This window comes from Diospyros lotus, chromosome 1 (assembly GCF_014633365.1).
Source record: "Diospyros lotus cultivar Yz01 chromosome 1, ASM1463336v1, whole genome shotgun sequence".
NCBI classification, from domain to species: domain Eukaryota; kingdom Viridiplantae; phylum Streptophyta; class Magnoliopsida; order Ericales; family Ebenaceae; genus Diospyros; species Diospyros lotus.
Genome location: NC_068338.1, coordinates 22,948,170 through 23,092,348, shown reverse-complemented (window position 1 = coordinate 23,092,348; position 144,179 = coordinate 22,948,170). Strand labels below are relative to the sequence as shown.

The 144,179-nt window shown below is 36.9% G+C and overlaps 3 protein-coding genes across 11 annotated transcripts in view; all 3 read left to right on the top strand.

Annotated features, from left to right (window-relative positions):
* LOC127804880 (pseudouridine-5'-phosphate glycosidase) overlaps window positions 1-36,215 on the top strand; it is a 95,747-nt gene extending 59,532 nt beyond the window's left edge. Inside the window, exons 5-13 of the mRNA XM_052341961.1 lie at window positions 29,740-29,799; window positions 29,953-30,013; window positions 33,996-34,102; window positions 34,189-34,266; window positions 34,856-34,901; window positions 35,219-35,339; window positions 35,442-35,527; window positions 35,728-35,811; window positions 35,936-36,215. Coding sequence (XP_052197921.1) covers window positions 29,740-29,799; window positions 29,953-30,013; window positions 33,996-34,102; window positions 34,189-34,266; window positions 34,856-34,901; window positions 35,219-35,339; window positions 35,442-35,527; window positions 35,728-35,811; window positions 35,936-35,949 — 657 coding nt within the window. The 3' untranslated portion in view covers window positions 35,950-36,215. The remainder of the gene's footprint in view (window positions 1-29,739; window positions 29,800-29,952; window positions 30,014-33,995; window positions 34,103-34,188; window positions 34,267-34,855; window positions 34,902-35,218; window positions 35,340-35,441; window positions 35,528-35,727; window positions 35,812-35,935) is intronic.
* Window positions 36,216-41,421: 5,206 nt separating this feature from the next.
* On the top strand, window positions 41,422-44,081 carry LOC127793027 (scarecrow-like protein 3). Of its 2 annotated transcripts, none has more exons than XM_052323774.1 (2): window positions 41,422-42,102; window positions 42,459-44,081. In XM_052323774.1, exon 2 carries the CDS (start codon window positions 42,495-42,497, stop codon window positions 43,908-43,910), a length of 1,416 nt encoding a protein of 471 aa, XP_052179734.1. In that variant the 5' UTR covers window positions 41,422-42,102; window positions 42,459-42,494; the 3' UTR covers window positions 43,911-44,081. The 2 variants fall into 2 exon arrangements, with proteins under 2 accessions (XP_052179734.1, XP_052179743.1); XM_052323783.1 differs by lacking the exon at window positions 41,422-42,102 and adding an exon at window positions 42,110-42,352.
* A 16,956-nt stretch (window positions 44,082-61,037) lies between these two features.
* LOC127804460 (DDT domain-containing protein PTM) lies at window positions 61,038-137,132 on the top strand. Of its 8 annotated transcripts, none has more exons than XM_052341325.1 (13): window positions 61,044-63,337; window positions 63,432-64,046; window positions 72,787-73,957; window positions 75,929-76,217; window positions 77,339-77,478; window positions 77,861-78,318; window positions 112,761-113,601; window positions 114,768-115,056; window positions 115,297-115,421; window positions 115,788-116,245; window positions 131,556-131,584; window positions 135,806-136,363; window positions 136,547-137,132. In XM_052341325.1, the coding sequence occupies exons 1-13, from the start codon at window positions 61,494-61,496 to the stop codon at window positions 136,840-136,842; spliced, it is 7,113 nt and encodes a 2,370-aa protein (XP_052197285.1). In that variant the 5' UTR covers window positions 61,044-61,493; the 3' UTR covers window positions 136,843-137,132. The 8 variants fall into 8 exon arrangements, with proteins under 8 accessions (XP_052197311.1, XP_052197316.1, XP_052197285.1 ...); XM_052341332.1 differs by having other exon boundaries at window positions 61,045-63,337; window positions 77,354-77,478; XM_052341335.1 differs by lacking the exon at window positions 136,547-137,132 and adding an exon at window positions 130,441-130,549 and having other exon boundaries at window positions 61,045-63,337; window positions 135,806-135,948.
* Window positions 137,133-144,179: the final 7,047 nt, after the last annotated feature.

Sequence of the window (144,179 nt, the reverse complement as noted above, 5' to 3'; positions counted from 1 at the left end):
GCTTCATTGAATAGAGTTTGTGTTTATAATCCATGGCAATTTCTTTATTGTTTAAGTTACTGTATTGGTTTCAACTTCAATTAAAACTGTGCGTTCTCAATTACAGTATCTATTCTTTCATTACTCTGTATTGATTTCATTTACGATCAGTGTTTAATTTTTGCTTCCTGCATTTACATTTTATGTTCAATTCTCTTTGTTGTTCTATTAATCTGTTGAAGATGTGTGGCTAATTCTAACTTGGGTAAGGCAAGAACAGTGTCTAATGTCATTGAATCCCAAGATAGCCGAACTTCAATTTGAGTAATAGCAATCTGATTTCATTTGAGCAATGTGTGTATAGTGTATCTTTGGGTTTGGACTGAAACATAAGCCTAACATAGAGTCTCCATGTCATGTATGGAGATTGCTAGAACTAGAAATGTTTTTATACCCAAACTCAAACGATCAATCTGGATTTCAATTTCTGTTTGTTAATTATAGTTCAATTTATGGTAGTTGCTTAACCTAAAATCTCTCATATCATGTATGGGAATTGCTTAACCAAGAATTATCATTATCTTAAATTGTAGTTATCGACATAGTCTCGATTTATTTTAGATTGATATTGCTATCTCTCTGTCTATTTGGGGTTTAGTCAGTTTTTGGCACTAAAATTGCCTTAACCCAAGATTTTCTTCTATACACAACACCCTTTTTAAATCTTGAACTCAAATCTTTCCAACACTTTACTCGTTTTGCTCGAATCAATCTATTCTGGTATATTTCATTTCTTCCATGAATAATCTCTCAGCGAATCGACCTGGACTCATCTAGTAAGTAAATTTTGCTACACGTGCACTTGTACACTAGCGAGTATAAACGCCTCACCCAATCTGTGTTAAATAAATGTTTGATTGAATTAAAATAAATTGCAAGATGAGTGGTGAGCAGTCACCCAACCATTGCATGTATCATAGGAAGTCAGAAGGTTGATCGGGCACTCTTGTATTTAGGGCGAGCGTCAACTTATTGCCTTATAGTGTTTATCAGCAATTAGGGTTAAGCGAGCTCAAACCTACTAGAGGGATCCTATAGCTAGCCGATAGATCAATGAAAGTTCCTCGGGGAATAGTGGAGGACGTTTTGATTCAAGTTGACAAATTCTATTTCCCCGTGGATTTTACAGTCTTGGACACTCAACCACATCAAGGACCTCAGCCTCCTATCCCAGTCATCCTTGGTTGACCATTCCTTGCCACATCGAACGCCATCATTAATTGTAGGAATGGAATCTTGAAACTGTCATTTGGAAACATGACAGTAGAAATGAACATTTTTCGAGTTTCCAAGTAGTCCGACATGGAGAGTGGGGTAGAAGAAGTCTACTTGATTCAGACACTGAGTGAAGACTATTTTGAAAAGGAATTTTCACATGAATCAGTAAACATAAGTCAGGAGTTGAAAGAAGAAGGCGAGTTGGAAAGTAGTCCCGAAGGTGATTTCGAGCCAGCAATGCCCGTGACTTGCTGGACCCTGAATCCAGAACCTTTGGGACTTTTGGAAAGTAAAACTGTACCATCGTCAAGTTGCCCAATCACATCTGAAAGAAAACCATTGCCAAGTAATCTCAAATACGCATTCTTAGGTGATGGGGAAGCTCTTTCGGTGGTCATTTCATCAAGTTTGGCTCCACAGTAAGAGAAAAAATTGATAAATCTCTTGAAAATTCATAAGAAAGCTTTGGGATGGACCATAGCAAACCTCCATTGGATTAGTCCCTTGATTTGCACGCATAGAATTTTCTTAGAAGAGGATGCCAAACCAGTCCAACAAATGCAAAGAAGGCTAAACCCGAACATGAAAGAGGTAGTGAGAGGAGAAGTGCTGAAACTGTTAGATGCTGGCATCATCTACCCGATCTCCGATTCCAAATGGGTTAGCCCAACTCAAGTTGTACCAAAAAGATCTGGAGTCACAGTCGTAAAGAATGAAAACAATGAGCTAATTTCAACGCGCATCCAAATAGGATGGCGTATGTGCATTGACTATAGAAAGCTCAATTCAATGAGAAGGAATGATCATTTTCCACTACCATTCTTAGAACATGTCCTCAAAAGAATAGCAGGTCAGGCTTACTACTATTTCCTAGACGGATACTCTAGTTACAACCATTTTGAAATTTGTAACGCCCCACTTTTCTTTTTCCAAGGTACACATACAAAGATGCACGAAGACGCTAGCAACCACATGGTAATCAAATGGTGTTTATGGAAGCCTTTGCCAACGGAAGCAAAGGATCGAACCTGAAAGCTTTATAAAAACTATAAACTAGATATTTAAGGCTTCCACTATATGCTTTTAACACAAAAACCACCTGAAAAGCCATAATATAACTTGGAAATCTAGGGTATCATTTTGCATATCTCATTACATGCATGCTATCTCTTCTTGTTGCACTCACTTAGATATAACTATCTAACTTGGGTGTCTCATACTCCTGGAACATTCAACGTTTCAGGTGGGTTAATCGTGACAGGTGCCTCGGAATCATGTCAGAGGAAAGGAAAGGAAGTGGTTCTTAGATAACTAGCTTCTTTACGTTTTAATTGCAAAGCGTTGTACTGTGATTTTAGTGTGAGTTTTATTTGTTGTAAAAGGGAGACTAAATGATCCCTAGATTTCCAAGTTGTATTATGGCTTTTCAGGTGGTTTTTATGTTAAAAGCATATAGTGGAAGCCTTAAATATCTAGCTTATAGTTTTTATAAAGCTTTCAGGTTCGATTTGGGTGCACATGGGAGAAATGATGAAGCTTTATCTTCAATGACACATGGCAATCAACCATTGGGTTACTTGGAAGTTAAGTTAAGGTCACATGATGACTCATAATGACCCTTTGAGGTGGCATTGCATGATTGGTTAAGGAAAAGTTTACTTAGCTTCCAAGTTTGCAAAAGTCTCCAAACATTATCTCTAAGGACATGTGGCAAGCATTCATTGGCCACTTGGAGATAGGATTTGAAGTATAATGATGAGAAATGTGGAAAATGCAATTAACCATGTGGGATGTAGTTATTAATTAAATGTGTAATGATGGGAAACATAGAAAATGAATTAAACCATGTGGGATGTAATGATGAGAATATTGGAAAATCAAATTAAACATGTGAAGGTTCAAAATATCAGGGACACGTGGCACACTTTGGTTGGATGCACATGGATGGAATGATGACGCGACACGTGGCGCGATTTGGTTCGCCGAAGTTTCCTATAAAGAAGGGCTTTGGGGTTATTCATTTTGGGCACCAAGTAAGGAGGAAAAGGAAGGGAGTTTGAGAGAGGAAAAGCTGTTGAAAAGAAGAGAGAAAGTCGAGGGAGAATAAGCCTTGACAAAATTTTTGGGTCTTTCTCGAAGTTCGTGCCAAGCAGTAAGAAAAATTGCGAGAAAACCCATTCCGTTCATTGTAAACCGTGCTTCCTAAGGTAACCGATCAAGGTGAGTGATTCCTGCATGTTTTGTGGCATTTTGAGCATTTGTTGCTTTACTTGTGTGTTGGTTTGCACATCATGCCTTTGTGGCTTACATGTCATATTTTTCCTTGTTTATGCATATTCCTTCTGCTTTGTCATATATCATGTTTGTATTGGTGACTGTGGCTAGTTGTTGGGACATCATGGAAGACCTCGTGCTCTAGTGATGAGCCAGGAGTGACTATGATGACCGCGAAGGTGATTGCAACACCTTGGCATTGCTACCACAGGGGTGGATTTCATAATGGCATTACTGCATTTGCACACATGTACTTACTTTTTCTGAGTCACTCACTTAGATGCATATCTAATTTAGGTTGATGCCCCTAGAACGTTTCACGTTCCAGGTATGTTGGAAGTGTCAGGTGTTTCAGGTACCAGTTCGAGCGTGAGCAAGGAGATGATGCTTGGCTAGTTTTGGGGTTTTTTTTGAGTTATTACGTACCCATGTAATTGTACCACAATGATGTATTGTAATAGCAACTAGGGTTTTCAAGGTTATAAGAGGTGTGCGTATGTGGGTGTCCTACAACCGTACCTACGACTTATGTGTTGAGTCATTTTTAGAGTATTGGAAGTCATGAGCATTTCTTGCACTTGTAAAGGAAATACAGTGGAAACCCCATTTATTTAGCTTTGGTTAAGCTTTCAGGTTCGATCCAACGCTTCCGTTGGTAAGTGTTTCCATAACGCCCGTGGTGATGTTAGCTTATATTTTACATCGTTGTGTATTTGGAAAAGTGGGGCGTTACAGTTGGTATCTACCAGAGTGTATCTACTACCACATCATCCAATATTCCAATAGGGCAAGATTCAAGATAATCAAACCAGAGCCAACTGCTTATGACTATTGGGATGTACAACTGTCTGCATACTAAACCGAAGGTTAGGTCGGTAACTAGAGTAAAATTTTCCTTCCCCAAAGGTCAAGTATGGGAACCACAATCCCATTGCTTGCTATTACGGGAAAACACATTTCCTAAGCAAGCTCACAACACACCACATACCTATATCGAGGAAACATACCACTCACAGTTATGACCTACCCCGACCCACGTATGCAACCATAGTTTCATCACCTTCCTCACGCACAAACTTTTGAATCTCTAAGCCCACACAACATATCGTGTAGTAGTCACTCTCTTGGTACCTAAGTCTTTTCCTTCAGATCAATGACTTAGACCCATGATCCCAAGCCTTCCTTCATTTTCTCTCACAAAGGAAAATACTTAACTTTTAAATGTTCTTTAAATCATACCTACTCTATATTCAGCGTACCTTGCTTTTTGTGATCCAAAAAAATTCTTATCATTGCTTTCCACCAATAGCTCGCTTCGTCAAAAGCATAAAGTGGAACAAACGATCTTTTCCTTTCCACTTGGTTGCCGCTTTCAATCTTGCATTGCCTCTATCCTTGAAGGACTCATGGCTAACTTGTTTCTCATACCTTAGAAAAAAAAAAAAAAATTTACCTGCAGCGCCTTATAAGACAATCCTCAAGTATTGCTCGATTTCCCTGCAGGCTAAGTAAATCAAAATATACTCAACCAATACAGTCATAAACCAATCCTACTTTTGTTTTCAACATCCAAGGTATCGAATCTATAAAGGCTATTGGTTATCCCAATTGTTATCATCAAATACCCATAATAATCTGTAACAAAATCTAAGGCAACGTTACTATATCCTCCTCTTTAATTCTCAAATGAGTATATCATTCCCATATTCCAAATTTCTATAAACAATTCAGACAATAGAATAGTCTCCCAAGCATGTAGCTTCCAAATTCCTCTGGACTTTGGATCCACCAATTTCAGGCACCAAGTCCCGTCCTGTAAAACAATTAGGCATCTCCCAAACGATTATTGCCTAGAATCCTCGAGATTCCAAATTTATCAACTCCTACAAACTAACTACTAGTACGAGACACTAATGAACTATATATGGGAATATTTTCAAATACAATTAGTTTCCCAAGACCTCAAATCCATCAATTTCCTACAAACAGTTGTTGATAAGAAATTCTAACAATCCTCAAATCAAAGTACTTACTCATTGGACTTTACCATAGTCATTGAAACAACATCAAATCCCATGTAACCCGTCCTGTCACCAAAGCCCCAAATATTTAGTAACATCAATTAAAACATCTCATCTTACTATTTTACCTTATAGGGTTCTCAAAACAACTATATAATCTATCATGTTACCAAGGAAACCTAAAGTTAGTACCAACAGGTGTATCTCTTGAATCCCAAAATTTATGTAGAAAATAAAATAATCTTCCAAAGAAACCCCCAAAATCCTCAAATTGACATAGTGTCTTCATGACCTTGATTCCATTCATTCCTCGAGTTTCAAGAATTCTCATAAATAATTTGTCTTACAAAATAACCTCTCGAAATCCTCGAGACCTAGGTCCACCAGGTTTCTGCAAAATATTTGTTAATAAAAATTTCTTATCTCCCAAAGTGATCAAACGATCTCCTTAGCACCCAATAGACCTCAAATAAACTCCATATAAAGGGTTCTATCTTCCTTCAATAATTTAATTAGTCATTCCCAAGATTTTCCAAATAACCAAATGCTTACTCGCGTCTTATCCAATTTATGTACTCACTGGATTCTGCTGTCCTTAACCGGGATAACCTCAAACAATGAGTAGCCTATCCTGTCATCAAAACTCAAAGATCAGTAACAGGAGAACATCATACAATGCTATTTACATTTACCCGCATTTATACACGTATATAGACTCCTCATTTCACTATTTTCTCCATTTAGGTACATCTACATACAATCCTTTATCTCGAAAACCAAAAATTATTATTCCTTGGTTTCGAATTCTATTCCTGCCATAGATCAAAACATCCTTAAAATTAGTTAACTCAAATCTGAATCAAAACCACAAAATCTCCACAACCCAAAATATCCTCTGGATTAATCATTCATACTTAAAACCATATATTCTAGCTTTGATACCAACTGTAACGCCCCACTTTTCCAAATACACAACAACATGGAATATAAGCAGACATCACTTATGGGCGTCATGGAAACCCTTACCAACGGAAGCATTGGATCGAACCTGAAAGCTTAATCAAAGCTAAATAAAAGGGGTTTCCACTAGATTTTCCTTTATATGTACAGGAAATGCATACAACCTTCAATACTCCATAAAACACAACACAACACATCATAGCAGGTACAATTGTAGAATACCCACACACACCCTTTACAACGTTGAGCATCCTAGCTGCTATTCACAATAGATTACCGTTGTACAATTACACGGGTACGTAATAAAACCAAAATCCCAAAGCTAGCGAAGCTCCACCTCCTTGCCCACACTTTGAAATACCTGGAACGTGGAGGGCATCAACTCAAGTTAGATATACATCTAAGTGAGTGACCCATAAAAGGAAAGTACATGCGTGCAAATGCAATAATGCCATTATAAAATCCACCCCTATGGTAGCAATGCCAGGGTGTTGCAATCACCCCCGCGGTCATCATAGTCACCCCTTGGCTCACCGCAAGAGCACGAGTTCTTCCATGATGGCCCAACAACTAGCCACAGTCACCAACATGAACATGATATATGACAAAACAGAAGGAATATGCATAATCAAGAGAAAATATGACATGTAAACTATAAAGGCATGATATGCAAGTCAACACACAAGTGAAGCAACAAATGCTCAAAATGCCACAAAACATGCAGGAATCACTCACATTGATCAGTTACCTTAGGAAGCACGGTTTACAACGAATGGAATGGGTTTTCTCGCAGTTTTTCTTACTGCTTGGCACGAATTTTGAGAAAGACCCAAAAATTCTGTCAAGGCTTATTCTCCCTTGACTTTCTCCCTTCTTTTCGACAGCTTTTCCTCTCTCAAACTCCCTTCCTTTTCCTCCTTACTTGGTGCCCAAAATGAATAACCCCAAAGCCCTTATTTATAGGAAACTTCGGCGAACCAAATCGCGTCACGTGTCGCGTCATCATTCCATCCATGAGCATCCAATTAAAATATGCCATGTGTCCCTAAAGACTTGTGCATTTTTATGCCCTTACGACAAGTCTCCCTTGAGATATGAGCCATCACATGTTTAATTTGATTTTCAAGATTCTCCATCATTACATCCCATATGGTTAATTCATTTTCTATATTTCCCATCATTACACATTTAATTAACAACTAAATCCCACATGGTTAATTGCATTTTCCACATTTCTCATCATTACACTTCAAATCCTATCTCCAAGTGGCCAATGAATGCTTGCCACATGTCCTTAGGGATAAGGTTTGGAGACTTTTTGCAAATTTGGAAGCTAAGTAAACTTTTCCTTAGCCAATCATGCAATGCCACCCAAAGGGTCATTATGAGCCATCATGTGACCTTATCTTATCTTCCAAATGGCCAATGGTTGATTGTCATGTGTCATTGAAGATAAGGTTTCATCATTTCTCTCATATGCATCCAACCCAAATGCGCCACTGTCTCTTATTGAATTTAATAGAGTTTGGAATCCAAAGCTTCATTTGATTTGAATATGAAATCCATGATACCTTGAAGAGATATTTCTAAGGTTTCAAGAACTATACCTTGGCCCAAACTTTTTGGATAATTTGCACTTAGACCCTTGCAACTTGGTCCCTGGGCCATTTTTAATTGCATTTTTTGGTCCCTGAAAAATGGATAAATTACATTTAGCACCCTAAGATTTTAGGTAAATTACACTTTTACCCGAACTTCAGTATTTACAATTTTGTCACTGGTTCAGAAACTGAACCTTTGCCTTAAGGCTTCTATAATCCCTTGAAATGACCTATTTCCAAAAGTATTAGAACCTAATAACCTATTAGAACCCTTTATATGGGAGTTTATTTTAAAGGGGGGAGAATGTAATACCTGAAGTTTTCCTAGGCATTGTTGTTCAAGAAATAAAACATTCCCTTGGAAATCGAAGGATACTTGTGAAGTTCCGAGGTAATCGTCGATGAACGAATGAAGGGTTTTCCGAAAAATCATAGAAACTATAGCAATGGGGCATCATCTAAGGTATTTTGGAGAAGTTTAAGGAGTTCTAGGGCCTAAGGGATATAAGTACAAAGAAGTTTTTGAGCTAAAGAGGTATTTGTAAGAAGTTAAAAATATCTTGTGACTAGTTAGTTAAAGGAACCAAATAAGCTAACTTAATTAGGAGACATAATCATGAGGAATCTTGAAAAAACTAATTAACAGGTGGTGGCACATGTTTCAAAGGACACATGTCGCAAGGGGGAGAAGTGGCTCAAATCTCTAGGGACACGTGGCCCAATCCTACGAAAAGCAATTATTACAACCTTATCCAAGTGACACATGGCACTCTTGGATTGGCCATAAATGCCTATAAATACCAAGGCCTTGGAAGGGAAATTCTCACCATTAATCAAGAGGAAAAGATGAGATGAGTTGAGAGGAGAAACTTTGCCCAAAAATAGAGTGGTAAAACACTTCATCGGAAAATTTGGACCGCCACCGTAAAAGGACTTAAACAGCATCAAGACAGCAAGGTAATTCTAATTTCTTTCCGTAGTTCGATAGATAATTGAATAAGGGTCCCGTGGGTTCAAACGGAAGTCAAATCGGAGTTCGAACGAGGGAGAACGGGCTGAAAAACCTCAAGCCATCAAAGCTGGAGGGACGATGCGTGCAGCTCATGCGCCACCTGACTGCCGCGAGTGGAACGCGTGGGGCTCTTTCCCCTAGCGCGTGAGGGCGCATGAAGGGCCCTCTTGGGCCCAAATTTTGTATACTTAATCCTTAAATTTTTTCCTAGGACCTCATATAAAAATATTTCAGGTTTGAGTTTCGAAGTTATGTTATTTTTGCAAAAAAGCTTTCCTGAACCCTGTGAACAGTACCTTAGAGCTTCCGAACCAGTAAGGTGAGTGCTTCTTGCATCTTTATTATACATATCGAACATTTTGTCTTCACACGGGTAAGGTAACTGTAACGCCTCACTTTTCTTTTTCCAAGGTACACATACAAAGATGCATGATGACGCTAGCAACCACATGGTAATCAAGGGCGTTTATGGAAGCCTTTGCCAACGGAAGCAAATGATTGAACCTGAAAGCTTTATAAAACCATAAGCTAGATATTTAAGTCTTCCATTATATGCTTTTAACACATCAACCACCTGAAAAGCCATAATACAACTTGGAAATCTAGGGATCATTTAGGCTCCCTTTTACAACAAGTAAAACTCACACTAAAGTCACAGTACAACGCTTTGCAATTAAAATGTAAAGATGCTAGCTATCCAAGAACCACTTCCTTTCCTTTCCTCTGACTTGATTCTGGGGCACCTGTCACGACTAATCCACCTGGAACGTTGAATGTTCTAGGGGTATGAGACACCCAAGTTAGATAGTTATATCTAAGTGAGTGCAACAAGAAGAGATAGCATGCATATAATGAGATATGCAAAATGATATGAAACCGCCTGTGTGGTAGTGACGCTGAGGTGTTGCAATCACCCCGCTGATCAATCATGTTCTCACATCTCCATGACTTTTCACTAGTCTAACATGAGATCCTGACTTCAGCTAGCCACACACACCAAGTGATGCATGACAAAGAAAGAGAAAATGCTTGGTTTAAAGAAAAGTCATGTTTATGCAAGTAATCACCCTTACCCATGTGAAGACAAAATGCTCGGTATGTATCATAAAGATGCAAGAAGCACTCACCTTGCTGGTTCGGAAGCACTAAAGTACTGTTCACAGGGTTCGGGAAAGTTTTTCTGCAAAAATAACATAACTTCGAAATTCAAACCTAAAATATTTTTATATGGGATCCTAGGGAAAAATTTAAGGACCAAGTATACAAAATTTGGGGCGAAGGGGGCCCCACACGCGCCCTCACGCGCTAGGGGAAGGAGCCCCACTCGCGGCAGTCAAGTGGCGCGTGAGCTGCACGCGCCGCCCCTCCAACTTTGACGTCTTGAGGTTTTTCGGCCCGTTCTCCCTCGCCTGGACTCCGATTTGACTTCCGTTTGAACCCACGTGACCCTTATTCAATTATCTATCGAACTACGGAAAGAAATTAGAATTACCTTGTTGTCTTGATGCTGTTTAACTCCTTTTACTGTGGCAATCCAACTTTTCCAACGAAGTGTTTTACCACTCTATTTTTGGGCAAAGTTTCTCCTCTCAACTCACCTCCTCTTTTCCTCTTGATTAATGGTGAGAATTTCCCTTCCAGGGCCTTGGTATTTATAGGCATTTATGGCCAATCCAAGAGTGCCATGTGTCACTTAGATAAGGTTGTAATCATTGCTTTTCATAGGATTGCGCCACGTGTCCCTAGAGATTTGAGCCACTTCTCCCCCTTGCAACATGTGTCCTTTGAAACATGTGCCACCACATGTTAATTAGTTTTTTCAAGATTCCTCATGATTATATCTCCTAACTAAGTTAGCTTATTTGGTTCCTTTAACTAACTAGTCACAAGATATGTTTAACTTCTTACAAATACCTCTTTAGCCCAAAAACTTGTTTGTACTTATATCCCTTAGGCCCTATAACTCCTTAAACTTCTCCAAAATACCTTAGATGATGCCCCCTTGTGATAGTTTTCATGATTTTTCAAAAAACCCTTCATTCGTTCCTCGGCGATTACCTCGGAACTTCACATGTATCCTTCAATTTCCAAGGGAATGTTTTATTTCTTGAACAACAATGCCTAGGAAAACTTCGGGTATTACATCCTCCCCCCCTTAAAAAAAAGATTTCGTCCCCGAAATACACTCCTAGGTTTCCATATGGTTGAAGAGGTGTGAGAACTTTTGCTGCATTTCTTCTTCTATCTCCCAAGTGGCTTCCTCAATGTTATGGTGTTTCCACAACACTTTCACCAGTGGTATCACCTTGTTTCTCAATACTTTCTCCTTCCGATCCAAGATCTCAATGGGTTCTTCAGGGTAGGTCAAATTCTCTTGTCCTCGTGGTGGTCCTACATCTCCTCCTCTTGAACGTTGTTTCCATGCCTAGGGTTCCTGGTTCGGCGAGTGTTTACCATCTGAAACCATTTACAATAAATTTCAAGGACAATTTATAAACATATTCTCCCAAAGATGTACACCCAGTTAATAGAATAAAGCATGCAACCACTCGTGCTAACCTTCTATATGACAATCACCCACCTATCCATACCCATATGAGGGGTCTTATAAAGCCATGCAAATCCCCAAGTCCCAAATTCCATATTGTAACAACCTCTTAGGGTTCTTGTTACATACTCAGGGCCCTTAGATTTACAATACATTCCCAAAATTCTTACAACATCAACAATTTACCAAGTCTGTTTGTCCAAAATCCTCAAGGCTCCTAATCCTTCACCTACATTCACTTGTTCACTTCACAAACCATTACTCAAGGCATCCTTATCAACTTAATTCAGTTGGTCCTAGTTCATCAAATTCCTAAAGCAGCAATCAACAAATCTCCAAATGATAATGACCATCACATAACCATCACTTCTTCTTCTCTTTTTTTTTTTGGAAAGTAACAATCATCAACTTCTAGGTACAATAACCACCAATTTCCAGGAAATGATAACCATCAAGCTCCAAGAAGCAATAATTAGAACTTTATATGTCAAACCAAAATTACCTCCCAAAATCCAATATGCTTCTTAGTTATGTCAATAAAGTGGTTTAACCTACCAAACGGCCAACTTACTCTTTCCTGCCTTAATCCACTTACTCATCGAGTTTAGGTGTCATTCCTTCGGGTTCCTTCTTCCTTATGTTTTACATAACTTGTCACCACAAACCATCAAGATTAGTACGACTATAACATCTTGTATATTACATCACCGCCTTTTATTTATACATACATAGCGGTTCATTCCCTTACCACGACCTGCCTACCCTGCTATTCTAAGTATACATACATATGAGCCATATCCGCCACTATCGCTATTCTATGTATACAAATGTATAAGCCATATCCGCCACTATTCTACTTCCCTTATATACATATCCAAAATTTACGTGAACCAAAAATTGTCTTCCTACACCTCCAATGGTCATCACTCCTCGTCCTCGGACCCAGATGGGGGTGTCAGGGCACGTTCCTCGGGCTCTTGCACGGGTACCTCCACAAGTGCGGGCATGACTTGATCAGCCGTAGGCATGACCTGATCAGCCACGAGAGCCTCGACCTCATGTAAGCGGTCCATGAAATCTATGAAATCGGGGTGAACCTCGTGGATGATGAGATGATTTCCTGCATCCTTCCACTCGAGGGTGAATTGGGAAACGAAGTAGGCTATTTGGAGTCCTGCCAGATGTGGCACCACTACGTCTGGTGAAAGCTCCATGATGGTAGGTGACACAGCATCAAGAAAGTCTCTTAAGGCATCTCCAGGGATCATATACACTTCCCCTAACTGCATGGTCCACCACCCCATGATAATGCGCTGGTTTTGATGTTCAACTACGTTAGGGTCCATTTCCTGTATTTAACCAAAAACATCCTCAAAGTCAATCATGTAAGAAAACTAAATCGAGTTATGTAAATCCAGCTTTGATACCAACTGTAACGCCCCACTTTTCTTTTTCCAATGTACACATACAAAGATGCATGAAGACGCTAGCAATCACATGGTAATCAAAGGGCGTTTATGGAAGCCTTTGCCAACGGAAGCAAATGATCGAACCTGAAAGCTTTATAAAAACTATAAGCTAGATATTTAAGGCTTCCACTATATGCTTTTAACACAAAAACCACCTGAAAAGCCATAATACAACTTGAAAATCTAGGGATCATTTAGGCTCCCTTTTACAACAAGTAAAACTCACACTAAAGTCACAGTACAACGCTTTGCAATTAAAACGTAAAGAAGCTAGCTATCTAAGAACCACTTCCTTTCCTTTCCTCTGACTTGATTCCAGGGCACCTGTCACGACTAACCCACCTGGAACGTTGAATGTTCCAGGAATATGAGACACCCAAGTTAGATAGTTATATCTAAGTGAGTGCAACAAGAAGAGATAGCATGCATGTAATGAGATATGCAAAATGATATGAAACCGCCTATGTGGTAGTGACGTCGAGGTGTTGCAATCACCCCCGCTGATCAATCATGTTCTCACATCTCCATGACTTTTCACCAGTTTAACATGAGATCCTGACTTCAGCTAGCCACACACACCAAGTGATGCATGACAAAGAAAGAGAAAATGCTTGGTTTAAAGGAAAGTCATGCTTATGCAAGTAATCACCCTTACCCGTGTGAAGACAAAATGTTTGGTATGTATCATTCGGGAAAGCTTTTCTGCAAAAATAACATAACTTCGAAACTCAAACCTAAAATATTTTTATATGAGGTCTTAGGGAAAAATTTAAGGACCAAGTATACAAAATTTGGGCCCAAGAGGGCCCTTCATGCGCTCTCACGCGCTGGGGGAAAGAGCCCCACGCACTCCACTCGCGACAGTCAGGTGGCGCATGAGCTGCACGTGCCGCCCCTCCAGCTTTGACGTCTTGAGGTTTTTGGCCCGTTCTCCCTCGTCCGGACTTCGATTTGACTTCCGTTTGATGCAACATGTGTCCTTTGAAACATGTGCCACCACATGTTAATTAGTTTTTCAAGATTCCTCATGATTATGTCTCCTAACCAGTGTTGTTACAGGCGTGCACCTAGGCGCGGCCATCTCGCCTTGCCATGTCCAGGCGAGGCGAGATCCAGCCAGGTGCGCCTAGGCCTTTCAGGCGTGCCTCCCTCAGGCGCACATGCCCAGCTGAAAAATCATGTTTTATTTTCTAAACATTTCTGTTAAAACTTAAAGAGAGAAAATAATAAAATATAATATTGAAAAGTCAACAAAACTCAAAAATATAATGTTCCAGCTCATCTGATTTCTAAAAGGCCAAGAGACTACACCTCTAAGGCTCCAAAACTCTCTTACGCAGCATTATTTTCTCTCCGCAACACAACAACTGCAACTCCTCAAATTCTTCTCCAGTTTTGATTGAGCTGCTTCTGCTTCTCCAGGCCAAGGTAACATATCAACAATCCCTTCTTCTTCTTCTTCTTCTTACGTTGCTGGCAGTTGCTAGCCTGCTTCTTCTTTGGCAATCCTTGTTGCTTCTTCTTCTTCTTATTACGCGGCTGCTTCTTAATCTTACGTTGCTTTGCTGCTATCCTTCTTCTTCTTCTTCTTCTTCTTACACAGCTGCTTCTTACGTTGCTGCTATCATTCCTCCTGCTCCTTCTTCTCCTGCTATCCTTCTTCTTCTTCTTCTTCTTTCTTACACTGCTACTACTTCTTCTTCATCTTCTTCTTACGCTGCTGCTATTGCTAGCCTGCTTCTTCTTCTTCTTTTTTACGCTGCTGCTGCTGCTACTTCTTCTTCTTCTTCTCCTTCTCTTCCTCTGCTTCTTCTTCTTCTTTTTTACGCTACTACTGCTACTTCTTCTTCTTCTTCTTCTTCTTCAGTTATTTTTTTGTTTAATTTTTATTTGTTGATGCCTACTGCTGCTTCTTAATTCGTTTTTCTTTTAACATTTTTTGGCATAATTTAGCCTTAGTCTTTACAAATTTTCAAGTATACTCATATAAAACTGCTGCAACTGCAGCATTTAGAAATAGAATAGAAGTTTTAATCCTTAATCGGATCCTATGCTTGATTAGAAATAGAATAGAAGTTTGATCTCTACTACTTCCCTGGATTTCTTCTTTCCCCTCCCTGAAATTTTTTCTCTTCTCCTCCAATATTTTGCAATACTTCTTGTTGTCCTGCATGGCTGCATCAGTTCTCCATTCCAGAAAATCCCACCGCTAATTAAAATTCTTTTTCAATCCCTTCCTTCCTTGGTTGAAATTCAACCACTTATTGATCCATGCTTCTTTTCAGAATTTTTTTACAATGTTTTTTCAAATTTATGACTCCTTGCTTATGATGATTATGACATATATCCTAATCCTAATGGCATCTGATTCAAATGCTCCTAGTGGCTCCTCTGGCAGTGGTAGAAAAGATCCAGCATGGAAATATAACACATTGCCAGATCCAAATGACATAAACTGTTTAAAATGTAATTTTTGTGGAAAAATAACGAAAGGAGGGGTTTACCGAGCTAAACAACACCTTGTTGGAGGGTACAGGAATGCCAAAGTTTGTCCAAAATGTCCTTCACATGTTAAAGAAGAAATTAGAGAGTATATGTCGAAAAAGCTAGAAGAGAAGAACAATAGTGATGTTATACCAGATTTTGACGACATTTATACCCTTGGAGATGATGATGATGATGAAGTGGTTTTTGAAAGAGGTGTTAAAAGGCCTATGTGTAACGCCCCGTTCCCACTCGCGGGTGTTACCGACGATAATCTCCTGGATTCCTCGCCCCAAAGCCCGAATTTGAAGGGTAGACTATGTTTCGTGACGAAACGCCCTAGGTGGGAACTAGGCTTCGTCTGGCCCTTCGCTTACCCAGGATCCATAAACACCCTAGGACCTCGCGAGTTTCTTATGAACGAAGAAATAACCCGCTACACCGCCTAAGGGCCTCAAGATGCTTCTTACCACCGGGCTAGACTAAGGGGAAACTCACACACAGAAAATCCTCCAATTTTCCACATTTCATCACTCGGGGACTCCTTCGGGGAATTTTATAAATTTTTTTCTATAGCCCAAAATCTTCCAAAATTGGGCTAAATTATTCCCCTTTTTTTTTTCCCTAATTTCAGAATTTCCCCCCCCCCCCCTTTTTTTTTCCTCTCGCGCGGGCCCCACAGCCGGCTGGGCCCTCCCTTGGCCCGACCGCGCTCTGGTTGGGGCTGCCGCAGCCCGCGCCTGCGCGGGCTGGCCCCAGTCGCAGCCACGCGGGTCGGCCGCGCGCCCCGCGCGCACCTTTGCGCGGCTGCCCGCGCGCGCCCCAGCGCGCGCCCCCGCGCCTGGCAGCCCCCCCTGCTGCCTTCTGCAACTGCCTCCACACTTCCTTTTTTTTTTTTCTTTTTTTTTTCTTTGGCATTTAAACCCCAAATTTTCCAGAAATTTAAAATAAATAAATAACTCACTTTCTTTCAAATTTGCCTTTATTTCTCCAACAAAAATCCCTTTTTATTAAAAATATAGCTTTACAATATGTTTGCTACATCATACATCAAATAAATAAAAAAATAATTTACAACATGCTTAGGCTTTCAAACCCAAGCTAAATTACATGAGTTCCTTAGGGTCTTCATTTCATCAAGCATGCTTAACCTTCCAAGATCCCTTCCTTCTTGCACATGAGATACATACATGGTGAGGATAAAAACCTCATGAGCTATTAAGCTCAATAAGGGTGCAATGACAATAGTATGAACATGAAAATAAATGTGATGCCAATGCATGTATGCAACATGGTTAGGGCTTCCACATCCTCACAACCACCTTGGTTTGAGGCTTTAATCTACCCTACCCCACTCAACCTCATGGCCATAGGTCCTTGAACACACAACATGCCAATGCACACGTAGAATTCATGCATCATACTTACAACTTGCAAGCCACCATCCCATGGGGCTATCCCTTACCTTAACTCCATTCCTTGAAGCTTGAACCCATTCTAGCTTTATTCCCACTCTTCTCCTTGAAAGAACCTTGAACAAAATAAATCCCATGGATTTAGAAGAAATACTTTAGGAAAAAGGAAGGAAACCTAGCCTTTAATGGCTAGAAAAATAATACCTCCCTTACCTTTCTTCTTTTCCTTTCTTCTCTTGGGAGAAAAATTCTTCTCTTGGGAGAAAATTCTTCTCTTTTGCAAAAATGGAAGACTTCTCCATTTCTTTCTCTCTTCTTTCATTCTCTCTTCAAATGGCCAAAGAAGACAAGTCTTCCTTACACTTGCTTATTTGTATTATTTCTCCCATTATTCAAGAACAAATTCTAGCCTTTGGATCTTATGGATTTAAGAGAATAAATCCTAGCCCTTCACCAAAAGCACAATCCATGTGCTTTGTAAGAACAAATCTTGGCCATACACTTTACCTTTCAAGAATACATCCTAGCCATTGAAAGAAACACAACCCATAGCTTTAGTCTTCTTAAATCTCAACCATTGGATTTCTTTCACTTTTCCAAGACCAAATCTCCACCATTCAAGAAAGCACAATCCAAGACTTATGGAGAGCTTAGATCCCAATCTTTGGATTTCTTTGGAGATTAAATCTCCACCTTCCACCTCATCTCCTCTCTTGGATTAATAAACCCACTTGGAAATCCATGCCCACTTGAAGGATTTAATTTCATTCATTGGATTTAATTCCACTTTCAAGACAAATCCTCCACCCTTGGATTATCTTGAATTCCCATTTCTTTCTCATTTATTTAAATGGGACTATTTTCAAGCTATCATCTTGAAAGACATATATATATATATATTACATATAAATTAAATCCCACATTTTTCAAACATTAATGGGTGACTAATTTCCCATTTTCTTTTGGAATTTTCTTTAATTCAAGTGATCATTACACCCACATGGCTAAAATGGTTCATCTTATTTTCTTTTCCATTTAAATAAAAGCCACCATTTTTGCTTGAACAAGAATATGCCAAGTGTCACTCTAAGACACAACTTGGCTTCCAAACTTTAATCTTATCCATCCATGTGGCACCACCAAATAAATACACCAATTTAGGAAAAATTAATTATTTCCACTCCCATAATTAATTTCCCCTTTTTATCATATTTAATTCCTTTATGGGATTTCTCTCCAAAATTACTAAAATACCCTTTTGTGAATTTTCAATCCCATTTATCTCCACATAATGCAAAATGGGAACTAATTCACTTCCACACTTAATTCCTTCTTGGAATTATCTCCAATTTACCAAATTACCCTTTATTGGACTTCATTATCCAAATTACCAAAATACCCCCCTCATAGGGCACTCTCAATCTCAAGGATCCAACACCTTCTCAAGGGCATTTTTGGAATTTCCTCACTTTCTTTCTCATTCTTTTAACACCGGTAACACGGGTGTTACACCTTCTCATGGGCATTTTTTGGAATTTTCTCACTTTCTTTCTCATTCTTTTAACACCGGGTGTTACACTATGTCTTCAAGTTCAAGTCAAGGTTTAACAATGCAACAAAAAAAGCAAACGATGAAAGGGCCTTTGGATTTGCTTTTGCCTCCTAAACTTAAAGTGAGCACTGGGAAGCAAACAACAATGGAGACCCATGTCAATAAAGAACTGAGGGAGAATGCTTGCGTTTGGTTTTCTAGATGGATGTATGAAGCTGGCTTGTCTTTCAATGCAGTCGAGTATCCAAGTTTTAAGCCAATGATTGAGGCTATTGGTCGAGCTGGTCCAGGCATGAAACCTCCTAGTTATCATGAGGTGAGAGTTCCTTATCTTAAGAAGGAGTTGGTACGCACAAATGAAATTATGAAGAGTTATAAGGACGATTGGCCTAAATATGGATGTTCCCTTATGTGTGATGGTTGGAAGGATAAGAGAGAGAGATCTTTGCTTAACTTTTTAGTAAATTGTCCAAAGGGAAGCATGTTTATTAGATCCATTGATACTTCCTCATATGCCAAGGATGCTGTTAAAATATTTAAATTACTTGACCAGTTTGTAGAGGAAGTAGGTGAAGCAAATGTGGTTCAAGTTGTGACTGATAATGCCTCGGCTAATGTTTTAGCTGGTAAGTTTGCTATTTTTTAACTTTTACCTTTTGAATGATGTTGATGTTGTTAGTTTAATGACAGATTTTTAACTTGTCTTATAGGAGAGTTCTTAATGGCTAAGCGAAAGCACTTATATTGGACACCATGTGCTGCCCATTGCTTAGACCTAATGTTAGAAGATATTTTTAAACTTCCTATATTGAAGAAGACTTTTCAAAAAGCATGTGCAGTAAATGGATTCTTGTATAGCTCTACACAAGTGTTGAATATGATGAGAATATTCACAAAAAAGAGAGAGATGTTAAGACCTGGGAAAACAAGATTTGCCACGGCTTTCCTCACCCTTTCAAGACTTCATAAACAAAAAGCCAACTTGAGGAAGATGTTCACTTCAGAAGAGTGGACTAACTCTAAATTTGCAAGAGAAGCACGTGGTAAGCTTGCATCTCAAACAGTGTTACAAGATTCATTTTGGAAAAATGTTCTTTATGCTCTCAAGGTGTCAGGGCCACTTGTCAAGGTGCTTAGAGTGGTAGACAATGAGGATAAGCCTGCTATGCCTTATATTTATGAGGCTATGGATAGGGCAAAAGAAGCCATTGCAAAATCTTTTGATGATGAAAGGAAATACAAGCAAATATTTGAAATTATTGATGGGAGGTGGAATATTCAATTGCATCGCCCTCTACATGCAACCAGATATTACTTGAATCCAGAATTTTTTTATTCAAATGCAAGCATTGGAGAAGATCGAGAGATTATTGATGGGTTGTATCTAACCATAGAGAGGTTGGTTCCCACTGCAGAGGTGCAAGACAAAATTTCTAAAGAGCTAAGCTTGTATAAAAATGCTGAAGGGATATTTGGAAAAGAAATATGCATAAGAGGAAGGAATCAATTTGCACCAGGTAATATGGTTTTTTAATTAATAATCTAAGTAAGTCTAATCATTAGTCTACAACTAGCAATTTTCAATTACTGATTATGTCATTATGGTATATTTTTTCCTAGTTGAATGGTGGTCTCAATTTGGTACTGCAACCCCTAATTTGCAAAAGTTTGCCATCAAGATATGTAGCCTCACTTGTAGCTCTTCAAGTTGTGAAAGGAATTGGAGTGTCTTTGAGCATGTAAGGGTGTTTTTTCTTATTCTTAATATTCACCACTAAAGGTGTATAATTTCTTATTTTTTTAACTTACTGATTCTAATTTAATTATGACAGCTTCATAACAAAAAGAGAAATCGATTGGAGCAACAACGTCTCAATGATTTGGTATTTGTCAAGTATAATAGAGCTTTGAGACTATCGTTTCAGTTTGTGTAAATCAATTGATCCAATTTCTTTAGATGAAGTTGATGAAAGTAATGAGTGGTTGCTTGGGGCAATTGATAAATTTGGAGAGTCAGATGATGAGCTGGTACATGAAGATCATGATTTGACATGGGCTGATGTTGCTATGGCATCTGGTGTTGAAGAAGCTAATCACTCAACTAGATCAAAAGCGACTTCAACTTCAAATTTGACAAGGGGGAGGGGGACAAGGGCATCAACTTCAAATGCTCCAATGGATCTTGACGAGGAAGAAGAAGATGGAGAGAGAGATGATGTAGAAGAAGATATTGGAGATGATAGTTCTGATGATGAAAATATGGATACATTTGATCTTGATGATGAGGATGATTTCTAGTTATTATGTATATCTAGTTAATCCTAATTAAAATTTAGCCATTTAGGACCTATTAATGGTTTAAGGTTGATCATTTAACTTTTCCTTTTAAGTTGATTGTTGACTTAAAGTCTTAAAACTAACATTTTTTGGTGGGTTTTGCTTAAGTTTAATGACATTTTTAATACTATTTTGTTGGCTTTTAATTATATATGTCAAATACTAATTTTGTTTTTTATTTGTGGTGTTTAAATGTTGATTCCTTTTTCTGATTTGTTGAAATATGGTGGGATTTAATTTGCTGAAATTTACAGGTATGTCATGAAGTATGTTTATGTTGTGATTTATTTAATATATGTTGAATTCTTGAATTTTTTGATAACATAAATGTTGATATGTGATTAGGATCTATTTTATGACTTATTATTCAATTAAGAAGTATATTTTTCTTTCTTCTTAGTTAGCATGCGCCTTGCACCTGCCAGGCACGCGTCTCGCCTTGCGCCTTGCGCCTCAGGCTCCAAGACCCTTTGCGCCTTAGTGCGCCTTGGGCCTTTAACAACAGTGCTCCTAACTAAGTTAGCTTATTTGGTTCCTTTAACTAACTAGTCACAAGATATTTTTAACTTCTTACAAATACCTCTTAAGGCCAAAAACTTCTTTGTACTTATATCCCTTGGGCCCTAGAACTCCTTAAACTTCTCCAAAATACCTTAGATGATGCCCCCTTGCGATAGTTTCCATAATTTTTCGGAAAACCCTTCATTCGTTCCTCGGCGATTACCTCGGAACTTCACATCTATCCTTCGATTTTCAAGGGAATGTTTTATTTCTTGAACAACAATGTGTCACACACGGCGATACCCCTCCTAATTTCCTTTCATTGCATTCTGTTACTACCTTCTTTAGATTCTGTTATTTGTTTTAATTTCCAGCTGTATCAGTTTGTTAGAAAGAATATTCCAAAAGCAGCCCAGGTGTAAAGGGTGTGAATAGGACAAAATAGGTTGTTATAACTGTTTAGGGAAGGAATCCTCGGGTATGCAGAGGCTTATATATCCTTCCTAGACCTTTTGGTCCATTAACGAGATTATCAATCAGCTTCAGATTTCTTTCCTTCTCTCTATACTCATCTATCTCCCTTGCTATCTCTTCCTTTCTTTCTCCCTACCCGACTTACCATTTCTATCGCTGATTAACTCCAAATCAGTTAGCCGATCCGAGCCCAAGCCGTGACAATTTGGTATCAGAGCCTCGGTCTTGGCTGGATTAGCGGAGCATTCATCCATGGCGGACGGTACCCGCATGAAGAGCTTCGAGGCGCAGCTACAACAGCTCAGCTCGACGGTGACAGACTTCCAGAGTCACGTAGATCAGTTAGAGCGAGGATCGGAGCGAAATCATGAGGCGATTTTAACACTGGACCGCCAAATGGAAAGTTCGGTAGGTGAACTGGAGAGAAGGCTCGACGGGGCTCTGTCTCAAATGCGGGAGGATAATGCGCAAATGAGAGCAGAGCTAGGAGCCCAACTCCAACAGTTTATGGTTATGTTCACTTGCCAAAATGCTGTGAGATTGGCCCCTGAGTTTCCTCCTAGAAATAGAACAGAGCCATTAATACCAGATGTCAGGAGGGACAGAGTAGTGGGCAATGAGGGGGCAGGAGTGGAACCGGAGGGGGATATAAGGAATGTGATGGAGGGTGAACACGAAGGACATAATCGTCCACAACAACCGGGGTTCCCGACACACAGGTTGGAGATTCCAGTGTTTGATGGAATAATCCCCGGTGGTGGGTGAGAAAATGTGAGCGCATGTTCGACTGATACAACGTACCTGAGGAAAGGAGGGTGGCCTTGGCCTCGGCCTACTTTGATGACCTGGTAGACGCTTGGTATCAGGGGTGGATTAGGGTCAGGAACAACCCAACCTGGGTGGAGTTCACGGGGAGGTTATGCTAGAGGTTTGGAGAAAAAAGTATGTCAGACGTCATTGAAGAATTCAATAAATTAAAGCAGGTAGGAGACGTGAATGCCTACCTGAGAAGGTTCGAAGAACTGAGGTCATTGATGATCAACAACGACCCCCACCTCTCAGAAGCCTATTTTGTCTCTAGCTTCTTGAGTGGGCTCAGCGATGATTTGAGGCCTATGGTTAAAATGATCTGGCCTAGAACAGTGGAGCAAGCGGCAGAAAGCGCTAGACTACAAGAAATGGTGGTCGAAGCCTTAATGAGGAAGCAGAGACAACAGCACCGGGTGGTCACGGGAAACTCAGCCCATCCAGGCGATAAGGTACATAACCGAGATTGGGGTAGAGTCGGCCAAGGTGTTAGGAATACAGGAGGGCCCAGCTCAGGGGGAAAATATAACGACCCGAGGAGGCAGCCTGAGTTGTGCTTCAGATGCGGGGATAAATACTATCCTAGGCATCAATGTAGGCGGCAGCTGTTGTTATTAGAAAGGGACCTGAAAGAGAAAGCAGAAGCGGAAGAAGATGAAAGAGAAGAGGACGATGAGCTCAGGGAAGAAGACACATGTGAGATTTCACTCCATGCGTTGAAGGGGGTGACCAATAACAAGATCATTAAGGTGGAAGGGAAGGTGAAGAATGACAGCTTGTTAATCTTAATTGACAGTGGAAGCACGCATAGCTTCCTGGATGAAGGGTCGGTAAAGAGATTGAAATGTTCCCCCAAGGAAACTCAACCCCTCAGTGTGACGGTGGCTAATGGGAATAGAGTGATCAGTGAATCGGTATGTCGAGGGTTTAATTGGGAGATGCAAGGGGAGAAGTTTGAAGCGGACCTGAGGCTGCTGCAGTTAGGGGGCTGCGATGTGGTACTAGGGGTTGACTGGATGAAAGAAGTGAGCCCCATAAGCTTTGATTTCAATAGGATGGAGGTATCCTTTGATAAAGAAGGGAGAAGAATGACTCTCACGGGAGGAAGAGAGTTTGGGACTTGCCGAATGATAATCAGGAAGAGGCTTCACCAGGTGTTCAGGAGTAAGTGGAACCAACTGGCTCAACTGTTCTCCCTTACAGTAGTGGAAGAAGGGGACAAGCAAAAGCTGTATGGGGAATGTGATCTTGACCAGGTACACTTTCAGGCCCCTATTGATGAATTGCTATTAGAATTTAAGGATTTATTTACTGAACCAGATACTCTACCTCCATCCCGAGCCTTGGACCATTCAATCCACCTAAAGCCCAATACCGAACCCATAAACATCAGATCCTACCATTATTCTCCCATCCAGAAAACAGAAATTAAGAAAATGGTGAAGGAAATGCTAAAACAATCCTTCATAAGACCCGGCCAAAGCCCTTTCGCGTCACCAGTCCTCCTTGTTAAAAAGAATGATGGATCTTGGTGTTTTTGTGTGGATTACCGACAATTAAATACCCTAACTATCAAAGAAAAGTATCCTATAGCCTTGATAGAAGACCTAATGGATGAGCTACACAATGCCAAAATTTTTTCAAAGCTGGACCTTCATTCGGGATACCACCAAATAAGAATGAAACCTAATGATGTCCGTAAAACAGCCTTTAGAACCCACCATGGACATTTTGAATTCTTGGTGATGTCATTTGGACTCACCAATGCCCCAGCCACTTTTCAAGCCCTAATGAACCAAATCTTCGAACCCTATTTAAGGAAATTCATATTAGTATTCTTCGATGATATCCTTGTCTATAGCCCAAACATTAACCAGCATTTACAACACCTCAAAACCACCCTAGAAGTCCTTAGATCTAATCAGCTCTTCATCAAAAGGTCGAAATGTTCCTTTGGGCAAGATCAGGTTGAGTATTTGGGCCATTTGATATCAAAAGAAGGAGTTAGGACTGATCCCAAAAAGGTGGAAGCCATGATAGCTTGGCCACGTCCAACAACAGTAAGGGCTTTACGAGGATTTCTTGGCCTTACCGGTTACTACCGCCAGTTTGTGAGAGGATATGGAGTGGTGAGTAAACCACTTACCAACCTACTTAAGAAGGGTTCATTCAGCTGGGGAAAAGAGGCTGAGGAAGCCTTCGAGAAGCTGAAGATTGAGATGAGTAGGGTGCCTGCTTTGGGCCTGCCCGATTTTTCTACACCTTTCATGCTGGAGACAGACGCCTGCGGGGGGGGCATAGGGGCTGTGTTGTCACAAGGAGGAAGGCCCTTGGCATTTCTAAGCCAAGCATTAAGCCCCAGGCATTTGGGATTAAGCATCTATGAAAAGGAATTCTTGTCGGTGCTTATGGCAGTAGAAAAGTGGCGGCATTACTTAGAGAATGGGAAGTTTATAATCAGAACAGATCATGAGAGCTTGAAACATTTGTTGTAGCAAAAATTGCAAACTCAACTGCAACGAAAGGGAATGGCAAAATTGATGGGATTGGACTACATAATTCAGTATAGAAAGGGCAAGGAGAACGTTGCTGCTGATGCCCTTTCAAGGTGCCAAGAAGAAGGAAGTCTGAATGCCATCACTACCGTAATTCCAGCATGGTATCAAGAAGTTGTCGACAGCTATGAAGCGGACGAACAGGTGAGGGGAATACTGGAGAAGCTAGCAATGGGAGTTACTGATGCTGGAGGTTATGCCTTACAGGAAGGGTTGATCAGACTTCATGGCAGGATTGTTGTTGGTGATAAGGGAAGTCTCAAGAAAAAGATCATGCAATCCTTGCATGAATCACCTTTGGGAGGGCATTCTGGAGTTCAAAATACTTACCTTAGCGTAAAGCAGCTATTCCAATGGCCCAAGTTAAAGACTGATGTCCAGAAATTCGTTCTGGCCTGCGACACTTGTAGGCGATGCAAACATGAAAATGTACCCTACCCCGACCTCCTTCAACCCCTGCCTATTCCGGGCCAAGCTTGGACTAGTGTCTCTATGGATTTTATATAAGGGTTGCCTAAATCCGAAGGGAAGGATAGTGTGCTGGTGGTCGTTGATAGGCTGACAAAATTCGCCCATTTCATAGGTTTGTCCCACCCTTTTACAGCGCAGGAGGTAGCAAGGTCCTTTGTGGACAAAGTAGTGGCGCTACATGGAGTTCCAAGTACTATCATCTCGGATAGGGATAAGATCTTCACAAGTGAGTTCTGGCAAGGCCTGATGAAGTCTATGGGGGCCAAACTTAATATGTCGACAGCTTATCACGCGCAATCGGACAGCCAGACGGACAGGGTCAATCAAAGCCTGGAAACATACCTGCGGTGTATGTGCATTCGACAACCCAAGAGCTAGCATCGGTGGTTAGCATTGGCCCAATGGTGGTATAACTCTAATTACCACACAGCCTTGAAAATGTCTCCTTTCAAGGCCAACTTTGGGTACAAACCTCCCATCTTACCCGCCTTACAAGGATAGGTGACTGCAACCGCTGTGGAAGAATATATGCAGCAAAGAATGATGGTTTTGCAACAGCTTAAGCAGGAGCTAGCCTCAGCCCAAAATAGGATGAAGCAATATGCGGACAAGAAAAGAAGTGAGACGGAGTTTGACGTGGGCGAAAGAGTGTATCTCCGGTTGAAGTATCCTCATCTGAAGACCCTTACCCAAGGATCGGTGTCCAAATTGAGCCCCAAATACTTTGGTCCCTATCCCATCCTCGCTCGGGTCGAGAAGGTGGCATACCGACTACAACTTCCCCAGGGAACCCACATTCACCCAGTTTTCCATGTTTCATTATTGAAGAAATCAGCTGGGACTGAGCCAGTGGATACTGCACTGCCCACCAATCCAAAGGAAAAGGAGATTTCAAAGAAGCCTGAGGCCATTCTCGACAAAAGAGTGATCTACCGCCAGGGAGTACCCCTCATCCAGGTGTTGGTAAAGTGGCAACACGAAGAACAAGGAAGCAACACGTGGGAGTACCTACCAACTCTTCTCCAACAGTTCCCCACGACTGCCAGCCTACTTAACATTTCTTGAGGACAAGAAATGATTTAAGGAGGAGGGAATTGTCACACACGGCGATACCCCTCCTAATTTCCTTTCATTGCATTCTGTTACTACTTTCTTTAGATTCTGTTATTTGTTTTAATTTCCAGTTGTATAAGTTTGTTAGAAAGAATATTCCAAAAGCAGCCCAGGTGTAAAGGGTGTGAATAGGACAAAATAAGTTGTTATAACTGTTTAGGGAAGGAATCCTCGAGTATGCAGAGGCCTATATATCCTTCCTAGACCTTTTGGTCCATTAACGAGATTATCAATCAACTTCAGATTTCTTTCCTTCTCTCTATACTCGTCTGTCTCCCTTGCTATCTCTTCCTTTCTTTCTCCCTGCCCGACTTACCATTTCTATCGCTGATTAACTCCAAATCAGTTAGCCAATCCGAGCCCAAGCCATGACACAATGCCTAGGAAAACTTCGGGTATTACAAAATTGCTCTTGAGGATAAAGAGAAAACGACCTTCACATGTCCGTTTGGAACATTTTCCTACAAGCGCATGTCTTTCGAATTATGTAATGCACCTGCCACTTTTCAAATGTGCATGATGAGCATTTTCAGCGAAATGGTCGAAAACATAGTAGAGATATTCATGGATGATTTTTCAGTCTATGGGAACAATTTTGAATCCTGCTTAGAGAACCTAGAGAAAGTTCTGACCCGATGTGAGGAAACTCATTTAGTGCTCAATTAGGAAAAATGTCATTTCATGGTCACTCGTGGCATCGTTTTAGGGAACATCGTTTCATCAAAGGGAATTGAGGTAGATAAAGCCAAAGTAGAAGCCATTCAAAAACCACTCGTCCCTAGAAATGTCAAGGACATTAGGTCTTTTCTTGGTCACACCGGGTTTTACCGGCGATTCATTGCTTCATTTAGCACCATTGCAAGACCTTTGTGCCACTTATTGTCCCAGGATGTCCCATTTGAATGGACACCTGCTTGCCAAGATGCTTTTGAGAAACTAAAGAACTCGCTTGTCTCAACACCCATCATACAGCCACCTAATTGGTCTCTACCTTTTGAATTGATGTGTGATGCAAGTGACTTTGCAGTAGGTGCTATGTTAGGGCAGAGAAAGGATAAGAAGCCCCATGTTATATACTACGCTAGCTGAACACTCAACGAAGCTCAGAAAAATTATACTACCACCGAGAAAGAGTTGTTGGCTGTAGTCTTTACTCTAGACAAGTTCAGGTCATACTTGGTAGGGTCTTTGGTGATTGTTTATACAGATCATGCTGCATTAAAGTATTTCCTAACCAAGCAAGACGCCAAGTCGCATCTTATCTGATGGATCCTACTCCTTCAAGAATTCCACATTGAAATCAAGGATAAAAAAAGAGTAGAGAATGTTGCGGCGGATCATCTGTTTAGGATCCCGAGTCAAGAGCTTTCCCAGTTTAATGAACCAATCCAAGATAGTTTCCCAGAGGAGCATCTATTTGAGGTGAATGTTGTTTCTACATCAATTGTCGTCCCTTGGTATGCTGACATTGGAAATTATCTGGCAACTGGTCTGATTCCAGACCATTGGACTAAGCTAGACAGGCAAAATTTCTTAAGAAAAGTCAGAACTATCTTCTGGGATGAGCCCTACCTGTTCAAATACTATGCTGATCAGATCTTTTGTTGATGCATCCTAGAGCATGAGCAAAGCAACATCATCAATTTATGTCACACCCTACCATGTGGAGGTCATTTTTTCACTAGAAAAACCATTGCAAATTTATAGCTTTGATATCTTACTCGTCTGTGGTTTGAAATGTATTGAAAGTATCAATGTGTTCTCTTCCATTTCGCCTATAGGCATTGTAAAACGATTTGATCCAATTTCCACTATTTGTTTGAAATCTTGGCTCAAAGTGGCTTACCCAAGTTGTTTGTTGTGTCTTGGGAAACTTTTTCTACAATCTTTTGAGCTCGACTATTTTCAATTCTAGGGTCGATTGTGAAATTCAATTGTATCGTTGCTCTCTCAGTTATGCTTATTTCAACATCTATCTTTTGGTTCATTTAATTCTAAGCTCATTCAAACTTTATTCAGATTCAAAGTAGGTCATCCAGTCAAATCGTTGTGCATTTCAATCAACTTCAAGTTTGAGTAATTTTTAATTTGCTCGTTGATTTCTGACGAACTTGGGTCCCATGAGTTCGTGTAACCCTATTTACGATGCCCATTTTGAGCTCAACCTAATTTGATCTAGTTTGGTCTAATTTTGCATTGAAACTCAGCTCCTTAACTAGGTGAAATTGGCCTATTTTACAATTTTCATCAAATTACACTTAGGTCCATTCCTTTATGAATTAATGTTTTTGGTTCTCTCGGATCCCTTTCGAGGCCCGATAATTTTTCAAATGATCACTAAACCTTCTTTGGGGACTAATTTCAATTAATTCAAAACAAAATTTTAAATATCTAAAATTTCTAAAAAAGTTTAATATTACAAAAGTTGGCAGTTGAGGCCATCGGTCTATTGTCTTGTCGACTGTCGATTTCGACTGTGCAACTCCGGAGAGGTTGTAGAATCAGCGAATAGGCTAAAAATCAACTGTGGGATCTACTGAAGAAGGCCAGATTACTAGACATTTGATTATGGAGTCTACTGAAGGATCTAAACATTAAGTAGGTTTCTTTTAGGTCAAAGATGGTCCAAGTAGGGTTCTGTAAGGTGACAATAAATTTAATGGGAAGAGAATATTATGTCAAATCTTAGGTGAGTCTTTGTAACTATCCCTTTTCTGTATCAACAAAAAAGTTGTGTTAATGAGAAACATGTGGTTGCATATAGAATAGTTAAATAGGTCTAGACTGAACATACTACTATCAAAATCTGCCGCATGATATTCCTTGGTATAGCTGTAAATCTTTGATGGTTGTAAGCCCTTGTTTCTCACTTCATTTATGCTTTTCAGGTTGCTACCAGAGGGGTTGGCGCAACCACCGTTTCCGCCTCCATGATTCTTGCTTCTATGGTGACCACTTTAATCTATGCATTTTTTTTCCAGTCTTCAAATTTCTTCTACAAATGTTAGTTCAGTCTTCAAATTTCTTCTACAAATGTAAAATGGACATGTAATCCTATCATTCAGACAGCCTTGCTAAGCTTGTGTACAATATTTCTGCAGGTCGGCATCCATGTATTTGTCACTGGGGGTATTGGTGGAGTGCATAGACATGGAGAGAACAGTAAGAACACCGTGATCTCTATTGTAATCATTGTTGTTAAAACCAGACTGGACCAGCCGATCCAACCAACCTGCTGGTACTCCAGTCTAGTCACCACCTAAAAGTTGGAATGCTTAAGAACTGGCATAATTTGGTTGATTTGGGGGTTAAACCATGATCTGGCTGAACCTCCATGGTTGAACCAGTTTGCTAATGCCTTAGTATGGCCGGTGAAGAATTTGGGGGTTAGACTTAGGGCAAGCTGCTTGCACAACAACGGTGAGAAAGAGAGGCAGAGACAATAGAGTAAGAAATGGATGGGGAAGGAGAAACTATCCTCTAATCAGGCCAAGGTTTGGAAAAACCTTTTCAGATATGGAATACAAACCTTTAAAGAGCTTGAAACATACACTAAAACAGTCTCTCTTGATAGAAATGGAGAGCTAGGGCACACACCAAGAGGGGGGGGGGGGGGGGGGGGGGTTGAATTGGTTATTTAAAAATTTGGACTTTCAGGACCTTAAACAATGTAAAATATCTTCCAATGAAAGATTGATATGAGAAATTAGTGAGGAATGAATAGGTGTTAACGAAGGGAAAATAAATAACGCAAACACACAAGAACACAAAGATTTATAGTAGTTTGACTTATCCAAGCTAATCCACTATCTTAGTTCCTCACTAAGGATTTTAAAATCAATCCACCAAGACCCCTACTTAAACCAAGTAGTTTTTGTAGTCCAAAGACTAGGAAAATACAACCTCCTATCAAATAGATAGGCTCTCAAGCTCTACAAACTTGGAAAAATGAATACAACAATAAAATGAGAGTTATAAGAGTTAAACCTCTTAGTTACAAGTTCTCTCAATAAAAATACAAGGCTTGAAAAAAAATAAATACAAGAAAAGCACAGCCTTTACATTTTGATACAAGAGAACAAAAAGAATTAATGCTCAATAACTTTTTGAACACGTAGTAGTTGAGTATTGAATTGATCTAAGAGTCTTGAATGATCCTTCAACCACCTATTTATAGTTGATGGTGCATGCTTCCAAAAATCAGACCGTTGCTTGGTGCTCGACGTGCATTAAATGCTCAAAAAACTAGTCGTTACGAGATTCTGTGACACAAACTATCGAGAGAAAATAAGGGTTAGTCGACAGTTTTAACTGAAGAATGAAGACTTAGTCAACAAATGTAAATAAGTTGTCGACAGATTCTTTTACAAGCATACTGTCTGTCGAAACTGTCGACAATTTCATGGCATTATCAAAACATGCTTTCTGACTATCGACAGAATGCTAGAGGACTGTAGATAGTTTTAAGCATTTTTTTCAATGTTGTCGACAAATAGGCTAGAATGCATTCAAAAATTATTTCTTTTGATTTGAAATGATTATTTCTTGGAAATTCATTTTGATACACATGAACTAATATTTCTTGAAAAGCCAATAGATTCAAAGAATCACATATACATTGATAAATTTGATTTTGATACTTTTAAGAATATCTTGCTTGGAATGTTTTCATCATCAAAACCATAATTAATCACAAGAGTAAAAATACCAATCTATCATCTCTCTCCCTGAACTTTTTCGTATCCAAACATACAAACCTTTTCATATCTGGAAAAATGCCAGCAACACCAGTAAATATGGGGGCATTGAGGAAGATTAGGAGGTGGTGGTAGAAAGAGTCTGGCACAATTCCCCCCCGCCCCCCCCCCCCCCCCCCCCCTCTCTCTCATTCTTTTTCAAAGCCAGCCGTTCGCCTATCGCTCTCTCTCTCATTCATGTAGGTTCCAGCATCATCTCTTTCTCACATTCTTTATCTCATTCTCTATAAAAGGTTCCAGAGATATGAAGAATATACATCTAATTTGGGGTCTTACCATCTTCCATTTAATAAAAAAAAGGAGTCTACATCTAACTAAATGTTTAAAAAATTAAATATTTATATAATTTTTATTTTCTATGATAGTGTTTAAACTTTAAATCAGTGACTATTTTTATTATTTTACAAAAATAGAGAATCAGATATATGAAGATATTTTTTAAAATAATTGAAGCCTAGAACTAACAAATAAATTTATAAATGACAAGTGTTTTAATTATTATATATTTATTTAATAGATTCGGTTCGACCTTGGTCCAACTGTTGACCCTTGACTCTCTCCCCTGTCTGGTTAAATATGAAGTCCAGTTTTTTAAACATTGATTCTAATCCTAGTTATGTTGGTTTAAATGGTGGACTTCCCTTGTATTAGACAAAACAGCATGCTCATAGTTATTTATGAAAATGAAAATGGTGTTCAAACAGTTGAACGCCATTTCTTTAGAGCCACTGTAATGGCTGTAATTGCTGACATTGAAGTTTCTGTTTAACCTGCAGTGTATCTAATATAGCATTGGTTTTACATGATATTGAGTAAGCTAGTGTAGCACTAAGAAACACAGGTAAAGCAAGGTGAGATGATCACACCAACATGATGATTTTCATAAATGCGACACTACACAAGGGAGGGACAGAATTGAAGTATCTATTTTATATGTCCTATTTATATGTATTTGATTCAAAGGTAATAAGAAAATGGAATATAGTTTTGTATTTATACGTATATGTATGTATTCGTCTGGCAAGTTCAGTTGTCTTGTTTAGTATTTTGATTCCTTGGATATAATGGCAGAATATTTTTGATTAGTTGTGCCTATTGAAACTCAGAGTAGACCCCGATGCAGTAATAATGTTTTAGAACTGAGGAAGGCAGCCTTTGTCTTTAGTCTCGCAATGTGGTAATAACGTCTTGATTAGCCAGCTCTTAAGGGCAGTTGCCCACTTGGACAGTCGACTGCTGGGTTATCTTTCAAAGTATGCAAAATTGGAAGGTTGACTATCCACTTGGACAATCGACTATGCAAAACAGTGGACCATCTCTGATCTCGATTGTTGTCTTCCATGGTCGATTGTGAAAACTAATTAGCATCTTACCTCAATTGTCTCTCAGACAATCGATTATATTATAGCAGTCAATGAAGGCTTCACCGTTTGATATTTGCTCAGCCTCAACTAACCTGTCCATCTACTATCTTGTGCTGATTTTCATTTACTGCCATTTAAGTAAATTCCCTCATTTTCTTTAACTAGTATTTTATCTCCAATTCCTTTTTTGAATTTATATTTTCTCTTGATACTTAAGATATAGATGTAAATAAGTAACCCTCTCTTTCCCCCACCCCCACAAAAAAAAAAAAAAAAAAAGATTCAATGAACAGATCAACAAAAAAAAAATAATCAAAATCCTTAAGAATAAAAAGTTTAAATTTGGTTCCTAATACAAATTTAAAACCTTTTTGCAGTTTAGATTGTTTATCTTCAAGATGAGAGGTCACATGCTTGAAAAGAGTTCATTAAGAAAATTTTCAATAGAAATCCATACTAAATAATGAAAAACAGGGATATTTATTTAGCAAAAATGGGAATTTTTTTTCTAAAATGAAATCATTTTTTGTATCTCCCATTACATGGTCCAATCTACGAGACAGGGAAATCTTCAGAGGACCTTGACTATCAAATACAATAAAATTTCCAATACCTCCCTTTTTCATTGGTTCATTCTTAGTTCATTTATTCTCAATATGTTTTGGCATATCAAAATCAAACTAGTGTCAACATGTCAGATGGGTAATAACTCTAGCTTGTGGCCTTATTATGCTCACGAAGGTAGATGCTTTTCATATTCTTATGACAAGTGGCAAAACAATAAATCTTGAGAACTGTGTGGCTTTCAACTTATGACTGGGGATGAGAGGAATTCATCACTGGTTGTTGCATAATAAGTCACTTGGCAGGAGCATTGATTTGGCTGATTAATAGGTGTATAGGTTAGACATATTTTCAAGCCATGGGTAATATTAAGGATCTGAGTTCCAGTTGATTATAGTTTTCTGACCAATTTTCATTGTTAATTTATATATTTATTTAATGTATTTGTGCTTCTGGCAGCAATGGATGTGTCGTCTGATCTTACAGAACTTGGAAGGACTCCTATAGCAGTAATATCTGCTGGTGTAAAATCAATATTAGATATTCCCAGAACTCTCGAGTATTTGGTAAATGCTATTTTGTTTTAAATATCATGAGAATCAACATGTATTAACTCAATATATGATCAGTTTTATTTTTCTAAATGTGGTAGGAAACTCAAGGAGTTTGTGTTGCTGCTTACAAGACTAATGAATTTCCTGCATTTTTTTCCAAAACAAGTGGCTGTAAAGTACGCACATTTTTTATCTCACCTATCTGGATATGTTGATTGTTTGCAATGTTATTCCTTATCAAATTTGTCCTGACTCCTGAAAGATGATGAATCAAATTAGCACAGTAATATGGTGTCCCACCTGTTACACCGAAGTTCACCTTTGGCTACCATCATAAAGCTATTAAAAAATGAAAAAATTGTGAGTTATATTGAGTTCACGAAGAGCCATGTTTAATGCCCTATCAGATAGCATAAGCATTAATGAATGGTTCGTCCTTGAAACTGTGGCATGGGATCTCTGAATTGTGCTGTTGGATGCTATTAAATATGACTCTAAAGGCCAACACATGGTTTATGAGGATCCTAGATTACTGTGGGAAAAGAGTATTTTGTTGGGTCTCCTAAATCCTCCCCATTCTATGGATTTTTTGTTTTTATAAGAACAAATCAAAATCAGAAAAGGAGAAAGAAGGAGGCTTCCTGTGCAGGTGATGGTGGGGGGATTTTGCTGTGCATGAAATCATGTTGTAAATTTTAAACACCTCCATTCTGTTTAGTCTGCAGCTAGCTGGAACATTTTCTGATTTGTGTTGTAAAATTGCAGGCACCTTGCCGGGTGGAGACACCAGAGGATTGTGCTCAGTTAATAGGCAAGTGACTGCCAACAGAATTCATGTTTCCTCTATATGATGATAAAGGCTATGTTTGGAACTTGGATACTTTGATTTAAAAGAAAGAGAAATTGATGGCAAAAGAAAATAAAGAAACTGAAGATATATTTATTGATATGGATATATTTATTTGGTTGGCCAATGTTGAAAATAAAATGGATAGGCATTAAAAAATAAATAATTTTACTTTTCTTCTATTTATAAATCCTAGACGGCTTAGCTGAAAAGAAAAATCCTAGATCTAAATATTCCGATAATTTAATTGATATTAATTCTTTAATGGTTTTTGACTGCAGATGCAAACTTGAAGCTCAAGCTAGGAACAGGTCTTTTGGTAGCAGTCCCGATTCCAAAAGAGCATTCTGCCTCAGGAAGTTTAATAGAGTCTGCAATACAAAGAGCTATCAGGGAAGCAAGGTACAAGTAGTTAATTTATTATTGTAATTGTGAAGTCTGTTATTGCTCTTAATTGATTTACACTGACTAATAAGCCTTATCTTGTCGCGGATGAAACTACAGGGACAAGGGCATAAGAGGTAATGCTGAAACTCCATTCTTGCTAGCCAGAGTAAATGAACTAACTGGAGGAGCATCTTTGTCTTCAAGTATCCTTTTCCCTGATGCTTAGGAGCGCGGTTGCAATTTGTAGTTGTGTATATTCTAGTGAATTAACTAGGCCATGATGGCAAGTGACTGAAATCACCTTCCTAGATGTAGATAGTTTCAGTATCTTGCATTACTATACTTCATCATCAGTAACGGATGTTGCATGTTTATTGGATAAATTTCCTTGATGAATCCTCAGACATTGCTCTTGTAAAAAACAATGCACTTGTTGGGGCTAAGATTGCTGTTTCTCTTTCCCAGATCCGACAAAGTTATGACCAAAGTGAGTTTTCTTACTGTCTATTTGTTGCTAACAGTATGCAAGAGCATGTCCTCTACTAATTGTCTAAAAGGGGTGTGTCTGGATCCACAAGCACTAATCATATCTAACATTTTCAATCTTGCAGGGCCATACCACTAGAAGAACAACATTATAGCTTTTGTCTGTGTATGCGCATCAACATAGTTCGATTAGTATTATTTCACTTTTCCACTTTCTCCTATTAACTAGCTCTAAAATTTATCCCAATTTATGTTTACGGTGTTTGACTGTTAAAAATATTTCTGAGTAATAGTTATTAAGGCCTCATTTTTGTGAAGGCATTATAATTAATTGATAAATCATCATATAGTTTGAGGCTTGTATAAAATGCCAACCCAGTGCAGTAGTGCCAACTATTACTTAAAGGGGGTTTTGGCACGTGCATCACTCCATATAACTTCTCCCATCCTAAAAGGGGCAAAAGAGAGAAGGGTGGGCTTGATAATAATAAATTGTCTTAACCAATTCTGCTCAAGATTGTGAGAATTTGATGCTCCTTTGGCATCATCTTTTGTGGTTTGGATGATTCCAAACAAAAAATTAGTTTTGATTCTTGCAGGCAACACCAATTTAAAATCATAAGTCATGGAGTTAACATGGTGGTCAACCATCAGTGGGTAATTCCTTGTATAAGAATCTTGTTTCATTTTATTTGCTTTCTGGTTTTGTGGGGTTGTGTTTGAAAATGACTGCAAAATGAGGACGTTTTGTTTTTATTTTGAGAAAGATGATGTAGGAATTTCTTATGTGCATTATGTGCTGTTTTGAGTTACATGAAAGCTGTTCGGTGAAATAGGTGGCTTTTGAAATTTCTCCTTTCCAGTCTCTTGGCCTGAGTGGGTAACCTTTAAACAACTGTCATCTATCAAATATTTATTCATATGTATTATTTTCACATGTTGTTGACGTGCATGTGGATCTATGTAAATGTGTGATGGTTTCTTAACTTATTTTACCTGAATTAGCTATATCATATATTTATTTTGAGTTTTGTTATGCTTGCTTTTGTTTGATAGTGGGATGAAAATTCTTTCCACTAGATATCTGGCTCTACAGTTCTAGAACTCACCTTGTTGTCATGCATAAAGACATGGAAAAATTGGTATGACATTGCAATTTCTATTAGGGTGGTGAGCTTGAAATTATGTAGTCATTTTCCCCTGTGGGGCCAAAGGCTTTGTGAGTTTTGTTGTTGTTGTAAAGGGCACTCCTAATACACAAGGTTTCTCTCTTTACAAGAGTCAGTAAGAGTCGTTCTTGTATGCATCTTACCCTTGTTATGGAAAGAGACTGCTTGTACAAGTCGAACTCCATTCCATTTATAACAGAGAGCAACCTTTTCGTTGTTACAACAAGCCTCTTATGGATGTTGTTGTTTTATATTAGGAGAGAAATGACTTGTAGATTTAGGTAATGATTTCAATAGAACCTTCGGCTCTTTTCATTTATTTGTTTCTGTTTTCAGTTTAATGAGAGTTTGCAGCTGCCTTCTATTTGGATGGTTAATTAACTTCCAAGATGAACTTTGAGTCCACACACTATTGAATTTGCATTAGAAATATGTGATGTGGTTAGCACAAACTTCACTTCTCAATGTGAAAAAGAAGATACAATTCTATCAAAATGGAACCAGGTTAGCTTCATTGTAAATCATTTGGCTTTTCTTCCCCCACATGGCTACAGCCAAAGGGTATTTTTATTTTGGTTTACATTGTGAATACAAATGAGAAATTGCGTTGGTTTGACTTTTTTGTTTCCTTTATTCTCCTGTCTTTGCAAAAGGGAGAGTTTCATGTAGTAGGAGAATGTTTTTATCTATTTAATGATGATGATTATTGTCCTAAGATTCTTTTTGATGATTCAAACTTAGAGAAAAGATTATTTTCAACCATCCATCATAAATTGTCATACTTTTAAACAAGTAACTGGTTAGTTAGACAATTGCTTTTCCATTTGTTTAGGTTATGTCTAGTCCATGGACATGGACATCAGATTTGTTTCCATTACTTTGGCAACACAATCTAAGTAGTTGAAAATTACAGCAATGTCATAACATTGACTGAAGAAAATGGCAAGGATGAGACCAAGTCATGGCTTAAAATTCAACCACACCATCATCATCATCCTTACCTTTTCAGAGCTCATAATCCCCACAACTTTATTGAAAACTCAACAGAAATAAACGAGGAGGATTGTCTCTCTACGCACTGCCCCCTTGACTTTACTTTGGTTTGTGATTAGGAGGTTATTTTCAATTAGAATTACTAGACTGATTTCTTTTGGAAGTGGGTCCTCCATCTTTTTGTTTATACTTTGAGAAAGCTTTGAGACCTAAATTTTGTGAAGTTGTCGGATGTTTTGGAGGCTTGCTCTCCTCCTCAACATCCTTTGTTTTTATCAATGCTTCCATTATGCCATTCATGGTCCATAATATTAAGATTATGTGAACTTACCTAATTACCCTTACTTTTAAGGTCAGAGGTCGGGCAGGGACTATGGTGGGTGGGGGATTGGGGACTATTACATTATAAATATTGTATGGGAGACACGTCATTGGCCTCCATATATGTACAAGTGTACTTAGATATTATCTCAAAAAATAAAAGATCATACTATTGATACATTATTTATGTACATTTTAAGTTACACAATGCACACAAATGATAAAAATATTCTTCGTACCTTGTCGTCTTGCCATACCGCGCCTCGCCACCTTTAGTGAGGAATATTATAGTTATGCTCATCACCGCTTCACGACGTCTCATTGTCTTACCTCATTACTTTGGGTAAGAGGTATTTTAAATATTTTAGTATCATTGTGTAATTCAAGGTATACATAATGATATACTAATAGTATTTTTTAAAAATAAATGTCTTTAATGCACAATGTTCTCTTGCTTTTTCCTATTGAGTGGACAATTGTGTTTTGTTAATTTTGATAAAAAGAGAAATTGAGCTCAAAAAGAAAAGTCATTTAAAACTTTAAGATTGGTTGAATGAAAAGAGATCATAATTAATTTTTTGAATTATTTTATTTTGTCTGAATTAGTTGACGTACGGGATAACTAAATATATCAAATGGCAAAAATATTTTCATCTTGAAATTGCCGTCTCGCCTCGAAAATACCACGTGTGTGTTTGAATAAAATTCGGGTGGATTTCATCATAGATGAAATCCGTCTGAAGTGAACGTGGCGCCTGACAATTTTTCGGTAAATTCGTGCGTCAATTTCTTTCGAGCATTGTAACATGACTCTTTAACTTTTTTTTAGTTTGTTTTATGTGTTTATCTGAGATATTTAGTCTGTAAGTTATTATAAGAATTTAATAAATTATTTTAATATAACAATGGAACCGTAATAATTAGCTTAGGGTTAGGGTTTTCATTGTAACTGCATACGATAATCAAATCTACCAAAAAAGGTTAATTGGGCCCCCCAAGATAGTTAAAGGTTGGGTGAATAGCATATGAAGATGGTTGTTGGATGGTCCAGTTTTTTCATGATTCTCTATAATAATAAGATGAACATTATCTCTTATGGAAATTATTGCATGGAATTGTCATACATGTAATTTTTAATTGGCTAATTATTTATTGTAATTATTTTAATTTTATTAAATTAAATTAATTATATAAATTTTAACCCGACACTTATTTTTATTTATGACTTTATATTATGATACAACTAAGCCAAGATTGGTTGTCTATTTGCCGTGCAATAGAAATCTATAATAAAAATATTTTTATGAAAAAAATCACATTCGTGATATTTTTTTATTCTTTTGTCAAAACTAAAAAAGAATTTTTATAAATAGTACAAGTTAATTATTCTACCCTCAATCAACAAACTAAAAAGTAAATTTTTTTTTATTTTAAATCTACATTTAAAATTACAAATATTTAATTATTTTTCCATCTCTCCACAAACCAATAAACATAAAAAAAAATTGCTATTAGAACTCTTTAAGCTACAGATAAGACTATACAATATAGCTAAAATGGCTCGCATGGGCAGCCTAGTTGGTCAAGAAAGGGGGCACAAAGTGTTTTATGTGGTGAATCTTGGACCAAGACCAATGATCGAGTCTCGCAAACGGCAGTGTGGGGGTACCTTTCTCCAAAGTGAGGGGGGCCTCCTTGTGCGCGGTGAGCCTAGGTCTAGCCACTGCGTCTAGTTGGGTCACCATGATTAACCTCCCCCACGTCTTGTCGGGCCGGGTGTGGGGTCGCCTGGGGTGCGCGATTTTACCTTTTGGACCAATATAGCTAAAATGACAAAAATGCATTCACTCATTTTGCAAAGTCTTTCCTTGTTCTTCATTTTTCTTCCTTCATCCAAGAACATTATGGCCACATGTTCTCTCTTCTTTTCCTTCTTTTCATGACCGTCTTCAGCAACTGTGCCCGTATCACCATCCCCTTGCCACCTCGCCAACTCATCAATGGCGGTCAATGCACAAAAGGCAAGGCGACGAGGGGATGGCAACGTCAAGCAATTGCTAGAGCCAGTCATGGGTTGTTGGATGGAAAAGTAAATTTACAAAAATGTGAGGGGTATTTTTGTTAATTTGACATGTGTGTAGCCTTTCTTGTAATCCAAGGAGCACATGTAACAAACACAAAACCCATGTCCTTTCTAGTAATTTCACTGATAGAAAGTATTTTCTTAGATAATTAGACAAATACATATAAAAGTATTAATAATAATAATAATAATATAATAATAATAATAATAATGAAATGCAAATTAAAATTTTGTTAAATTAAGTCAAAATTTTGAAAAAGGGGACAGCGAGGATGAAATGTACAGTACGGATAGTTGGATGAAAGTTCTGGATGAGGGATTGAAGGGGGTGGCCGCCTTGCAGATGGTGAGAAAGAGATAAAACTTGGACTGGGAAGACAATACATATCATCTTTCTCTTTTTTAATTCTTTTTCCCCTTTTCCTTCTTCGTCTACTTTTGGGTGTATTTGGAATTGGAATTGGAAGTGGCGAGGCAGCAGCAGCCAGCTTTGTCTCATAGTGTCAAAATGAGAAGATAATACCAATTTGGGGGTCTTTGGCTTTGCCAAGCAAACAAAATGGGGGCTTGGAGCCATTCCAAAAGCCCTTCTTGCCATTCCCACACTTGCCCCCCACTACCAAACAAAAAGCTGAGCCACCCCCCTCTGCCTTTGTTAGGGCCTGTTTGGACCCATCCTTGCTTTGGGGAATATTGGCCTCCCCGGATTCCTATCCACCTTGGGTCATGACAAACAGACCTAACCAAGCAGAGAGGAAACCTTTCTCCACACAGAGAGAGAGAGAGAGAGAGAGAGAGAGAGAGCAGACAATTTTCTAGATGAGACTTGTTTCTGACAAAATTTTAAATACTATTAGCACAGTATATCATTTTTCGAGATACTATTTCGACTTACAAATCAACAAGATTCTAGAGTTTTAATTTTGGCATGGCCAAGAAGCACTACTAGTCCAAGTAACTGGTTTTTTCAATATGTTCTTTTTGGAAAATATCTTTCTTCCATTCATTGAATGCCTATAATATTCTGACCTTCACAAACAAAGCAAACCCTTCCTATTTTGATTTGGGCAGAGAGCTTGAGCCATTTTCTCACTGGCTTTTTAGAAGCAAAACTCAAAAGCTTGTTCTATTTCAATAAAAAAAAAAACTCATTTAAAGCAAACTGATGAATAAGTAAGTAATCAAAGAAATGAAACGGGCTCAATTTTCCATGAGGAGAGAGAGAAGGCGTTGTTTTTTTCCTAGAGAGAGAGAGTGCAGAGGAGGGGGAGGAGGAGAAGGGGGCGGTGGTTTGGCTCTTCTTCTCACAAATTCCATATTCCTCTGAAGGAGAGAAGGACAACAAAACAGTAACGACAAAAACGAACCCCCCCTCGCATTGTCCACGAACAAACAACTACTACAAGTCATTCATTCAATTCCCCTTTTTCCTTTGTTTTGTATTTTTTATTATCATTTTGGATGAGAATTAAGGAGGAGAAGCTGCTGCTGCTCAACCGCTTGCTGCCTTTGCCTTCCCTCCCTTGCCCCTTGCGCCAATTCTAAAGCCAACCCTTTTTCTCCGGATTCAGGGATCACGCCGCCTCACCCCTCCTCAACTTTACTAATTATCTTGGGGCTTTTTGTGGGTTTTCCTTCAATTGAAAAGCCCAGCAAGGGACTCGTGATTGCCGCGCCGCCTGGCGAGTTCCTCGAGGCCGAGGTTGCGATTGCGGGGCTTGCTCTGGTACTCTTCCTTCTTTGTTCTTCGTGTTTCATCGGTTGTTTTATGATTCTGATCGGAATCGTGCGTGTTTCTGTTGCTCAATTGAGTTTCTTTGGTGAGGATAGCATGGTTGTTGAATTAAACCCCCCATTTCTCTGTTTTTGCAACAATCTGACTCGGAATCCCCTTCCCTCTCTGTGAATTGAATTGGCCTAATTTTGTTGTTTGTTGAGGTTGGAATGATTTGTGGTCCACTATGATGCGCAAATTGGTAGGTTTTGGTGCATCTTACAATAAATACCCTAGTTGTTGACGTTTGGATTCTTGTGAACTTTTTCCTGAATCTGTTTGTTCTTTGCGACTTGCCTTCTCTGTAGTTTGCTGCCCGATTGCCGCAGATTGGATAAGCGCCAATGTTCAGAGAAGACGGATCATCATCTGTAACTTCATCGCCGCTTCAGGCTTTCCCCATGGCATCACTTTCGCCCGGCTTGGGATCGCCATATCCCTGGCTCAGAGAACTCAAATCCGAGGACCGGGGCCTCTATCTGATCCATCTGTTGCTTGCTTGTGCAAATCAGGTGGCCAATGGAAACCTCGAGAATGCGAATGTAACCCTCGATCAAATCTCCCAGCTTGCCTCCCCTGATGGAGATACTATGCAGCGCATTGCCGCCTACTTTACTGAGGCGCTTGCCGAGAGGATTCTGAAGAGTTGGCCTGGTCTTTACAAGGCCTTCCATTCCACCAGGATTTCTCTGGTGTCGGATGAAATTCTTGTCAGGAAGCTGTTCTTTGAGTGTTTTCCCTTCTTGAAAGTGGCCTTTGTGATCACAAACCAGGCGATTATCGAGGCTATGGAAGGGGAGAAGATGGTTCATATAATTGATCTAAATGCAACTGAGCCCGCACAGTGGCGTGCACTTCTTCAAGACTTGTGCGCTCGCCCTGAAGGCCCGCCCCATTTGAGGATTACAGGGGTTCATCAACAGAGAGAGATCTTGGAGCAAATGGCTCATATATTGACTGAGGAAGCTGAGAAGTTGGATATTCCGTTTCAATTCAACCAAGTAGTTAGCAAATTAGAGGATCTCAACATTGAAAAACTGCGTGTTAAAACTGGTGAAGCTCTAGCAATTAGCTCGGTCCTCCAACTGCATTCTCTTTTGGCAACTGACGATGAACTCAGGAAGAAGTCCCCGCTCGCATCAAAGAATGCAAATGCAGTTAATTTGCAAGGAGCCAGAGCCATGCAAACCAGTCAAGGCACTCTAGGGGAGTTGCTTGAGAAAGATGTGGTTAATGGGTACAGTCCAAGCCTGGACTCAGCTTCGTCCACCCCAACTTTAAACACTTCGGCCAAGATGGATAGCTTCCTTAGTGCCTTATGGGGTATGTGGCCGAAGGTCATGGTCGTAACAGAGCAAGACTCAAACCATAATGGATCTACTTTTATGGAGAGGCTGTTGGAATCCTTGTACTTCTATGCAACATTGTTTGATTGTTTGGAATCTACATTTTCAAGAACATCCCTGGAGAGACTGAAGGTGGAGAAGATGCTATTCGGGGAGGAAATTAAAAACATCGTAGCATGTGAGGGAGCCGAGAGGAAGAAGAGGCATGAAAAGCTCGACAGGTGGATTCAGCGGCTTGATTTGGCTGGCTTTGCAAACGTTCCTCTCAGCTACTATGGCATGCTGCAAGCGAGGAGGCTGCTGCAGAGCTATAGTTGCGACGGGTACAGGATCAAGGAAGAGAATGGCTCTGTGGTGGTTTGTTGGCAAGACAGACCTCTTTTCTCAGTATCAGCTTGGAGGTGTAGGAGGTAGATTTTGTATCATTTACTGCTTTTATATTTTCTCTTCTTTTCTTTTTCACCCTTGACTTAGTATGAAGAATTTTGTTCGTTTGGAAGTCCATCCTTTTGGCTTAAACTTATGGGACTCTTGTGTGCCTGCCTATACTTGCTGCATTGTAAGTTCTTTGCTTCTTTTCATGTCTTTGATAACTCTAAGCCATCTGCTCTTCAGACTGACTGTTATAGTTGAAATGTAAATATTTTGATATTGCCCTCATTGCCATCCATAACTACTTCTCTCTTTGTTTCCCATCCAGGAATGAATATATACATATACATATATATATATATTTGTTCTGTTTCAGGATCAAATGTAACTGTTAATTATTGTCCTGAATCAGGCCTTGCTCAATGGCCTTAACTTTTTAAGGTCTTCCTCCATGAATGGACCTGTAGAAGAAGAAGAAGAATATAGTTTCACACAAACACACAAGGCCATAAAAAAGGGTAAATTTCATTTTCACCCCATGTGGCTCGGACTGACTATTGACCATTGATATGGATCTCCCCATCGGTTTATTTTTAGTATTTTGGTCTCTTATGGTTTGGGATTTTTTTTTTTTTTTCTCAGAGAAACCCTTTATTTGGTCAAATAATATGGTTATCTTGCAAAAAAATAAATTATAGATATCTGAAATATTAAAAGTAAAATAAATAAGGTGCTTGTAAAATTGTTTCACACATGAAATGTGACACAAAAACTACCCAAGTAATTGTTATTTACCAGAATTTGCCAGTCTTTTGAATCGTATTGTTGGTAAATGAATAAATTACAAAAAAAATATTTATATTTTATTTTAAATACTTTGCACAAGCAAAGATAATTTTTTTTTTTAGAAAGTATAAATCTTTCCATTACGCATACAACTGTGGATTTGATCCTAAGGCGGCTAGCTAAAGATAGGAACTAGTATTCTTCACGTTTATTCTACAACAAGGTGAAACGTTGAGATATATCTCTAAAACGTTTATTGTTATAATTAGTCCAAATTACAGTGACGCCTGTCACGTGAAATGACGCCTACAACGAGCATGAAATACGTGTGCAAGTGCCCCTTGATATATTATCATCGTGTTAACGTAATCTGACAAACCAATCTTATATATAAAATTTTGACTGCGAGCGAATATAAATGGTATTATCTATTTTAAAATTTATCTAAATTTATTCATTATTATATATTCATGATATATATACATACACATATAATTAACTTGTGATACTATATTGTGAGATAACATTATATCATAATTATGTTAAACATATTTCTATCATCAATAAATAAAGAGTGTTGCAACGTATCGTATCGTTTGAGGAATCGAGAGACATGCTTGTGACTTTTCTATCACATGGAAGTAACTACAAGATGTATATTTTATAGACTTCAATTCTAAATAGGGATGATATATTTTTTTGTAGATTTAAAAATTAGGAGGTTAGATTTCTTTAGATTTTGTATGAATATGATATAAGTTTAGGTTTGTATTAGTTTGTTTGGTGATTGTTTTTAGTTTTATATATATTTGTTTGGGGTATGTCTTATCGTAAGCCATAAATATTTTACCTTTTCTTTTTTTATTTTTTTGACTAATATACATCTACTTACAGAAAACACCCATTTGAGTAGATTAATGTAATGTAAAGAGACACAATGAATAGAGTTAAAAGTTAGAGAAGTGAATGTATAAAGAATTGTAAGAAAATGAATGTTTTGACTAAAAAGACTAATTATAGATTTAAGGAGAGACAATTAAGTCGAACAAGACCATCTCGTAAAGATTAGTTCTGACGTGATAATTTTGGTCTCTTTTTTATATATACAAAATTACTAAATAAAATACACCCAAATTATTTCTAAGTGAGAAAGGCAACTTTCTCATACTAGAAATTTATTTTAGTGATGCTAGGTTCTTTCTATCTCATTTAAAGGATTTCTAATAGTAAAATTATAGTCTAGGTATTCAAATACAGCAAGGTGCAATTTAAAAACTCTTAAATATATACTTCATGTAATTGCTAGATTATATTGATAACTTTTTCCTATATTATTCTAAAACTTTCTAATATTTTGAATTTCAATTATCTATATTATTATATAAGAAAATACCATATTTTGATGTTATGAAATCATGTCAATAAAGTGTTTTTCTAAAATATCCTTTATGTTTCTTGCTTAAAAAATAAAAATAATTATGCTAATAGGATTTGAATTTATGACTTCTAAATATCCTTTATATTTGATTCAATTTGTGTGTGTCACATCAATTTTTGTGAATTATTTATTAAATTTATTTATAAATATAATATTTTTCATAGAAAAATCAAATTGATGATCAAATGCTTGATTAATATATTTTCTCACGATAATAGAATCGACAACTGCAAGAGGAATTTTCTTCTTCTTTTTTTTTTTTTATGATGTTCATGAATAAGAAATTTATTATAGATGATTGAGAACATTCGTCAAATTTATAGAAATAGTGATAATGGTATATTTGAATTTCTAAAATTCGACTAGAATTATAAAAGATTATTTTATGGACAATGATATGTTTAAATCATATGTTTTAATTAAAATAGATAATAAATTTGTATGTAAAATTATTTATTCCATGCAATGCATTGCATCATTAGCTAATTTTGGTAAAAAAAAAAAATCTCAACTTTTCAACAAATCACAATATCACTTGAACCAACAAACACTCGTTTGATAATCAATGATCACTTTTTGATGACGATTATGAGGCCTCTGATAACCCATGAAACAATGTATTCGACTATTTTACAAATTTTACAAGATGTGTAAACACCTCACAATTGCTTAAGGTGTTATATAGAGGGCACTAGAGCCCTTTTCTTGAGAGTGTACAACAAATTTAAATTATAATGAATTATTAAAATTCTAAAATATGCTCTTTCTTTATGACATAACAAAAACTTTAATATCACACTTTTCTTGATAAGTACTCGTCTTTCTTAGAATTGAATATGTTTTACATCAGCTAACAAGACATTATAACCAATATTATATGCAATCAAATAATTCAATCTTGTTAGGTAGATAACATCAAGTGAAATTTTTGAAACCTAAAACCTTATTATACTATTGAGCATCAAAATTAAACATGTACATATTCAAAATATTCTTGCCCAACATACATTGGGCAAAACGAATACGCACATGAGGCCTTTATGTCAGTTATTTAGAATGTATCCTTTCTTTCGCCATGGATGAACTAGTACTCATTAAAAAATATATAAAAATAATTTTATGAGTCCCTTGCTCAATAAAAAGTAAAAATGTATAAGTATAATGTTGAATAAATATGACAAGATGCAAATAAATGACTCACTTATTAATTCGTATCCACGACCGGCTCATGGAGTTAGAGGGCCTGAGCCATCATTAATTTAGGGCCCCAACCCCTTGATAAAAAATTAAGAATTTATTAAGCTCAAGGGGTTGGAAGGGGTTAGAGTACTGAGCAATTGCCTCACCAACCTATTCCTTAAGCCGGCCCTGCCCGTATCTATGCATACATATTTCTCATGGATACGCACCATCATCACTAATCAAATTACATTTTTATGGACCACTAGCGAATCACAACCTAAATAGAGCATTTCCATGACCAAATGACTTTCTACTTACAAGAGTTGGTTCTAGTTTCTCAGGTGGGGTGAGTCATTCTCAAAACATGTTCATGGACCTGCTAGATGCAACGAGTGAAGATATATGCAACACAATGCACTATGCCCTTCTTAGGCCTAACCCTCCAGTTTGGATCTGTTAACTTAAAAAAAAAAATTCAATCTATTAGTCTTATTTCAATAACATGACTCATAATCATAACTACGCGACCACTGGAGTAAAATACTTAAAAGGACCACTTTGCCCTTAATTGAGAAAATTACCACTTTGCCTCAAGTTTCTCAAAAATTATACTTAATTAGCACCCCTTCGTTAACTGAAAATTTAGTTCATTAAACCCCAATCTTTTCTCTCTTACTTGCGAACCAGCCATAAGCATGTACAAATCCACAAACCAGAAATCTCAACTATGTAAAATACAGCCATTTAACTAAAATAAACCAGCGAAAACCCACCCTTCTCTTTGATTAAACTGGCCCAACACCCCCTTGACTTTGGCTTCAAGTTTTTGTCTTCCTCATCCGTATGTCCATACATGCAAACACGCATTATCAATTTGATAACTTTGCACAGCTGATTCACAGTCTTCAACAGAGAAAGAAACCTACGCCCAAAACTGAAAACAAACTGACCGAGTTCCTTCTTTAATTTCAGTCAAGTTGGCCGAATCCAAGGTCTTAAACCTTAAGTTTTGGCTTCCTCTCCTCAAATTAAGATTACACGCTCAAAGATAGCTCATGAATCTAAGACCTAATTCCAGTAAATTAAAGTATAAATTTGCTTAAGAGATGAAGAAACCAGCTTACTCGAAGATCCTGCTGCAAGCAGCTGGTCGGACACTCCTTCATCTCCTTCAAATTTTCTGGAATTCTCCTTGACGAATCTTTAGCATGAAAAACCACAAAAAGTCTCGTAGATGCTAGAGGAATCAAGATAAGAAGTCGGATTGCCAGAAAAATAGAAGGAAAACAACTCATCGAAGCTCGCATTTAGTTCGCCACTGCGCGCGATCACCTCCGGCGACTTCTTCTCCCCTTCTCGTGTTTTCTCTCGGTGAAATGACGAGAGAAAATGCGCGTGCACGATGCATGCATATATACACCATCTTTCACCTTTTACACTTTTACCCCATTGATTTAAAAAATCTCCTTAAAACCCCACTTAGTTCTCTTATGCATATGTATATGTATACTTTTGGAGAATTTCACTTTAATCCCTAAAATTCCTTTCTATATCAATCTAGCCTCATTTTATTCTACTTAATTCCCTGTTTCCTTAAATTTTCAAAATATTAAAAAAATATCACATTAGCCCCTCTCATTTTCTTGAATATCAATTAAGGTATCACTTCCCCTCTTCCTTTGACCAAACTACCCTCGGTGATCTAATTGACTTTACTTCTTATAACTCTTGCACTTAGTAATATTATCTCTAAACACCATTTAATATCAAATATTGCAACATGTATATGTATAAAGCTCATCCATATTCTAACTATATTGAACTACTAAGATTATATCATATTTGAAAATTAATGACTTTGTACAATATCTCTTTCTTTTTCTTTACTTTCAATACTGAATAAGTGAAAATTTGCTTAATGACCTTAAACATTATATGCCTTCTCCTTATTTTCAAGCTCGCTCTCTTAATTTTGATTATTCATCTATCAGTAACATTCATGTTGCTTATACTCTTCTAAATCACAATATAAATTGTGCTTTGTTTGTTTTATATTTTATAAACATTTGTGTTGTTGTCGAAATACAACAATAATTTTATTTGAATGGAAATGTTGTCGTCTACCCACCTAAGTCTCTAAGGAAATAAACAACCAGAGGGTTCGAAAAAGTCCTCACACAAATACTTCGATACTTAAGTTAGACACTATAAATACTAAAAACCTAATAATGGTATTTACACCAATACCAGAAATATATATTTTTTGAAAAGAGTTTGTGCATATTTATAAAGGAATATGGAGTAATCCTAAATAGTTCAACATTATGATTCTTATATATGACGTCTATCTGGACATTTTCTAATCCTATTATGATTAGAATTCTTATAGATAACATTTATCTCCATATTCTGAAATACTTTTAAATTTATAATTCTTTATAGATAATTATTTATCCATTTCATAGATTTTTTGGAGGTATTTTCGTGCGTCAGAGTTATTTAGTTTGTGTATTGTGTGGGATCTCATGTATTCTAGAAAACGCTTTGGCGACGGTGTCGCCACAAAGGCGCGAGAAAGCATTCTACGGAGCCTAGCTTTGAGGTCATGAAGGTGCGCGTGTAGGTTAGCTAGGCTACCCAGGTAGTTAGGCCATAAATGCTACATCCGTAACCTCATGATAGGGCTGCGAGGCCTTCTGTAAGATTGTGCACTGTGAGCTGACCCCTGCACTCGTGTCGCAAGGCCTGCATATGTGGTCGTACATGTGCTTTTCACGAAAGAGCCATCCACAACCTTATTTGCTAGCTTGTGGGTTGCATTGGCCATTTTTTGCAAATCTCCTACAATCCTCTGATGTTGGGTCACCTTGATTAAGTTGGGTTGATTCGTTTATTTATTTATTTTTTAATATTTTTTTCATAACACACCAACTTGCAAACACACATTTATGAATTATATGGAGAATGTTGAGTAATAAGTCCAACAATAATTGATTATAAGCCTACATAACCCGTTATTGTAATACCCCATGTTCGTATAAAGTTGCCATGTAATTTCGATGAGTTTAGAATACTGAAAATTGGCTTAATAACAGTTATAAGTACCGAATCGACTGTAGGAAATGTCTCGGAGTGAAATTGTCTAAGGAAAATAATATAATTTCGATAAGCATTATAATACCCCATATTTTCGTGAATATGCCATGTATTTTAAGTGAGCTTAAAATATCAAAAAACATGTTTGAAATGGCAACAAAGCTTAGATACCTAAGGATAAAGATATATTTTTCACAAGCGTCTCGAGGCGAGATTTATGATGCTGAAACAAATTAAATCAGAGACGATTTTTTCGGTTAAACTAAGTTGTAGCCTAAAATAGCCGAATGATGATAAGAGGCTTCGAGAAATCGTACATATCGAGTAATTTTGAGTTATTAATTTTGAGATTTTAAGTATCTCGATAAATTTGATATTTGAGGGTGTAATTGTAATTAGAGAATTATTCAAACGAAATAAGGATAAAATTAAGAGCTTATGTGGTAAAATATTAAAGTTGAGGACTTGAAATAAGGGCCAAAATGTTATTTGGGAGAAGTTTGGGGTTTTAGCTTGGATTTCAAAAGTTAAATTCATTCTAGTTTTCGATTTGAAAAACCATTCAATTATAGGTTTGAGCATTTGGAGTTCATGGTTAAGATTGTGACAAGTGGCATAATGTGATTGGTTGAAGAAATCTATAAATAGGCACCATGGGTTGTTCTCAAATCATTCCAAGCAAACTTGAGAGTTGAGACACTTTAAGAGGAGGAGCTTGCTCTGGAGAGAGGGTAGGAAGTTCGGCAAGAAGGTGGGAAGGAATCGAAGGAGAAGCCGAGGAGAAAGAGCCTCGTCGGAGTTACTAACATTGGCCGGAGTTTGCCAAAATCAGTCAGAAAAAAAGCGAGGTAAGTCCTTTTTTTTTTCAATAATCCTGTAGAGGGGGAAGAGAGGGTAGCGTAGGTTCAAACGGGGGTCGAATCGGAGTTAAAACGAGGGAAATATGGCTGCAATACGAAAACGACGCAATGCTGTTCGAAATCTGGTAGCAGCGCATGAGATAAACGCGCCGGAAATGGCTGCACGTGAAGGCGCGTGATCCACCTTCTAGGGGCATGTGAGGGTGCGTGAAAGACCCATTTTCTTTCAAATTTTCCAGTTATGCCCCTAATTTAATACCCTTCAACCCTATGTAAAAATATTTGAGGTTAGGTTTACCAAAACTCGTATTTTCTGCAGAAACCTAGGCCGTTTGTTGTGAAATTATACCGTCCAAGAGATAAACCAACAATGTAAGACTCCTATACTCCAAATCCTAATTTTTATTCTCTTATGAGAGACTTCTATTGCATAAGACGTGTTTCGTAAAGTTCTTATACGTAAACTCTTGTTATTCTCTTAAGTGAAATCATGTTGCATATATGAAATATATTTTTCTGAAAAATATATGCTATTGGCTTTTTAACTATTGCATTTATAAAATTCGTGTGGTCATACTGTTATACCTATTTGTTATTGGCCAAGGGTAAAAGTCTGATATCCCTCGAGAGGCGTTATGCGTGCATCATCGAGAAAGCTCTCGTGGGGGAAAACCGTGAGCCTAAGGAACAACGGATGTGATGCTTGCATGAGTGCTATAAGATCGAGCCGAAGTGGCATGGTTAGAGACCTCCCGAGAGATGCTATGCGTGCGCCATTGAGAAATCTCTCGTTAGAGGAGGCTAACGTGTTCACGAGGCACTTTAGAGTAGTTCTCGTTGTCTTCTCATACATTTTATACCTGATCATGCATTGATATAACTGTTTTTGGAGTTTCTAACTAGAAGATTCATCTTCTAATTGGACTATGTCCCTGGAATATTCAAACGTTCTAGGTTCGACGAGCGGTTCTAAAGGAAATGAGGTAGCTGAAGAATTAGCTTAAATTACTGTCTGCAGCATGATTAGCATATTTTTATTTATGTGCGAACCTATGTAATTTTGGATATGTTTAAGATGTTCAGTTATCACTTGATGATATCCATGTAATATATTTTGTAGACGTCTTAAACAATTTTATGATAAATAAAGTATTATGGTTGTGAACCATATCAGGTTCGATCTAGCTTCCGCATTCAAGATTTTAACGCATGTCTTAGCTATTCTATTATTGGGTTTGTTAAGCTGAGAAGGTGAAAATTAGGGTTTTTTGGGATATTGTGTGATGTATGACAGCTATTGTGATATGAAAAATTTTTATATTCCCGAAATCCTAAGTTATAACACGCTCAAGAAATTTGAGGTGTTACAAGCATTCCGAGATAAGATTTATGGTATCGAAAGAAATCGGATCTGGAACGATTTTTGGTACAGCTAAAATGTAGCTGCCATTTAAGCTGCAAAACCGAATCGTCATAGGAGACTCCCGAAAAATCAACAGAACCCTAGGGGTGAAAATTGCCTATAAATAGGCAGGAGCTGAGCCGATTGAGAAGCAACGAGGGAAGGAGAAAGAAATTGAATGAGAGACACAGAGAGATCTTGACCGAGAGAAGGGGAGGGAATATAAGAGAAAGTAAGAGAAAGAGCTTGGCCGAGAGAGAGAAGCCAATCGGTGGCAGCCATGGCAGCACGACCACGAGCTCTAGCGGTTGGGTGACACGTCGGCAACGCTGATGAGCTTCCAGCAAGGTGTAGCGACGACCCTCGTGCTCGATAGAAGCTCGAGAAGCGGCCGGAGGAAGCGGTTGCGGCTATGGCAGCCATGGCCGCAACTAGTTGCAGCAAAGCTGCAACCAGCCGAGGCCAACGGCGGCCGTGTGCTGCTGCTAGCAGCAGCGCGATGGGAGGGGCAATAGCCGAGGAGGCCAACGGCAGGCGGTGAGGGCAACGGCAGGCCGAAAGTCGCGCGGGCGGCGGCGGTCGCAATGCTGGTTCGTTGCAGGCGTGGGAAGAGGGAGAAGAAGAAGAAGAAGAAGAAAATGGGAAAATAAAAGAAAAACAAAGGAAAAATAGAGGGGAAAAAATCCCAAAAAATCTTAGAAAATGAGAAATTATATTTCGGTAATATCCCGAAGATTTTGGTAAAAAAAACGGCCCGCACGAGTTTCAAAGATAGGGCTGCATACCGAGGAAGCTGGAAGACTAAGTCAAGGTAAGTAAAATTCTCTGAAAAATTCAAGAATATTATTTTATGAATTTTTGTAGTGAAATATTTGAGAAAATATTTTAGAAATATTTAATTTAGATTTATTGAGGAAAAATAGGAAGAAATAGAGAGAAAATTATAGAAAATGCCAGAAATTATGAAAAAATAGGTTTTAATATTTATTTAAATAATTATTGTGATTAGGATGCTTTGAGGAATAAGTTGAAGTGACTTGTCAAATTTTGAGATTGGCACGCAAATCGAGACGATACACGAGGTAAGGCACGGATATCAAGGTAGCCCAATAAGCTTAAGAATGTGAGTGGTACTTCTTAACTAGATTTAGTTTTATGAAAAATACTTGGTTTGTAAGTGATTTATGTTCTTCGAAAATATTTTCGTCATATTGACATACTCTAATATGTACCCATCACGTAGACTACATACATGACATGATTATGAAATGCATAAATATACGTTGATATCATTGATCACTCGCATTGAGGCTGTAGGGAGTACGAATTGGCACTGCTGCTTTACCAAGGGTGCATCCATACACCTCGGCTTCGAAAGAGGTGGCCGCAAAAATAGTAAGTAGCATGAGGGGTGCAGTTAACACTTACGATGAAAGACATTGCATACACACATGATATAGCATTATGTACCCTTACTTAGATGGTTTATCATCTAATTTGAGTTTTTGCCCCTGTAATATTCAAACGTTCCAGATGGAGATTGTAGCAGATTCTAGGATAAATGAGACATGAAATGGCACTTAGCATAGTGCATGAAGAATGAAATGTATGTTATGTAGCCCATATATTTAAGTTCTGCTACTTTAAATTCTGAACGTTTAAAGAAATGTTGATTTATATTCTTATGGTTAATGAAGATGTAAGAATTGATTTATGATCAATGTTAAGATATCAGGTTTCGATCCTTGCTTCGCAATTTGATGTGTATAATGATTCTCTTTCAAGATAAAATGTATGAAAATTTTGGGACGAATTCGAGGAACGATGTGGTTTAGCTTTAGTGTTTGAAAGAAAAAAATTATTGTCCTGAATTATCCCAAATTATAACGCGTCCAGGAAAGTAGGGCGTTACAGTTATTATCGTGATTATGTTATTAGGGACTCAAAATAAGAAAACACTTATCTTGAACTGGTACTTGAATTGAATTTTTTAAACTTTTACATAACATATTACTTTTAAATTATCAATGACATATTTTAACAATCACATATAACAAGAATAGATGGTAGTCTATATTTAAAATTAAGTGAGAATATGATGTTACTATTAAAAATAAAATACAAAATTAGTTAAAAATTAACAACCTTAATAAAATTTAATTTTTGATCAGTAATAACTCGTAATTTTATTATGTTTATAAGATCTCCCAAGTGTTTTGTCTAATAATTTTAAAAATTACTATAGGGTATGACTAAGTAATTAAGAGCGATATAAAATGATTGATTATTTCTTTATAGTTTTATAGAAGATAAAGGTGAAACAACTAATGTAACAATCTTTTGAACATGACCGCGAAGTTCATTTGTTACTAAAAAATATCCAATTTAAGTTATAACTATTGCTAAAAAGACAGGTCTCTCAACTATGTCCCACTAATTTGTAAAATGATAAATCTTGTGTTGCAATCATAATTTATTTTTTATAAATAAATTTTGTATTTAAGAAATTTTGTTCATTTAATTAAAAAACTATAAAAGTCCTTGTACCAAATGAACTCTTACCTTAACAATAAATGATTGATTAATAATACAAAGTGACTAAGTTTTAAGATTAAATTGACACCACGTAACAAACTTAAACCTTATTCTCGTTATTATTATTGTTTTTATATTTGAGAATATGTTTTGCAAGTTGGTATTTTGAAAATTTCGAGATGGTATTATGAGAATAAATATATATTAAAAAAAATTATGGAATGGTGATACGCCTTAAGAAGGTTGGTCGTTACACTCCACAACCTTATTTGCAGGCATGTGGGTTGTATTGGTTATCTTTCACAAATCTCTTACAACCCTCTGTTGTTGTTGGGTCGTCTTAGTTAAATTGGGTTGATTTATTTATTTATTTGATATTTTTTTCATGACATATCAACTTGCAAAATATATTTATGAATTTTGTGGAGAATATTGGGGATAATAAGTCCAACAAGAATTGATTATAAGTCGACGTGACCCATCATTTTATCAACTATGCTACTAGAAGTTTTGGAAAAGTCAGAATAAAAGACCACTAATGTTATAGTGGTACTTAAATTTAATTTTTAAAATTTTGTATAGTAACATATTACTTTTAAATTGTCAATTACATATTTTAACAATCACATCTAATAAGAATAGATCGGACTTTATATTTAAAATTAAGTGTGAATACGATGTTGCTATTAAAAAAATTACAAAATTAGTTAAAAATTTACCAACTTTAATAAATTTTAATTTTTGTTTGGTAGTAACTCATAATTTTATTGCTTCTCGTATGTTTATAATATCTCATGAGTGTCGTGTCTAATCATTTTAAAAATTATTATAAGATATAACTAAATAACTGAAAGGGATATAAAATGATTGTTTATTTTTTATTTTTTATAATTTCATAAAAGGTAAAGGTGGAACGACGAATGTAACAATCCACAAGGGTCATTTGTTATTAAAAAAATGTCTAATTTAAGTTATAATTATTGCTCAATAGATAAATCTCTCAACCCAGTCCCATTAATTTATACAGTGATAAACCTTATGTCGCATATTGTGATTATAATTTATTTCTTATAAATAAATTTTGATCATTTAATCAAAAATTAGAAAAGTCCACGTACCAAATGGACTCTCAATTTGGTTATATACGATTGATTAATAATACGAAGTCATTAACTTTTGAGATTAAATTAACACCACGTAACAAACTTAAACCTTGTTCATACGATTGATTAATAATAGAAGGAAAACAACTCATCGAATCTCACATTTAGTTTGCCACTGCGCGCGATCACCTCCGGCAACTTTTTCTCCCCTTCTCGTGTTTTCTCTCGGTGAAATGACGAGAGAAAACGATGCATACGTATATACACCATCTTTCACCTTTTACACTTTTACCCCATTAATTTAAAAAATCTCCTTAAAACCCCACTTAGTTCTCTTATGCATATGTATATGTATACTTTTGGAGAATTTCACTTTAATCCCTAAAATTCCTTTCTATATCAATCTAGCCTCATTTTATTCTACTTAATTCCCTGTTTCCTTAAATTTTCAAAATATTAAAAAAATATCACATTAGCCCCTCTCATTTTCTTGAATATCAATTAAGGTATTACTTCCCCTCTTCCTTTGACCAAACTACCCTTGGTGATCTAACTTGGCTTTACTTCTTATAACTCTTGGACTTAGTAATATTATCTCTAAACACCATTTAATATCAAGTATTGCAACACCTATATGCATAAAACTCATCCATATTCTAACTATATTGAACTACTAAGATTATATCATATTTGAAAATTAATGACTTTGTACGATATCTCTTTCTTTTTCTTTACTTTCAATACTGAATAAGTGAAATTTGCTTAATGACCTTAAACACTATATGTCTTTTCATTATTTTCAAGCTCGTTCTCTTAATTTTGATTATTCATTTATCGGTAACATTCATGTTGCTTATACTCTTCTCAATCACAATATAAATTGTGCTTTGTTTGTTTTATATTTTATAAACATTTTTGTTGTTGTCGAAATACAACAATAATTTTATATGAAGGAAATGTTGTCGTCTACCCACCTAAGTCTCTAAAGAAATAAACAACCAGAGGGTTCGGGAGGATCCTCACACAAATACTTCGATACTTAAGTTATATACTATCAATGTTGAAAACCTAATAGCGGTATTTACACCAATACCAGAAATATATATTTTTTGAAATGAGTTTGTGCATATTTATAAAGGAATATGGAGTAATCCTAAATAGTTCAACATTATGATTCTTATATATGACATCCATCTTAACATTTTCTAATCCTATTATGATTAGAATTCTTATAGATAACATTTATTCTCATATTCTGAAATACTTTTAAATTTATAATTCTTTATAGATAATTATTTATCCATTTCATATATTTTTTGGAGGTATTTTCAAGCGTCTAAGTTATTTAGTTTGTGTATTGTGTGGGACCTCTCGTATTCTAGAAAACACTTTGGCGACGGTATCGCCACAAAGGCGCGAGAAAGCTTTCTATGGAACCTAGCTTCAGGGTTGTGAAGGTGCGCATGTAGGTTAGCTAGGCTACTCGGGTAGTTGGGCCATAAGCGCTATATTAGTAACCTCACGATAGGGTTGCGAGGCCTCCCGTAGGATTGTGCACCGTGAGCTAACCCCCGCACTCGTGTCACAAAGCCTGCATATGTGGTCGAACATGTGCTTTTCGCGTAGGGCCATACACAACCTTATTTGCTGGCTTGTGGGTTGCATTGGCCATTTTTTGCAAATCTCCTACAATCTTCTGTTGTTGGGTCGCCTTGACTAAGTTGGGCTAATTCGTTTATTTATTTATTTTTTAATATTTTTTTCATAACACACCAACTTGCAAACACATATTTATGAATTATGTGAAGAATATCGAGTAATAAGTCCAACAAGAATTGATTATAAGCTTACATAACCTGTTATTGTCGCAGTTATATTTTTAGAGGCTCAAAATAAGAAAGCACTTATCTTGAAGTGATACTTGAATTGAATTTTTTAAACTTTTACGTAACATATTACTTTTAAATTGTCAATGGCATATTTTAACAATCACATCTAATAAGAATAGATGGTAGTCTATATTTAAAATTAAGTGAGAATATGATATTGCTATTAAAAATAAAATACAAAATTAGTTAAAAATTTACCAACCTTAATAAAATTTAATTTTTGATCAGTATTAACTCATAATTTTATGATGTTTATAAGATCTCCTGAGTGTTTTGTCTAATAATTTTAAAAATTACTATAGGGTATGACTAAGTAACTATGAGCGATATAAAATGATTAATTATTTTTTTATAGTTTTATAGAAGATAAAGGTGAAATGACTAATGTAACAATCTTTTGAACATGACCACGAAAGTCATTTGTTACTAAAAAATATCCAATTTAAGTTATAACTATTGCTAAAAAGACAAGTCTCTCAACTATGTCCCACTAATTTGTAAAATGATAAATCTTATGTTGCACGTTGCGATCATAATTTATTTTTTATAAATAAATTTTTTTCGTTTAATCAAAAAACTATAAAAGTCCTTGTACCAAATGAACTCTCACCTTAACTATAAATGATTGATTAATAATACAAAGTGACTAAGTTTTAAGATTAAATTGACACCACGTAACAAACTTAAACCTTATTCTCGTTATTATTATTGTTTTTATATTTGAGAATATGTTTTGCAAGTTAGTATGTTGGAAATTTCGAGATGGTATTATGAGAATAAATATATATTAAAAAAAATTATGAATAGTGATACGTCTTAAAAAGGCTAGTCGTTACACTCCACAATCTTATTTGCTAGCCTATGGGTTGTATTGGTTATCTTTTGCAAATCTCTTACACCCCTTTGTTGTTGTTGGGTCGTCTTAATTAAATTGGGTTGATTGATTTATTTATTTGATACTTTTTTCATGCCACACCAACTTGCAAAACATATTTATGAATTTTGTGGAGAGTATTGAGTAACAAGTCTAACAAGAATTGATTATAAGTCGATGTGACCTATCATTTTATCAACTATGCTACTAGAAGTTTTGGGAAAGTCAGAATAAAAGACCACTCACCTTATAGTGGTACTTAAATTTAATTTTTAAAATTTTGTATAGTAACGTATTACTTTTAAATTGTCAAGTACATATTTTAACAATCACATCTAATAAGAATAGATCGGAGTTTATATTTAAAATTAAGTGAGAATACGATGTTGCTATTAAAAAAACTACAAAATTAGTTAAAAATTTACCAACTTTAATAAATTTTAATTTTTGTTTGGTAGTAACTCATAATTTTATTGCTTCTCATGTGTTTATAATATCTCTTGAGTGTCGTGTCTAATCATTTTAAAAATTATTATAAGATATAACTAAATAACTGAAAGGGACATAAAATGATTGTTTATTTTTTATAATGTTTATTTTTTATAATTTCATATAAGGTAAATGTGGAACGGACTAATGTAACAATCTTTTGAACATGACCACAAGGGTCATTTGTTACTAAAAAAATGTCTAATTTAAGTTATAATTATTGCTCAATAAGCAAATCTCTCAATCCAATCCCACTAATTTATACAGTGATAAACCTTATGTGCCACGTTGCGATTATAATTTATTCTTTATAAATAAATTTTGATCATTTAATCAAAAATTAGAAAAGTCCACGTACCAAATGGACTCTCACTTTGACTATATACGATTGATTAATAATACGAAGTCACTAATTTTTTAGATTAAATTAACATAACGTAACAAACTTAAACTTTGTTCTTATTATTATAATTATTTTTATATTTTAAATATAATAGGTTTTTATTTTCAGATAATTGCTTCTAAAAATGTTTGCCCTTCGACCAATTTCCTTTTGATTTAATACCCAAAGAAAAATAAATTTGAGAATATTGGTGTTTATTATGAAAAATAAATAAAAGACGAAATGGCAAATATAATTTATAATGACATATTTTGCGCCTAAGGCATCATATATTATATTTAATTAATGAAGACTTCTTTTCAGTCAAAGGCGACTCAAAGGGACTGCTTCCAACTTCCCACCCACCTACCGTTACAGCACCCACCATTTGACTCTCTCCATTCACAAACCCATTCCATTCCTTCCCAATATGCGTTTCAATATTTAGGTATTTTATTTAATGCTATAAATAAATGATTATTATTTATATTTATATATACCCAATATAAATAGCTCATAATTACAAAGATCTACCCACACTAAGTTCCTTTGTACACTTTTAAAAAAGATAACTTAGGCATAGTTTAGATAGTAAATGATGGGTCGTGATATTTTGATGTTATCTTAATGAGTCACAAGTTCAAATTGTGTGTTTTTTAAAACATATATCGTGATTTATTTTTTGTAACAAAATCAATAGATTGAGCGCTGAAAACTTTTACCAGGGAGGGTCGTCCCAAGAAAGATAACTTATCAAATAGATATCAAATTTTTATAATTTTATCATTCTCGCATGTGAAACAAATTATCCGATCTTTAAAATTTGGTGTAAAATGTGTTATCAATAATAAACTTATTTATTAAAAAATTCATTTCAAGTTAACAGGACATTGTAAGAAAGAAGTCGTCGAAAGGTGGAAGACATTTTTTATATAAATACTTTGATAAACATCTATAATATTATGAGGTTTGATTAGAATAATAATAGATAAGTCTTATTTTTATGTTTATTTTAATAATATATTTGGAGAATATAATAATAATGTGAGGAATTAATTTTTTAAAGCAAAGTATCTTTTATTAGGGTAGAATTATTTATGTTTGAAAAGATTTAGACACATTTCTTCAAAAGGCTCATTGGTGTTGGGGAGAGAGAGACAGAGTGGGTTCCTTCCTTTGCTTGTGTCAATTCGTCTTGCACAGAGAGAGAGAGAGAGATCTGCCTAACCAGAGAGGATTGCACCGATTTTGGAGATTTCTGTGATTTTCTAGGCCATTGCAGCCCTTTCTCTTTCTTCTTCTCTCTCTATGTTCAGTTAAAAATTGATTTGCTGACGAGCGAGCGAGAGAGAGGAGAGAGAGAGAGAGTTTCTCAAATTGTAATTTTCCCCCTTTTTTTTTTTCTTTTCTCAAAATTGCCCACCTTGGGTTGGGACCATTGCATTTGTTCTGAGGAGAGAGAGAGAGAGAGAGAGAGAGGAGTTTCTCGTGCTCTTAGCACGCAGATCAGGAAGCGGAATTCCATTTCGTATGATGCTCCTGAGGAATTTCTTCTCGGAAGAAAGCCCTAGTTAGTTGTAGCTGAACAAATGGAGTTCGTTGGCAAAACGCTGAAGAAGGAGTTTGCAGGGCTTGGGGTTTTCGCCGGGGTCGTGAACTCGTACGACGCTTCGACGGGGTTCTTCGAGATCCTCTACGAAGACGGAGATTCCGAGGAGCTGGAATTATCCGAGGTTTCTTCGCTTTTTAATGGAGCGGGATTGGGGACGGGAAGCGTGACTGGTGACCAATCTGCTGCTGAGTTCGAACTCGCAAATGAGCCGCGGGTCCGACGGAAGCCCAAGAAACGGCGTCGTCTTCTTGCTGATTCAGGTAACCGAACTTCTGCTAATTTCACGAGTGATAGTTTGACGGAGAGTCGTGAGGAGATTATTCTGAGGCAGGACGGCACGAGCCAACAGGGGTTTTCGAGAGATACTGTTTCAGCCATGGGGAATTTGAGTTCTGGTGGCTGTAATGGGGTTAAGCCAGATAATGGGTTGGATTTGAATGTTGGGTTAAATTTAACCGAGGGGTTTAGTTTAAGCGAGGGAGCGAATTTAAATGTTCATTTTGAAGAACTTCCGAGGAGAAATGGATGTATTGATCTCAATTTGGATGCGAATGGTGAACTTGAAGAATTAAGAGAGGGCAATTTGGGGAATCCTGGTGCGGAAACGCAGAAGGGAAAGCGTTGTTTTGATTTGAATATGGTATTAGATGAAGAGGGCAAGAATTCTGATTCTGACTGTGAAGGACAATTGAAAGAGACCACTTCACTCCATGTAGTTGAGGAAACCGAAAAGCAGGAGAAAGAAGGTCTTGAAATGGTAGGCGGTGTCAAAAATCAGGAGCAAGCTTGTTTTGGAATTGTTGCAGGAACTCAAGTAGAACCTGTTGCTGGGTATGCTGAGAATGACGTGGGAGATTCATGTGTCACGATGATAAAAGATGCCCCAAAAGCAGATGGTGCTAGTGGAGGATCTGAAGGAGGTGGTGTTCCTGTAACTACATATGCTAACGATTCCATACCTTCTCAAGTTCAGGTGAAGAAGGAACTTCCTGAAGGCGATTCTGGAATCGCGTGCAAAGAAAGAAACAGGCGAAAGAGTATTAAAACTTCTGAAAATATTAGTTTTATTAAAGAAACAGTATTGAGGAGAAGCAGTCAGAGACTCGCTATGGTGGATTCGCGTGTGGGATTCCAAGAAGCAGTTGAAAGGGAAAAGGGTGTTAGTGGAGAATTCCTGGGAGGCACTACTCCTGGAGCTACAGTTGCCACAGGTTTTTTATCTTCTGATGTTGAACTGAAGGAAGGATTTACTAGCACTGGGACAGACACTGACACTACAGCTGATAACAGTTATCAAGTCAATACCGGGATGACCAGCAAAGAAAGACAGAGAAAAAGGAGAAGGAAACTTTCAGATTCTGCTGTGGAAACGGTGTTGAGGAGAAGCAGTCGTAGGTTAGCAGCTTCTCTTAATCCTCAAAATCATATTTCAAGTGAAGCAACATCAGTTGCAGATAATGAGGCACAGTCCTCTGCTGCAGTTAGTGCAGTATTGGATGAGAAGCTTGCAATCCCTGATCGTGAAGAATCTGAAGAAGACAGTGTTCTTCCTCCAAAGCTACCATTACCCCCTTCTTCTGAAAACTTGAATTTGGATGGGATTCCCATACTTGATCTTTTCTCTGTTTATGCTTGTTTGAGATCATTTAGTACATTATTATTTTTGAGTCCTTTTGAGTTGGAGGACTTTGTGGCAGCGCTAAGATGTGAAGCTCCTAATTTGTTATTAGATTTCATCCATGTTTCTCTTTTGAAAACTTTGAGGAAGCATTTGGAACTTCTTTCTGGTGAAAATTCTGTCTCTGCTTCCAACTGCCTCAGGTATGATGTCTTCCCTTCTCTCAGAGTTGTAGTCCATTCTGCAGTTTGAAACGTCTTCCACTTATGCTTATCTACTTAAAATATTTAACTGTAGGAGTCTAAACTGGGATTTGCTGGATGTGATCACGTGGCCCATTTTTATGATGGAGTACCTTCTCATTCATGGTTCTGCATTGAGACCTGGCTTTGAACTTTGTAAATTGAATGTTCTTGAGAGTGGCTACTACAAACAACCAGCACCAGTAAAGATTGAGATACTTCAGTGTCTATGTGATGATGTGATTGAAATGCAAGCCATAAGGTCAGAGCTTGATAGACGAACGCAGGCAATTGAGCTAAATATGGATACTGATTGGAGTACAAAGATTGAGGGTTCAAAGAGGAGGAGGACTTCAGTGGATATTTCTGGCGGGTCCTGCTTGACTGAGGAGGTCGTCGACGAAACCACAGATTGGAACAGTGATGAATGCTGCCTTTGCAAGATGGATGGGAGCTTAATATGCTGTGATGGTTGCCCTGCCGCTTATCATTTGAGGTGTGTAGGAGTATCTAGTAATCTCATGCCGGAGGGTGATTGGTATTGCCCTGAGTGTATGATTGACCGAGATAAGCCCTGGCTGAAACTGGGAAAGTCAATTCGTGGGGCGGATCTTCTGGGAATTGATCCCCATGGACGACTATATCATAGCAGCTGTGGCTACCTATTGGTGTAAGTTCTTCTTTCCACAGAGTTGACAGAGAGTTGGCAGTGATTGAGTTTTGAAATTTCTTAATGGTAGTTTCATCTCTTCCACAATCACTTTCAAACATTGACCAATGACCATTCTTTGTTTCAAAACATAGAGAACATGCATGATAGGGGGTGCATTGTTGCAGATAAAGATGAACAGAATAAATAAGACTGTTTTGTGAACATAGAAAATAGGTTAGTTACGAACTCCTTAATACTTATGCATGATTTTCTTCATCTAACCAAGAATCAACTTTCTACTTCGAGTGGTGTTTCTTGGAGGTGATTCACTAAACTTGAGGTTCAAAGTTTGTGCAGACAAGTTAATAGCATAATTAGAAGTTGTTAAGGGTATCATTGCTAGTTAGTTGATTGATTTAGGCACCTTATCCATCTAGAAACTTGTAGAAGCAGTTGAAATTTTTTTCCTGAAGATGAAATTCATTTGTTTGAATATGTTGATTGGATTTTGGAAAGGCATGTTCATGCAATGAAGTGGGTGGTCTAATACCTTACTGAATGTCCTCAATGAAGCAAAGGACTTTCTAATAGCGACATGGATCAGAGAAATGCATGACGATTTATGAATTATTGTTTTTTTCCCTATAGTTGTTGGTTGTTTTTTCAGTTAGTTTTATCTGGTAATGGCCAAAGTTATGGTCCTTAACTTGTGTTTGTTTCAGATTAGATGGTTAGATAGTGGTTCCTTATTTTAAGGAAGTGGGTAGTTTATCTCCAAAACTGTATATTGAGTCTACTTTGCTGGAAATACATACAAGTTTTTCCATACCTAAATCCTAACATGGTATCAGAGCCATAGACATTTTATTTCTTGAAAGCTGATATTTTGTTCCGTCGTGACCTTGAGCCCATCAACCTTGTCCCACTGCAAGATCGCACTCCACCTTATTTTGTGACTCAAGAGATCAAGTGCAATTCATCTAGAAGCTATGTCTACTGCAATAGAAGCGAGTGGTTCATCTGAAGCACCAGTTATAGAACTGTTAATGGGGAGAACTAAAGCACTACTCCAACTGAAGAATTGCATAACATCTAGACAGCCTATAGGCTAAATGATAAGAACTATCTGAAGTGGTCTCAGCTGGTGCATACGTTTCTAAAAGGAAGAGGCAAGTTGAGCCATTTACTTGGTACTGGACCCAAAAAAGGGACCCTACGTTTGAAGCTTGGGATGAAGAAGATTCTATGGTAATGTCTTGGTTATGGAATTCAATGCTTCCAGAGATAAGTGGTACTATTATGTTCTGAAGTACAACTCAAGAAATTTGGGATACAGTCAAATAAACTTATTTTAAAGTTCGAGATGTAGCCTAGATTTATGAGATTAAAACAAAAATCTTTGCAGCAAGCAAGGAAACCCATCAATCACTGAATGCTCTAATCTCCTGCAAACTTTGTGGCAAGAAATGGATCACTACCAGTGTATCAAGAATACTAAGATAACCTGTAGTGAGGATGTAGCTCTTCTGAAAATGTTTGTTGAAAAAGACAGGATTTATGAATTTTTTGCTAGTCTAAACATTGAGTTAGATGCGATAAGGGTACATATGCTTGGGAAAGAGGATTTGCCATCCTTAAATGAGACTCTAGCTATTGTTTGTGCTGAGGAAGGGAGAGGAGTCATGCTTGAGACTCTTACGTGGAAAATTCAGCATTGATGACAAGAAGAATGCCCATACCACATTTCTGTTTTGAACATCCAGGGGGTGAGGTTAAAAGAACACTAGATAGGTCTCGATCAAACAAGGATTTATTGTGATGTACATATTGTAAGAAGCCTAGACATACTATAGACACATGCTGGAAGCTACATGGAAAATCACAAGCTGAGAATAAAGGGACATCGGGCAAGTAGAAGAGGCAGGAGCAGGCCTATGTGACGAACACTCAACAGTTTGGAGAAATGGATTCTTCAGAATTACTGACAGCTGAGTTCAACAAAGAAGAAATTACCAAATTGAGACAACTAATTGGATCCCTAGAGAAACCGATTGGATCAGATATTTGCCCCCTAACTTTTTTAGGTATTTATTCCTTTTCTCATGCACTAAATGCCTCAAATACTACTCTCTCAAGTGCCTGGATCATTAATTTAGGGGCCATAGATCATATGACCTATTCCTCTCAGAAATTTATTTTGTATATTCCCTGTCCTAGCAACAGAAAGATTACTATAGCTAATGGTACGACAACTACGGTAGCAGGTCAAGGAGATGTTTGCATCAATGAATCTCTTACTTTAAAAAATGCCCTGCATGTACCTAAGTTGTTTACTAACCTTATTTCAATTCAAAAACTTACCACAGATTCTAATTGTAGGGTGATTTTTTCATCCCTCTTATTGTGAAATTTAGGAACAGGGCATGAGGAGGATGATTGGATATGCTAAAGAGAAAGAAGGTCTCTATTATCTTGAGGAACAAAGTGGACATGAGAATAGAATAACTAAGTTCTTTCCAATGTCTATATGACTGAATCCTCATGGTCACATGGAGAAAGGATTTGGATGCAACACCTACGTTTTGGTCATCCGTCTTTTAATGTTCTTAAGATAATGTATTCTTTATTGCTCAAAGGATTAGGTGGAGAAGACTTTTAGTGTGACATATGGGAACTTGCAAAACATAAGAGGACATCCTTTCCAATTAATATGAAAAGGAGCTCTCTTCCATTTGCTCTTATACATAGTGACATCTGGGGTCCATCTCCTATTCCTAACATAATTGGGGCTCGGTGGTTTGTGTCATCTCATGCCACCTGGATTTATCTTTTAAAGAACAAATTTGAAGTGAGTTCTATATTTCTTGTTTTCTATGATATGGTAAGAACTCAATTCAATGTTGAGATCAAACGAATTCGATTTGATAATGCTAAGGACTATTTCAATCAGTTTCTTATTTCCTATTTCCAAGCAAGAGGCATAATCCATGAGTCCTCTTGTGTGAATACGCCACAACAAAATGGGGTGGCCAAAAGAAAGAATGGACACCTTCTAACTATCACTAGGGCTCTTTTATTTCAAAGGAATGTTGCAAAACAGTAATGGGGGGAAGCTATCTTAACTGCTACTCATCTTAACTACCATAAAGAAATCTAAATTCCCAAAGTCCTCCCCAACTGTTGTATCAATTATTTCCTCAGGTTTCACTCTCTAATGGTCTTATCCCTAGAATATTTGGGTGTGTAGCATTTGTTCATTTACACTCTCAACAAAGAGGAAAACTTGATCCTAGAGGTCTTAGATGCATTTTTGTGGGATATTCACCTACTCAAAAGGGACATAAGTGTTTCATCCACCAACCAAAACATTCTTTGTATCAGTGGATGTTACATTTGCTGAATAAAATCATTATTTTGCTCAGCATTCCCTTCAGGAGGGAGACCTCAATAACTGAGGAAAAGGATAGAGACCTATTTCTTCTTGAGTTTCCATCCTCATTAGCTCTCTCTGTTTAACACATATAACCTAATGTTGCATCCTTACAACTTGCATCTAATACTCAGTCCAAGACTCAAAAATAGATACAAGAAGTTCCAATTCAGGAGCCTGAACATCATCCACTTCAAGTATACTCAAGAAGAAATAGACCAATTGCTCATTTAGCACTTGTTCAAGTATTTGAATCAGCACCTGGTCCTGGCATTGATCATAATAAGGTAACCACTTATACTTCCATCTCTCCTAATGAAATTGAACTTGTTGCTAACCTATCTAACTGAAGTGATAGTGACCTACCTATTGCTACTTGAAAAGGAACTAGAACTTGCACAAAACACCCCCTGCACCTATTTATGTCCTATAAAAATTTGTCTCTTAGTCATAAAGCTTTTCTCACCAACATAAGCTCAATTCCCATACCAAAAACATTTTCTGATGCATTAAGCAATGAGAATTGGAGGGATGCTATGAGGGTAGAGATGCAGGCACTTGAAAAGAATAGGACATGGGATCTAGTAAGGTTGCCTAAAGGGAAGGTACTAGTGGGGCCTCGGTGGATATTCACAGTTAAATAAAACTCAGATGGGTCATTAAAAAGATATGAAGTAAGATTGGTTGCTAAGGGCTATACCCAAACCTATGATGTAGATTACCTTGAAACCTTTGCTCCAGTTGCAAAAATGAGTACCATAAGGATATTGCTATCTTTAGCAACAAACTTTAGTTGGAAATTATAACAGTTTGATGTGAAAAATGCCTTTCTACATGGAGATCTAGAGGAAGAAATCTATATGGAAGTACCATCAGGATTGAGTTCAAAAGAAGGAAAAGGCTGAATGTGGATAAAGAACTCTCGGGTTAAGTGTGCTTGAGCTAGGGTAGTTCAAGGATGGCTGACCCCTGGGAAGTTCACGTAGGCCAATCAGGGTAAGTTGATTCGGTCCTTCCTATCACTTGATGCGGGATGTTACACACTTGACACTATTTCATTTTTTTTTTTTAAATAGGGATAACGATATTGCCACACATTAACTAACCAAGCATGCTCTATGCGTGGTTTGGAAAATTTACCAAAGTCATGCTGAATTTGGGATACAAACAAAGCCAAGGAGACCATACCCTATTCATAAGACATTTTGTTTCTGGAAAAGTAACTACCTTGTTGGTCTATGTTGATGATATTATAATGGCAGAGATGACTTGGAAGGAATGGAAAGTCTAAAGAAGCATTTGATAAAGGAATTTGAAATTAAAGAGTTAGGCAAGCTGAAGTATTTCTCGGGTATCGAAGTGGTTCACTCTTAGTAAGGGATTTTCATATCCCAACAGAAGTATATTCTTGATTTATTAACCGAGACAAGTATGCTAGTATGTAGGCCAACTGGAACTCCTATTGAGCCTAACCATAGACTAAGTAGTAGTCCAGAAGATGCAACAACAGATAAGGGCCTCTACCAAAGATTAGTTGGGAGGCTCATTTATTTGTCACATACTAGGCTTGACATGGCATGTGCAGTGGGGGTTGTTAGCCAATTCATGCACAATCCTAAGGAAGTACACCTAAAAGTAGTGCATAGAATTTTGCATTACCTAAAGGGCACACCAGGTAAGGGAATTTTGTTCAAAAGAGGGCAGGAACTAACTCTTGAACCCTATATGGATGCTGACTATGCAAGATCAATAGCTGACAGGAGGTCAACATTTGGATATTGCACATTCCTAGGGAAAAATATTGTGACCTGGAGGAGTAAGAAGCAGAATGTTGTGTCAAGATCAAGTGCCAAGGCTGAATTCAGGTCATTGGCCCTTGGGATTTGTGAGTTGCTATGGATAAAAATAATCCTAGAAGATTTGAAAGTCAAGTGGAAGGCCACTATGAAGCTATATTGTCATAATAAGTCAACTATTAATATTGCACACATCCGATGCAACATGATTGCACTAAACATGTGGAAGTTGACAGGCATTTTATAAAAGAAAAGTTTGAAAGTGGTCTGATTTATACACCATTTATGCCTATAGGAAGTCAGCTTGCAGACTTGCTCACTAAGGGTCTTCCTAGAACAGCTTTTCAAAGGATAACAAGCAATATGAGAATGGAAGATATACATTCACCAGCTTGAGGGGGAGTGTTGGAAAATAAGGAGTAATTTTTCAGTTTATTAGATTTATGAATTATTGTTTTTTTTCCTATAGTAGGTTGTTTTTCCAGTTAGTTTTATCCGGTAGTGGGCAGATTTATGATCCTCAACTTGTGTTTGTTTCAGATTAGATGGTTAGATAGCGGTTCCTTATTTCAAGGAAGTGGGTAGTTCATCTCCAAAACTGTATATATATTGAGTCTACTTTGCTGGAAATACATACAAGTTTTTCCTTGCCTAAATCCTAACACATATTATGGATTTCATAGGTTTGATCTTGCCACATGTCTGCTTTAATTTTTCCTATCAAAATAGAAGATTTTTTCTGAGTTTGCAAGGATTTCATATTGAATAATTACACATGAGATTGAAAACATGGCTTGACAAATGAGCATAACCTCTTTATCTATTTTGTGCAGTTATTGTTTGTTGTGGCCGAAAACAATGAAATTTTAAGGTGGCCTCTTATTTACATTACTAGGTCAGTTTTATTGTTAGCGAGTTCAGCTTACTTTGTGGAGAATAAGTGGATGAGAGAATACAAGATTAAAAACATTGGCCTTTTCCATATGATAGTTTCTCTGAGTTGCAGGGGGAGGATATTAAGTTATGAATTCTTTTTATTTGGTTGAATGTAATAAGGAGGGTCAATTTCACGAGAGGGTGGAATTATGTGTTCTGGCAATTGTATTAGATGCCATGTAGCAAAAATATCCTGTGATCTCCAAAATGAAATCTAGAGGAATTATTACTTCTTTCTCAATATTAATCTGTTTGCACTTTATCTTGTGTTTGAGTACCATGTTATATCTAACAGGTTTTGGTCTCCTTTTAAAGTTGCTGTTCTTGGACTTGGGGACTTGAGGAATGCAGTCCTTGGGAAGCTTGCTTTTTCTTTTTTTTTTTTTAGCTAAAGATGATCGTGGAAGCTTTCCTTTCTTTTTGATATATGTTTGTTTACATATATTGTGTATATCTTCAGAAATGTTTGAAATTGTGATGTGAGGCATTGATGTGATACGTAGGGACAAGCTGAGACTCTAATTTTCAGAAAATTTAAGATAGGAATACATGAAAACAGCAACAACTTATTTTTTTAGGTTACAGATGCATTTCTATTTTATTATATCGAAGAAGCAATAATCATTTTCACTTTCTATGTATTAAAGAACAACTATGTTCAAATTGTTCTCACTATTGCCGACCAAGTTAGGAGCCTTATAACTAGTGCTATATTTTGAATCTGTTTAAGCATGTGGCACCTGTGCCATCTAACCTCCCAAGGCAATTTTGGTTTTAGAAAGATTAAAAATTATACATTAAACTTGGTGTGTCTAAGCGTCTAAGGCAGAGTTGGAACACTCAGGACTGTTCTGTTTCTTATATATGTATGTTAAGCAGGCTTTAAGAAGATTGAATGCAGAGGCGTTCTCTGGATAGTGATTGATCAACATAATATCATATAGGTGCTGTTTTTGTGGTTTTTTTATGTAGCCTGATATCTCACCCTTTTGTGGGTGAGGATTGATTCACTCCTGCTAGGTTGGGGACCTGCCCATGATAGGATGGAGATGGCATATTAGCCAACATTAGTAGCAGTCGGGATGGATGGGTTAGTAGAGTTCTACCCATCTCAGGTGTGGGACGGGAATGGGATTGGCCAACCTGCCTAGACCCCATTGGTTAGATGTTCCTTAAACTGTTCGGTGTATGGTATGTAGATAGTTGGTGTCTTGGTGATCACATTAAGCTGTTTCCAGTTCGATAAATGTGTTCATAGGTCTTGATTTGGAGGGGGTTACACGAAGCATGCTCAGACATTGATCTTTCCGATTAATGTGCTGCTATTCAATGGAGGGGCTTATGCTTGAATCCCATATCCAGTGGGAAAGAGAGGCATGATGGTCTGAACCTCTACAGAATCAAAAGACAGGGTATGCCTTTGATGTAGGAGAGGAGAGAAGAGAAGAGATAAAAAGAGGAGTGAAAGAGGAAGGAAAAACAGAGAGAAAATTGAGAGAGAGAGAGACTGTATCAAATTAGCTGCCTCATAATCCAAAATAAAGACACATATATGTCCAACATAAAATAAAAACTACCCGTGAATACAAGAAATTAAAGAAACAATTTCCCATCATCACGAATATAAACACATCTAAAATCTACTTCTATGCCTATGATAAACCCGTCCAAATCTCCCTTGAGAGAGAGAGAAGAGAGCAGTTGAGAAGAGAAAATCTGAGAAACTGTATCAAAATAACTGCCTCATAATCGAAAATAAAGACACACACACGTACACATATATGTGGCCAACATAAAATAAAAACTATCTATGAATACAAGAAATTAAAGAAACAATTTCCCAACATCACAAATATGAACACATCTAAAATCTACTATGCCTACGATAAACCCTTCCAAATCTCCCTCGACAGTCCCGCATTGGCCTTATATAGCTTGTGGGCTGGGCCTCTATAAAACCATGCCACCTTTTCATTTAGGGAAGAATGCGGAAAAATGCCTGAATCAGGAAATAAGACCAAAGCTGATGCTCATTACTGACTATGCCCATACTGAGGCAACAAACTGTCCCATTTTTGCCCTTCGATATGTGATTTAAGGCTTAAATGAAACATGTAATTATCGTGTTGACCATCTAGCATCTGTCTAGGTAGGTTTAATTGGGTTAATATCCAGGTAGTCATACCAGATTAAATGCTACGCATTAAGAGTATCTTTCAATCCCCTTTTTCTTTATCCTGGTGTAAAAACATCAAAGTCTATGTTGATTCCTTACAGTGGCACCATTCTTGCTACCCCCTTCCGCATCGATGTGTTTAGATATCTCTAAACCATTGAGTGGAGTAGCATTATTTGAGTCATTATTCTTTTCTGTGTATTCGGTTAATTCAGCTTCATGAAAGCTGCTATACTGTAGTAGCCAGATGGAGATAAATGACCTGTTTAGATTTGTGGAATCCAATAAACTGGAAAAAGATAACATTCTCATGCTCAAACTTGTTGAATATCTAGAGACAATTTCATGATGAATTGTGTATGCTTGATTTTTCCTGTGCCTCTTTTTTATCTCAAAAACGCTATTTGAAACTTTTTGCAGGTCCGATTCACATGAGAATGAACAATCATATCGCTATTACAACATAAATGATTTGGGCTTTGTTATTGAAGCACTAAAGTCATTAAATACCCTTTACAACCCAATAATAGGTGCAATTTTGAAGCAGTGGAATATATCTGTATATTTGAATGGAGCAAAAAGTTACAAGGACTCCCCTAATCCTACTCCATGCCCAGAACTTATGAAAGGACAAATTGGTACGGTTACCATGCTGCCACTGCATTTAGCACCTTCTGGAACCTGTCCTGGGGAGGAAATCATCAATGAGAGGAAACCTGAAGAGAATTCTACAGCTGCTCAATATTCTGGCAGTACAGACTTTGAGGTTTCTGCATTGGTAAATAATGCTCAGGTGACTTCGAACAATTTTGTGAAGATGGAAAACCTGTTGACGAGTTCTGAAGGATCGGCTGAAACCTCACTAGCTACAGCCGTTCAGAACCTTCAAAAAACTGGACCAGATGGTTTCAATAGATCCCCTGGAACTCTAAATGGATCTGAGATTCAGGGGAAAATTCTTTCTGTTGGGGACAGTCCTTTGACTTCTACCAATTTTGATGGTGAACAAGGGAAGAATATCCAATCAGCAGTCTGTGGCCATATATTATCCATATCTGATACACGAAAAGGTGAAACACCAAGAAGGCAGGTAGAAACCAGTTATATGAACTATTATAGTCTTGCCCAAACAGCATCATCAGTTGCAGAAGAGTTATCACATAAATCATCAGAGAAGATCAATGAGAGCTCTACAAAATCAGTTGAGGATATAATTTTGGCTCAGCTGAAGGCCATATCAAAAAAATCGACCAAGTTTTCATGGCCAAACATTCAGAAGCTAAATGCTGATGCTAGGAAAGAAAAATGCGGGTGGTGCTTCTCTTGTAAAGCATCGGATGATGAAAGGGATTGCTTTTTCAACCTAAGTGATTCTGCTCCAACAGATCTTATGAATGAGGTGGTTGGTCTTTGTTCACAATGGAACAAGAAAGACCATCTTGTTGATGTCATGGGCTATATTCTTTCAATTGAAGATCGGTTGCGTGGTTTATTGTCAGGTCCGTGGTTAAATCCACATTATTCCAAGCTTTGGCGCAAGAATGTTGCCAATGCCTCTGATGTTACTTCGTTGAAGCATTTTCTGCTCATGGTAAGATTGTGCTCTTTGTTTTTAAATTAACCTGTCAACTGTAGTTTTTGTAGAGTTGTGTGTGAATCTGCTATATATGTTCAAAGGGCATTCCTAAGATCTATATTCAACCCTTATTTCAACTATACATTACATTTTTTTAGCACAGTTTATTTTAAATTAGTCCTGAGTTTTTAGTTTCCCTTCATGATTTGGGGTAATACTAAAGGATTACATAGATAAACTAGTTTTTATTGGGTGATATGATTTCCTAATAAATTACAGTTAGTTGTCCTTGTTATTTTTCTCCTATCTCGGTTATTTTCCTCCTAGCAGAGTCTTTCATAACCTGTTCCAATTTCAAATCATTTCTTATTGTTATGGTTTTGCATCGAGTATAGCCTAGAAGAAGTCAGTGTAGTCAAGTTTTTTTTTTTTTTCAAGCGGCAGTGTTAATTAGGATTGAGTCTAACACTAACGGTCATATAAAGGTATTTTAGACCTTGTGTAAGTCTTAGTTATTCCTTGTATTATCCGCCCTATTTTTCTATAAATAAGAGGCATAGGGGCAGTTGCTGGTTATCATTCATTTCATATGTATGAGTGCTGTGAAAACTGAGAGGAAAGTCTAGAGAGATAGAACTTTGTAATCTCGTTTGTATTTACTTGTGAGAGAAGGTTGTCTTGTACTGATTTCTTCAAGATTCTAGTGGATTGGCTCTCTGGACAAGAGGCTGGACGTAGGATCATCAGTTGATGATCTGGACCAGGATGCATCTTGGTGTTCTTGTGTGGTTTGCATGTTTCTTCTCTGATTTCATTTCTGTTCTTGTTATATTTTCTGTTTTGAGTGAATCAGTGTGTGTGTGTGTGTGGCTGTTAATTGGCAAAGATTGAGTGATTCCAGTGCTCCCAATTCCACACTTATTTTCACCCAATGTATAGATATACAAATTTTCATCTAGACCTTATTATTTGAGTCCAATTGGTCTTGGTTTGGAATTATTGAAGTTTTTCTCTGTTGTAGGCTTGGTCAAAACTTAGTTGGAATAACTTGGTCTTCATCCTGTGATCTATGCTGAGAGTTCTAAATTGTAATAAAATTTCCACATGGTACAAGTATTTGTTTGATGAGCAGCAGATAATGGAAGCTTGTAGGCTGTCTGAAATGGTGGAAAGGGTAGACTGGGGTTGTAAGTGTTTTGACTTTGAAGGTTGGTCAAAATTCTGACTCACAATACCAAGGTTTCTTGCAACTACTCTTTTGCAATGTTTAATGGGGAAAAACCTTACATATTGAGTAGGTAGGCAGATGAGAGCGCTCTTCCTGGTTGAGAAAAGGATCTGATTCTAGAAAAATATTTTACTTGCAAAATATTGAATGAAAACTACATTAGGAAGCACCTACTGAAACTCCTGGTTTTCTGTGCTTTTGTTCCTCAGTTGATCTTTCTAATGAATGGTTTAAATGCTACTCAGCAAAAAAAAAAAAAAAAAAAAAGAAAAAAGAAAAAAGAAAAAAAGAATGGTTTAAATGCTACTGGAGATTTTACTGGGTGTTGTCTTGAAAGAATGGGTAGTCTGTACATGCAGCTGAATATACATCTAATAGAGTATTGGATTAACTTATGTTAATACTAGGACCACTTTGACTCGCATAGAAGCTAATAACATAAGCAAATTCAACTACTAACAGAAGAAAGGCCATGAATGCTAATGCTTAAAGTGTCAAGGACAATAAGATTTGTGGTGCATTTAACTTTGTTGTTTCTGGTATAATGTAATACTTAAGCTGTGCTAAAAAGGCAATCTTAATAATCTTAAATGAAATGTGCAAGGATCACATTCTTTTGTCTTCTTTAAATGCTCTCTCTTTGACATTTTAAGCATTACATCAACTTAACTGTAATAATGTCTAATATATGTGTATCTAACTTCTCTGTTGTTACTTCCAATATACTTGTGCTAATTGACAATATTGACTCCCTGCAGTTAGAGTCAAACTTGCGGCCCCTTGCACTTTCAGCAGATTGGGTAAAACATGTTGATTCTGTTCCTATATTGGGCTCTGCTTGTCATATTGTGTCCAGTTCACTACGTGTATCTTCAAGACATGGGATGGGCAGAAAACGTGCTCGTTATTCAGATTTAGAGGCCAACAATTCATCAAATGCGGCAAGAGGTTTGGGCTTGCTTTGGTGGAGGGGTGGTAGACTCTCACGCAAGTTGTTCAATTGGAAGGGTTTGCCTCGCTCCCTGGCTTTGAAGGCTGCCCGACAAGGTCTGGAACCTTTGTTTTCTAGCCTCCTGCTTTTCCCTAACTGAATATTATCTGAATTTGTTGGAATCCTTGAATAATGCAGATGGATGTACAAAGATACCAGGAATATTGTATCATGATAGTTTAGAATTTGTGAAAGGAAGCCAATATGTTAGCTGGCAAACTGTTGTTGAGAAATAAAAAAAGTGTGGGGCTGCTTGCTCCAGGTGTGTGTGTGTGTGTGTGTGTGTCTGATTTTACACTTTGCATGTTCAAGTGTGGCATTGCCCCTCCCTGGCCTACCTACCTTTGTCAGCTACCCTGATTAGTTTGTAGAAGGAGCCTGCTGAGGTCAGCCAAGGTCAAAACTGAATAGCAGAAAGCACAATTCCACACCTAAGTTTGCAAAAGGAAAAATCAGGAGCGCACATCCAGATAGCAAACTGTTCCACACATTTTGAATGCTCAACAGCAGTTCGCCAGGCAACATATTGGCTTCTTCTAGCAAATTTTGAACTACCAGATAATATTCCTGGCATCTTTGAACATTCAACTGCATTATTCAAGGCTTGCAACAAATTCAGATATTCTTGTTATACCTGAAGTCTTTCTGTTTTTCCTGAACTGGGTACTGCCTGAATTTGTTGGAACCGTTGAATAATGCAGGTGGGTGTACAAAGATACCAGGAATATTTATCCTTGTAGTTCAGATTTTGATAGAAAAAGCCAACATGTTGCCTATCGAGCTGCTGTTGAGCTTTCAAAAAGTGTGGAACATCTTGCTTGCCAGGTTTGTGCTTCTGATTTTTTCTTTGTATGTTTAGGTGTGGTGTTGCCCTCCCTGGACTACATCCCATGTGGGTAGCCCAGTTTAGTTTGCAGGAGCATGCTGTGGTTGGCCTGGGTCAAAACTGATGACCAGGGAGGGAAATGCTGCAACAATACATGCAATGTGAAAAATCAGGAGCATACACCTGGAGAGGAAGCTAGACATACTTTTTTTATTCTCAACAGCAGCTTGTGTGACAGCATGTTGGCTTCTTTTAGAAAATTTTGAACTGTCAAGATATAATATTTTTGGTAACTATGTTTTGTAGTCTTCTGTTTTTCCCGAACTGTATATTATCTGAATTCATTTCAAGCTTTGAATAACACAGGTGGATGTACAAAGGTTCCAGGAATATTATATCTGGATAGTTCAGAATTTTCTCGAAGAAGCCAACATGTTGCATGGCGAGCTGCTGTCGAGCATTCAAAAAGTGTGGAACAGCTTGCTCTCCAGGTGTGTGCTCCTAATTTTTCACTTTGCATCTTTACGTGTGGTACTTCCCTCCCTAGCCTACCTATCCCCGTGGGTAATTTGATTATTGAGGTCAGTCTTGGTCAAAACAGAAGAGCAGTCAGAATTTGCCAGGACTTAGCTCCCGCTTGCCTTCTGTTTCTCAATATGGGATTAGATAGCCCACTTGTATCCGGGATAGCTTTATTTACATCATCCTCTAGTGAATAATTGTGCATCACAAATTTGAACTTGTTGGCCACAAGGTTTCATATCTGCAGAAGATATTTGGTACATTAACCTGAGCTCCTTGCAAAATTAAAGAATTAACTGTTCATTGGCCTTTTGAAGTTTTCAGTATGTTTGATTAGTATAATCTTTTCAGGTTAGAGAGCTTGATGCAAATATTAGATGGGATGACATTGAAAATACCAATGTTCTATTGAAGATGGACCAATTTAGAAAATCTGTAAGGCCCTTCAAGAAAGTTATAATCCGTCGGAAATGCACTGAAGGAGCAGTGGTCAAATATCTTCTTGATTTTGGCAAGAGAAGAATTATCCCTGATGTTGTTGTGACTCATGGATATACGGTTGAAGAATCTTCTAGTGGAAGAAAAAAATATTGGCTGGAAGAATCTCTTGTTCCCTTGCATCTCTTGAAAGCTTTTGAAGAGAAGAGAATAGCCCGCAAATCTAACAAGATGAGCTCTGGGAAACTTAATGCGAGTGGTAGGATAACAAGGAAAATCTCGAGGAACAGAGGATTTGAGTACCTTTTTGCTAAAGCAGAAAAATCCGAGTATTATCAGTGTGGGCACTGTAAGAAAGATGTTTTGATCAGGTATCAAATTCCTATTTTATCCCATAGAATTATATTCATATCTGTACATACTCTTGCTGACTCCATCTGGTGGGATTAAGGCTTGTGATTGTTGTGTTGTTGTATCTTTACATACTTCTCAGAATTCTGGTCTTCGCAGGACTCAACTCCAAAGTTGACAGTTTTTTATTACTGGTTTATGGATGCTTGATTAATCTTAACTTTGAAAGAGTTATAGATAATTTAGTGGCATGCGGAATATGAAGGTGAAATTTTTGAAAAGTTATGTCAATACAAAAATCTCAGAAACAAGAAGTGTGTCGAAAAATTCTTATCCTGTGTATTTGGAAATTTTATTTTATGATCGTCTACTTATACTTAGAAGCTCACAGCCAAATTTTCCTCTCCATTACCTGGTGGGGACCTGCAATGCTAACATAAATTTATCTGAACCCAGTCTGAATTCTTTGTTATAATGCATGTGAAACCTTGAGTCTGCTCAATATTGTTGACCCATCTGCTCAAACCACATTGGTTCCTTGGATCCTTAACAGGCTTGGCTTGGTCCCCTAGGGAAACTACCTATCTGGGCTTATGGGTGATTTTTCCTTTATAACTCTGGGTGTTGAGTCTATACATATGTTTTTCTTTATTCAGAATTATGAATTTACCCCAGCAATTTCTGAACTACTTAACCTGTCCCCTGTCAGCCCAGCATGGAAGCCATGTATGCAGCAAGGTTGCATATTGGTCCTATATCATTAATTGAGCACAAAAACTTGTTCATTTTCAAAACTAAGTAATAATATGAGTCATAGTTGTGAAATAGTTGTTGGATCCAAGATTACATTAGTCTCTTTCAGTTCAGAAAAATGATTCTTAAAATCTAGTGCAACAGTAACATATAATTTTCCTAATAATGTGGTGATACTGGGCCTGTTTGTTGCAGTTTAAAAGTTGCAACTTTTAGCTTCTAGCTTCAAAAAAGTGGGTATGTAGTGTTTGTTTTACCTTTTAGAATTTTAGCTTATAGTTTCTACTAGCTTTTAGAAGGGGTAGAAGCTGGCTTTTTCAAAGCTGGGGTACCCCAACTTCTACAACTTTTGATTAAACAGTTACATTTTTTTGACAATTTTGCCCCTGTTTTTAACAAAGAATTACTCTTCTGTCACGCAATCAAGGGTCTCTCTTCTCCACCGCCATCTCCATTTTCAAATCTCTTCTTCTCTCTCGCCATCTCCCTTTCTCTCTATACACTAATTAATTTTTTATAACACTTGAAACTTATACATATACACTAATTAATTTTTAAATTATCATTCTATAACTATTAAGGGTATTATGGACAATTATACAAAAATAAGTTATTTTACAGCTTATGATATCAAATACCACAACTGTTTAACTACAATTTTTGAGAAGTTGTAACAAACAATTTCACAACTTATTCTAAGTTTTAGAAGCTATAATCTAAGAAGTTAGAAGCTATAATTTCTTTAATTAAGTTGCAACAAACGGGGCCACTATCTAGTTCACACTGCCCCAGACATATATTTCGTTTCTTTTTATTAGTCCTGTACTAGTTCCATGTGAGAGGACTTTTGTGCGTGTTTGGCTAAGCTGATTTTTTGGTCAAAGGGAGTTATAGGCTTCTTATTAGCTTATCTTTCATTTTTCCTGTTTGGGTAACTTGGAGAGTTTATAAGCCAACCGGCTTAGAAGCTCTTTCAACATCTTTTCTCAAAAACTACAACCCTCTAGCTTTTTTTGGAGAGCTTATAAGCTGTCTCAAAAATGCTCTTGTTAACCAAGTATAAGACCAAAATGCACTCATTAAAATCTGAAATTTCCAAATAAGCTTTTACAGCTTATAAGCTTCTATGATTTAAGCTTAAGCCTAACACCTTCTTAGTCCAACCACATTCATTGATCAGATTTGTATTAAAGTTAATTAGCTTTTATTTTACACAAGAAGAAGAAAAACGTAAAAGGAAAGGTAAAAGAAGCACACATAATAGATTTAGAAATGTTTCAGATATAAACTATATTAACTTTTACAGCATCATTTGAAGTGCTTTATTTATGATTATTATTATTTTTCCTAGGTAAAGGTAGCGCTGGTAAGGGGGGGGGTTGTCGATTGGGCTGGCAACCCCATCTAAACTTCACTATTGCAGTCTCTACCTACTGGTGAGGATGATGACCTTCAATGGGTTTTAGCCATAGTTTAACATCAGCCTACTAAGTATACAATTCATAGTCCCAAGTCACTCCTAGTAGGTGCAGGGGCCAAGATTTGAAGCCCTGATCATAGGTGTTGGTATTAATGGATGTTGGATCACCTGACTAAGCACTTTAGTGGATTATTTTCTCCCCCCCCCCCCCAAGGCCCCCAACCCGCCACTAGCCTCGCCCTCCCTTCTCTTTGAAGTGTATGCAATAATCACAGAACGCCCTTGTAGGTGTAGGGGACAAGATTTGACCCCTTAACTATAGATGTTGGTGCTAATATGCCTTGGGCCACTTGGCCAACCACCTTGGTGGATTATTTAAGGTGCAAATATTTTTAATGTCTTCAATTTTTTTTTTGTTTTTGTTTTTTGACCTGTATTTTGAACTATTAACCATCATTTGATCTAAAAGCTTAAGTTGATTGTGGATTAACTTTTCTTTTATATTATTATTTTTACTCTCAAAATGCCCCCCATGCATGAGCAGGCTTCACAACATAACTAACAGGTCGAAACGTGTGCAACAAATGAAATATTGGGTTTGTGATGAGATTTTAGCTCATGACCTTTGCATGCTCTAGTACCTTGTAAAGTAAAATAATGTGAAAAGTGTATTTTCATAAGTGAGGTGCACGACGACTTATATACATGCATCTTATTCAAATATAAGGAAATAGTATATTCGAAGGACATACGCATAGTACATACAAATCATTTGAGTAGATATAGTTACTTAATATAAAAAGCATAATCAAATATCATGATCCTCTCAACATATGCAATTGTCACAAATCACCCTTAGTAGGTGTATATTCGAACCCCTAGCTATGAATATTGATATTAATAATTCTTGTACCACCTGGACAGCCACCTAGGTGATTTTTTAACATTTTAAATTGATTATTAACGTGCAAACTATAAATTTCTATGCTACACCACGATTTACTTTTTCAAAAAATTGATGTGACCTCCTTGGCACTAGAATCTCCTTTCTTTCTAGTCATTTGATCTCGTGTCTTGTAAAAGAATTGTCTAGGACTATTGAACTTATAAAGCTATAGAAACATTTCCATATGTATGAGTAAGCCATCCTAGTTTATGTTATCACAATATGTGTACTTTATAGAGGAATGAAAAGAGCTAAAAGAATATAGTGGAACAGTTCAAGTTTCATTACACACTCAAGGTATGTGGTACTGAATATAGTATGTGCTAATGTAGTAAAAAAATGTATGCATTATTGAGTTTGCTCCTTTATTAGCTAACATAGATGTTTAATGTTAAACCTCTTGTATTTGATTAAAATTGAATATTTTTTTTTTTGATCAAATCGGTAAATATGTATAAATGATCAAATGTACAAGCAATCACTGGGCATACCCAGGAGACATGGATGTAAAAACCCTATAGGCCCAAAGCTAGGCCTTCAAAATGGACCAAAACATAAGGATACATAGTAAAAATTGAATATTTTTACTTCGTTGTTTAGTACATTACATAGATGGTGCCTAATGGAGGTGCAACTGATGTATATGTTAACTATATTGACTAAAAAATGCAAAAAATCTTAACAATTTCCTATATGGGTATATGTTACACGACTCCAATATATGTTAAAGAGTTTTTTCTTTTGGGTAGTTTCCCATATATATATATATACAGAATCCACATATATGTGTGCGCATGTGTGTTGAATAGTAGAAATCAAATGCATTATATTTTATTTGATAAGAGATTCGTTCTAATATTACTATGTTAATTATTGTTTGAAGTGGAAAAAATGTATTGTCTGATAATTACTTTACCTCTTATCATTGTTTTGACCAACTTCTTGTTTGGAGTTCAAACACTAAATAAGATATTAATCTTGAAGGTGACTTTTTAATTACTTAAAAAGAGTTTCTTTACAATTTTTCCTGTGTGAATAAAATATTGATCAGAAGGGCATTGTTCCATAATTTGGAGTGTTATCATGGGAATTATCAAATCTTTGTAGCTTGATGAGAATCTTAGGAATACTAAATATTTCTGAGATTTCGTAAAGAGGGAAGTAATAGCTTATCTTTTACCCCAAAGGTTTGGTGGAAGCATAATTTGGAGAGCAAAACAGAAGGTGGAACAAGTTCCTTTTTTGTTGGCTTGCTCATCTAATAAATTCAGTGTTTCACAAGTCCCTTTGGCCTTATATAGATTTCGTATGATCGCACAAGTCCCTTCCTGGTTATATAGATTTCTTGTGATTGCATAAGTCTCTTCCTGCTTATATAGATTTCATATGATCTCTTATGCTCTGCAAGATCAATTTATTTATTCTTGTCCTTTTTTATGCTTTTCTATTTTTAGTTTACTGAAGGCCAAGAATATATTTCAAATCATATCCAATTAATTCATTTATTTATTTTTTCGGTAGAATAGGGGTGTTGCAGGTGGGTTGAATTATGAACTTGAGAGCACTATAGAACCAACACCTTCAATTTATGTTCCCAGTTTCCCTCTTTTAGTATTCAAATTTCCAATCTTTCCTGTCCATTACAGTTTCCTTTTTTGAAAACACTAGCTTTGTTTTGTTTTCTGTTTTTGTTTTAATTTTCCCTAAACTATTCTTCTATGGCTGAACACAAATGCATTCAATGGTGGGAGAAAAGAAAAGTTATCTGTGGAGGCAGCTAATGTTCCAGAAGTCGAGCTTACAATTATAGGGGAATGGACTGGCAATGTCTCCTTAAAACATTTGGATTTATGAAACCAAGTTAGAAATAGGAGAATGAGGCTTATATAACTCATTTTGATTGGATATATCTTTATGATGGAATTTCATTGATTAAGGAATAAATGAATGTTGCATTATAAGTACAATCAACTGGGAACAATGTTAATCACATCGGCCAAACAAATAATGCAGATCATTTTTCAAAATTCATTTGAACACCATGTAGAATGAACACTTGTAGAGAGGAGTTTGAGTATGTCGTGCATGGCATACTCGACCTCTTTAGGCTGTCTAGAAATGTGTACACTATTGCCATATGTTCTATTTATCAAAACTAAAAAATTAGCACGTATTCTAAATTGAAATTTAAATATCCAGAACTTGATATAGATTATTATTTCAAGACTTAATTGTTTAGGAATTTTACTTAGCGCAAAAAAGGAACTTTTTTTAGTTTTACTTCATCCCCCATTGGATTTTCTTTTCCTGTTGTATGTAGTTATGGGGCTAAGTAAGTACCTATCTACATTGAGGATTCTAAGGACCTGTTTCAGAAAATCCTGTCTGTTGACATCGAGTATTTATGATAATGATGTAAAGTATGCAATGATGCTTCTAATATCAGAAAATAATATGGTCCGAAAGATTAAGTTTAGCGAGAAAGCAACTCATACTAGCTTGCTCTATGCTCATGGTTTAAATAAGTGTCATCATTCTACTATAAACTCATGAATAGAAATATCCAGTATTTAATGATTAATTTATTGAAAAGTGTTTCTAGTATGATGTAGACATTTTCTAATACATTGAATGCTATAGTCCCTAAGAGTCTGTTGCATTGGTGCGTTTGGTGTTGATCAAATTGATATGATATGTCTGGATGTATGCTATATAGGTTAGGCACACAATAAAACTAGAGTAGATGAAGCTTTCTTTAATTCTTGCAACATGCATCTTTATAAATATATGCATCTTGATAAAAAAAAAAAAAATGCATCTTGATGAGATCTTGTCTCTGGAATTAAAATTTCTCTCGTATCATTTCTATGGTGGTTATCTTTCTTAGTTATGACATTCTTATGTGTATATATACTTCAAATTAGTAGGAGGGTAATGGTTCACTATATTAACAATTTTTGGTTCCAAGTGTTGGATCTTTGTAAGGTCTTGTTCCAAATCTTTTGACCCAAAATGGTTTGCTATAGTAAATATGTAGTTCTATCCACTTGTGCAGGAACCATTACCCAAAATTGTTTACCACAACAAACATCTATTTTTACTTGAGCAATTTTGGGTAAATATGTAGTTCTACCACTTGTGCAGATGATACACGGAAGCTTGATTTACGATTTGTTTTTACCCTTTCAAACTAATATCAAGTTTCTAATTTGTTTTCCTTTCCTTTCATTTGCAGGGAAGCAGTGAGCTGCCAGTACTGTAAAGGTAAATAATTGATTATAAGAAATTTTTTCCAAGTTTTGCTCCTCTGAATCCTCCCCATCCCTTGCGATTATTGCAACTGATTTGTTGGTGACAAATACATTGCTAGGGAGGCTAATTAGTTGGCCAAACCATCTCACCATGCTGTGTGTGCAATAAATGCAAGCTATTTAATTTCATGTTTGTCTTATCTAAAATTAGGTCTGAAGTTTATCTGCTTGTTGGTCATAAGCCAGGATTGATACTGATTTGATGAAGCTGTAGAGTCCAAGGTTGTTTTACATTAACGAATGCATAACAAACTTGACTTTGAAACATAGCAAGGGGAAATTGGCAAGGTCCTCTTCAAAATTTGATTTTCTTTTTAAAAGTTAAAAATGAAATGTCAATTAGGTACTATTCATGTTATGATGCATGATTGGAATACTTGTTATGCATTCAATGGTATGTTACATATGAGGTTTTTTCTATGAACATGAAAACTTTCAAGCTCAACTTCAATGGTCAGTTGCATGAGGCTTTGTACTGCATATTTATTCCTTTCGTCCTTCCGTTTTCTTTTTTTTTTTTATGTTTGGATTTTGTTTCTTGTTGGGTTTATTGTCCTGATCTCTACAATTAAAACTTTTAGGGTTTCAAGTTTTAACAGCACACTAACAGTTTGAGGTTTTAGGTAAGTGTTATCAATTTGTATGATACCATAGTAGGGAAGAGATTTTGTATTTAAAACTGATGACCAACTAAATATTTTACTAGTTCCATGTCTTTGACCAATGACGAAGGAAAGTTTGACGTTTGACCTTTCTTGGGGGTGCTTCTTGTGTTCAGAGTATTAAAATTAATGTAAAAAAATGTACCACTTTCTTTAATAGCTTTAAGTTCTTAAAATGTGATGGTGAATAATACTTAAACAAATTCAATGATTGATATTTCGAAGTCAGTTTTTTTGAATTACTCTATGTTTTCTGGTCTTTTGACATTTCACTTTTTTATTTTTCAAAAAATTGATGACAAGGGAAAGACCATTTGGTACTGTTTGGTATGGCGTTTCTACCAATTACCAAATTGGAAAAATTAGTTAAAGTTAGGAACTTAGGGCTATCTAATTTTTCATCTGAATGGTTTTTGGTGGCTCATATGGTCTATAGGATTAGGCACAGTTTGTCTTAACTCTTTCATATAACTGTTATCATAGCCTGATGTGCAATCAGAAACTGAATATTTGCATCCCACCTGCTAGAAAGAATTGGTTCAATATTTCCTTTGTTTCTACTAAGGTTGTTTAGTTATTTCAGACATTGGCAAACATTATATAGATAACCGTGCACTTGTTCACTGGCAGAAGAAAAGAAAGGCATAAAAAAGTTTCCTGCAGATATTTTTTGAAGTTTTGCTCTACAGTTTTTTCAATCTGCTACACTAAGGTACTTTAAATCATCTGTTGAGTGTTAACAAAATCAACCTAAATATGCTTTAAAACTGGTTTAGCAATAGTTCATTCACAAGATGCTGACTGGTTTTAATTTGCATGGGATCTAGCTTTGTGCTTGCTTGCTTCCTTTCTGAACTCATCTAGATACAGATTGGTGGCTTTAGCAATTGCTTTTGGACCAGTTGATTGGTTGTAGGGAACTAATTTATTATGTTTGTGAGATATAAAAAAATATCAAAATACCTTCTTAAGAGTTTAGTCAAAGTGAGCTCTTTCATTCTGAATTCTTTAATTTAAAATGAATTAAATCTCTCCAAGAAGGATTTGATGCAGTGAAAATCTTGAACAAGCAACCATCTACAACGTAGCCACTGATGAACAGCAGGAGATATAAATCTCATAGATTTCAATTTTCAGCTGTTCTCAACCCATGATCTTCATGAGGTTGAGGTTTTGATTTTAATTTTTAATTTCATGGCTTATTAGTAATAGCTACTTTCCATGCCTCATTTCATAAGTAGTCTAATGTACCTAGTGTCATGTATTTTCACATCTGTTATTCACAATATTATCTTTGAGAATGGTGAACCTCTTTCTTCAGTTTTTAGTAACATTTGTTATCAAGTACTTGACAACTGTAACATGATAGACTTCTTAACTCTCCCTAGGTATTCCGATTTATATTTGGCTACCTTAGATTATTTTTCCTTTTTTTTTTTTCCCCTGTTATTATTCTTTATTTCTTATGCCATTTTAGATCCTCTGCCATACGATTGGATGATAAAAACAGTCTCAAGTTTGTGCTACTTGTTCTGTGTTCACCGCCTTTAAACTGTCCTTCTAATTTAGGATTCCTTCTTCTGTTTTGCCCCTTGAAGATACTTTGAGTCTCTCTCTCTCTCTCTCTCTCTCTCTCCAGCTTCTGCTATAACCAATTAGATGAAAGAATGTTTCTTTCAGTGGCTGAAACTTGTTAAACAGCCTTGCACTTCCAATCAGTGTGGACAATTGAAGTTTACCAATTTTCTTTCATTTTCCTTTTTGTAGTAGATAAACTCTATGTTGATTCTTGAGTTCTCGTGCTCCATTTCATGATTTATGGTTGATAAAATTGTATAGCAAATAGTCTTCCTGTCGCCTACTATCAAATGTTTGGCGGTTTTCTGGACCTTCTAGTTTCATACTTGCTACTCAAACTGACGCACAATGTTTCTGTGTAAGCATACTTGTACATGTTTTGATAAGTTTGTATTTATCCATAGCCCTTCAAGATTTATTTCTAGTTTTTTGTTGTTTATGATTATTAAAGACGATTGGAATATGATTCTCAGGCTTTTTCCATAAGAGACATGTGAGGAAGTCTGCTGGACCCATCATTACTGAATGTACATGGATTTGTCACAAGTGCCACAATGGGAACCCTCTGAAGGTTGAGAAGCAGAAGAGGATAGCACAGTCACAGAAAAGTAAGAAAGCCTCCAGTGCCTGCAGAGTATTGCGCCCCAGGATTAGTAAGAAGGCCAGTAAAGATAAAAAAATACCACAGAAGGCGAAAAATAAAAAAGATACCATAGTGTTACCTCTGCGACGTTCTCCTAGGAAAATCAAATATGTGGGTTTGCAAAACAAAAAGCCTGGAGGCCGCAAGAAAGGAAAAAGGAAACAAATAAAGTCCCGGAAAGTGATATCAAAGAGACCAAAGAAAGGCACTTGGCAGAAGAAAAGAACACCAGTATGTCATGCTTATTGGCTCAATGGTGTCTTCTTGTCAAGAAAGCCAAATGATGAGCGTGTTATGCACTTCCGAAGTAGAAAGTTTGTTGCCCCATCTGAACAGTTGACTGACATTGTTGATCGACCCAAATGCAGTCTCTGTGGGGAGCAGGAATTTGCATCAACATTAAACTATGTTGGTTGTGAAATCTGTGGAGGTATCTAATATCCATCTATCTTTAATTTTTATTTTTTATATGGTGGGTTTTAGATAACCATTTGGCTTTTGAGGCACAGATATTAATCAGCTTGGGATCCTTCTAACTTAGAGAATGCATGCTTTTGCTGTTAATTCCTGTCAAATTTTTACACTCTTTTCAAATTTTTGGCAGAATGGTACCATGGAGATGCCTTTGGGCTTATGATGGAAAACTTTAGTAATCTCATCGGATTTAGGTGCCACAAATGCCGTAATAGGGCATCTCCTATCTGCCCCCATTTGCACAGAAAGACTAGTGATGAGGCCCAACTGGACAATTTGAATGAGGATGTCTCTATTCCTGTTGCTGTTTCAGCTGAGGAACTGGAAGAGCATAAGTTCCACGCAGACAAAGAAGCAAAACATCCATCTTTTGATGACAAGTCTGGTCGGACGGATTGGGAACCAGGGAATGTTCCTAATTTGAACCAATTGAATGCAGAAAATGAGTTGACATGTGCAAGTAATGAGCAGCAGATAAGAGAAGCAATTCAAATTCCTGAGGAGCAGATACTAGACCCGTCAACAGAATCCGGAGACCATGCTTCTTTGGCAGAAAGTACAATTGATTCAGGAACAGAACACTCTGTAGCAGCTAGTACCCTAGTTAAAACAGAATCCCTGTCATCCAAGTCTGAAGTTGATGTGGCATCCACAAACACACTGTCATCCACAGAACACTCTGTAGCAGCTAGTACCCTAGTTAAAACAGAATCCCTGTCATCCAAGTCTGAAGTTGATGTGGCATCCACAAACACACTGTCACCGGGGCATATGCATGGTGAATGATTTGGTCAAACTGCCTTTTCAGTTTTGCTTGTACATAAAACTCAAGCAACTATGGCAAGTAAGGCATCAGGAGAAATAGTGGATGGGGAAGAAAAGATGGAATGGATTAGGTTTTCAATCTATACTTTGACTGATTTAACAAGGCTGCCTTTACCCTAGAGAGATAGAAATCCTTTGTGAATCTTAATGATCAGTGTAGGTGAATCTTCTAATTCGATGCAGACAAGGTAAGTAAATGATAGGAAAAGAAAATGTCATTTAGATCTTAGCTGAAAATTGAACAGTGATATAGGGATTATTGAAAATAAGGAGTTTAGTTTGAGATTTGCGTCTTATCCTTTTTGTAGTATCTAATTTTCTTGCAAGATGACTCTTAAAAAAGTATAGCATTGTTTTTGAGGTAGGAAAATTCAACCATGGGTACATGACATTGTTCATCTGTGTAGATGAGCCAATACCTTGAGCTCATCGAGCATGCATGCAAGAGGCTTAGGTGTTTGCTGAACATGTGTGCAAATATTCCTTCTACCTTAACTTGGATTCCCTATATTTTTCCTGCTTTTTATCCCTACCATTTCTGTAGTTTTTAATTGATAGATATTGGACGGCATGGATGTAGCTGTTGAAAGATGTTGGTAGGGTTTAGCAGCCTATGTATTTGACAGTCATGTGAATTGTAATTTAACATTCTGCCATTTGACAGATGTAGTAGTTCATGGAAAATTATTAATGCAGAATTTGTAAATAGTCTGCGTTGGAAACAGTTTATTTGCAAACGATGGTAAGACAGTGTACAAAGACGACTTTTCCTCTACCCTTACAAAGAGACATGCCTTGTGCAGTGGGGGTGCCCTCTAAAGGTATGTAGATTGTATCAAGGTAGGGAAATTGCATTGGTTTTTAACGGCTGTTGTATCATTTTTTATGATGTTTTAGTCTTTTGCTTCTGCACTTGTAATTGTTGGAGATTAAATGGGAAATAGAAGTATGATTCGAAACTAAAAGGGTCCCATTTGTCATCTAAATGTCCCCTAACCTGTCTGTCATCCATTTTGAGCTCAACTCTTTGAATTCATTGAGTCTGAGGGACTTGTATGCCCTTTCGTCTCAAATGCTTCTCTATGCCAAACATATTGCCAATTTCTTAGATGTGATGAATTGTTTGTGTGGGATTGGTGGTTCTTCTATTCTCTTTTTTTTTTTTTTTTTTTCATTTCTATTTTAATGGCTTCTTTTGATGAAACTCTTGTAATTATGCTTAAATTTATTGTGCAAAATTGATTAGAAGTAGGTAATTTTTTTTAAAGAAAGTAACACCCAAAGATGGCAAAATAGATTTTGTTGTAAAATCCATAAAAATACACAAGCAGTTTCATTAAGTTAGAAACTTTTTGAAATTGCGAACCTGAGTTCATAATTTTGTTGATAATTTTTATATTTACTTAGCTTGTGTGCACCTAAAGACTTTTAAAAAATTGTGAACCAAAATATATTAATAGTAACAACAACATATGAAGTTATAATTCTATTGGATAGGATTGGTTATATAAGCTGTTGTTTCCTAAAAATGAATGTCAAAACTCTAAAGTTTATAATGTCCAATCCTAATATGGAGATATCAAGGATTATTATAATTTCTTATCAATTCTAACTATAAATAGGGAAAGACTATGCTCTCAAGTAAGTTACTTCTATTAATTTAAGAATTTTGTATTTTTTTTGTAATTTTCAAAAATCTAATTTTAGTATCGAAGTGTTTGTATGGAAAACGCCTTTCATTCTCTAACAATTTCTTTTTTGTAGAGTTCTCAAAACTTGAAGACAAATCTCTGGACATAAATTTTATTATTGTATTCGAACAATAATAATATTAATATTATTAATTGTAATATTACTATTATTATATAATTACAAATCAATATAATCTAATAATGTATTAATATTATTTAATTACAACATTAATATATATTCTTAAAACATAGTAATATATTTATTATTATATTTAATAATTTTGATAATATTTTAAATTAATATGCTATCATATTCGAATTATATTGTAACTCTTTTTATATCTTATAGATTTTACTATACTAAATCTAAGTTAAAAAGAGTAAATTACATCATTAATGTCTAAACTTTTTGCTATGGGAGAAACTACTCACTATACTCATTTTTGTTATCGCAATTATTAGATTTCGTTTTTTTGTTAAGATTTAGCTTTTATTTTAATTTTTTGTCATTTTTTTAACAAAAATTGGCATAATATATATTAATATAAACTCTAGAATCATTTAATGTTATTGAATGTTATTTTAATCCATTTCATATAATTCTTCATCTAAATTTTAATAAAAATCAAAGTTTGGTGGTTACAATGTCAAAAATTAAAGAATAATAACCAATTTATTTCAATCTTATATAATACAAAATTCAAAGACTAATAGGTTAATTTATACTTAAAATATACTATTTTAAATTTTTATAAATTTAAATGTATTAAATTTAAAGTTGAAAAGTTACTTAGAAACTATCAAAATATGCTCAAATGTATTTGAAAAGAAAAAAAAAAAAAAACAAAGACAACTTATTTTATAATGGTTACATTAGATAGGAAGTTATAAAGGATCATATTATTAGTATCCCTTGAGTTATATTTTGGGCTATTCAATGCATGTAAAATAACAAAAATACCCTTCACGTCTCATCCGTCTTAGGTGAGGGATATTTTAATCATGTACCTCACCGTCTTATTATTTTAAATGAGAAATATTTTTATCAGTTTATATATATTGTATAACTCAAGATGTAATTCAAAGAGTATCAATAATATTTTTTGCTACCAAATATCTTTAGAGGGCATTTGTTAATTAAAATATGGGATGAATTCCGAACTTTTATCATTTTCAACATGTTTATTAAGTTTATCTGATTATTTTTAAAAAAAATGATTAATGACATTTTATCTTGATATTTCAATATATGTTTTATCTCTCCCCCTCAAGATAAGCATGTATTGATCTTTACAGATAAAAAAAAAATGACATTTGTATTCTCTAATACATTTTAAAAAATTTAACAAACAGCTTGATAAAAATCTTGGAATGCTTCCCAATTTTATCTTGATCATTTTATATTTTGATTAAAAAATTATTTCAAATTTATCTTAATACTTTTTTTATCTTGTTCATTTTAATATTAATACTCCTGAGGTTCTAAAAATAGCAACAATTTCCTCATATGCTCGGTTGAATGTTGTCACCTCGTTGTATGTTCCCCCAATGTGCCACACTCAGAAGAGAAAGCAATGCTGCAATCCAAATGACGCATTCTGCTCCAGCATCTTCATCTCTGTAACATCAGATGCTCCACACTCATTGCTCTCCTTCTCTCCGTCTCTTTCAAGCCCAAGCGTTTTCCCAGTCGCCTCCGATTCCTTACAACTGCCACTCTCGAATCCGGGAATGGTACTGCTGTCTCTGTCGCCTCCAAGAAGGAGCAGACCGAGCCTCCTATGGAAGACGGTGCTTCCCTTTAGCGGCCATTGTTGGACAGGTCTCTCTATCTTTATCTCACTCTCCTCTCTCATTGAAGAATATCTAGTGTTTGTTTTGGTTGCAATTTCCTACGTTGCTGTGGGAATTAATTCTTTGATTGATCACTCTCTTCCCGTGGTTTAAAGCTGCCTGTACCACAAGCGGTTAGCACTACTGTTGGATGTAAAAGGTTTAGAATGCCAGACACTTTTGATGATGCAAGCGGTTTGGTTTTAAGCATCTTCAATGTTATTCCCTGAACCTGTCATGCCAGATTTCTATTCAACACTACCAAACTATTTTTAATTTTGAAGGTTATCTCTTCCATGTTCTACGTTCTTCTACATCTTGCCCCCATATATTCTTGTTCCACCCCGGCTCATATATATGTTGATACAGAAATATACATAGACATCTTGAAGAAGATCCTCAATAGGGATCGTGCTGACCTGGAGCTTTGTTTATCTGAGGGTCCCAGAACAACTGAGCGTTGTGGCAGTGGAATGTTTACAAACCGTTGGGACAAAGAGGATAGCTCCACGTCTCCTTTGTTTTCTTGCACTGATCTTTCAATGTGTACAAGTGCTCTCTGAACTTGCAATCTCTCTCCTTTGGGCCCTCCATCATCCTCAATATCAAATTCTCAGCAAACTGTATTTATAAACCCCATCGTTCCTTGATTTCTGGAACTCTGAAAATCCAAAATTGCATCAAGAAGCACGAAACCCCAACCCTAGGCTACACGATTCAATCAAAATGGAAAGCTTGGTCCTGTCTTGTTCTGCTTTAAAGCTGCTTGTATCACAAGTGGCCATTACTTATAGCCGCTAGTGATACAAGGGTCTCTAATAGGTGCAAATGACCCCTGCTGCCGGGCTTACTGCACCACCTAACATGTTTGAGGTGACCACTAGGAAGCTTAGGATTGGACTCGGATTGGGGGACCAATAGTGGACTCTTAGAACCACCATTTTTACTTTATTGCTTACTTTGTTTCTTTATTACTCTGTCATGTAATGTCGAGACTCTAAAGTTTTTTTATATAAGTCAATGTTTGTTTTCTGAGTTTTTAAAGCTGGGGAGATTATTCGATGGTAGGCTAAGTTTTGTCTCAGGGTTCACGATTAGTCATGCTTCTCACTGGAGGGGGTGTGACATTAAGCTAAGGTGATGGGGGATTCCCTTGACATTAAGCTAAGGTGACGGATTGTTGCTTTTGATCACTCCCAGGCTTTTGTTTTTTTGTACATAATATCTTTTATTTTGCTTCTTCCCATGGTTTTCTTATTTTTAGTTTCTTTTTCATCTTTTGGCCCAGAGGGTGATCATTGTTATGTTCATGCCCTTGGTTTTTGGTCGGTCTAGGGTATGCCTTGGCTTTGGTTTGTAGCCATTTCGACGTTAGTTTATGTTCTATGAATGTCTCACTTACAGAAAAAAAAAAAAAAAAAAAAACCATTCTCAATTTGTTTCTAAATCAACATTTCAAGAATATATATCAATTAACGAAATTGAGAACATATTTAACATGCATGGGAATGATTTTCAAAGCATGCTAGTGCAAGAATAACCACTAATCCAGTGTTGTTAAAGGCCCAAGGCGCACTAAGGCACAAAGGGTCTTGAAGCTTGAGGCGCAAGATGAGGCGTGCGCTTGGCAGATGCAAGGCGCATGTTGACTAAGAAGAAAGAAAAATATACTTCTTAATTGAATAATAAGTCATAAAATAGATCCTAATCACATATCAACATTTATGTTATCAAAAAATTCAAGAATTCAACATGTATTAAATAAATCACAACATAAAAATAACTTCATGACATACTTGTAAATTTCAACAAATTAAATCTGATTAAGGATTAAAACTTCTATTCTATTTCTAAATGCTGCAGTTCTATACGAGTATACTTGAAAATTTGTAAAGACTAAGGCTAAATTATGCCAAAAAATGTTAAAAGAAAAACGAAAAAGAAGAAGCAGCAGCAGGCATCAACAAATAAAAATTAAAAAAAAATAATTGAAGAAGAAGAAGTAGCAGCAGTGCAAGAAAGAAGAATAAGAAAAAGAAGCAGGCTAGTAGTAGCAGCAACGTAAGAAGAAAAAGAAGAAGAAGTAGCAGCAGCGTAAGAAAGAAGAAGAAGAAGAAAAAGAAGCAGGCTAGCAGTAGCAGCAACGTAAGAAGAAGAAGAAGAAGAAGAAGAAGAAGAATTTTAATAGCAGCGGAAGAAGAAGAAGAAGAAGGATAGCATGAGAAGAAGAAAAAGGAGCAGGAGGATAGCAACAACGTAAGAAGCAACTGTGTAAGAAGAAGAAAAAGGATAGTAGCAACATAAGATTAAGAAGTAGCTGCATAATAATAAAAAGAAGAAGAAGAAGAAGAAGAAGAAGAAAAAGAAGAAGAAGAAGCAACAAGGATTGCCAAAGAAGAAGCAGGCTAGTAGCTGCCAGTAGCGTAAGAAGAAGAAGAAAAAGAAGCAGGGATTGTCGATATGTTACCTTGGCCTGGAGAAGCAGAAGCACCTCAATCAGAACTGGAGAACTAGAGAAGAACTTGAGGAGTTGCAGTTGTTGTGTTGTGTGAGAGAAAAGAGTGCTGCGTAAGAGAGTTTTGGAGCCTTTGAGGTGTAGTCTCTTGGCCTTCTAGAAATTAGATGAGTTGGAGCATCATATTTTTGAGTTTTGTTAACTTTTCAATATTGTATTTTATTATTTTCTCTCTTTAAGTTTTAACAAAAATGTTTAAAAAATAAAACATGCTGATTTTTCAACTGGGCATGTGCGCCTGATGGAGGTGCGCCTGGCTGGATCTCGCCTCGTCTGGATATGGCAAGGCGAGATGGTTGTGCCTTGAGGGGCCTTGCACCTAGGGGCGCCTTTAACAAAACTGCACTAACCTAACCCCTTTGTGAGAAAGTCCATAAATATCCACCAACTTTACTTTTCATTCATGCTCATATTTAAGTTTGATGATTTAATCCTCCTCTAAGCTTGTATTTATGAGTCCTTTAGGTTTTATCCAGATCCTTTTTGGTTTTGGATTCAATTTCCCTTAATATTCCTCGATTAATCACAATCCTTATAAAATCCTGACCAACTAATACATAGGCTTTTCTTTTTATTTATCCTCAAAATTTACATCTTTAATCCTAATCCCTCTTTAACAAGGAATTGGGTTGTTCCCAATTCTCTAATAAATCCTAATTATAATCAAATTCTCTTCCAATAATACGCACACATATCATTCTGATTTCTGCTTATTTATCTCAAACATAATCAAGTTTATCCTCAATTTAAACTTCTAGACCATTCTAAATCTCTCCACAACTATAATGATCCCTCTTACCTCAATCTCCGTTAGAATTTGAACCCAATCCCAAGTTCTTTGAAATTATGATTAACCTATCCTAATCTATAATGGTTTTAGAAATCCTATTTCCTCTTGGATTAATCTATTTCTCAAAATTTGGGTTTTACACTTAGGTTTCATGGTTAGGTCTCGCAACCCATAGAGGGGGGCATGGCATCTAAATCCCACAATGCTTACATATATGAGAATTGAAAATACACTGTAACACCAAACTTTTAGAAAGAGATAAATAGGAGGGAAAATTGAGATGATATGGATTATCATAATTGCGAAGGGATTAGGATTCAAGGTGTAAGTTTAGGGATCAATCGAGGGAGGTAGATATTAATTGGAGAGAATTTGATAAGGAAAGGATAAATCAAAATTGGAAATAAATCAATTCCTTCTAGGAATTAGTTATCCAAAATTGTAAACAAATCAATTCTTTGTTGAAGAGGATAAACTGGAAGAAAAACCTATGTGTTATCTAATCAGGATTTGATAAGGATTATGATTAATTGATAATTAGAATAGAGGGGTAAATTGAGTCCAAAACCAAAAGGGAATTGGATGAACCTTAAGAAGCTTTTAAATAAAAGCTTAGAGGAAGATTAGATCATCAAACTTTTGAGTTATGAAAATCAATTAGTAGTAAAGTCGCTCGATATCTGTGAATTTTCTATAAAGGGGTCAGGTGAGTGGTTATTTTTGCAATAGTAGATGTTGTCCAGAAAAATAGCCAAGAGAGGGGGTGAATTGGGTTTTTAAAAATTAATTAATAATTTTTAACTGTTTAAAAACTATTAAATTTATAATTTTAATATGTGGTGATTGCAGTAGAATTAATAACAATAAAATCACATAACCACAAGAAACAAGAAAAATTTATAGAGACAAGTGAGCAAAAAATCTAAAGAGCCTAATCATCTCTATCAAGACTTAGCTTGAGCTTCTCAAGACTTAGTTTGAGGCAAGTGAGCAAATAATCCCCTCATACAATAAGTGAGTAAAATAACAAATTTACAACTAGAGGCAATTACAAACAAGTCACCAATGATTGAGAATTTCAGGCAGCACACTTCCAGTAGTTTGAACCTTCTCACTCTTGTTTGAATGCTCTATCAAGTTTGTTCTCTACCTTGAGCCTCTATACTTACCCTATATATATATATATATATCTTCCAAACACACTAGCCATTAAAGAAAAGGTTAATATGAAGTTTGAAATTCAAAAAATGTTTAGACTTTCTCAAACAATGAGAAAAACATGTTTCACCTTTAATTCAAAATAAATTTATTTTTTGCATGAGAAATCAAGATTTAAAAATTCAAATATAATCTTTTGAGACATAAATGATTAAAACAAGAAAACATGTCTAAAAACAATTCTCTTTTAATTCAAAATAAATTTACTTTTTGCATGAGTAAGAGAAAAATGTCTAAAAACAATTCTCCTTTAATTCAAAATTTGAAAATTCAAATATAAGTTTTTGAGACATAAATGATTAAAAAAGAAAACATGTCTAAAAGTAATATTCATTTAATTCAAAATAAATTTACTTTTTGCATGAGTAAGAGAAAACATGTCTCAAAATAATTTTTTTTAATTTAAAATAAATTTACTTTATACATGAGTAAGAAATGCATTTATTAAGATATGAAAATTTAAACATAAAATTTTGAGACATAAATGATCAAAACAAGGAAACATGTCTAAAAACAATCCACATTTAATTTAAAATAAATTTACTCTTTGTACTCACTTTTAATTCAAAATAAATTTATATTTTTGTATGAATAAAAAATACATTTATATCATAAAAATATTTTTGTTATTATCAAAATTATATTTACTTATCCTTGAGCTTAACAGTAGATTTTGAAAATTATTCCCATGCATGTTTTGACAATTGTTTTTGACATGAATATGTTCTTAGTTTTTATTTGAAATATATATATGAACTATGGATTTGAAAACAAATTGAGAACAAGGATTTGTAAAAATTGTTTTGAGAAGCTTATCGATGGTGTTAGCATGTGATTATAAATTGTCTTGGAATCACTGGGGAAGTCCAAGGGTTATAGTGCCATGTGAATTTTAGTTACTAAATGAGAGAAGAGCCTAGCATATTCTGGTCATGAGACACTCCACCAGGTGCTTGGGGTAGATCGCGGGAGAATTACAGGGTTCCCTTGTATGTTGTTTGATCTAGGACTGTACTGCTGATTGAGATATTTACAGTTAATTGATGTTGTATATATCTTGGAAAATTGATAGCCATATCATGTGATATGATGTGATTTTTATCGATGATAGATGTTAATGCTCCTGGGTGTCATGATCTTTCTGTTCTGATGGCTTTGTCTCTGTAAGTTTTTGGTCAAGGTGGCGTGTGCTTAAGGAGTTGGGTCTTGATTCCCGATTCCGAAAGCGCTGATTTTCTCAGTCAAAATTCAAACTCCAGTTGTCCCGCCTAAGTGCTGGTTGCAGTCTGTGGAAGCGGAGGTTGCGCCCGACCTCGCGACTGGTTTTATGGATTACTCCTCGACCTGGGCTTGCGACCGGTTTCGAGGGGTTAGTTTTTGTCAGCCTTTTCTTTCTGTCGTGCGGTGTTGGGTAGCGGTGGTGTCGAGCTTCCTGGGGATGTCCTGTTTCATTGATCTTACCCATCTCTCCGGATGGGTAGGAAGAAGGTGAAGGAAGCAGCTAAGGCGGTTGGGCCATCAGCTGAAGATGTCTTTAAGGCGTTTGGGATTAAGCCGGCGAGCAACGTTCCGTTGGGGGTTCGGGCGTCTGGGAAGGACAAGGAGCTTCAGGAGCCGCTGGTTTCTCAAGCGGAGACGGCGAAGGAGATGGCCCCAGATTTAGCCGCAGTCGGAGTTACTCCAGAAGACGAGGTGGGCCTAGGGCGGTCCAATGAGGAGCCTCGAGACCCGTCCAATGAATCTTCTCCATCGGGCGACCATCATCCAGTAGAGGAAGCTCCGTCCCAGGTTCCATTGTTTGCCCTGCTTCTGTGCCTTCACCTGTTCCGATGGCCGATAATGTGCAAGAAGCTGAAAAAGTGGTGAAGGCCGCTAAGATGGCTCCATGGGTAGGTCTTTTTAAGGATAACAGGAAACTGGACCAGGGACATACATTGAAAAGGTTTGAAGATGATCATCAGGAAGTGATCCTTGGGGCTAAGGATGTCTACGCTGTTCAAGAGACTTGGGGGTCTGCTTTGGTGGGATACTTTGCTGGAAAATTTCCAGGAATAACGGCTCTTCTGAAACTGTGTGAAAGTTGGAATGTCTGGTATCAGTACCTTCCTCATGCTAGTGGTTGGCTTATTTTCAAATTTGCAAATGATGATGCAAGGGATCAAGTTCTCAAAGGTGGGCTGTATTTTGTATTCGGTAGACCTCTTATGCTTAAGATCATGCCGAATTGCTTTGAGTTTGGAGCAGACAACTTTTGTTCAGTTCTGGTGTGGATTAACCTCCCTGGGCTGCTGATTGAATGTTGGCATGCGATTGCTTTGGGTAAAATTGTCTCTAAGGTGGGCAATCCTATTGCCACGGATAAGATGACGGCTACTCTAGAGAGAATTTCATTTGCTACAGTGTTGGTGGAAGTTGATGCAACGAGAGAGCTAACCTGGAATGTTCGGATTAATCTCCCTATGGGGAAATACAGAGACCAGCATGTAGTCTATGAGTTTGAACCTAAATATTGTGTGGATTGCAGAGTGATGGGTTACGCAAAGGGTTCATGTAAAAGCAAGGTGTAGGTTCCGCAGGAGAAGATGCCGGACCATGTTGTTAATGAGGATTCTCGGAAGCACCCTGGTAAGGTTAATGATGCTGAGCCGTTGGAACCTCAGATGCTGCCTATGACGGAACATCAAAATCAAAGGGGTTGTGAGCCAGAGCCTAGCAATCAGCTTGGAATGGTGGTTCGTTTAAGGGATGGGAAGCAAAAAGTATCCGTTGATGTTCAACCATGTGCAGTGACCACCCCTGTCCTAGATAAGGAGGGGCCTTTCCAGATGGTCACTTGCAAGAGAAATAAGAAGGCTGATGATGTTGATGGGGGTGGGGGGAGCAGCAAGTTGCCTGCATCCAAGAAGATGATGGGAAGCAAATCTCATGTAGAGAATGCCAAGAAGAGTCATGCTCGGAGATAGGATCTTCCACCAATCAAATCTAACAGAATGAAGGGCGGTTAAGCCCTTCATTCACCACCATGAAGATCTCCAGCTGGAACATCAGGGGTTTTAATATGCCCTTGAAGCAAATCGGGCTACAAAGTTTCATGAAGATGCAACATGTGGACATTACGGGTGTGTTGGAAACCAATCTCAACCATGAGAAGCTTTCGCGAGTTCTCAGGTTCAGGTTTAAGGACTGGGAGCAGGCAAATAATTTTGATTCGCATGGGGGCAGGCGGATTTTGATTCTTTTGAACCCATTGACTGTGGAGGTCATCCATTGCAAGGTTAAATGTAAGATTTCTTCATCTGTTTTTCATCTAAGTTATGTGTATGCTTTTCACACGATCACACAACCAGGAGGCAACTTTGGTGTAATCTTTCTAACTTTGCTCGGCATTATGAGGGGCCCTAGATGCTTTTAGGGGATTTTAATTGTGTATTGAAGGACAATGAGAAGATTAATGGATGTGCGGTCAATTTTTATGAGATTAAAGATTTTTTGGATGTGTGTCTTTTGGCTGGTTTATCAGACATGACTTCCTCGGGCTATTTCTTTACTTGGACAAACAATTCAGTGTGCTCCAAGCTTGATAGGGTGCTCATCAACAATTGTTGGCGTATTCAGGGGTTTGAAGGCCAGGCCACGTTCTTGCCATCAGGATGCTTATCGGACCACTCCCCTGTTGTGGTTTCTCTTTTTCAACAAAGGAGTATTCCCAGGAGTTCTTTTAAGTTCTTTAATATGTGGTCCAAGCATAATCAGTTTCTACCCACTGTTCGTGAGTGTTGGGAAGGTGAATTTCATGGGTCAAGCTAGTTTACTTTTTGCATGAAGCTGAAACAGCTTAAGGGTCCTCTTAAAATGCTGAATGTTAAGCATTTTAGTCACATTTTCGTGAAGGCTGAGATGGCTAAAAAGGATCTTGAGGAGGCTCAGCAGGTTGTTCAAAACCAGCCTCATGATAGTGAAGCTTAGAGGAAGGTGGTCAGTTTGCGTAAGAGGGTGTTTCTCCTCTTGGATGCTGAAAGAATGTTCTACTGGCAGAAAGCCAAATGTGATTATATGAGGCTTAGTGATAGGAGCACTAAGTTCTTTCATAATATTGTGAATTGAATGCCAGGCGCAATTTCATTCCTATGGTTTTAAAAGCCGATGGGGAGGCCACTTCCTCCTCGGAGCAGGTTGCTGAGGAGTTTGTTAGGTACTTTAAGGGCTTGTTGGGTTCTTCCTCCCCGTGTGAGCATGTTTCCATCGACATCCTGTGTTTTGGTCCTATGTTAACCCAGATGCAAGCGGATAGGATGATTAATGATCCCTCGGATCAGGAAATCAAGTTGGCCCTCTTTGATATTGGGGATGACAAGGCCCTTGGGTCGGATGGGTACTCTTCATGTTTTTTCAAGAAAGCCTGGAATGTTGTGGGAAATCAATTATGCCAAGCGGTTAAGGAATTCTTTAGATCGGGCTTGCTTTTAAAGCAGATTAATCATACGGCTGTTGTGCTTATTCCTAAAAATGCCCTTGCCTCGGTTGTGATTAATTATAGGCTTATTTCTTGTTGCAATGTGCTATATAAGGTCATATCTAAGATTTTGGTGGCCATGATGGTTCTTGTGCTTGGGTTGATTTTTGACCAGGCTCAAGCCGCTTTTGTTAAAGGTAGGAGCATAGCAGATAATGTCCACTTGGTTCAAGAATTATTGAGAAAGTATGGCCGCAAGAGAATCTCTCCTAGATGCTTACTTAAAGTGGATTTAAGCAAGGCATATGATTCGGTAAATTGGAGTTTTATTAGGCAGATTTTGCTGGGCCTTGGATTTCATTCTCGGTTCGTTGGTTGGGTCGTGGAGTGCATTTCATCCTCCTCATATTCGATTGTGGTCAATGGTGCCTTGTGTGGCTTTTTCAAGGGGGCGAGGGGTATCAGGCAAGGAGACCCAATATCTTCCTTTATTTTTGTGTTATGCACGGAATACTTATCAAGAGCTTTGAATTATGTTGCCTGGCAGCCTGATTTTAATTTCCATCCCAAGTGCAACAAACTTTGTATTTCTCACCTTATTTTTGCGGATGATATTATGCTCTTGTCAAGGGGGGATCCCATCTCTGTTTCAATGCTCATGGATTGCCTTAAAGATTTTGCTGTTGTCTTGGGTCTGTCCGCAAATATGTGGAAGTCTAGCGTTTTTACTGCAGGGTTACAGGGGGAGGATCTACAGGATATCCTCAGCATTACAGGTTTCTAGAGAGGCAACATGCCCTTCCGGTATCTAGGGCTTCCTGTTGCGGCTCAGAAGCTTAGAGTGAGCTTTTATGCGCCTCTTATTGATAAAATATCGGATTGTATCAGTTCATGGACAGCTTCTTCTTTATCGTATGCTGGGAGATATGAGCTCATCTAGGTTGTTCTACAAGAGACTGAATGTTATTGGCTTTCAATTCTCAGTGTCCCTAGTGCAGTGATTGATAACATTGTCCGTTTATGTAGGCTTTTCTTATGGAACTCTAATTTTCCATTAGTTTCTTGGAGGTTTGTGTGTATGCCGAAGTCTGAAGAAGGCTTTGGCCTTAAAGATCTCAGAAGCTGGAATACTGGGTTGCTATCCAAGATCTTATGGAACATTCACTCCAAGAAGGATTCTCTATGGGTTAAATGGATTGGCCACCAGTACTTAGGGACAACATCCATTTGGGAAAGGGAGCGTAGAGAGAGGATGATTCATCCTTATTCAAAAAATTGCTGTGTATCAGGGACTCTTTATTACAAGATGGAGGATCCCCCGATGGTGTTGTGGCCATTATATCGGGTTGGATTGAGAATGGGGCCTTCAGGTCTAAGGCAGCGTATGATTATTTCAGGCCTAAAGGGTAGAGAGTCGAATGGTTCTCAGTGGTGTGGAAGTCCAACCTGATCCCCAAGCAGGCTTTCATTTTTGTGGCTGTGTGCTAAGGCAAAAATTCTCACTAAGGACAGGCTTTTGTTTCTTAATGTTGATTGGTCATGCCCTATGTGCTACACAATTGAAGAGTCTTTGAGACATCTTTTCTTTCAATGCCATGTTAGTTCAAACATTTGGAGCTCGATTAGGGCTTGGCTAGGCCTTTCCCGCACAATGTCAACACTGTCAAGGGGGTTAAAGTGTATTCAGAGGCAAGCCAGAGGGTCTTCTTGGCAGAGCCGTGTTAAAAGGATGGCTTTGGCAGCCATGGTCTACCACATTTGGGGTGCTAGAAATCGGAGCGTTTTTGAGAATGTAAAGCCTTGTAGTGAGAGTATTTTTCTTTGTATCCCCATGTTTTGATCCAGTATGAGACTTTTCTTCAGGGGCTTTAGCTTTGTTGCCTCTGTTGTCTTGGATATGCCCGGTGTATACTGTACATTTTGATTTTTATACATATTTACATTTGATAAAAAAAAAGAAGAAGAAGTCTTTTTTGGATGGACCATGCTACTTGTACATCAAGAGCTACACCTTGGGTTACACACGAGCACAAATGACTAAAATACCCCTCGTGCCTCATTGCCTTGCGCTGCCTCACCTTACCACTTTGGGTGAGGGGTATTCTTGTCATTTTAACTGCATAGTGTAGCCCAAGGAGTACAAATAGCATTTTCTTTTTTGGATATTGATCTATTATGTGGGGTAACCCTCATTGAGCTTTAAACTCAACCCTCTCCTTGAGCTTTGTCAGGTGAGCAAGATTAGCTGGACTATACACAGACTTGGATTGGGAGACATCAGTGGACTCAATTTAGGATAAGTTTATGTCACAACCCCTATCTAGAGGTAATGACTAGTGAGATTTGCCATGAACCCTAAGCCAATGCTTAAAAATTACGAAGCCTAAAAATCTGTCCATATTATTACCAATGAAATATATGAAAAGTCTACAAAAGAAATAAGATGAAATAAAAACCACTAATATCCTTGTTTACATAATCGATATGACTAGCAATAACTGAAAATAGTCATCCTAAATTGAGTCCATTGATATCCCTTGACTTAGGTCGGCGTCTAGCATGTTGTAGAATGTTCTAGAGGCGCATTGCTAGCCGTAGGATCAGATGCATGAGGAGGTGGAATGCCTATAAATAGCCCAAAGGGGGTATAGTTAGAGGGGGGAGAAAAGCTAAATGCTCTCTTAACCCTTGTATAGTGTGTTCTTGAGTAATACAAGTACTCTTTCCAAGATTCCAACAAAAGTGCCTTCCTTTCCTTTTCCTATTGACGTTCTTAGCCTTAATTGAAGCAATTATGCCATCAAGAGCAAAGGTGTGTTGCACGATCTTTGGTAGCAACACCAAGCCTTTGACAATTAACATGTATCACCAATAAAAAACACATAATATCACTTGGTGTAGCTGTCACAGCCTAGGCAACCACCTTCAAAAGGTAGCCCAGACCGCATGCCCAGCGATCCCCTCTAGCACACACCAACGTGCCGGGTCACCCCATCCACTGCAATGCCCCTAGAGTTTGCTTTGATACCATACTGTCACAAAAGTGAGATATGCCTCACAAATGTGAGATATCAATCTCTCCACTTTTATCACCGAGATAATCGAAGTCAAAATCATCGGCTTGACACCCCGATACAAAAGGACTGGCTGCTGGGGTTGTTTAAACGAAATCACCTTTCGTCGACAATCGACATTGGCATAATGTTGTGATAACCAATCCATACCCAAGATAAGGTCGAAGTCTCTTATGTCAAGCACCACTAAGTTGGTAGGTAATGTCCTATTGTGCACCCTAATCTCACAATCCTTGTATACCTCACCACACATCAATACCATATCTCCCGACGTAGACACAAACAAATAATACGACAATGTAGTCTGAAAAATAGGGAGATGACATACAACGTGCGGTGCAATAAAGGAATGTGTAGAACCCGTATCAAAGAGTACACGAACATCAATACTATACAAGGAGAGAATACCTTGGATAGTGTCATTCATTTTTTCCGCATTAGCTGTTGTTAGAACGAATACCCTTCCTTGAACATGTGGTCTATCAGTGGCGGTAGGGCATTGAGTTGATGGGAGTGCCAATTGTGGAGTTGTTCCCCGTATCCTAGGCATTGGCAGTCTCTGGTTAATTCTCTGACCTTGTCCCCCTAGCCTCTGTCCTCCATACTGAGGTGGTTGTGTACAATTATTTGCTTTGTGGCCCTTTCAACCACATTTGAAAGATGTCACCTCTTGAGTAGGTATAACATCCTAGTTTTGAGGACAATCCTTTTGAATGTGTCCTAGCTAACCACAGAAATAACGAACCCCACTTCCAAAACGATAGGGTCCTTTATGCTTCTTCCCACAAAGGTTATATAACTGAATCTCTATTATATTCCTGCTTGGACCTGCTTTCCATTTCCTCTTCTTCTCATTGTTGTGGCCTAGAGAGGTACCTGTTCCTTTAAAAACTACTTGTCCAGACTTCGGCTCATTCCTGTCTCGCTCAATAGCATATGCCCTTTGTACCATTGTAGGGTAGCCCGTAATCCTCGCACTAGCTAGTGCATGTCAAATGTCCACACATAGATCCCTTTAAAATTTTGCGGCCTTCTTAGCCTCCGTTGATACCAAGTTTGGGGCAAATCGAGCTAAGGAGATGAATTCTGCTTCATATTGAGCCACGGTCTTATTCCCTTGTACCAACTTGATAAACTCACAAGTCTTTTGTTCTCGAATCCACTCAAGAAGGTAAGTTTCATTAAATGCCTCTTGAAGTTCTGTCCAAGTTGGTTCCCTGCCAACATACCTCTGTCAAGCAGTTTCCCACCATCTCTTTGCATCACCTCTCAAAAGGAAGGTACCAAGTTGCACTTTTTGCGCATCATTGCAACCCATGGTCTAGCGGGGAACAATGATGGTCAGACACCTACCCCTGAGACTCGGGGAATTGAAGGTAATACCGGGAGCCTGTTGTTGAAGAACTTTATGGCACTTCGACCTCCTGAATTCTCTGGAGGAGTAGATGTTTCAGATGCAGAGAATTGGATGCTATTTGTGGTGGGCGTGTGTTACTGTAGGCGTGTGCTGGGAATCCTACATCGATCCACCAATGGGTGGATGCTAGGCTTATATATGTTGGTTAGGTAGCAACCTTTGAAGATGGTTGCTTAGGCTATTATGGTAGGTATCAATTTTTCACAATGTATTGAACATCATTTATTCAAGGGAACCACAATGATATTCAATAATTAATTCAAACCCTAATAGATATCTCAATAGGTAATATAGTGCTGGATGTAACAATGTACAAGGGGACCTAGTAATTTTTCTGGGACCTACTCCCAAGTACTCAGTGGAATGTCTTTTGACCAGAATCTACTAGTCTCTTCTCCTCCCATTGAGAAACTATAATTCACTTGGCACCATGTAGGTAGCCGAATTCTATTTAATTTACCAGAGTAACCCTTGGACTTCCTCAATGGTTCCAAAACAATTTATAATCAATGCTAACACCATCAATAATCTTTTCAAAATAATTTTACAAATCCATGTTCTCAATTTGTTTTAAATCAACAGTTCATATATAAATATCAAGTAACAAAATTGAAAACATGTAACACATCATTACAATTTTTCAATCATGCATGGAAATGATTTTCAATATATACTAGTGCATAAGCCACCATTCACCTGACCCCTTTATATAGAAAATCCAAAATATAATCTGCCAATATTGAGTGACTTCGCTTCTCATCGATTCTTATAACTAAAAGTTTGATGATTTAATCAACCTCTAAGCTTGTATTTATAAGCTTCTTAGGGTTCATCCAATTCCCTTTTTGTTTTGGATTCAATTTTGTATTTGTTCCTAATTCTCCAATTAATCATAATCCTTATCAAATATTTATCAAATAATATATAGGTTTTTCTTCTAATTTATCCTCAAAGTTTACATCTTTAATTCTAATTCCTCTTCAACAAGGAATTGATTTGTTTCCAATTTTGGGTTGCCAATTCCCTCTTTTACAAGGAATTGATTTGTTTGCAATTCTGATTTATGCTATCCTTACCTCTTTTACAAGGAATGATTTGTTTCCAATTCTGATTTATCCTATCCTTATCAAATCCTCTTTAATTAATATCTACCTCCTTTTCCAATAGATCCTCAAATTTACACATTGAATCCTAATCCCTCCACAATTATGAGAATCCATATAATCTCAATTTTCCCTCCTATTTATCTCTTTCTTAAAATTTGGATGTTATACCTAAACCAATGAACACCCCTGTCCATAAGCTGGATAGATGACATTGAAAAAGTTTGTACTAAAAGAGGTGAGGAAAACCAAAAAGAATTTGGTGAAAAACGAAACATGACATGGGATACATGACCTTGACACTTTTCTTTCTTAATTAATGCCCAAATGCAATTTTGAGATTATTGCTCTTTAAGAGATATAGCAAATTAGAAGGCAATTAATTATATTTTGCTCATAAAACATTTATATTTAATGCTCATTCCTTTTCAGACCTATAATAACCATCTCAATCAAAGAAGACTTGAAAGGACTACTTCAAGTTGTCACCCGACACCCCTTGCCCACCATTTGGCTCTTAATTATCAACACATTCATTCCCAACATTTCAATATTTATGTATTTAATTCTGTAATGATTACTATTTATATGTTTAAATAAAATATATTAAAATTAGTCATAATTAGAAATATTTTATACAAGCATCATATTCATATTTTTTTCATGTATTTTTAAAGATTTTTATCACTTTACCATTTTATGTAAATTTTTTATAACATGTCGTTTAGGATAGCATTTATCTTTGAAAAGATTACACACATTTCTTGAGTGATATCTACAAAAGGGTTTTAATGTGGGAAAATGCTATTGGTACACCCATTTTGTACACCTTGGGCTACAAAATGGGGTATTATGACAAAAAACCCCTCATGAGGCGCATAGAGGCGCGTGAGGCTCATGGAGAGGCGCAGGGTATTTTGGTCATAATACCCCTTGTGTAGCCCAAGATGTACAAAAATTGTGTACATGTAGCATGATCCTTTAATGTGTGTGTGAGGGAGAGAAAAAGTGTGTTCCTTGTGTCAAGTTGTCTAGGAGAGAGAGAGTAATTGATCTACTGAACCAAGATTGAATTGATTATGGAGATCTGATTTTCTTGGCATTGCTACCTCACCTTATGCAACCCTTTCTCTCTCTTCTCTATCTCTAAATTTAAAAATTGAATTTCTAATGAGATAGGGAGAGAGTTACTCAAATTGTCTTTTTCTTCCTTTTCCTCTCAAAATTGCCCTCCTTAAGGCCATTGTTTTGTTAAGAGTGAAGTTTTTACACTAGAATGTTACTCATATTGTCCTTTTCTTCCTTTTACACTCAAAATTGCCCTCCTTAAGACCATTGTTTTATTAAGAGAGAGGGGGAGAGAGAGAGATTCTCAAATTGTCTTTTTTTCCCTTTTCCTCTCAAAACTACTCTCCTTACGACCATCGTATTAGTTATTTGTTGGGAGAGAAGGAAAGAGAGAGAAGTTCTGATGAGAGAGAGAAAGGGAGTTTCTCAAATTGTTCTTTTCTCTCTTTTCCTCTCAAAACCACCCTCCTTAAGACCATTGTGCTTATTGAGAGAGAGCAAAGAGAGAAATTCTGATGAGAGAGAGGTAGTGTGTCCCCTTTTCTGTCAAAACTGTTCTCCTTAAGACCATTGTTTTTATTGAGAGAAGCAAAAAGAGAGAAGTTCCTCGTGATCTGTATGAGAGAGATGAATGTTCCTCGTGATTTGTGTGAGAGAGATAGAGCATTCCTTGTGATCTGCGTGAGAGAGAGAGTTTTCCTCGTGATTTGCGTGAGTGACAAGTTCTAATGCGCGAGAGAGGGGGAGAGAGAGTTACTTAAATTGTCCTTTTCTCCCTTTTCCTCTCAAAACTGCCCTCTTAAGACCATTGTTTTTATTGAGAGAGAAGCAAAGAGAGAAATTCTGATGAGACTCATGAGAGAGTCCTTTTCTCTCAAAACTGCTCTCCATAAGACCATTGTTTTTATTGAGGGAAAAGCAAAGAGAGAGAAGTTCCTCGTGATCTGTGTGAGAGAAAGTGAGAGAGAGAGAGAGAGAGAGTTACTAAAATTGTCTTTTTCTCCCTTTTCCTCTCAAAACTGCCCTCCTTAAGACCATTGTTTTTATTGAGAGAGAATCAAAGAGAGAAACTCTGATGAGAGAGAGTCCTTTTCTCTCAAAACTGCTCTCCATAAGACCATTGTTTTTATTGAGAGAGAAGCGAAGAGAGAGAATTCCTCGTGATATGTGTAAGAGAGAGCGATAGAGAGAGAGTTACTCAAATTGTCTTTTTCTCCCTTTTCCTCTCAAAACTGCCCTCCTTAAGACCATTGTATTTGTTGGGAGAGAAGCAAAGAGATAAGTTTTGACGAGAGAGAGTCCTTTCCTTTCTTTTCTCTTAAAACTGGTCTTTTAAGGCCATTGTTTTCATTGAGAAAGAAGCAAAGAGAGTGAAGTTCCTTGTGATCTTAGCATGTAGATCACAAAGGGGAGTTTGATTACTTATTGTGGCTTTGATTGATTCCCTCTCTAAAGAAAGCCGCAGTTAATTGTTGCAGAAGAAAATGGAGTTCGTGGGAAAAATGGTGAAGAAGGAGTTTCAAGGGCTAGGGGTTTTGTCTGGAGTCGTGAATTCATATGACCCTTCGACTGGGTTCTTTGAGATCTTGTATGAAGATGGAGACTCTGAGGAGCTGGAATTATCTGAGGTTGCTTCACTTTTTGATGGAGTGGGAGTGGTACCGGGAATGGGGACAGGAATCATGATTAGTAATCAATCTACTGCTGATGCTTCTGAGTTTGGACCCGCAAAGGAGCCTCAGGTCTACCAGAAGCCCAAGAAGGGATGCCGCCTTCTTGCTGATTCAGGTAAAAAAATTATGCTAATTTCATGAGTGAAACTTTTTTGATGGAGAGTGGCGAGGAGATTATTTCAAGGCAAGATGGTTCAAACCAAAAGGTTTTTTCAGAAGATATTGTTTCTGCTTTTTTGGGGAATTTGAGTTCTGGTTAAGTCAAAGAATGGGGCAGATCTAAATGTTGGGTTGAATTTAATTGAGGGATTTAATTTAAATAGGGGATTTAGTTTTTTTTTTTTTTTTGGCTAAGCAAATTTGATTTATATGTCTGTTTTGAAGGGCACTCAAGGATAAATGCTTGTATTGATCTCAATTGGGATGTGGATGATGAATTTGTAGATAACTCAAAAGAGGGTGATTTGAGTAATCTTGGTGCGGAAACTCAGAAGAGAAAGTGTTCTTTTGATTTAAATATGGTATTTAATAAAGAGGGCAATAGTTCAGATTTTGACCGTGAAGGACAAGTTAAAGAGAACACTTCAGTTCATGTAGTTGAGGAAACCCAAAAGCTGGAGACAGATGATGGTGTTGAGGAATCTCAAATGGTAGGTGATAAGACTGCAACCCCTGGTCAAGAAGAATCTGAAGAATACAGTGTTCTTCCTGCAAAGCTACCATTACCCCCTTCTTCTGAAAACTTGAATTTGGATGGGATTCCCATACTTGATCTTTTCTCTGTTTATGCTTGTTTGAAATCATTTAGTACATTATTATTTTTGAGTCCCTTTGAATTGGAAGACTTTGTGGCAGCCCTAAGATGCGAGACTCCTAACTTGTTATTAGCTTTTATCCATGTGTCTCTTCTGCAAACTTTGAGGAAGCATTTGGAACTTCTTTCTGCTGAAAATTCCGTCTCTGCTTCTAATTGCCTCAGGTATGCTATCTTCTCTCTCAGTCATCATCCATTCCACAGTTTGAAACGTCTTCCTCTTATGCTTATCTACTTAAGATGTTTAACTGTAGGAATCTTAACTGGGATTTGCTGGATGTGATCACCTGGCCCATCTTTATGGTGGAGTACCTGCTTATTCATGGCCCTGCATTGAGACCTGGTTTTGATCTTTGTAAATTGAATGTAATTGACAGTGGCTACTACAAACAACCAGCATCAGTAAAGATTGAGATACTTCGGTGTCTATGCAATGATGTGATAGAAATGCAAGCCATAAGGTCAGAGCTTGATAGACGAACACGGGCAATTGAGCTAAATATGGATACTGATTGGAATATAAAGATTGAGAGCTCAAAGAGGAGGCGGACTTCTGTGGATATTTCTCGTGGTTCTTGCTTCACTAAGGAGGTTGTCAAGGGAACCATAGATTGGAATAGTGATGTATGCTGCCTTTGTAGGATGGATGGGAGCTTAATATGCTGTGATGGTTGCCCTGCCGCATATCATTTCAGGTGTGTAGGAGTGTCTAGAAATCTCATACCAGAAGGTGATTGGTATTGCCCTGAGTGTGCGATTGACCGAGATAAGCCCTGGCTGAAACTGGCAAATTCAATTCGTGGGGCCGATCTTTTGGGAGTTGACCCCCATGGACGACTATATCGTAGCTGCTGTGGCTATCTATTGGTGTAAGTTTTTCCCTTCCACAGTTGACAGAGAGTTGGCAGCGATTGAGTTTTTGATATTTCATAATGCTAGTTTCATCTCTTCCATGATCACTTTCAAAGATTGACCAATGACCATTATTTGTTTCAGAACATAGAGAACATGCTTGATCAGGGATGCATAGTTTCAGATAAAGATGAACATAATAAATAAGACTATTTTTGTGAACATAGAAATAGGTCAGTTCCAAATTCCTTACTATTTATGCATGATTTTTCTTGATCTAACCAAGAATCAACTTTCTCCTTTGAGTGGTGTTTCTTGGAGGAGATTTACTAACTAAACTTGAGGTTGAAAGTGCAATTGACATAATTAGAACTTGTTAAAGAGTATCCTTGCTGGGTAGTTGATTGATTTAGGTACCTTATTGTTCTAGAAACTTATAGAAGCAATTGAAATATTTCTCCTGAAGAAGAAATGGATTTGTTTGAATATGTTCATTGGATTGAGGAAAGGCATGTCATGAAATGAAGTGGGTGGTCTATTAAACTGTTCATTAGTATGAAGATAATTGGTGATTTTATGAAGCTGTGTCCAATTTCATAAATGTGTTCATAGGTCTTGATCTTTCCAACTTATGTGCCGCTATCACATGGAGTGACTTTTGCTTGATTCCCACGTTCAGTGGGAAAGATAGGCATGATGGGCTGAGCCTCTACAAAATCATGTCACGTTTTCCTTTGGGGGAAGAAATGAGAAATGCATGAATTATGAAGTAATATAAAAGTTGGTATCTGTTACTAACTATGGCCATGCCAAGGCAACAAATTGTACCTTTTCTCCCTTTGATATGTGTTTTATGGCTTTAATGAACATATAATGACCTTTTCAATGTTTAATTTCTTTGAGATTTAGCAGTAGATCACTTGCATTGACTATTTATCATCTATATAGGTAGTTTTTATGGATTAATAATCTTTATTCTGATGTAAAAACTTTGAAGTCTTTGCTGATTCCTTATATGTGGCACCATTCTTGCTAGCCCCCTCTCCTTTTCCAGTACTGATGCATTTAGCTACCTCTAAAGCCTTTTTCTGGATTGCCATTGTTTGAGTCATCATTCTTTTGTGTGTATTGAACTAATTCAGCATCATGAAAGGTGCTATATTGTAGTAGCCAGCTGTAGATAAATGACCTGTTCAACTTCGTGGAATCTTAAACAACTGGAAAATGGTAACATTCTTATGCTAACACTTGCTGCATGTCTAGAGAGGATTTTTATGATAAGTTGTGTGGTATTATTTTTTCCTATGCCTCTTTTTATGTCAATAAAGCTATTTGAAAACTGTTTGCAGGTCAGATTCATGTGAGGATGAACCCTCATATCGCTGTTACCACAGAAATGATTTGAGCATTGTTATTGAAGCACTCAAGTCAGCAAATACCCTTTACCACTCAATAGTTGGTGCAATCTTGAAGCAGTGGAATATATCTGTTTACCCAAATGGAGCAGATGGTTCAAATAGATCCTCTGGAACTCTAAATGGATCTGAGATTCAGGGGAAAATTCTTTCTGTTGGAGACTGCCCTTTGACTTCTACAAGTTTTGATAGTTTGCAAGGGAAGAACATCCATTCAGCAGAGGGTGGGCACATATTATTCGCATCTGATACAAGAAAAGATGATACATCAAGAAGACGGTTAGAAACCAGCTATATGAACTTTTATAGTCATGCCCAAACAGTGTCATGGGTTGCAGAAGAGTTAGCAGGGAAATCATCAGAGAAGATCAATGAGAGCTCTAGAAAATCTGTTGAGAATATAATTTTGACACAGATGAAGGCCATATCAAAGAAATCTACTATTTTTTTATGGCCAAACATTCAGAAGCTAAATCCCGATGCAAGGAAAGAAAAGTGCGGGTGGTGCTTCTCATGTAAGTCACCAGATTATGAAAGGGATTGCTTATTCAATCTAAGTGCTCCAACATATTTTACGAATAAGGTGCTTGGTCTTTGTTCAAAATGGAAAAAGAAGGGCCATCTTGCTGATGTCGTGGGCTATATTGTTTCAATTGAACTTCGGTTGCATGGTTTACTGTCAGGCCCATGGCTAAATCCACATCATAGCAAGCTTTGGCGCAACAGTGTTGTCAAGGCATCTGATATTACTTCATTAAAACATTTTCTGCTCATGGTAAGATGATTCTCCTTGGTTTTGAATTAACCTGGCAATTGTAGTTCGTATAAACTTGGTTGCCATTAGGTGTGAATCTGCTGGATATGTTCAAAGGGCATTCCTCAGATCTATATTCAACCTGATTTCATCTATATTACATTGCTTTAGCTCAATTGATTTTAATTAATATCAAGTTTTTAGTTTCCCTTCATGATTTGGCATACTACTAATGAATTTTATAGATGAACTAGTTTTTATTGAGTGGTAGAAATACAAAATAAATTACTGTTAGTTATATTGGTTAATTTTGTCCTATCTGAGTTAACTTTTCTCCCTGCAGTCTCTTTGATAACTTGTTCCAGTCATTTCTTATTTTCATCCATTCTAGAGATTTACCCTTTTTCATTCAAACCTTGTTGTTTTGAGTCCACATGGTCTTGGTTTGGAACTAGTGAAGTTTTTCTCTGTTGTAAACTGGGTCAGAAGTTAGTGGGAATTACTTGGGCCACATCCTGTGAACTATGCAGACAGTTCTAAATTGTAATAAAATTTCAACAAGGTACATGTACTTGTTTGAGAACATAAGATAATGGAAGTTTTTAGGCCGTCTAAAGTGATGGAAGGGTAGACTGGGTTTGAAAGTGTTTTGACTTTCAACTGACAGGCTGCTCAAAATGCTGATTAGGAATATCAGGTTTTCTTGGAACTACTGATACTGGAGATTTTATCAGGTGTTGTATTGAAAGAATTAATAGACACATGCAGGCTATTTGATATACCAAGTACCCCTGAATATAGATCTAATAAAGTACTAAATTAATAGATGTAAATACTAATACCACTGTGATGCTCTCATAGAGGCTAATAGCATAAGCAGATTCAACTAGTAACAAAAGAAAGGCCATGGACCCCTAATGCTTACAAGTGCCAACACAATAAGATCTGTAGTTTGTTAAACCTGTAGTTCTTGGTATGACATATCACTTAAGCTGTGCCAAATTGAATCTTAATAATCTTAAAGGAAATGTGCAAGGGCTACATTTCTCTCTCTTCTTTTAGTGCTCTCTCTATGGTATTTTAAGCATTACATCAACTTAACTGTAATAATGTCTAATCAATGTGTATCTAACTTTTGTTTTGTTCCTTCCTGTATGTGGTGCTTATTCCCAATACTAATCCTGCAGTTAGAATCAAACTTGCGCCCTCTTGCACTTTCAGCAGAGTGGGTAAAGCCTGTTGATTCTGTTTCTACAATGGGTTCTGCTTGTCATAGTTTGCCCAGTTCACTAAGTGGGTCTTCAAGACATGGGATGGGCAGAAAACGTGCTCGGTATTTAGATTTAGAGGTCAACCAATCATCAAATTCTGCAAGAGGTCTGGGCTTATTTTGGTGGAGGGGTGGTAGACTCTCCCGTGAGTTGTTCAATTGGAAGGTTTTGCCTCGCACCTTGGCTTTGAAGGCTGCCCGGCAAGGTCAGGAACCTTTGTTTTGTAGTCTCCTGTTTTTCCCTAACTGAATAATATGTAAATTTGTTGGAATCCTTGAATAATGCAGGTGGATGAACAAAATACCAGGAATATTATATTGTTTTCTTTTAGCAAATTCTGAATTGTCAGGATATAATATTCCTGGTATCTTTGTTTTGTATTCTTTTTTTCCCCCCCTCCAAACTGGATAATATCTGAATTTGTTGCATGCCTTGAATAATGCAGGTGGATGTATGAAGATGCTAGGAATATCTTATCCTATTACTTCAGAATATGCTCGAAGAAGCCATAATATTGCCTGGCGAGCTGCTGTTGAGCATTCAAAAAGTGTTGAACAGCTTGCTCTCCAGGTGTGTGCTCCTAATTTTTCACTTTGCATGTTTAGTTGTGGCATTTCCCTCCCTGGCCTACCTACCCCTGTGGGTACCAGCTTGGCTTGCACAAGGTGCATGCTGAGGTTGGCCAAGGTCTAAATTGAAGAGCAATCAGAATTTTCCATCACTTGGTTTCCACTTGCCTTCTATTTCCAATATATGGCATAGATGGTCCACTTGAATCCTGAATAGCTTTTCATAGATCATGCTCTAGTAATTAATTGTGCACATTGCCTATTTGAACTTTTTAGCCACAAGTTTTCATGTCTGCACATGAGATTTGGTAGATATTTCTGTGGAATTTTTAAGTTTCCATTCCTTTTGATTTTATAATCTTTTCAGGTGAGAGAACTCGACGCAAACATTAGATGGGATGACATTGAAAATACTAATATTCTTTCAAAGCTGGTCCAATTTAGAAAATCAGTGAGACCCTTCAAGAATGTAAGAATCCGTCAGAAATGCATCGAAGGAACAGTGTTGAAATATCTTCTAGATTTTGGCAAGAGAAGAATGATCCCTGATGTCGTTGTGTCTCATGGATCTATGGTTGAAGAATCCTCTAGTGGAAGGAAAAAATATTGGCTGGAAGAATCTCTTGTTCCTTTGCATCTCTTGAAAGCTTTTGAAGAGGAGAGAATAGCTTACACATCTAACAAGGTGAGCTCTGGGAAACTTAATGGGAGTGGCAGACTAACAAAGAAAATCTCGAAGAAAGGAGGATTCGAATACCTTTTCTCTAAAGCAGAAACATTCAAGTATTATCAGTGTGCACACTGTAAGAAAGATGTTTTGATCAGGTACCAAATCACTATTTTGTCCAATAGAATTATATTCATATTGGTGCATACTACTGCTGATCCTGCCTAGTGGCGTTAAGGCTTGCGATTGTTGTGTTTTTTTACCTGTAAATACTTCTCAGGGTTCTGGTCTTTGGCAGACAGTTCTCTACTCCAAATTTGACAGTTATGTTATTATTGGCTTATGGCTATTTGATCAATCATAACTTTGAAAAAGTTACTGGTTTAAATTTTTAGTGGCATGTGGTATGAAGGTGAACTTTTTTATGTTGAATCATGCTTCTCCTATGGTTGGAAATTTGTTTTATAATTAGTCTGTTTACACTAAGAAGGTCGCCTGAATCTCCCTTTTAGATACCTGGTGGGGACCTGCAATGCTCACCTAAGCCTTTATCTGAAGCCTACTATGGATGCTTTGTTACAATGCATGTGAAACCTCAGGTTCGCTCAATATTCTCAGCCCATCTGCCAAAGCCTCATTGGTTCTGTGGACACTTAACAGGCTCGTCTTGATCCCCTAGGGAAAATACCTTTCTAGGCTTTTGTTCATTTTTCCTTAATAACATTGAGCTGTTCCCTTAAACAAATGTTATTTTTTTTTTTCTGAATTACGAATTTTCCCCAAGAGTTTCAGAAATACCAAACATGTTTCCTCTTGACCCAATATGGATGCCGTGCGTGCTGCAAGCTTATTGATCCTAGATCGTTTATTGAGTACAAAAACTTATTTTTAAAATTAAGCAATGATGTGAGTTATAATTGTCAAATAGTTGGATGTAAGATCTTTTCATTTTGGAAATATAATTTTTCAAATCTAGTGCATAATTATAACATATTACCTTTCTTGTGTTGTGATATTATCTAGTACAAATTTCATTTCTTTTTATTTCTTCAGGAATGAGGATTGTAGTCCAGCCATATTCATTGAGCAGTTTCTATTACTTGGCTTTTTATTTTACACAAGTCAAAGAAAAGGTAAATGTAAAGGAAAAGAAAGCACACATATAACAAATACCTACAGCTGATGCTCCGAGGGGTTTAAGCAATAGTCTGACAGCCTTCTAAGTGTACAATTCAATAGTCCCAAGTCACTCCTAGTAGGTTCAGGGGACAAGATATGAAACCCTGGCCATAAATGTTGGTATTAACTGATCTTGGATTACCTGACCAAGCTTTTTAGTGGATTATTAAACATTCAAAGTGTAATATTTTACACACTCTGATTTTTTCTCTTTTCTTTGAAGTATGTGCAATATTCCCAAAACACCCCAGTAGATGTAGGATACAAGATTCGAACCCCTAACTAGAGATGTTGGTATTAATATGCCTTGGACTTCTTGGCCAACCAACTTGGTGGATTAACTAATGTTCAAAATGTATAATTAACATTCTCAGATTTTTTGTTCTATTGACGTGTATGCAATAAACCCAAATCAACCTTAGTAGGCACAAGGACAAGATTTGAACCACTACCTATAGATGTTGGTATTAATAGGTTTTGGACCACTTAGACAGCCACCTAGGTGAATTGTTTGTAGAAAATCATGTGATCACAATTTTGTATTTAAGTGTACGGTTATTTTTTTTTTATTCTCTAGGTGACTGTTTTTTTCCTTAACCGAATCAATTTTTCCCTTCCTTAATTGACTCCATATGGGTGGATTCTCCTTTGTATTTTCTATATATATGTATGTCCTATCAAATGAAATGTGGGAGAATTTTTTCTGTCCAACTATAACATGGTATTAGAGTAGTGAGACGAAGAGTTCAAGGGGGAGGGGGGGGAGAGCAGCGAAGATTGTGAAGTTCTCTGCCATTATCATCCACCTCCCATCTCCTTCATCTTTGATCATATCCTTCATTTTTGTCTACCATCGCCATAGCCACAGTCACAACCGTCTTTGTTGCCTTTAACCTCAAACACAACTATTAAAGTCATGTTGAGAGAGAAGATGCCTTTTGGTCATGGACTAAGATCTAGATCAAGAAACCTGTTCTCTCAGCCCTTCAAGAGGAAGGGGACGATCCTACTGTCGACGTACCTTAGGGCTTACCGCATCGGAGACTACGTCGGCATCAAGGTTAACAGGGCCGTCCACGAGGGCATGCCCCACAAGTTCTACCATGGTCGGACCGACCATGTCTAGAACATCACCAAGCACGTGGGTAACAGGATAATCAGGAAGTCGAAATTCCATCATCATCAGAGAAGATGAAAGGGCGCAACATAGGGGCATCGAAGATGGTAGATGCAGGCGGTTGGTTGCAAACAGATGGTCGCTCACAAGAGAGAAGGCAAAGAAGATTGCCATTGACTGGGAGCTGGTGGTGCTACATAAGTCAAGGCCCAAGTCGCAGTACCTGTAGGATCCAAAGGCAGTGAACCAGGCTCTGAGGTCCAACGGACAGGTTTAGACGATGAAGAAGTTTCATGTCAAGGCATTTTCCAGCATTTGCAAACACCTAAGAAGGTAATTCACAAGGACTTGGCCAAAAAACCTCAAAGTTTTTGAAACAATCTTCCTGTCACGGATGAGTTAAACAACGGGTATGGCAAGTTGTCCTTTTTTTTTTTTAGAGGTTGCTGCTTTAGCTTTTATTGTGGCTTCATCTTATTTTAGTTGTAAGGGTTATTGCTTCAGCCCAAGTGTAAAAATCATTGTAAGGGTTATTGCTTCAATCCACATGTAAAAAGCATTGTAAGGGTTATTACTTGTTCCCGTGTAAAAGCATAGAGTGGTTATAGCTGAACCCGTCAAAAGCTACTATTGTAAAAGAGGATAGTGCTCACCTCTCATAAAAGGCACTTGATAGGAAATTTCATCCTCCACAAGATGGCACAAGAGAATGCCCCAAAGGAGATGTATTCCAACCCTGAAGACACATCATGTCGGAGTAAATTTCATCCTCCATGAGACGACACAAGAAGTCTAAGATGCTGCAAAGGATAGTTATTTCGACACTGAGAACATAGAAGAGGCATTGTCAAGGAGATCTCTCAATTATCCAATATCTTAGTCGTCTAACTAGATATTGGTAAATATTGGTAGCAATTCAACATATTCAAAGTATCCTAAATAGACAAACACTTCATAAGAAAAATTGAAAGTGGACAAGGATCTACCAAAGACCCAGTTTGAAGATGTGAAGATCTAAGCTGGGCTTCCTAATATTTATAACCCAGCTTGAGGGGGCATGTAGAAAATCATGTGATTACAATTTTGTATTTAGGTGTACAGTTTTTTTTCATCTCTAGGTGACAGTTTTTGTCCTTAACTGAATCAGTTTTTACCTTCCTTAGCCAACTCCATATGGGTGGTTTGTCCCTTGTATTTTCTATATATATGTATGTCCTATCAAATGAAATGTGGGAGAGGTTTTCCTGTCCAACTACAACATTATTTAATGTGCAAAACTGTAAATTACTATGTTACACCAAAATATGATTTTTCCAAAAGAAATCCATTTGATCACCATGTGATGTCACTCAACCTCCTATCTGTCTAATCATTTGATCATGTGTTTCTTAAAAGAATTGTATAGGCCTTCCTATTGACCTTATAAAGCTATAGAAACATTTCCATAATTGATTTAGGTGATTTTTACTGGAGTAAGGCATCCTAGTATGTTATCACAATGTGTGTAGTTTATAGAGGAAAGATAAGACCTAAAAGAATATAGTGGAACCATTCAAGATTCAATGAGTGCTAATGTAGCAAACAAATGTATGCATTCTTGAGTTTGCTGTTTTATTATCTAACATAAATATTAAACCTATTGTATTTATGTTTATTTTACTTTACTGTGTAGTACATTACATAGAAGGTGCCTAATACTGGTGCAACTGATTTATGCATATGCGAACTATACTGACCCAAAAATCCGAGAAACCTAATCAACTTCCTATATATTGAAAGGGAATACTATTCCTTGGAAATAGTCATTTTGCAACTCCAATATATCATTAGTGTATTGATGTCTATGTTACATGATTTTTTTTTTTTTGAAATTCAAATATATACATCCAATGAACATATCTACATATTCATGTTGATTGAATAGTCAATCAACATATTTAAATATATACACACAATAGATGTTGATTGTAGAAATCTAATGGATTCTAATATTTCAATATTAGTTATTGTTGAAGTTTACGAAATATAGCCTGCGTGATAATTACTTTACCTCTTGTTATTGTAATAACCAACTTTTTATTTGGAGTTCAAACACTCAGAAAGATTAATCTTGAAGGTGACTCTTTAAATTCTTATAAAGAATCACTTTAAAATTTTCCCAAGCTGAACAAAATATTTATTGGAATGGCATCATTCTTGCATCTTGATGGGAATCTTAGGTACCCTAAATGGTTTTGAGATTTGGAAAAGAGGGAAGGAATGGCATATTTTTTACCCTGAAGGTTGTAAAAGGAAAAAAAGGTAACCTTGGTGCATGAGGCTCGCGCATTGCAGCTTTTGGGGAAGGTCAATTGCACACGGCCTTTTCCTGAATTGAATTTGTGGCCTCCATATGGCAATGGAGCAACCTACTGTTGTGCCTGGCTCACCTTCACCCTAAAGGTTGTGGAAGCATAATTTGGAGATCACCATGAAAGGTGGTACAAGTTCCTTTTTGGTTAGCTTGCTCAACTAATAAATCAAACGTCACATAAGTTCCTTCTAGCTTGTAGATTTTCTATGATTGCATTTGCACAAGTCCCTTCCTGCTTATACAGATTTCCTATTATCTTGTATGCTCCACAAGATCAATTTATTTTTACTTGCCCTTTCTAGTTATTTTCTATTTTTAGGTTGCTAAAGTCCAAGAATTGATCCCTCACAAACCATATCCAATGAAGTCATTTTCTTTTCTTTTCTTTTCTTTTTTTGGTGGGGCAGGGGCATTCTGATTGGGTTGAATTATGAATTTATGATTGGGTTGATTTTCTTTTCTTTTCCTCTTTTGGTAGTCCAATCCAATTTCCCATCTTGGTTGTCCATTGCAGTTTCCATTTTCAAAAGCATTACTTTTGTTTTCTTAATTTTCCCTAAACTATACTTTGTTGGTTGAATGTGAATACATGTGACGGAGAGAGAAAAGAAAGGTTGTTTGTGGGAGGTAGCTAATGTTTTGGAAGTCAAGAGCTTCCAATTATTGGGGAATGGACTGACAATGTCTCCTTAAAACATTTGGATTTATTGAATCAAGTTAGAAATAGGAAAGTGAGGCTTATATTATAACTCATTTTGATTGGATATACCTTTGTGATGAAACTTTGTGGATTAAGGAATAAACTAATGTTGCATTAAAAGTACAAATCAAGTAGGAAAAAATTTCAATTCTATCAGCCTGAAAAATAATGCAGATCATTTTTCAAAAATAATTTGAACACTACATAAAATCAACATTTGTAGGGAGAGTCGAGTATGGTGTGGGTGGCACAGCCAAACTCTTCAGGCATGTTTAGAAATGTGTTTGATACTATTACCATATGTTCTACTTATAAAAAATAAAAAAAAGGCATATGTTCTAAATTGAAAGTGAAATACCCAGAATTTGATAGAGATTATTATTTTAGGATTTAATTGTTTAGGAATTTACTTTACCTAAAAATGGAACTTATTTTAGCTTGGCTTTGTCTCCTATTGGATCTCTTTCCTTCTTGTATGTATTTACGGGGGTAAATAGATGTCTAAGTAGAGGATTCTAAGGATCTGTTTCAAAAAATTTGTCTGTTGATATAAAGTATATCTCATACTAATGTAAAGTATGATACTTCTAATATTGGAAAATAATATGGTCCAAAAAATGAAGTGTGGTGAGAAAGGAACTCATTTTGGCATGCGTTGCACTCGCAGCTTAAAGTAGCTTCATCATCCTTATACAAAGTAATGAATATAAATATTTGGTTTCTATAGATTAATTTATTGAGAAGTGTTTCTCGTTTGAGATAAATATTTTCTAATAAAGTGTATGGTGTAGTCCCTCAGAGTTTGTTGCATTGATGTGTTGGTGGTTATCAAATTTGTATGACTTGTATGGATGTGTGCTATATAGGTTAGGCGCACAATAAAACTATAATAGATGAGGCTTTCCTTGCAACATCTATTTAGGTGGAATCTTGTCTATGAAATTGAAATTTCTCCTGTGGTTGCTACCAGTCTTGGTAATGACACTTTTTTTGTGTGCTTAGAATGGCATTCTTGTGTGTATATCTGCTTTAGTTAGATGCAGGTAATGTTTCACTATATAGCAATATTTGGTTTAGTGTTTAATCTTTGGAAGGAGTTGTTCCAAATCTTTTGCACTTCCTTTTACAGTTCAGGTTATAAGTTGGTGAAGTATTGCATTGTTGAAGCCAATTAACTTCCAGAAAGCCTTTCCACAAGGTTGGAGGTGTTTTACCTCACTTTCAAATTTAGTGCTTTATAGATAAAAATAGGTGTCTATATCCTAAATAGTATAAAACATCTAACAATGTGAGGCTGAAAGTGTGAGTATTCCTGACATGGTACTTGAAATTGTTTTGCCTAGAATCAAATCCTAGATCGGAGTCACCATTTGACAGGAATCACCTATTTTCATTTTATAAAGATCTAACTAAATCTCAGGAGGAAGAATGTTATGGTTCATTAATGAATTGCCATCATATGACGAAATGGGCTTACAATTTTAATACCATCCTTTTATTATCTTTTGTTCTTCTTTCTTTTCCCCCTGTTCTAGTACTGCCATTGTTGTTATTGTTCTTTTCTTTCATATTTTACTATCCTGACATATTTATTGGTATTGGTTTTATTTTATGGCTTACCATGTTGAATATCATTGAACTGTGGTTGGAGCGTGCATAATTTAAATAACTCTTGTTCTATGTTGCTACTACATCGAATCAATTTGATGATCATACTAATAAAGTAACCATAATATTTTAATTCCTGACATTAGTTATTTTTATTATTGTCATTGTATTATCATTGGAAGGTGGTGCCCCTGATTATATGTCAAGGTTTTATGTTCCATTTAGCTACAGGAAACAGTAATAAGACCTCTAGTTCAAGTAATTAAATGCAACTGGTTGACAATGGAATGTAGTTAATTTGCACCATCTTTGTGGTCATGAATATTTAGCCACTAAGTTGAATTGTTCTGGTAGTTGGATTGTTGCAAACTGTTGTTGCTCAGAACTTTTCTTTTCTCTGGATTCTCTGGTAGATTCCTTTTCCTTGCTTATTGTCTTTTTAATCATTGGGCATTTGCTTGCATGGCATGGATTTGGTATTTTCCTCAATCCCAATCAAGTATTTGGACCTCAACAAATTTTGGATTTACATTAATGTGACTGTGTCACACTAATATTGACTAACAAAATGACTGTTCCATCACCATCACCATCTGATATCTTTTTCCCTTGAGTGACCAGTTCTCATAGTTGGTTAAGATTTGTTAATATTCCTACTTAGGAAATGTGGTTCTTACTGCTCTATTACTCAGCCTACCTGTTTTAAGAACTTACCTTCATGATATTCTACCACCTGTTAAGATCTCACTATCCTTTCTAGCAAGACTTGGTGGTTTTGGTCTCACTTTTTAATTGGTTTTATCATTTAGTTTTTTGATAATTTAAGTTTTTTATTACAGTTGAACATTTGGGTCACCCCCCCTCCCCCCCTCTCCAAAAAAAACACATGATTTATTTTCAGCTGCTGAAATTTTGAGGTTTATTTTGCATTGAAGTATTATTAGAAATTGAAATTACCAAGCAAAAGTGTAGAAGGCAATTGGGAGATCAAGATGCTGATCTCCAGAAAGCTATCATAAAAGATTATTAGTCTTTTGAAATTTTTACTAATTTATCACCAGGCAACACCACCACCAACCGCAGCTTATCCTAGCCAAATTTGGGTTGATGACATGGTATTCATAATGTTAATTGACTTTTGAAACTCAAAGTGACAATACAAATCCATACAAAACGCAACAAAAATTTTAAGCCAAATGCCCTTCTTGATGCAACCGTCTAGCGAGAGAATGATGAGAAAAAGTTCCAACACTATTTTCATATGGAAAAAAATTTCATAAGATGGCTGTGAATGAAAATAATTGATATGGTTGTGTTCCATCACATGGTTGATATTTTGAAACCAACCAATACAATATGGAACCATGATGAAAAAGATTTAAAAAAAAAAAAATTGACCATATGCCACCATTTTTGAAAATTTTTACTAGAATTCCACCTTCCCCACCACGCAGGGCAAGGGGCCAATGTGACTGGTTTCTCAACACAGAACCGCTTGTGCCACTGGCGGTTTTTGCTTAACACTGACAAAAATGGTTTTTGCTTAACACTGACAAAAATTATCCAAGTGTTGGTGTTATTGATGAAGGCTTAGAGCCGTTTGTGGTACAAGCAGTTATTACTATCATGGTCCTAACGCTGAATACCCAGCAATGAATTCGTGTTTCCTTCTCATTTCCATAGCTTCTTACAGTAGCAGAAGAGGCTTTCGGCCTTTATGTAACCTTTCTTCAGATAGCAATCTGCAGCCATGGAAACTCCTCCATTTTATTGTTATAATTTCTTTCTTGCAGCTGACCTGTATTTATTTTGTTTTCTGCTCCTTTCAATAGCAGCAGCTACCACCTGATTTCTGTTTAAATAGCAACAGCCATCACCCATCAATATATCGGTCTCTTGTGTTCCACTTCCTCATGGGTTCTCAACGAGGAAGCAGCCAATCTTGTCCTTATTCTCGGACAAGATTGGACCAGCAGTGATTGGGTTTGATTGACTGTGATTGATATTGATTTCCTAAACCAAGGATGTACCTTCTAGAAGATAGATTGTATATTTGTTGTATCCTAAGTTTCTTAATTAGATTTGGAAACTTTCTTATTTTTGTTTCTTAGAAACTTCCTAATTTGGAAGGAGGTCTTGTATATATTTTTTTCTAACCCTTCAAGGGAAATAAGATTTGTGAAGCCATTTTTCATGTTTTTCTTGACATGGTATCAGAGCCATAAGATTATAGGCATTGTTTTTTATTTTTCGTGGCCTTCGTCAATCTTCTTTTCAAGACACTATCTAATACTCCAAACCCTATACTAGACTTAGTCGATTCTAGCAATACAATGGAAATTCCATTTGCTAGAACCAATTGTGGAGGATCAGGGGGAGAGTTACAAAACCTTCAAGCAGCTTACCAATTGAATGGTAAGAACTACTTGAAGTGGTCTCAACTAATTTGCATGTTCCTAAAAGAAAAGGGGAGGTTGAGTCACTTATTGGGAACGGGTCCTAAGGAGGGAGATCCAGCGTTTGCAGCATGGGATGAGAAGGATTCCTTGGTGATGTCTTGGTTATGGAACTCCATAGTTCTAGAAATCAGTGATATGGTAATGTTCTTGACAACAACCAAGGACATTTGAGAGGCAATCAAGCTTACCTACTCCACAGTTTGTGATGTAGCACTCTACGAGATAAGTACCAAAGTGGCACCCACAAAACAAGGTTCAAGGACCATTACAGAATATGCTAATCTGTTGCAGACCCTATGGCAAGAGTTAGATCATTACCAATGCTTGTAGATGAAGTGCAGTGAGGATACTGCCTTGCATAAAAGATTTGTGGAGAAGGAAAGGATGTATGACTTCCTAGCCGGCCTCAATATGGACTTTGATGTGGTAAGGGTACAAATCCTCGGTAAGGAGGATTTGCCTTCCTTGAATGAGGTTATTTCCATAGTGTGTGTAGGAGAGAGTAGAAGGGGAGTTATGTTAGAAACTTCCCCGGTGGAAATTTTTGCCTTGGTGTCCATGAATGCTCAAAATCAGAGCAAAGGTCCTAGAGAAGAGAAGAAAGCCGTGGACAAAGATTCTCTATGTTGTACCTACTACAAGAAGCTCCATGGGAGGCTAACCAAAGGAGGACCATCAAGAAGCTAAGGGCAAGGTTAGGTGTGCATGACCAACAGCCACTAGCTCCCTAAATAGAAGGATTCAGAACAAGGAGAGACACTAGAACTAAATAGGGTTGAGATCGAGAGGTTAAGGAATTTCTTGGGATCACTTGACAAGAAGGCTGAGAAAGGTACTTGCTCTCTCGCTCTCACAGGTACTTCTTTCCCTTCTTTTTCCCTACTCGCTTCAGAAATAGTTCACCAAAACTCTTGGATCCTGGACTCTGGAGCCTCTGATCACATGACTCCTTTTTCTCAGTTGTTCACTACCTATAGCCCTTGTTTTAGCTCTAAAAGGATCACCATGGAAAATGGCTCTTTGACCACTATCGCTGGCGGCCCAAGGAGATGTTATACTTAATGAACATCTCACCCTAAAGAATGTCCTTCATGTCCCTAAATTATTTACCAACCTCATATCTATTCAAAAACTCATTTTGGACACTAATTGCAGTGTTGTTTTTCATTCGAATCTATGTGAGATACATGAACAGGGCACGGAGAGGATGATTGGGCTTGCTAGGGCCAGGGCTAGACTTTACTACCTTGAGGAGCCGGGTGAGCAGGAAAAAAGGGAGAAATTTCCTCTAATATCATGCCTAACTCAGTCTAACGAAGACCAATTGTGGTTGCACCATTACCAGCTTGGCCATCTCTCCTTCCAAACTCTTAGGGTGGTGTTTTTAGATTTATCTTGTTTAGGTATTAAAAATCTTCATAGTGCTATATGTGAGTTTGCTAAACACAAGAGGGTATCTTTCCACCATCTAATAAAATTGCTGCTCTACCTTTGTCTTTAATCCACAGTAATGTTTGGGGTCCATCAAGTGTTCTCAATATTTCTGGGGCACGATGGTTTATTATTTTTGTGGATGATTGTAGAAGGGTAGTATGGTTATATCTGTTGAAAACTAAATCTGAGGTAGGCAAAGTATTTCCTATATTCTACAACATGGTTAAGAACCAATTTGGGGTAGAAATAAAAAGGTTTAGGTTTGATAATGCCAAGAATTTTTTCAATCAAAACCTATCTATTTTCTTTCAACAAAAATGCATTATACATGAGTCTTCTTGCCCTTACACTCCTCAACAGAATGGAGTGGTCGAGAGGAAGAATGGCCATCTCCTAGCTGTTATAAGAGCTCTTTTATTCCACCATAATGTTCCTAAACATTATTGGGGAGAAGCAACTCTAACAACCCCCTTCTTAATCAACATACTACCTTCACAAACTCTTGAGTTTCACAATCCAATTCAAATGTTAATCAAACACTTTCCTAATGCTCATGTGTCTAACCACTAGAAACCCAAGATATTCGGGTGTGTCCTATGTTCATGTCCTAATTGCTAACAGAGGAAAATTGGATCCTCGGGCCCTAAAGTGCATATTCATTGGATATTCCCCTACTTAAAAGGGCTATCAGTGCTATCATCCACCCTCTAAGAAGTTCTTTGTGTCAGCTAATGTAACTTTTGCAGAAACCGATCCTTACTTTAGCCATTCCAATTCTCTGGAACAAAACCTAGCTATAGCCAAAGATCAGCCCTTTACTTTTACTGACCCTAAGTTATCTTCCTTCACAATCCCCACAACTACTTTGAAGGAATCACTGGGTATGACATTAGAGGAATCTTCACCAGAGACTCCTCAACCATTGCAGGTGTACTCAAGAAGGAAAAGGCTAGACACAGGGCCTATGCAAGCGTTAACATCCAAGGCAAGCCCTAACCCTGCTCTAGACAACACTGACAATTCAGAAAGTCCTACGGATAAATCACCAGGTAACTCCTTTGATCATTCTTTTATACTTGATGATGAGCCTGTTGAACCTACTGAACCTATACTCGAAGCAAACACCTTTAATAGTGATCTTGATTGGCCTATTGCACTTAGAAAGGGTATTAGAGCCTACACCAAACATCCCTTACACTTGTTTTTATCCTACTCTAAGCTATCATCCCCACACAAAGCTTTCCTTGCCAATCTTCATACCATTCCTATACCCAAAACCTTTTCTGAGGCAGTAGGAAATAAGAATTAGAAGAATGCCATGGAAGCTGAGATGGTAGCTCTAGAAAAAAACCAAACATGGAAGCTTGTGCAGTTACCTAAAGGGAAGCACCCAGTAGGCTGCAAATGGGTGTATATGGTGAAACACAAGTTTTATGGGTCTTTGGATAGATACAAAGCTAGGTTAGTGGCTAAGGGGTATACCCAAGTATATGGGGTAGACTACCTAGATACCTTTGCACCGGTTGCAAAGCTAAATACAGTCAGGGTCCTCCTATCTCTGGAAGCTAATCTAGGGTGGCCACTACAACAATATGATGTTAAAAATGCGTTTCTGCATGGGGAACTAGAAGATGAGGTTTACATGGAAGTACCACCGGGGTATGGCCCAACAACTAAGGAAAAGGTAGTATGCAAACTGAAAAAACCCTATATGGACTAAAATAGTCCCCAAGGGCCTGGTTTGGCCAGCTTACAAACGTAATGCTTGGCATGGGCTATAAGCAGAGCCAAGGGATCACACACTATTTATCCATCACTCAGCCATAGGGGGAGTGACAGTTCTCATAGTGTATGTGGATGATATTGTGGTCACTGACAGTGATGAAGAAGGCATGAGCAAGTTAAAGGAGCATTTGCTAAAAATTTGAAATTAAGGATTTGGGGAGATTGAAATATTTGTTGGGCATAAAAGTGGCACATTCAAAAGAATGAGTATTTATTTCTCAGCAAAAGTATATAGTGGATCTCCTAACTGAAATTGGAATGCTTGGTTGCAAGGCAGTGGACACACCCATTGAACCAAATCACAAATTGGGGGAAGCTCTAGAAGACATCATAGTTGATAAAAGGTCCTATCAAAGGTTGGTTGGGAAATTAATTTACCTTACTCATACTCGGCCAGATATTGCCTATGCAGTGGGAGTTGTCAGCCAATTCATGCACAACCCCAAGGAGGTTCACCTAAGGGCAATGTTTAAGAAGGGAGAGGCTATGTCACTTGAAGCCTACACAGATGTTGACCATACAGGATCCCTTATGGATAGGAGGTCCACATCAAGCTATTGTACCTTTTTAGGAGGAAATTTGGTGACATGGAGAAGCAAAAAGCAAAGTGTAGTGGAGGTCTATGGCACTAGGAATGTGTGAGCTGTTGTGGCTGGAAATATTACTAGATGATCTCAAGATTGAGTGGACAACACCTATGAAGCTTTATTGTGATAATAAATTAGCAATCAACATTGCTCATAATCTAGTCCAACATGACAGAACAAAGCATGTTGAAGTGGATAGACATTTCATTAAGGAGAAACTGGATAGTGGCCTAATTTGTAGCCCTTATATCTCCCCAAGTGACCAATTGGCAGATGTGTTGACTAAAGAGCTTCCTGCAGTTGGTTTTCACAGATTAATGAGCAAGATTGGGATGTATAGTATCCACTCCCAATCTTGAGGGGGAGTGTCAACGAGGAAGCAGCCAATCTTGTCCTTATACTCGGACAAGATTGGACCAGCAGTGATTGGGTTTGATTGACAGTGATTGATATTGGTTTCCTAAACCAAGGATGTATCTTCTAGAAGATAGATTGTTGTATCCTAAGTTTTCTAATTAGATTTGGAAAAAACTTCATAATCTGATAGGAGGTTGATAGGCCGCCGGTGCACTGAACCTATCAAAGACGCCACAAGCAGTAGAAGGCATGAAGATTAGAGTAAGGGGTTAGCACATGCAGGTGTAACAACCAGCATGCGCGCATGGGAGGGGTAGAATTGTAATCCACATGCTAAGGGAATAATCAGCATGTGCAAGGGGAATTCAGTTAGAAAGGTGGTGAGGAGAGGTATAAATAAGAGGGGAGAAGAGAGAGAAGATAGCTGGTTTTTTTTATAGAAGAATTGGGAGAGCAAGGGCCTCTCGAATGCCCTGAATTGTTCTTATTTCCTTGCTGAAAATCACTGGAAACTATTGATACTTGATTGCTGTTGGATTTCTATTTGGTATCCTATCAGAGGTCTTGTATATATTTTTATCCAACCCTTCAGGGGAAACAAGATTTGTGAAGCCATTTTTCACATTTTTCTTGACAGTCTCCTCGCAATTTCTGTTATAATTTAGTCTTTTTATAATTGCTGTTACATTGAATGTGTGTGTGTATATTGATGGAAACTTCTCCATTTGGCTGTTTACTTTTTTCCCCTCACTATGATCTCACAATCCACTCCAGGAAGGAAACAAACTTTCCTTGTAAACAAGATGAGAAAATGAAAGGAAGCACAATCCACTCAGAACCCAAAAGGGAGTTTCCAGGAACAAAAAGGAGACAAGAAGATAAGGTAAATGTCACTCCCAAAAGAGGAAAACCTATCCAAAGCTTTTCTGAGGTCTGCAGATATGCAGAGAGATGGGCAATGAAAATTATCTTGGACGATAGGAAAAATATGCCAGAATCCCTAGAAAGAATTTTCCAGGGAACTAGACAGAAAAAGATAAAAGCTATTCTGCGTGAAAATCATGACAGAGAACAACAATAAATTCTATGTTGCTGCAATTTGTAGTTGAAACTTGAGAAGGAAGCCAAGACAGTAGTAATCTCTTGTATCATAAGTAGCTCTAAACCTTCATTAATAACACTAACATTTGAAGGATTTTTGCCTAAGCGTTCAGCAAGAACCACCTGTGGTGCAGGTGATTTCATGTTGACAAACCAGCCACACTGGCCTCTTATTTAGCATGGCATCCCAGGCAGTGGGGAAGATGGTTTTTCAATAAAAATTTTCAATAGGGTGGCATTTGGTCATTTTTTTTTTTCTAAAAAGTGGTAAATTAGTGAAAAATTCTAGTCTTTTGAAGTAGGTAAAGTTTGAGGCAAGCTTTCCAAACTTACTATGAGGGAAGAGTTATTTACAGATGGCCACTATGCTAGAATTGTGCTTCTTTGGATTTATTTAGCTATGATGAAGTGTCACTAAGTGGTAACATTCAGTGCTGCACAAATGATGTGATCAGGAGACACAGAACTTTTTATATGAGATTTCATAGTACAGTTGAACACAGCTATATAATTCTTTATCTGGTAGCTGTCTTGTTGCTTGTTTAGATATCTAAACTAGTGAGTCTAGTAGCTTTGCTGGCTTTTGTACTCCTACAGTGCATGTGTGCCATTTCTTTGTTTGCTACAATGAACCTCTATTTATACACAAGGAATGCTGAGTAGAGTTAAGAGTATATATGTAATTCTACCACTTCTGCAGATAATAAAATGAAGCTTGATTTATGTTTTGTTGACCCTTTTAAACTAATTGCAAGTTTCTAATTTGTTTTCTTTTCCTCCATTTGCAGGGAAGCAGTGAACTGCCAGTATTGTAAAGGTACATACTTGATTTAAAAGGAAAGTGTTTTCAAGTTTTGCATCTTGAATCCCCCCCCCCCCCTCCCTCCCACGTGTGTGTTCTTGCTTTATTGCAACCAATTTATTGGTGACGAATTCATTGCTAAGAAGGTTGATTACTTGGCCAAACCATCTCATAAATGTTGTGCCCAATCAGTAAAAGCTAGTTTTGTTGCATGCTTGTCTTATCTAGAATTAAGTCTTAAGTTTGTGTTTGTTGGTCAGTCATAAGCCAGGATTGATTCTGATTTGACCCAGCTGTAGTGTCCAAGGTTGTTTTACCTTGAGGAATGTACGAAAAACTTGAGTTTGAAACATAGTATGGGGAAATTGGCAAGGTTCTCTTAAAATTTTGATTTTCTTTTTAGTAGTAGAAAAAAGCCACACCAATTAGTTGTATGATGCATGATTGGCTTGAGTGTTAGTTTGCAGGAGACTTGTACTGCATATTTATTTCGTTCTTCGCTCCTTTTTCATTTTTCCTATGTTTGTATTTTGTTTCTTGTTGTCTCATTGGCTTTATTGTCCTGATCTCTACTATTAATTTGTTTTCATTTTATAGGGGGTCCATTTTTTTAAAAGCATACTAACAATTTGAGTTTTTAGGTAAGTTAGTGGTTAAAAATTTAGTAGGATGCCAGATTAGAAAAGGATTTTGTCTTTAAAACTCACTACAAACTCAATGTTTTAATAGTTCCTCATGTTTCACCAATTACAAAGGAAAGCTTGGCCTCACATGAGGAAGTGTGTTGTCCTTAGAGTATTAATTCTCATCATTATCATCAACTGCACCTTTTTTAACCAAGTTAGGGTCAGTAGCATAGCATTCATAATGTCAATTCACTTCTAAAAATCACTTCTTTTTTTTTTTGATCACTTCTAAAAATCACATTGACAATACAAATCCATGCAAAAGAACAATGTGGTAAAATTTTATGCCTGACAACACACTTCTTAATGCAACCCTCTAGCAAATGAATGATGAGATGAAGTCCCAACACCATTTTCTTTTAATACTAAAGCAAATATATATATATATATGTACCAATTTCTTTAACAGCTTTAAGTTCTTAAAATGTGATGTTGGATAATAATTTAGCAAATTCAGTGTTTGATCTTGTGAGGTCAGTTTTTTTTGTTGTTGTTATTCTATGTTGATTTCAGCCTTTTATGTGCTTTACTTTTTTTCAAAAAGTTGATGATGAAGGGAAAAGAACCATTTGGTACATTCATGTTACAAGACCATCTATGTCTAGTTTATTGTTGTTCTTTAGTATATGAACCATTTGTTTTTAATTTGTATGGTATTTCTGCTAAATTGGGATTTTTTTTTCTTGCTAAATAATTGGGAAATTAGTTACAGTTTGGAACATAGGGCATCTGATTTTTCACTTGAATGGTTTTTGGTGACTCGTGTCTATAGGATTAGGCAGTGTTTGTCTGAACTCTTTCATCTATGTTTAGTTATTTCACAGACATTGGCAACCATTATATAGACAACCTTACACTTGTTCACTGGCAAAAGAAAAGAAAGGGGAAAAACAAGTTTCCTGAATATTTTTGGTGTCTTAGACCTCTAGTTGCAACAATTTCTCTTTTTCAATCTGCTTCACATGGTACTTTAAATCATCTGTTGGGACTTAACAAAATCAACTTACATATGCTTTAAGACTAGTGTGGCAATAGTTTTTTTGCAAGAAACTGAGACTGGTTTTAATTTGTATGGGATCTAGCTTCATGCATCTTGCTTCCTTGCCAAACTCATATCCAAATACAGATTGGTGGCTTTAGCAATTAAACCTTTTGGACCAGTTGATTGTTGGTAGGTGTACTAGTTGTTCATCTATCATGATCCAATCCCATATCAGTAGTCTACTGAGGACATCTTGGGTTATATTATTTGATCTCATTAACTCATTAGTCACATGTAGCTAGCACTTTTGGATGAGGACCCATGATGTTATAAATGGTATTAGAGCTAACCCAGGACCATTATCACGTGGGTAAGGGCTAGGAAAATGTTACAAGTCTAACTTGGGGTTAGATTGATTGATACGAAATTCTTGGCCTGGCAAGGATGCGAGGTATTAAAGAAGGGGAGTTTGTCATGACCCAACCCCAAATAGTAGTCTAATGGAAAGGTTTTGGATATATTACTTGGTCCAATGAACCCATAATGGAGAGGTTTTGGGTATAAGTCACCTTTAGCTAGCACTTCTAAGTGAGGATCTGTGGTGTTATATTATCTATTGCAAATCCTTAAGTTATAACTTATACGCCAATAATTTTTGTTGGGTGAGATATCAAAAAAGATCCTAACCTCTAATTTAGTCAAAATGAGCTTTTTCATTTTGAATTCTTTAATTTAAAAAAAAATGTCCAAATAGGATTTGACCCAGCAATGAGAACAGTTAACTAGCAACCTCTCCATGTAGCGAATGATGAACATGGGAGACATAGATCTTATACATTTCAATTTTCTTCTGTTCTCAACCCATGACCTGTATGAGGTTGAAGCTTCCTTTTTAATTTTGAAGTTTCTTTGCAGTAGCTCCTTTCCATGCCTCAATTCATAAGTAGTCTAATGTATATGGTGCCATGTATTTCTTAGAAATATTTTCTTCACAATATTATATTTGAGAATAGGGCATTGCAAATTTTTTTCTTCTGTTTTTAATAACTTTTTCTTGTTAATTATTTAACAAAATGTAACAAGATAGACTTTTTAACTCTTCCCAAGTACTCACAATTCTAATTTGGCCGCCTTGTATTTTTTTTCATATGCTTTATTTATTTATTTATTTGTTGTTCTTTATTTCTTTCTTTCTTCTCTTTTAGGTTCCTTATGTTGTGTTTCCATATTGTACTTGTTGGTTTCACCATGTCAACTAAGTGATGGAACACAACTATATCAATTATCTTCATTCACCACCATCTCATGAAACTTCTTCATATGAAAATGGTTTTGAAACTTCATTTCATCATTACTCCACCAGGGGATATTATCCATTGCCGGTCCTAAACCCGGATAAATGAGGATGGTTGCGTTAGGTAGCCGACAACCAGCGTAAAACCTAGTCGGATCCAAATATGAATTCTAGACAAACTATCTGTTGGGGCATAACCCACATAGAAGTCTAGAATTTACGTAGCCGACCCCACATAGTGGGATAAAGGCTGAATATGTTGTTGTTTTGCTCTTTTAGGTTCCTTGCCTTATGATTGAAAGATAAAAACAATTTTGACCATGCGCTATTTGTTCTCACTTACCACCCTAAACTCTCTTTTGGATATGAGATTCCCTTTTCTATTTTTTTCCCCTTGAAGAGACATTGAGGAGCGGTTTAGTTGTAGAAAATGATCTTCCATTTTCTATCTCTAATTTTCTATAAAATCTCTAGTTTTCATTTTCTATAGAAAATTTGAAAAACGTGTTCAAATGTTAGAAATACATAAAACCAATTTCCAACTTAGAAAATTGGAACATAAAACCAATTTTGTGTAACTTGTGTTAGAGGTGGAGATGATGATTTGGGAAAAAAATTTGGAAAGCCGGATTTTCTAAATCTCCAAATTATTAAGGAAAATTAGAAAACTCATTTTAGGTGTCTTCCAAATTTAGTTTTGGAAACCACATTTTCTAAATCTCCATTTTCTACTTGAAATTTTTTTGTTTTTAAATAAGTTTTCTAATTTTCTGTTTCTGTAGAGTAATTTTATGGAAAACGGTAACTATTTTCCGCAATTGAACAGCCTGAGTCTCTCTCACTCTCTCTCAACAGAAGCGGTTATAACCAAGCAGATCAAAGAATGCTTCTATCAATGGTTGAAACTTTTGAAATGGTCTTGCACTTCGAATCAACATGAACAACTTCTGAAAGTTTTCTTTCTTTCGTTTTCCTTTCTGTAGTTGGTGAACTCCAATATGTTGATTCTTGAGTTGTCAAGCTCCATTTCGTGCTTTTTGGTTGATAGAATTGTATAACAAAGATTAGTTTTCCTATCACGTGATATCAAATATTTGATTCCTTTCTGGACCTGCTGGTTTCATCATTATTGTTTTGATCTGACATTGCATTTTTCTGTATAAGCATACTTGTACATGTTCTGATGAGTTTGAATTTAGCTGTAGCCCTTCAACGGGCCTTTCTAGTTTTTGTTGCCTATGATAATTAATGATGGTTGGAATATGACTTTTCAGGCTTTTTCCATGAGAAACATGTGAGGAAGTTTGCTGGACCAATCCTTGTTGAATGTACATCCATTTGTCATAAGTGTCACATTGGGAATTCTGCAAAGGTTGAGACCAAGAAGAGGATGCCACCCCACCCCAGAATCAGTAAGAAATATGGTAAAGATACAAAAACATCACTGAAGCAGAAGAGTAAAAAAGATACCATAGCGTTAGCTTCGCAATGTTCTCCTAGGAAAATTGAATGTGTGGGTTTGCAAAACAAAAAGCTTGGAGGACTCAAGAAAGGAGAAAGGAAACAAATCAAATCCTTGAAAGTGATATTAAAGAAACCAAAGGAAGGCATCTGGCAGAAGAAAAGAACACCAATGTATCATGCTTATTGGCTCAATGGTCTCTTCTTGTCGAGAAAGCCAAATGATGAGCAAGTTATGTACTTCAAAAGTAGAAACTTTGTTGCCCCATCTAAACAGTTGACTGACATTGTTGATCAACCCAAATGCAGTCTCTGTGGAGAGCTAGAATTTTCATCGACATTAAGCTATGTTGGTTGCGAGATCTGTGGAGGTATCTAACATCCATTTACCTTCTCTTCTTTTTTTTCTTATGGTGGGTTTAGATAACTATATACTTGGCTTTTGAGGCACAAATATTGATCAGCTGTAGGATATCCTGCTAACTTTGGGATTTCTTTCTGTTTTACTATTAATATCTTTCAAATTCTTAACGCTCTTTCCAAATATTTGGCAGAATGGTATCATGGGGATGCTTTTGGGCTTAGCACGGAGAACATCAGTAATCTCATTGGATTTAGGTGCCACAAATGCCGTAACAGGGCATCTCCTAGCTGCCCCCATTTGCACAGAAGGACTAACGATGAGGAGCGAGTGGGCACTTCGAGTGGTATGTCAATGGCTGATTTTGTTGGGGATGCCTCAAACGATATTGCTATCCAGTCTTTTGATGACAAAGAAGCAAAGGTTCCATCTTTTCAAAGGGAAAAAATGCGGAGGAAGATTAGAGTTCCAAGGAGATACCTAGACTGAAATGAATGGGGCTTTGACTTTTTACGCTAGGTACCTAGAGAATCTTAGATTATAAATGAGTGAAGATGAATTGGGAGATCTAAGTATGAAATAAAATAGTCTTAGTTAATTAGTATTAATTAAGAACTTAATTTTTAAAAGAGTAGTCATCCCAAATTATTTACTAAAATAATGTTGGGATGGCACGAGATATTGCATGCATGCAATTTGTGGCCGTGTGGTAGAGGCAAAAATGCTCTTATTAATAGCATTTTTTTTCTTATACAAAAATGCTTCTTTCTGGAGTATTATTTCTTTTATTATATAAGTGTTTCTTATTTAGATTAATTAAATATTGGTCTGAATTAGTCAAACTAATGATTAGCTCATAACATATATGAAATTGTCCATTTTTTAAAGTTAAACATATAAAACTAGTCCCAATTTTTTATTTATACAAAAATTTGGATTGTTTAGTACTAAATTTTTATTATATTATTTTATTTTTTAGACAATTAAATAACAGACACGTTATTTTTAAAATATAGATGTATAACACTAAATTTAAATTTAGAGACGAAAAATTGTAAATGTGACAATTTTCTCTCTCATCTTTCTCTGTCTTAATTATTAAATAAATATTAAAAAAAAATTGTGTTCAACTGGCCTAGAATTTTAGAAATTTCTCCCTTCCCCTCCATCTCTTCCAAGCCAAGCGCTTCCCAATCGGCTTCGAGTTCGTGCAAGTTGCAACTGCCACTCTCAAGTCCGGCAATGGTGCTGCTCCGGCCGCCCCCGATAAGGATCAAACCTTCCCCTATGGAAGATAACACTTCCCTTTAGCCGCCGCGTTATTGGACAGGTCTATCTATCTTCACCATTCTCCCTATTTTCAATGTTAATTGAAGAATGTCCAGTGTTTGTTTCGGTTGCAATTTTCAGTATTGCTTTCGGAAATCTTCAATGGGCCACTCTCTTCCCGTGGTATATGTTTTCCCTTTTTCCAAGAATATGGTTTTGTGTAAGATGATTGTTTACGTCTTGATAATCTTATTGGGAATTTTGGATTTTCCTGCCATGATTCAGAATGAGATGGAGAAATGTGATAAGCTTATATAATTTGGGTGCCTTTCCGATCTGATCCAAAGATGAAAACCAATTATAATTGAACCTCTTAAACTTTTATACGTTGGTTGGGCCTGTGAGCCTGCCTGTCTCTCTGCAGCAAAGTTAATCCTTGCTTTGAACAGGTTAACTATTTTAATGATGTAATGCAGAAACTCTTTAAATTCAGTCCACGCATAGCATGTAAAGATTTACTCTTAAGAGTGCCACATCTAGTAATTAACCACATGGCTAATTAAGTTTTATAGATATATAGTCTAATTGGCCAAATCTGTTAAGAGTCATGGCCTAATTAGCCACACAGAGACATATGTGCATGTGTTGGACTGAGACACGCTGCAAGTTCAAAGAGAGTAATTTTGGAGCCAATCACTAAAATTTGATGAATATGGATTTATATCTGTTTATTTCTTCCTCCTTTATGGTTTTAGAATTTCGAAAACATAAATCTTTCAACTGATGCTTTTCTAAAATAGATATTTCACTTTTTTTTATTCATATTAACCTTAGTCATTTTACAATCTCTCATAGTGAAAAGCACCCTCGAAAGGTCGTCATAGGGGCTCCTACTAAAAAGATTTTTATGACTACAAGCAGGAGGATGCTATGTTAATGTGCCTTGGATGATCCATGTCTCAGGGTCAGGCGCTGAGGAGCACATTAAACTATCCATGTGGCTGAGAGCCCTCATAGCCCAGGCACAAAAATTGTCTTTTTTATATTTTCTTTATTATTATTAGATTCTTAGTTGTTCTTAGAAGAGAGAAAGAGTAGAAAAAAAAAGTAAGCTCTCTAGAAGATTTGCTCAGGGCTGTTAGGCATGGTACGGAAGATGATAGGTTACCGTTCGAGTATAATGATAGAGGATAGAGTATTGAAGACGGTATGTTTGTGTTCAAATATAAGATTATGGATCTTTTTTGTAATTATCATAGAAAATATATATACGGATTATTTACACTTAGACCCATTTATCTATGACTCATTATCAATTAACATCCTAAACTAAAAATATTACAAATTAAAAATCTTCACTGTAAGAATTCAAATTTGAGCTAATACCATTAATGAAAAATATAAAATTACATATTTTAATCATCATAGCTTAATTATATTTTTATTTGGTTAACCTTAATTAGTCAATTTTATCATGCTTAAGATTGCGTTGAAGAGTAGATTGTTAGCACACAATAGGATCTATGAAAATGATTATTTATGCAAGGATATTTTTCTTCTAAAGCACCTTCTGTGCATTATGTTCAAGAATCTTCATGTTTGTGAATTAAATGCTATCTTATTTGTGCATTTAATTATTTTTTTATGATTTTTGAGTATATTAGTAAAAATAAAAGGGTGGATAGCATCACTATATATATTTTTCTTTTTCTGTATAAATAGTTTGAGAGGGTTAGTGATACAATAGGTGAAGGGGCTGCAATTGTGAAAGGTGTAGCAGAAACCAAGGGTCAATATCAGAGGGTTAGGAGGAGCTCTAGGGAGAAGAGTAAGCCCCTAAGATACCGATAATAGAAGTGACCAATTAAGGCTCACTGAGAGGTTCATGAAGTGCTTATAAGGTTGGTACTCAACTAGATGAAGTGCACGCATAAGGGTTGAATTTGTTATACATTGTGATTGGTTATTTTGGCAGGAATTAGAATGTGTAAATGCCTGCAATATTGCTTTGATATAATAATGAAGAATGTTCTTCTAAGTTTCTCTCATTTTCTAAATTTCTAACTCTGTATGATATTCCCTTCTTTGAATGCTAAATTTTTCTTCCAGAAGCAACAGCTACAAATTGTCGTTGAACAACTGAAGAGCTAATAACTTGCATCCTAGTGAATAATCTTTATCAAAGGTGCTTTCGTTGAGAGTGAGATTGTAAGGCCCGACTTTTGGGCCATATCATCCAAATTCAATTGGTAAAACTTAATCCTCATATTCCATCAAAGCCCAACTTGTTTTCTCAAAATCCTAGCATTAGAATTATATTCACCTCACTCCATTTTTCACGTTTGTCCCATCCATGGTCCGTTTCAATTAGGATAGACGTTTTAGATCGTGGAATATTTTAGATTTTGCATTTTTTTATTTAATTCTCATATAGTTTAATAATTTTGTTGGTGATTTTGACATGACCCAGCCAAGAGGCAATAGAGGGAGCTCCAAATCTAAAATAACACTGTTAGTGGGTAAATTGTATTATAGTGGCAATTGTTGCATTCATATTTCTAATTATCCTGGAATTCTTTAGTTACTATCACAATGACATTTTTAATTGCATTTGGGAAAATAGAATCCATGTTGCCTGATTTGTGCATATTGAAATTTATAGCTGATTTCATTTCCTTTAATTTGCATTTGGGAAAAATATGATTCATGTTGCCATGATCTATGCATGTTGATACTTATATTTGATACACTGCATGTGACACTTTTTAATACTAAATGATAGCATAAAATTTGTATTAAAGGGTACTAGTTAGAACTATGTATTGCTAACTACAGTAAAAGTTAGCTATTGGTGCACCATGTATACATTAGGGTGAGAGTGGGTCCACCCTTATTTGGTGAGTGGTTCCACCATCATGTTTAAATCTGGCGAGAGTGGTTCTGCCCCTAAGTTAATGGAATATGTGAATTCTGGTTCTAACTTACTTACTCCTAAATGTGCATATTTATTTCTCATCTCCTACTTTGTCTTAATTATTACTTGGTATGTCATGGCATGATGACGATGCGACGATTCTATATTTTATCCCATTATAATGCTCTTTACCCCTCACTAAGTTAGTGGTAGATTTACCCCTTAACATTTTCAGATTTATAGGTTGGCATCGACTCTGACGATAAGGATCATGGTAGGCAATTCTAATTGCATTTACCCTAGATACGCTCCAGGCTACAACACGTTCACTACATTTTACTGAACTTTTGTATGGGAGCATTTATATTCTTTTCTTTTGTGTTCTAAATAATTTTGGCAATGTAATTAGATGATGACTTCGACCAGTGGGCACTTAAATTCCGAAATGATACTTATGATAATTTTCGTGGTAAACGGTTCATTGTAAGGCTTACTATCCCCTATTGGAGTCTACGGCTTCTTAAGGGGTAGTGCCAGTCATGGCCTCCCAAATTGGGGCGTGACAAAAGTGGTGTCAAGCCAAGTTTTAGGCCTTTGGGACATAAAATGAACATAATATGACACATAGGTACATAAATAAGGGGTTAAACACTTTCACATGCACTATATTGCATACACTGTACTCCCAGAGCAGCTTTTTTGGCAAAATGCGTATGAATATGAACCACGACATATTCACAACCTTGCCTTGCCAAGAACTCTAGTTCCCTTATGCATATCATGATTGTGTATGTGAAGTTTTATGTTATTTGGCAGTTGCCTTGGGGGTGGCCGTGGCCGTGGAAAAGGATAGGCAAATTCTGAGGGGGTTGACCGTGGCTTGCCCATGCTTACCTGGGGTGCCCATGGTAGGCAACCATGTGGAGATGGTGATGACCAATAAGCAAATGGAGGTGAAGCTGGACAAGATGAATTAGTAGTTTTATGAATTTAAAGAATGCATCCTTGTAGAAGTATAGCAATGCCAAGAGGCGTGATTGCTACGGATGCAGTTACAGGAAAGTTTTACACTTCTCTTTATAGGATCAATTTCGTGGCCCTAGATCTGAATAGCACTAGGAATACAACTCAAACTCCACAGGTAGAGAGCCTTAATTCCCATTCTCCTCATTTCCATGCCACTGCATCGGCTAAGTACAGCTCAAGGAAACTCTAGTTTTGCTTTAGACCATCTAGTTTTGTTCAGACAACCTTCTCTAGATTACTATAATTGGATTTTCCTAAATTTGACAGAAACAAACTTGAGGAGTGGCTTCTTAAAAGTCCACAATACTTTGAACTCTATCATGTACCAGAATGCCACAAAATTCTTGTTGCTTCACTCCATTTGGATGGACCAGCTTCCATTTGGTTTTAATGGATGGAGATGAGTAATCTGCTAGGACACTCAAATGAATTTGAGACTTTATTGTTGCGATTTGGACCTTCAGAATATGAGGATCCACAATGTGCTTTGGCTAAACTTATACAAATCGGAATAGTGAGATCTTATTAGGAGCAATTTTGAAGCATTGTCCGTGAAGGTACTAGTATTATCTGAATCTTTTCTAAAAAGTTGTTTTATAGCCAGATGAGAACTTGAGATTCAGCAAGAGCTGGTTGCTAACCAACCTATCAATCTCATACAAGCTTTCGGTTTAGCCCAATTACATGAAGATTATATAAAGGCAATCAAAATATGGCCTCTAAGACAGTTTCCAGAGGTCTTCTATTCATGTACCTGCTCCCAACTATGAAGTTTCATTCTTCTCTGTTATTGAATTATTCTACTAGTTTGACATGTTGGTGCAGAAATCACGTTGTTGCACTACTATCTGCTACTATGGAAAAATTGTTGGTGAATGTTACAAAGAATGGCTTCTAGGCGTGTGCTCACTTTCCTTGAGAATTAATTCACCATCTCCATAAAATGAATTGGTGCGTACTGGGGTATCCCAAAATAGCCTTTAGGATACAAAGAAGCCTATGTTTGAATGCATTTTGCACAAAACGTACACAAACCACTAAGTAACCACCAATGACAATATGACTATCAAACTCTTAAAGATTGTTTCTATAGTAATCAAGCCTTAAGAATGATATAGATGAATGGAAAAACCTCTCTTTTTAACCATATGAACACTCTATTTATAGAGTTGTTCATACCTTTTCTGAATAACTATGACTCTTCTAAATGGTCACAATCATAACTACCTTGATACCTTTCATGAAGAGGCGTGACTATTAGAATAGTCACCAATACAACTAACCCTTCTTCAAAGAGTTGTATACTTTCATGAAGAATTATTGTTGAAGAAATTAAAGCTGGTTGAAGCCTTTGAGCTGTTGATTAGTGTTTGTTGTATTTGTTCAGTAATAGTTGCTACTTGTAGTTGTTATTTGTTATGTTTGAAGTGTTATTAAAGAGATAGGTCAGTTGTATAAATAGGTGTTCCCTATCATTAATGAAGTATTGATTGAGGCATTTTCCAGATAGTTTCTCTTTCGCTTTCTCTCTCTCTCGTCTTTGTCTGGTTTTCATCTTTGTTCGTTTTTATTCAAATTACATTAAAGTGTTATTAAAAAGATAGGTCAGATGTATAAATTGGTGTTCCCTATCATTAATGAAGTATTGATTGAGGCATTTTTCAGACAGTTTCTCTTTCGCTCTCTCTCTCTCTCGTCTTTGTTTGGTTTTCATCTTTGTTCGTTTCTATTCAAATTGCAATTATAACTACTGAATATATAGTTACCAAGGAACTACTTCTTTGATAAAGCGTTGTAACTTTAAGAATACCTACCAAGGTAGTTAGTATTTGGTTGTTTAACCAACTTAACTACCCCCTATGAAAAGTTGCGACTATTTGAATAGTTTTTGAATAACCATTCATATACTTTCAGTAATAGATATGACTTTTCAGAAAGTAATTCATTCATTTTGAAAATGTTCCAACATGACAAATACTAAATCTCATATTCCTATCAAGAGGCTTTCACTGGCTGAACTGCTGCAGAGATGTGAAAATGTTTATCTTACAACTATAATGAAAAATTTGTTCCTACCTGTCAACAATAAAAGATCAGATCTTGTCCTTATTCTCGGACAAGATCCAATCAGTGATTGATTGATTGATTGATATCAGTTTATATGTTTCCTAAAATAGAATGTATCTTCTAGATTTGTTGCTGTATCTTTATGTTATTAGTTGTATCTTTCCAGTAGTTATTGTATTCCAAATTTGTATAAGTTTCCAAAGGTATATTTGGAAGCATTATTATTAGGAACTTCCTAATCTATGAAGGAAGTTTGTATATATTTGATTCAACCCGTCAAAGGTGAATAAGATTGACAGAAAACTTTCTTTCCCACATCTTTCTTGACATGGTATCAGAGCCATAGGATCTTAGTCACTATTTTTCCATCGTGTGACTACCGTGGCCGTTTTTTCTTCAATCTTCTTTTCAAGTCAACATGTCTACCACCCCAAACCCCATGCTAGACTTAGCGGATTCCAACAATATGGCAGAAAATCCGTTTGTTGGGACTAACAATGGAAGCTCAGGAGGAGAATTGCAGAACTTTCAAGCGGCTTACCAATTGAAT

Excerpts from the sequence above, each read along its gene's own strand:
- LOC127793027 (XM_052323774.1), top strand. The coding sequence starts at position 42,495 with ATGTTCAGAGAAGACGGATCATCATCTGTAACTTCATCGCCGCTTCAG.
- LOC127804460 (XM_052341325.1), top strand. The coding sequence starts at position 61,494 with ATGGAGTTCGTTGGCAAAACGCTGAAGAAGGAGTTTGCAGGGCTTGGG. Across the intron at positions 78,319-112,760 it reads AAGAAAGATGTTTTGATCAG|GTCAGATTCATGTGAGGATG; the intron begins GTATCAAATTCC and ends AACTGTTTGCAG. Across the intron at positions 115,422-115,787 it reads TTGAACAGCTTGCTCTCCAG|GTGAGAGAACTCGACGCAAA; the intron begins GTGTGTGCTCCT and ends TAATCTTTTCAG.